Raw genomic sequence first — 108,226 nt, 5'->3', positions numbered from 1 at the left:
CTTTTTGACTGCATAACGGTTGTAAATTGGCATCCACAATTCTATTCAAATTCTTCTTGTTGGTAACTAGCTGCAAATAAGCATTGTCAGCACTATAAGAGGGCTAGCAGTGAAGTAGCCGCATATTTTGCCAAAATAGCATTTAAGTAGCAATTAAGGCAACTTAAATGCTTATTGGCTTGCTTTTAAATTGCATTGGAAATGCTTATTGGTTACCTGGGTAGAGTAGCAAAGTTATTGTAATTTCGGATATTTATTTTTGTGTTAAATTAGTTGCCGAATCTGCCCCAGTCAGTGTGTGGTGTGTCGGGTTTAAAAGTATGTATCAGCTAACCGGTGAAACTCAGCTGCAAACAAGGGTAAGTCGCTGAGAACATTCCGTTCACTTCATTCATAGAAATTTTGTTCAGTCTGTGCCTTACTGTGCCGCCGAGGTGCTGATCATGTGAAACCAGTCAAACTCGGCTGCGCCCAGCGCCAGCCAGACTCTTGATCGTTTTGACAAAAACAAACATTGGCAGGGCTGCCAATTTCCAACACTTCAAAATTTAAATGTCAAATAGGTGGGCCACAGTGTGTCATAAACTGTGAAATGAATGTACCGCAATTGCAATCAATGAGGTAAGCTGTTCTCTAAACTGAGCCTGCCACAATGTTCTAAGCGACGTACCATTGGCTGCAAATTTTGGTGCAGGTCGTTATCGACTCGACAATTGAAAGCATACGCAAGCATACTTGCAGTTTGTTCGAATCGATTCAGGACTCAATCCATTCCGAAAGGACTAGTAAAAGGATACCGTTGGACCCGCTTACCGTTTAGATAATTAGCACCCACGTCTGCACCTGACTCAGCATTCCTGCCCCATTTTTTGCAAGAAAAATCTTCAAGTGTGTTCAATCTACCAACGTTGTTAATATTGTTCTGCACAAGTTCAATGTAAACAAATTTGACATTTGTAGCACAGCACATAGCAAAACAACATAACCTGCAAATATCCAGTGATGCCAGCGCCAATACTTGTCTAGGGACTATGAGGTCTGTTCTGCACGCGCTTTCTGTGTACTGCGATTTCATCGAGAGTGCTTGTTTTCGAAAGAAGGGTAAAAGGAAAAATGAAGATAGAATCAACAAAAGGGCGAATGTCGCAAGCGTAAACAAACCGAGTGAGGGTTTATTTTCCTATGCTGGTCCAGCAAAAAATAACTCTCACTCGTTTTGTTTACATTTGCGACATTCGCCCTTTTGTTAATTCTATCTAAAAATGATTTATATTCATATTTTGGATAGGCGTTACGCATACTTTATTTTGACCATTTACGGCAAAATTAAATGAAAATGTCCAAAATAGAATACACGAAACACCTGTCCAAAATTAATATAAATCATCCTATATTTCTTTTGGTCAGTACGTTAGCGGTAATATCAGTATTATTAATGAGCGACTGTGTTGGTGGTTTGTTGGCATCAGGAAACGATTTTGCTATGGAAAGAAAATCCTGATGAAAACAAATATAGATAATATCAGCAGTCAGCAGCAGCAGTATGGTATACAGCCTGATTTCGGTAATTAAGTCACGACTGCACTCTAGCTATGGAATTGAGCTTGCTGACGTTTGCCGCACGCACACATCGACGCGCGATTTGTTGTTGCTGTTGTTAGATTTTACATTGATTTTACACGTTTGTTTTTGTTTTCCCCCAGTTATACCCCGGTAAAAAAACATACGTTTGAGTGAAAACATACGTTTGAGTGAAAAACGATAAGTTTTTGTAACCCTTAGCAAGCTCTATTGTGATTCGCTAATTGGGCCAACTGACAGTTAGTAGAAATTTCGACATGATCAAATTTTGACATTCAAGTGCTTTTTAATTGAAACATGTCCCAATTAACGAACCGCCCATAGAAGGAACACCTTAATTAGCGAACCATTGCTGTACATTAAAATCTGAGAGAGAGAAGCTGGCTCAGTGACAGATTGATTGTTTTCTTATTCTTCTTATTTTTCATGTAAAAAATTCAAATAGTACCATTTAAACCACCCCATCGGCAGGCAACCATGTTTTCGCCGCCAACATCTCGTGTGTGCGAAAATGAGATAGCATGTCAGCACTGCGTTTCACTCAACTGCCAGCAGTCTGTTTTGGGCCCGCTGTCAAATTTTGAGCCCCGGACATGCTGTCGCTGACGTTTACTGCAGTTCGATATAGAGATGTCGATGGGTTGATTTAAACCAAAGTCGGCATACTCGGGTTAGCGAGAGGTTTGAAACTTTATCGCAAATAAATACTTCCCCTGCTTTATTCAATCAAGCTAGTCCGGTTCACAGTAACAGTTCTTAGCCGGTTAACGCCGTTAACGCTGACAGCTCGGCGTGGTGCAGAGAAACGAGAGAAACAATTATCCCAGCTGACTCCTCTCTCTCAAGATCAAAATATGCTGTCGGATTCGTTCTGTCCTCAATATAGTCTTTACCCTATAACTTTATTATAAACAAGAAACCATTTTTCGATATATCTGACGTAAGTCACTCTGACAACCGTCCCTCCCTCTCAATGGTCAGCTGTCAAGCTCAGCAGAGACAGGTACGGTACGAAGTTTGTCCATGCCAAATACGTGATAATTTATTCACAAATTAGTTTTGAAGGAGTGCGTATATAAGAATAAATGGAAAACAAATGTGTAAAAATTTGTTGGCCCGCAGCAGCTATTCGTGACTGTGCAGTGTAGTGGTACACGGTGCAGCAAGCAAATGTACAAAAAATATCCTACTGTTGTACGGTCAGGCACAGCCAATTGAGGCGTCAAAGAAAACGATTGCGTAGTTCAGCAGAGTATAGAGTGCAACCTCTGGTAGGAACATGTACTGTTTGCAGTGTCTCATTCCGGTTCTGCTAATCCCGAAGCCGACCAATCCGGCCTTGATGCAGACCCACGTAATGTTCATCGTGCTGTATTTGATTGGGTTTTTTCTCGAGCGAAAACCGTGCACCATCTGCAGTCTGGTGTTCTTGGCGGCTGTTTTCCTAATCTGCAACAGCGGCGTCGGGAACTGCCTGTTCTGGGGTAACTGCGAAGGCCACAGTTGCGAAAATGGCTAGGCGCGCTGGTGGGGGCGGTGTCCAAAGGTCGACTGATGAGTGAGTAAGTATGATTTTTTGGCTTTGATTATCTAGGACATTTTTTGTGTTAGTTACTATTGAACGAAAAGTCGGATTATGTGATTTTGACAATTTGTTTTTTGTTATGTTACGGCAAATACTTAAAAAAACATTTGGGAAAGAGCGTCAAGTATTATTTGTACGAAAAATTGTTTGAGGACATAAGTTGGTTTAGAAACAATTACTTGACCTTGCTGGACGATATTTGTTAACAACCACTGCACTGCACCACTGATATCAGAAACTTTTGAAGCACTTGTAGAGCACACAGAATTGAAAAGTGCTTGATTATGACGAAAGAAAAATGTTGAAATGCTGAAACGCAAATTTTTGTTTGCTGTTAAACAAAACAACTTATAAGTGGCCAACACGGGTCGAAAATCGTTTGCAACCTGAAGAGGCACAAGTAACATTGAATTATGCTGACCTAGACATTCACCATTGCATCAAGGGCAACAGTATGAGCGGAGTCTTGGAAAGAAGAGCAAATGGATCGGCTGGTAATTATTATTGATATCCAATGAATCGCCATGCCGGACGGGGATTTTGAGGGTAATTGACTTTTTACGTTGGATTGTACGTTGAACAGACATGCTGTTTGAGCGTAATAGTTTGGATAGTGGTGGCTCTCCGAAGTAGCAACATCAATATTTAATACTTGCGCGGCTTTTTCCAACCGTGTCTTTTCACGCATGTTTTTTTTAATTTGTTGTGGCGTTTAACGCTACTGTTACACCGGTACAGCTCCAGGCTGCTTGTTTTTTGTACTTGCCTGATTTTTTATCGAGTGATTTGAGTGTTTTTGTGAATTGAGTGATCGAGCTTTATGCATTTATGGTAACAAAAGGTGCGTTGTCAGCCTAAGTTGTTGAATCGTTCTTTTTTTAAATTCCCACATAAATTAATGTTAAGTATAATTAGGTTGTAATTAGTCTGAGAGTTACTTATTTCAAGCTGCCTATTAACTTTCCTATTTTATTTCAGGAGCCATCAAACGCGAACAATTTTCATCCTCTTAACGATTAAGTTGTTAAAAATCTAGTTAACCTAAGTTTTATTCAAATCAATTAAAACAAATCAAAATAATACAGTGTAAAGTAAGAATCAAAAGGAGAACAAAATTTTAGCAATACCTAAACCAAAGCTTGCATTCTAGTTCCCCTAAGAGCAATTTTGGTGAGTAGTGAAATTACGAAAAAAATCAGTTCAAGAACAAATCTTCTCCGGGGCTGTTCCCTTAACGAGTAAAAGATTACGCAACAGTTTTTCCTCTGTGATGAATAAACAACTTGATCATAGTCGTATCAATTGTGTGGAATGGGACGATATCTGTCGATATGTCAATCCAATGGCCTATTCGTTAAAAGCACTGTACATATAATTGAGCATATTCCTAATATATTTATTTTTGTATTAACTTTGAACGTTAGGTTAGCGTGTTGAAAATTTAATAATCATAATAACCAGCTAGGCAACGAAAAAAACAATAAAATAATAAAAATTATGTAAATTAGTGATGACAGTATAAGAAACTATATTTAGAGAATTTCATAAAACAAAAAGAATTCGAAATCCAAAATTTTCTGTGCGGTTGTATGACCGGGCAAGAACGCAAAGTCTTTTAAAGGGGTTCGTGTTGTGTAATACTTGACCCACTTATTTAATGAATGTAATAGTACGATGAAATTTGGCTTTCTTAAGATAGGTTTGTAAAAACAATTTTATTGCCTTTGGCAATGAACTTTTCTCGGACTTGCCTGTCTCTTTCAAACTTGCCATAACTGGCATAAGAGACGGCAGAAACACAAATGCTATATGCTATTGAGCAACAATTTTACAGCGTGATCAATATTCACAGGAAACAAGTTTCCTATGAAATAAAAAACGAAAAAACTCAGCTGATTTAAATAACTTTACACCAACGACCTTTACCGCTTCCCGCGGTGTATCGATTGACCGTCAAAATTGATAAAACTTGTTTTCTACTGTTCAAAATTGATAAAACTTGTTTTACCTCTTACCTACCTTTACAGTTACCAATATAGCGATTAGGTGACAAACCAAAGAAAAGAAAAAAATAGAAAGAGATTTGACATTCGACCTTGTCGGTGAGGGTTTTGACTTATTCTCTGTTTGCCATCTAGCCAATGTTAATATGCCATTCGTGATTCCACCTTCGGTAAATTCAAATCTCTCTGCAAATAAAGATACCAGTTTGAACTGATTGACGATTTGTTAACTGAAGTAATTGTTTGAGTACCTATAAGAAAAATGCAAATCATCATAAGCCACAGGAATCGTCTGCGTTAGTCCCATTGGGATTATTATTACAAATCAGGAAAAAACTATAATTGCTAATCGGGACTGTAAATTGAAATATGTTTTTGTAGCAAGCTTAAATTGATCGAATCACTTATCTGGACGCCGCTAGATTAGAGGTCGGTTTCACATCATTATGGCTTATTTGAAGGTTTTTTTTCTGTTGCCGCCGATGCCATTAGCAAGAATTTAAAACATCGCAAAAGATAACAACTGTGTTGGAAGAATATTATTTGGCTTGAAAACTCGTTATGAAAGGAAACTCAAAACCAGCATTTTTCAAACTCGTGTGAGCGAATTTCGGTTTTATTTCTGTTTCTGTTCTAATACGGAATTCGTTTATTTAACCTGGTTAACAAATCGTAAAAAAACTAAATGTTTAAATCTAAAAGTTTGAGATTTTTTAAACCAGTCGACAAAAAACAAATACAAGCGGTGCCAGTAAATGAAATTTGCAAAAGTGTTTTATCAGTTAAACTACTTAAGGGAAGTCCTGCTTTACAGCCATCCACTTAAACACACACAACGGTCTGCCAAGGAAGAAGGTATTGGAAGAAAATAGCCCCTTCACAAAGGGTGACCAATCACCAGCGAGTAATAATGTAAAAGAAAAGACATTGATTGTTGCATAACACGGAGCATCAGCTGATGATGGACAAAGTTAAAATGTATTATTCAAAGAAAGTGAGCAGCATTAATTTCAACTTATAGTTTTCTTTTGAAGGTCTGAAAACCTCCGCACCGTACGGATGCTGGCTAACATTGCAGATGGATTACAGTTGGTCGACTGCAACATTTCAAGGACATTAGTGTACTATGTATCACCCTTTTTTTTTTTCTCAAAATGGGAACACCTTTGAAGATAATAAGCGACACATCCGGACCATACCTGTGGGACTTGCATACTGCAAGCATGAATTTGCGTAAGTCTCACGCAGTTCCTTTTCCGGGTCTAACTGAAGCGGTAAAACTGAACCAGGATGATAAAGCAAAGTTTGCCCTCTTTTTTAATGCATTTAGATTACGTTGTATGGTTGACAGATCACGATTGAGCTATTGCTGATCGTTACAAACTAATTGCTTCGTAATTTCAGCACCCCTGTGGTTCATAGGTACACGGGTACCAGCGAGCCACATGCCCTGGCGGGTGTTGTGGGTTCGAATCCGGTTATAATCACAGATTATAGCTTTGTTCGACCCATGCACCCTCCAGCATTGGACAAAAGGTAGGAGTCACAACGACAACTTGTTAAGCGTAGCTACCTATTACCCCCCTCCCCTTTCCTTTCCACTCTTTCCCCTCCATACCCAAAAAATCCTTCTTCATTACTTTCCCTTACCGTCCCTTCATCAATTGTAGAACCATCGTTTCAAAAAAAATTTATTTCCTTCGGTGTTTGTGAGTCAATAAAGATTACGAGTTTGGCGATAAAATAGCCAACACTGTGATTAATGTTTTATGCATAAGATAGAAGACGCGAAAAAAATCTCGTTTGTGCATGAGAGATGAAACTTCTTGTTTCGATTAAAACTAGAACAAGTCGATACCAACTTTCCCTATGCTAGTCCAGCACAAAATAACCCTCACTCGGTTTGTTTACATTTTACAAATTGGCCCTTTAGAAAAGTTGGTGCCGAAGTCGATGTTTTGAAAGTAACACCCATATTCTGTATTTCGAACGAGCTGAAATATTTCGTTCGACTATCGCAAATCCTATCCTGTATTTCGTTCGAGTTGTTTTCGTTTTCGAAAATCTTTCGTTCGAGCCACTGTTTTTTCGAACATCTCTCGTTCGAGCCTGGTCAAACGTCAAACGCATGTTTGTTTTCGTTCGTGCCGGTGCAATTTTTGTTTGGAAGAAGGTACCTACTAAAATTAATCCGAAAACTATGTTATTGATTTCATTTTTTATTTTTCACAGGTTTGGGCCGATTACAAATCGGGGTTAAAAAAGAAACTCGCGCACAACAAGAGGGAACAAAGGGAGACTGGTGGAGGACCCTACAAACAAGCTCGTCTGGCTGAACTTGACGAGCAAGCAGTTGCATTGACAGGTCTTTCGGCGACTGTAGAGGGTATCGAAGATACTTCATCGCATGGCGCTGTTTTTGCAACCGACCAGAACTACAACATCACTGACGACGCTGAGGATCTGAACGAAACCGTTCCTCCACAGCGCTCCCTCCCTAGGCGAGCAAAAGCATCTGTAGCTCAGCTGGTAGTCAGATTGAACAGCAAGAAAAATCTTGTGAAAATCTAAAACCATTGAAGTTGTAAGTTATTGCTCCTCTCCAATCGGTTTTATCGTTTGATGTTTGATCCATAAACCTCCTAGATCCACTTGATGTCCTGAGAGTAAACTGTTGTAGAGAAAGGCGTGAACATCCCTTTCTTTCAACCGAATATATCGATATGCTGTAAGCGACCAACACGGAATCCAGCTTCCGGTCATCGGAGTAGCGTCAATTTTCTCCAGGATTCGATTTGTCTTAGCTTAGGTTGGGCAGACCTTGTCGAGTACTTAGAGAGTGATACAGAGCAACAGTTCACATTTTCAGATAGGTTCCATTTCTTAGGGAGTTTTATTAAGATATCCTACATACACTTCACCGGAAATGTCGCGGTTTCTCAGATATTGCTGAAGAGTTGATGCACATTTTCGCTTATAATACAGGGTCATCTTTCTGCATCTTGACGGAAATGCAGTCGTTCTTCGTGCTTTGCTGGACTTCATACGTAACCGCTCTAAGGTCTACATCATTTTTAGCATCCCAAAATTCGCTAAAATGGCCGTAACTTTTGTATCTTTCAATATTTTTTTACCAAATTTGGGAATCTTCCCGAAAATCTTTTCTATTTTCATAATAATTACAAATCATGGCACGTGGTTTCGGAGTTATTCCGGTGTTGCTAGAGGGACTGCGACATGGTTTGGTTTGAAACATGTTGATTTTTTTTAACAAACCATCGACTGCGGTCATATCAGTTACTATGTTGCAGTTACAAGCCATGGTGTGCGCCGTGGGTTCCCATAGAGGGACATTTCAGCATCAGTAAAATTATGTCATGTCGCATATCAAAAACATCTGCCTTCAAACTGGACACTGTCAAGCTTTATATCTATATAGCAGATTCATGATGATTGTATCCCGCTTCGCACTTGCAAGACCCGCAGATGAAAATTCGAGAAGGCTATGTTGGAACGTAACTTGACGTACGCAGACTGGATCAGAGCACCAAGAATAACCAAAGATGAAGCGCGTCGACGCTATACTGTCCTGAAGAATCGAGCAAACACAAGGGTAGTGGCAGCAAAAACGCCACATTTGAACTGACTTTTGGATGAACGGATCCTGTCTGATATTCTTTGGAAACGGCTTAAAAGTATCGGAGTGGGTACAAACAAATCGTCGGCTGTGTGCGAGTACCATCCTAACAAAGTGAATCGCACGTTCTTGTCGAGCTATATCCAAAACGATGATAACAGGGAGCGGAGAAGATCGATGCCAGACCTGCCCTACAACTTTTCCCTTCGTTCAGTGCAGTCCTGGGAAGTGGTGAACGCATTATGCAACAATACATCGAATGCAACGGGTTGAATGGTTTGCCAATAAGTTTCGTAAACATAATTCTGCCGTTGGTAGTCCAGCATATTACGTACGTGTTCAGCCGCATCATTGAAGCATTCTCCTTTTCTACATGCTGGAAACACGCCAAGATATTGCCACTACGTAAAAAACCGCATTTAAATACTTTGTCTAACTTTAGACCAATCAGCATTCTATGTGCCCTGTCAAAGGTGTTTCTGGAGCTTCAAATGTCATGCTTCATCACGGAGAATAACTTGCTGCCCGAGTATCAGTCTGGTTTTTGTAAAGGGCAAAGCATTTAAACAGCAGCGGTTCGCGTTTACGATGATCTAGTAAGAACGATCGACAGGAAGGGTTCGGTTATATTGCTGTTACTGGACTTATCTAAAGATTTCGACACCATCCATTGTCGTAAAGTTTGTTCGAAGCTGGAAAATTAGCTTAACTTTGCCGTTTCTGCTGTTAGTTAATCTGCATACAACTTTGTACTGAAATTTGTAAATTTGTCAGCTTTTATTATTATAAACGATGAAATATCAACTTGTGCGCGGATGACCTCACTTGCGCTATTTTTAAAAGAGTACATCGACTCGAGTGTTCGGAAATTACTCTCCCATATCATGTTTTGTGGACTGGGACCGTTAGCGGAGTCCTTCGTCGGCGAGTACCAAACGAGTGGTCTTCGTGAGGGTCGATCGGATCAACGGATCGGATGTTTACCTTGCCTGCGCGTCAGTTACTAGAGAAGCTGCGGGAGTACAACTTGTAGACTCATTATCTGTTTGTTGAGTTTATGACGGCGTACGATTCAGTCAAATGAAATGAGCTGTTGCAGATAATGCTAGAACATGGTTTACCGACGAAACTAGTTACGCTGATTCGTGTGACACTGGCTGGGTCCCCAGCGAGCATTTTCATATGTATAAAATAAAAAGATAAAAGTCAGCATTACGTACAGATACAAGTCGCTTTTTACGCGAAGGATACGTCCCGCGTAAATCAAAATTGTGTAAAAAAACCGCGTAAATTCCAAAATTCGCGTAAAAAACCAAAATTTCGCGTGAAAAATCAGAGGGGTTGTGTACAAGACACGACCGCATATATAGGTAACGCAGGACTACGTAAGTAGTGATAGTAGCCTGTATTCATGCTTGTAATCATTCGATTCTTCAAGTATACATGCTATATGCAACATATATACATGCTACATGCGTTGTATGTAACATTTATCAAAGTTGTAACATTGCATACGTTCAATTCTCAACAGATTGTGCATTTGAAAACAATTTAACAAAATCAAGAACACAAACTATTGCTTTCCTGCTACCTTACTGAAATTAAAGATTGTTTTTATTATCCATGGTTTCCCACGTTGAAGGGATTTTACCAATTCAACCCTATTTTATCAACAGCACATCTTTTCACTACACTTCTAATGAAACGGTAAGCATGCGTATTCATACAGAGTCGTATTATAACCGAACACTACAGCTGTAGCACATTTTTCCAACACAGATATCAAGTTCGGCGAGGTTTAATCGTCTCGCAGTAAAGAATTTGCGATCTGTTGGGACAACGAACTTGTCATTTTTTCTAGCACACTTCCCTAACACAGACATCAAATTGGACTAGGTTTAATCGTGTTCGTAAGAAATCTGTTGGCACGAGGGGGCTTTGTTACTCTCTCTGGCGTACTTCCTAAGCAAGGACATCAAAATGGTCTAGGTTGAACCGTGGTGTTAAGAGATCTTGTTGAAATGCGGAAGCTTGGTCACTTGTTTTGGCTTACTTCCCAAGCACAGATATCAAGTTGGTATAGGTTTAGATCATCGTAAAGAATCTTCCAACCAATCACGAAGCGAGAATTCTGGTAAAACATAGGTTCATTATTTTCAATTTTTCAATGGTTCAACATCAAGAATCCATACTTTTCTTCATTTGGGTCAATTCTTAGAAGATTTTCCGATCGATTGGTGTAAGAATATTGAAAATCGATCGGAAAACCACTGAGTTATTAGCGCTCAAAACCTTTCATTTTTCGTGACGCTCGCATTTTTCGATTTTTTGGAATGACACCCTATCTCAAAACTTGCCGTAAGACGTAGTCCTACGTCAAAAAACTTTGTGGCTTTCAACATTACGTGAAAAAATAGACGTTTTGAGCACGTCCGCGTAAATTCCAAAAATCGCGTAGATTCTGAAATTCCCGTAAAAAGTCGCGTAAAAAACACATCGCGTAAAAAGCGACTTCAGTGTACATGCTAAAAAATCGTATTTGATGCACAAAATTGGCATTTCCGTACTATTTTGGAGGCGATATACGTGATAACGAATAATTTTGAGCGTTACGACTATATAAGTATTTATATACGATAATATCCGATTAAGCACGAGTCGCTCCGTACTACTATACGATTTTGTACTGAAAATGGTATGTATGTCAGTTATCATTATATACGATAGAAAATTGCCTCCTAGTTGGTTTCGAGGTATGACGCTGGCCTAATAAGCCAGTCGTCGTATGTTCGAACCTCGGCTGGGAGAGGCTGTTAGAGTCAATAGGATTGTAGCAACTGGCCCTGCAATTGTCCTGTACTCTAACAGCTGGCTGCGAAGTCTGTCGTATAAAAACAGAAGGTCAAGTTTCGATTACGGAATGTAGCACCTAGGCTTTGCTTTGCTTTGCTTTACGATAGAAAATCAACTTGGTCCCACTTTATCCGGCTTTAGTTACGATTTCGAATTTGTTAGGAGATATTTACGATAATTTTCGTACATTGATATACGACTTGGTGCTACCTGGGTCAAAATCATGCATCAGAATAGCAGATGAGACCTCGACCGCTTTCGTGACTTTGGATGGACTGAAGCAAGGGGCTATACTTTGTAACCTGCTATGCAACATTATCTTGGAAGGTGCAATACGAAGAGCAAATGTGGAAAGAAACGGAAATATCATCACGAAATTTTTCATGCTTGGTTTTGCGGATGACGTTGATATCATTGGAATCAACCGTAAAGCAGCGTAAGAGACCGTTGGGCTTTTTAAATGGGAAGCAGGGACTTACGGTTAACACCGCCAAAATGAAATACATGGTTGCTGGGTTGCTGGCAGCGAATCTGGCATTCTACGGATTTCGTAGCCATCTGAAGTCGCATGGTTTGAAAAATCGCTCAAAACGCGTTCTTCAGAACACTAATCCTCCCGATCTCCTAGTACGGACATGAAACATGGATATTAAAGGAAGCTGACCGACGAGAAATTTGTGGTTTTTGAGCGAAAAACTCTGCAATCTATACTTGCTGGTAAAATGAAAAATGGTGTGTGGCACAGACGCATGAATTAAAAGCTGTAGAAAGTATACAAATATGCTTATATAGTGAAACCATAAAGGTAATACAATGTGGAAGGCTGCCGTTGGCTGTGCTCGTAGCCAGAATGCTCGGCAGAAGAGTAGCCAAAACTATTTTAGCTGAGTACCAGGAAGAGTCCGTAGACTTCAGGGTAGACCCCGCATGCTACGGGTGTGCGCTGCCGAGGACAATGCACGTTCAGCTGGGCACGTTCGAGGGGATTGGAGAGCGGCAGGCCAGGACCGACAGTCCTGGAGAGCCATAATTCGTTCGGTGCATGAACGTTAACGGACCGTCACCACTAATGTAAAGTTAGTATTGATGCCTTGGTTGCTGCAATTCCACATCTGTTTAGCTCATCGGTTAGGTTAGGTATATTTCATTCTGCTTGGAAATCCGCTTGAATGTTTTCTGGACATAAGAAAGGTTAGAAAAGAAACGTACATAATTACAGAAAGATATCTGCCTTATGTACAAACCGTGATCGAGATCTTTATGATCGTGCCAATTTTTCCGTTCGTCCAGCAATACAGAGCCAATGAACAACACCGATTTTTGTCCAAGCGTCCAACATCTACCAATCTTCTCACTTTCTACGTAATGGATTGCTTTTGACGATCGTTCTCGTAGAGATGTTACCTACACGGATCCCTCTGCTGCCTTTGACAAACTGAATCATTAAACCACCGTCGCTAAACTGGAGAAACTCGGCATTAAAGGGCCGCTCCAGTTTTATTCCGGAATTCTACAAGGTAGTCATCTCGAACCGTTGATTTTTCTTATTTATTTTACCGACGTCAGCATAGTGTTTAGTGCTTGGCTTGCATTCGTTGACGACTTGATACTGTTCTGAAAACCCGTATGGAGTTTATATTGCTAAAAAAGTATCCGCGCCGAATCGAAACGATACTGGGGAGGTTCACTCCGACTGCTTTGCAGACTAATCAACCTGGACCCTTGCAAACGGCGGGATGTAATCAAAGCTGTCTTCCAATCGAGTGGTTTGACGTTCCGAATTGACTGCCGTTAGATTGTAGATAAGATTCGATAAGTGAGTTTATCACGAAAAAATACCTTATTGAGTATTTCGCACCGGCAAACTAATTATAAACCAAACTTGGAACTAAACTATTTGCCATAAGTTTTATCTTCCACAGTACAATGCTAAATGCAAACGGCAATATCACCAATTGTATGGGCCTGGTTCATGGCATGGACAAAACTTTAAGAAATAAACGGTTAATCCAGTGTGATTCTTACAAAAATATCTTCCTGTTGGAGAATCTAGGCTCGCAGAATTCAAAGATACTAACTGTCATATCGAGAGATCAAGTGCTTTTTGTTTTATCAAAGCATTAAGAACTTGGTTATGCCGGTTAAAAAGTACCCGGCAAAATCAAATGATGTTGAATTTTACATCTCTTAATAAGAAGAAAACTGAAGTAAAATGTCTGTTGTTTGGTCAATATTCAATAATTTTGGAATCCTTAAAAATCATTGTTTTGATTAAATCTGATCCAGCAACATAAACGCTGATATAAACGTCGGACTTTTTCGGAAAGTTTCCGCAGTTGCTAGATGTTGTTTTCATCTGTTTTACTTGCTAATCGGAATATATCGGAGTCGATAACACAACCACCATAATTGATGTTGAACTTTTTTATTGTTTTTTATTTGTCCTTCAATTCTTTCAAATTGGTAAATTTTGTGTTTTATTTTTCCTCGTTACTGTCAAGTTCGTTAAAAAAAAACTTTACAAACAATATATTCTCTCTTTCATCACTATTCTCTACTAATGCTACTTAGGAAAATTTTCAAAGAATACTATAATAGAAACAGCTTTTTTTCAGTGTTCTTTTTTGTTGCTGACATCTGTTTTGTGGCATTTTGGTTACAGATGGAAGGTGGTTATTGCTCTGACTTTTCGAATTATTATTTACACTTGAGTTTTTTTTTCTCTCTTGTTTCTTAATTTCTGAAATAAGTTTCCGTTGTTCTAATTGAGATTCTAGGTACGCTTAAAATTGTTCCGCGTCTGTCGGAAAGTTGCCCCCGGGCTAATACTTATCAGCGATTTTTGATAATTTCTCCTTTCTTTACTGTTGTTTTTTTACAATCACATGAGCAAACGTGCAGAAATGTTTTTGTTTACTTTTCTTTTGGGAGACATTAGCACGTTTAGTTTTGTGCTGACCTCGTCGCCCTTAGACCGATCGAGGTTGGACGTCTGAAAATGAGAATAAAGTTAACGTTTAATAGTTTCGTTTCGTAGTCAGATTTTGTTTGAAACTTACAGTGTGGGCGTTCCGATTCCTCATCGGAAACGGAAGATTCCACTACTTTGCCGGGTAGGTTGATCGGATTGACCAGGGAACGAGCATACTGGGAGCGCCCCATGGGAAGGATCTGTGATTCGGCGTTGTTTTGTGGTTGAGCTTCTGGTTCCTGAGGGCGCGGTGGTTGCTGCTCCTGGAGCTCTCGTTCGTCGGAGTGTTGAGAGGCGGGTTCCTGGGCTGGAGTGGTGCGGTAGGAATCGGTTTCTTCCTCACTCTCGTCGGAATCGGCCATCTCTCCGATCAGTTGTTTCAATTGTTCGGTGAACTTCTGCGCGGCGATTTCGTGAATGTCCTTCAGTTCATCGGCGGATAGACCGACTTTCTGGAGAGCCATATCCAGCGGGACCTCGCGGATTTGTACTTCGGGCTGTTCGGGTCCGTTGCGCATGAGCTGGGGTGGCAGGAAGGGTCGGATCATTTCCGGAATTGGAATGCGCTGGAACTGGATGCGAACTTCGGCGCGTGGTGGCTGCATCTGCTGGGGGAAGGTTGGTTGCGGCTGTTGGGGCTGTTGCTGCGGGGGCTGTGGGGGTTGGATCATTTGCTGGGGTTGCGCAAGGAAGCTTGGTCGGATCATTGGATTCTCCGGATGTGGGGCTTGCATCATCTGCGCTGGCATCGGGGGCATTTGGGGCGGCGAGTGGCTCATGATCGGGATCGGGAAGATTGGTCGCGGCATTTGGCGCATCATCGTTTGTGGTGGCATCTGCTGGGGCAGGTGGGTGATTGGGCCAAAAGCACGCACCGGCGGAATCGGAATCAGCACTTGGCGGACTGGCTCGGCGTCCTCGTTCCTGGAAGGGTCGGAAGAAATTCCACTTAAAATATACCCAATACTTTCAAGCGTGGCAGCGTGAAATATTTTTATTTTCAGTGTGTTTTTTACCCATTATTTGATACTCACTTTGGTTCATTTCCGGTTTCGCAGAAGATGGCAATGCGTTCACCGGTGACCTTTTGCTTCTTCGGTTCCGTGTTGAGTTCCATTCCGAATGGGAACCGCATAGTTTTGGAGGGAGAATCGACCATCTCTTCCGAGCGGCGACGTTCCACAACGCAGTTCATTTTCGATCTGAAAGGTTTCAAGTAAAATTAACATTTGTCTTTTTGTTTATCTATTTCATAATGCAGCTTTTTTTTACTTTTGGTTTTCTCTCAGCATGGCGTGGGCGAGCTCGCTAAGGTTCAGATCCAGTGGAAGCTTAATGTGTACCCGGTTGCTGTTCATGTCCGCGCTCTCGTCACTCTCGCCATCGGCCGTCGAGTCGTCATCGTCTTCGGATTCGGGTGCTTCGGCTGATTCCTTCTTCTCCGGTTCCTGTTTGGCCTGTGGCTGCTTCTCCTCCCGGTCAATGGTCTGTAGATTGCTTTCGTCAGCGGACAGGTGATCTTGTATCAAAGCCTGGGCCTTAGGGAGTTCCTGAGGAAGAACGAAAGAATGAAAAGATGTTAGAAAATTTAACCGTTACATCACGACAGCGCTAGAATGGGGACTTCGAACAACGGTGCGGTGCGGTGGTAGGACGCAGTGATGTGAGAGGGAAGCTGTAACCCGCTACGATGGGGTTCATCTCCAACTGACAGCGACTATGGTATAACCACTTTCACTTTTGCCAGGTTCACTTTTTATTTCTTTGTCTGTGGCTTTGCTGTTGCAACGAAATGAGCCGGTTATGGAAGATTAGTTCAACGATCAGGCGGTGCCTTGCATAGGGGGTTAGGAGACAGACAGAGTATTTTGTAAGCCCCGTTATTGCCCCTTGGAATTATTCTGAAAAAGAATTTTTTATACTGTAACTTTTGTTTGGTAATAATCAATTGTTATGAACTTTTTTAAATTGCCATTTCACGATGAAATTGAATCAACTCTGTTGCAATGTCAGTGCGGTGTGCCATATAAATCTCGCGTCCCCAATTCATCATAATGACAACCGCGTGGCATTTTAAGGTGACGCAAGCGAATCCATCTTTTTTCTCCCTTTTGAATTGACCTGAAAACGTCGTCGTCGACGACGGCGGCAGCTGGTTGCAGCGCATTACTTTGATATTACCTGTAGTAAATACCTACACTTCAAAGCTCATATCTATTGAAGGCAAGTCAACCATCAGTCAAGCACTAGAAATAGTAAGTGTTTATTGGGTAGCTTTACGGCTAAGTCCGGTAAGCCACAATGCTTGGTTTCTTACGCTTCGGAAGGGGCTTGCGCACTTTTACTCACATGCTCAGCTCGGACTGTTGTTGTTATTACTGTGAGTCATGTTTTGCCTGGTTTTGTTTTGAAACTTCCGTATGTGCTTCCAACATGTACATACACATGCGGTTAATGATCATGGCCGGTTGTTACGGTGACCATTATTGGCGGGCTTTGCATATTCCTCCGTGTTTCGCTACCATACACGCAGACGAACACACTTCGTGGTTATCATGATGAGGAATTTAGGAAATGTTGGGCAATACACAGTATAGCCGCGCTCTGTGTGTTTGTATGCCAAATTATGCAACTCTCGGGCGATTGCTTTCATTTCTGGGCTACTGGTTTTATGGAGATCGAGCGAAATTGGCGGAGTAATTTCAAGTTTAGAGAGATGCAAGTGGCATTGTGCCATTATTGGCACATCATGATGGCTTTATTTTCAAAATAATAGGAAGTGCTTGAACGTGAGTGTCGAAGCTAAATCAAAAATGAACGAGCAACTCTCAAAGTGAGAGGACTCTTCATCGATTCAATTTGTTTCCTATCAAGTTAGGACGGGTTTTGAGCTCAAAGATACTTCCTTTTCAAGTAGAACTTAGCCCGAAAACGTTTATTGCCGCAAATTTCTAGACAATCGCATAGCAAAAAAGTAAATGTTGGTTTATTGGTTTCAATCTGAAGATGAGTGATGCCTAGAGTTGAAACTTAACCCAGTCCCGGACCCACGTGTCTGATCTTGACACAACGCAAAATACGACACAATGTAGTATACCGCCGAGATGCATTTTTGGAAAGTAATTTGGAAGTCCTCTAGCTTGCCGACTACCATGCGTTCTCCTCAGGCGGGTCTGAGGTTGGGTGCAGTACAAGGATCTCCCAGTCCTGTGCTAGGAACGAGCTGCTAGCCACGAAGTTAGAGATATTGAAATCTTGCAAGTATTTAAGCAAAGGGTCATTGCTCCGTTGCATTTGAGAAACTGTACCGTAAGTCTTGCGTTACCTATTTCCGATTACCGCTGATTTTCAATCGCTCGCTACACGAAAACACACTTCCGTCTGCTGAGCCAACCTAGTCTGCATACATTATTGTTCCCACACAAGAGTTTTGTAAACAAAACTGTGTTTCAAAATATCGCAGAGTTTCTATTCATAGCGGCCTTAGTAAAGTGCTAGAGAAACTGATTCACCGCACACAATTTACAGCTTTACCGGTTATCCATGAAACCCAGAATTAGTGCTGTGATGAGGGCACTATCAAGTTCTAGGAGATCGTGCTCTTTTGAAGGTTAGGAGAATTAGCTTGATTATAACGTTAGTGAACTTTTAAAAATAGTAGCAAAGCAAAGCTTAAATCTCGGTGCTTCCGTTTGCGAAACTTGTTCTTCAGCTTTTATTCGATGAACTGTTAGTACAGGGTGCGCCAGGAAAAAATGCGAAAATGTTTAAACTTTACCACTGGGTTATTTTGTGTAAGTATTAACTTATTTCTTTTGACAGTGATTTGTTTACGTTTACTTTCAAGTGCTTCTGGTGAAACGAAATTGTTTTATTGCAAATTTGTAAAAATGTACGTCAAAGAAGTAATTTCGAGCTAGTGTCCAAAAGACACCGGAAGGGATTATCAAGGTGGTCGGATATCATTCGGGCACAGTTTATCACATCAAAAATTCTCTACAGTATGGTCCTAAGCTGAGAGAGAGGAGTCAGCTCAGTGACAGATTGATTGTTTTCGTTTTCTTCTTCTTATATTTGATGCAAAACAATTCAAATAGCTATTTTTAAACCAAGTCAGCATGTTCGGGTTTGCTAGAGGTTTGAAATTTCATCGCAAATAAATGCTTTGTTTTATTCAATCAAGCTAGCCCGGTTCACAGTGACAGTTCTTACTCGGTTTCCACTGACAGCCATTGGTGTAGCTAAAGGGGGTACCTGGGGTACCATGCCCCCTCCAGAAATTTTTTCCATTGAAATTGGAAACCGGGAAAAAACTCAGTGTATATGTTCCCGCTGTGTAGATATTTCTTTGTCACTAGGCATCGCAAAAGCGTACGTCCGAACTAAAAATCACAACAATGTTTACGAAGCTTACGCGCATGTATTTGTGTAGGACGGCATGACAAATGTTATTCTACAAAATTTCTGCAGGTCAGGCATGTTTTCCTGGCTGTAGAATAATGACAATGCCTTGCGTGAGTTATTTTCATTTATGAATGACGGAAATTAAAATGATTAGTCTTCGTCGCACGAAAAACGTAGGAAATTTGGCTGGTAAGACTTCTTTAATGATAAAAAGCTTTTAAATAGATCTCAGTTCACTTTGATTGATCGTGTATGTTAGACAACTAACTAAAATTGGGAATAACTAGTTTTGCATTGTGTGTCATAAAAATTCTGATATTTTTAATAATTTGTGTTGGATAGGACGGGAATAGGCAATTACGACGATGTAGCAACATACCCTACCTAGTTCTTAACATTTTGGTGATCACCACTCTTATGGATGGGGAACATGCACTCGTAGGTTTACTTTCAGATATCAGGAAATTTCCCTTTTGAAAATACGACAGAGTGGCATAGATTATTTTGACGCGCAGCGATTAAAAGGTGACAGTCTTTCCAATATATGAAGGAAATGGTAAAAGAAAGTAATGAAACATAAATATATCATAGTATTCACAGGGAGGGACAAGACGTGAAGGGGAAAGAGCGGAAAATTAGATAAGAAAATGAGAAAGTTATTGAAGCATCACTTGCTGTAGCTCGTTTTTCTTAAGCAAGCTAGGCAACACAAAAGCTTTGGTTGATCTAAAACATAAGGGTAGGAATTCCATCGGATCTAACCAAGAAAGGATCACTTCAATTGAGCTGCTGCATCGACAATCGTCGACTTTGCGAAGGTATTTGTCTTGTCGATTTTGCCCAGTCAAATGTCTTCCATTTTCAGTTTGGTGTACCTCAAGGCAGTGTTTTGTGCCCTTTGATCTTCAATATCTTCGTAGATGATTTTGATTTACTGATTTCTTCAAATAATGTACGCCTTGCTGGCGATCTAACATTCTTTCTATATCATATTCTTTACCGACTACTAAACCCTAAACCGCAACTTTTCCGATGGACTGGATGCAGGGCATATTGGTCAAAGTCCCTAAGAAAGGAGACCTAACTGAATGCGGTAACTGGCGTGGCATCACGTTGCTCTGCATTACTCTCAAAGTACTCTGTAAGGTAATCCTCAACCGGATCCAGGAGAAGATCGACGTTACTCTCCGGCGGCAGCAAGCTGGATTACGTGCTGGCCGATCATGTGTAGACCATATCACAACGCTCCGCATTATATTGGAGTAGATCAACGAATTTCAGGACTCTCTTCTGCTGGTATTCGTTGACTTCGAGAAGGCGTTCGACCGACTCAAGCACGAAAACATCTGGGGCGCACTTAGGCGTAGAGGAGTTCCAGATAAGCTAGCCCATCTCATCGAGGCTCAGTACGAGGCGTTCTCGAGAAAAAGTCGCCAAGTAATCTGGCAAGCCCCAGAAAAATATCACAAAGGGAAAGGAGACATGAAAGGAATAAGGTATACCGTACGGACCCAGGGTTGCTTGTGCTGTATTAAGAACTGTTTTTCATTGTACTCGTCCTGGGCTATTCGCCCCCAATTCGTTGAGCATCTTGACACTCGCAAGTCAGCTTCAACCTGGTCGAGCTACCCAGCACCTCTTTTCCTAGTGCAGGTAGCGCATCCTTGCGACATGGCTGGCCCACCGTAGCCTTCCGATTTTCACCATGTGTACGGTGGGTATACGTATCACGCTGCTCATGGTTCATATGCCTGCGCCTTTCTTTGCTTTCTGTTTGTACTCCGCCAAAAATAGTCCGCAACACTTTTCATTCAAATACAGCAAGTGCACGTATATCTTCCATAAGCAAGGCTACAGTAACAAGTCTGGCGAAGTGAAAAGAAGGTCCGACTTCCAACTTGAATGCGTCGTTCAATCTCCTTACCTGCATTATTGTCGATGGTGACCAGAGATTCCAAATCATACATGAACCCATCAACCATTTCGAGTTTATTGGCGTCAAAAGTCACTGTCCATGGAACGTTACTTTCTCTGTAAGCTACTCCTATATATTTGGTTTGCGACGCATTGATTTTTTTCCACCGTCTCAAAGTTTCTAGAAGTGATGTCAAAGTCGTCTGCGAAGACACGGAGTTGGTTACTATTGCTGAAGTTTATCCCAATTGTTTCGATGCTCACGCATCGAATCACACCTTCAATAGCGATTTTAAATAGCATACGGGATAGTTCAAAGGACAAAGAACAGCTCGAAAGGATTCAGCCGCGTTAGCTTGTCTTTGTAACCACTTTTGTACACTAACTGCCTAGCTCTTCGCATTTAACTTTATCGTGTGCTGCCTTGGAATCCACGACAATATGAAGCGTTAGCTTGTTGTACCTTCAACATCTCGGGAGAAATGGTCTGGATGTAAAAACTTGACCGTTAATGGCATGGACCCCCATAAAACTAGCTTAATACTGCCTTACGAAATTTCTTGCCATTGTAGGAAAACGCCGCAACAAAATTTGGGAGCACTTTGTATATCGTCGGTAGGTTTGAGCGCACAGTTACTGGTACTAGGTATTAATTCAGAGCGATATCCGCATTCAGTAGAGAACGTGGATAGCCAATACTTGTGGATAGCTTTGCTTGAAAAGTACTTTCGATCACCAGGCCCCGGAAGGCAGCAAAATTTTGTGTGGGCAATAGATCACCAGTCTAACATCGCTTCCCTATTGACCTAGGCGTTTATAACCCCGATAACGATTTTGATGTCGCATGGAGAATAACTGTCGTACGTTTCGTCGTCGGGTCTACAGTAGTGTAAACAGGTGAAAATATGCAAAAATTACGAAACTGAAAATTGCAAATCGGACATCGAAATATTTATGAAGGCAAGATCAGGGGTTTTCGCTGTAAACCCAGGATACCAGGATAACGCACGCGAAAACAGGACATGTCCTGATAAATGTAAGTGTCACTAAGATCGTAGCATTATACTTTAGCACTTGGCTGCGAATGCGAGTTGAATGATCAAACAAAAACAAACCAAAATAAAAGATGCAGATGCATCACCACCAATATTTGGGCGTGTTGACATTTTAACTAATCACAATTTCCATGAACACAACAGCAAATATTGGTCGTTGGCATTAGAATATGTAAATAATACTATATGTATGCTAACAAATCTGAAGGTCATGCCGTAAGAGCTGCTCTTCCAGAAACAGGAAGTGCATTCGACGGCATACGGCATTAAGTTCGCGTTGACAGTGTTGATACTGTTATTCAGGGTTTAGCGTTCCTTACATAATTTCACGTGAGTGCGAACAGCTTTCAAAGTCTTTTTCACAGTCATAAATCGCAAATGGTTCCAAATTATTATACCAATTTTTTATACTTTACTGAACAAAACGAATAAAAGTTTCAGGAACTAAACGTCTAATTCGTCGGGAAGGAATTTTTGGTTAAATAGGTTTAGAAAAAAATCTCTAGTAATCATGCTATTTTGTTCGGTCAACATAAGTGAAGTGAAGCAAAAGTTCCTTTTGACGATCAACAACACTACTCGGCACATGCTGTCGTTGTTACTGGTAAATTACAGTTTGTCCATTAAAACTAGTTCAAATGAGGCACTCTAAAGGTGTGCTTTGGTAAATTGTGCTGAGGCATACGGAACCACAGTAACGGGAAAACAGCAGACACGGCTATTCGGTCCATTAGCACTGCAGAAGAAAGAAGGCCGAATGGTCCTTCTATGGTTTAAGTCCCTTTAAAATAAGCTAGCAACAATAGTCAAAGAAAGAAGGTCGGCGGTAACGTGTGATAATAAAAAAAAGAACAGCAAAGTTTTTGCGTATAATGAAGTCCCTATTAACCTAATAGTATTGCAGCACTAAAACGCAATCCTTTCACTGTTACGTTGTAAATTACGTGTGTTGTTGGCTTCAAAAAAACAAAATCTATTTCCATTCACTATCGTCGTAAAAATACACATTATTTCGTGATTGAAACCAATCACGAAATTGCAGATTGAATGCTCGTAAATTGTAATAATTGGATGCTTCTTTAAATACGGGCCCTTTGGCCAATTAGCTTTAACCAGCAATCGGAAAGTTCAATTTCACGCTCGTATAATATGTGACGTGATCGCAGCCAGTCGGAAGTCAACTCTGCGTCATACGCAAAACCAGTGGTTTGAGCGATTACGCAGAACGGATGATGAAGCCCATAATACGAGCCCGTAACATAATGAAGCATAGCGTTGCGCGGTATACATTTCACACCGTAAACCGAAGTGTATTCAAACTAACTCTCTTGGAAGGGATTCCAATCTACTGCGTCCAACAGCACACGCTGCTGACATTGCACCGACGCGCACGCGTAATTGAAAATCGATTAGCCTAGGATGTTGGGTTGGCGGAGCGGTCGATTAGCGCACACTTCTTCTGGTGTAACGTGTCCATGATGGAGTTGGAGTAATTGCGCCGCGAGCAGCTCTAAACCGAGCCGTCCCGCCGCGCCGCTTGGCGTGGCAGGCTTGACTGACGACTCGAATTAACATGCGACGCGATCAACTGTTACAAAAAGGGTGCATTACGTTTCGGGTTGAGAAATTGTTGTTGAACACGTCAGGGCCGGTTGTCAACTTCTATTCGAGCAACTAGTTTGGCTGTCCGGTTTTATGTCACAACATTTCTTCTAGGTATTGGATTGCAAACCTAACTGCCACGCGCGCCTGTCGGTAGGGCGGATTTTCCATTCATGTGTAGACCCTATTGACGGGTGAGTGAAATGAAAACCACCCCTGATTTACGGGTCGGACATTTTTATCATACTGTTCAACATCGAAACTTCGAAGTGAAAGATTGCAAAAAGCGTTTAATTTAGCATTCCGCCGCCGACAAAATGCTGAACTGACCAAACGAACAATAAGCAATTGATTTTAACTAGGGTTTTGCACGTTCATAATGGCGAAACTTTGGACGCCAAAACCCAACAGCTAGCACCGTATTTTCGCCATCAATTTGCGCTCGTCTTCTCTTTATTTCTAACCACCAATGCGGTGATTTGAACCGGTTGTTGGGTAAGCTATGTTATTCAGCGGCCTCCCTTAATACCGATCCCATCCTGCAGCATGCAGCCAACCATTGTGGCAGGGCAGTTGTTTGCATTCCACGGATCTATTGTGTATATGCATAAAACCTTAAAATGCACAATGCCGTGATTGACGCCACCCAAGACGCTGCTGCCGGCTGAATTGGGTGGTTGTAACTTCAGTCGACCCGCTCGCTCGCGTTGTTGCTTTGCTGCAAGTCGCTGTTCGCTCATCTTGCGCTAGCATGTCACGAATGAAATGATGCAAAAATTTCCCATCAAAGCGCTGCTGCGCCGCCGCCACTACGGTCGTCGTTGTTCGGCGTGAAAAGATTTGCAATTTACTCTGACGCATCTGGTGTAATTACGTTTGGCATGACTTGACATGGTGGCAGATTTTCACGACCTGCGGGCGCCAAATTGCGCAGTAGTTGGGTGATGACTTTTCCTGGTGGGAGAAATCGACGGACTGCGAGCGGGTCGAGCTTTGGCCTCTTTGTTTAGAGAAATTTATAGCTTCCTTGCCATTTTTCTTTTGCCCCGGCACTACCTTAACTGTTATTACTAGCTAGTTAGGGCAGCGAGGTGTGCAGGTTTGATAGATTTAACATTTTATTCGTTATAGAAGAGAACAAATCAATTACTGTTATCGTTACAAAAATCGCGTTTGGTATAAAATAATACCACTGATATAAAAACTGAAAGCACATTTGCACAAAAACTGTGTTTTCACTGTCAATCCTCTAATAAGTAAATTTGTAGACTCTTTCGCTTTTTCCTCATACGAAATTTGTTTTTGAAAAATAACATTCAGAACAACACTAATATTACAATATTTTAAACATGCGTACGGAATAAAATTTTGGACTATTTCAACCTCATCCAGATAATTATTTTACATGAGATTCTTTTGAGTGTACCTTCATGAAAAAGTAGTCACTATACCTTGATTGCATCGTTTTTACGATGTTGCCCGTAAGAGGGTTAACAGCTCACATCGTGTTTCTTATGGGGACAAATAAAACCCATCATAAACATACTTGTCTTGTTAGTAGGTTTTCTAATAAGGAAAGAAGGCTCGATTTGACCGTCATTATTCTCAATTCTTGTTTTTTTTTATTTCCAATACTGCGTTGCGTGACAGTGAATAAGAAACAAATTAGAGAAATAAAGGCTTTACTACAGACTACTCACGAGGCTGTTAGGTTAATGCATGTGAAATTGTTCAACTTTTATGTCCTAACTTCGTGAGACCTCGACTGGATTTAAATTGAAATTTTTCAGTCGTTTTTATCTTATCGTTTGAGTAGTAGAACGATGGCGGATAATTCTACAACTAGCGTTAATCAAAAACCCATTTTCATAATCCGCTATATTCGGACTATTTCAGTCATCGTAAAATTGTTGATTAGTCTAGCAACCCAGCCGCAAATGGGGTCTCTGGAGCACCACAGTAATCTGCCCTCAGCGCACCATACTTCGTTCCCCGGCTTCTCGTGGGTTCTTATGAGTCCCTTTAACACAAAAAAAATTAAAATTTTCTGGCACCGAATGCCCTACAATGCCAGAAAAGATTACTCGAACGAAGAAGCAAAAGCTGGAGGATAGCTTCAACCTCGAAGATGGCTCGTCGAATGAAGAACCTTAGGTCTCGTCGATGCTGGAGCGGATCATCGAGGGCCTTTTTCCGCGCCACGAGCCAATGCCCTGGCCCCAGCCCGCTGAGTCGTCCCGAGGCGGACGTTCCAGTATCTCAGACCATAGCGCAGGATGGTCGGCCTCCCAGCCGAACATCCAAAGTTTGGAGGTCGGGGAGGAAGTGACGGTTACGAACGAGGAGCTCATCGAGATCGTCAAATCCCTAAAGATGAGCAAGGCACCGGGGCCAGACGGTATCCCGAAAATGGCCATTAAAGCGGCTATTCTAGAGGCTCCCGAATTATTCGGGGCAGTAATGAGTAGATGCCTGGAAGATGGCCACTTCCCGGACAGATGGAAGCGACAGAACCTGGTCCTATTGCCGAAGCCGGGAAAACCTCCGTGTGTCCCCTAGTCATATAGGCCGATCTGTCTGCTCGATACTGCCGGCAAGGTACTGGAGAGGGTTATCCTTAACAGACTCGTACAGTACACGGAGGGTACAAACGGTCTGTCAAGGAACCAATTCGGCTTCCGAAAAGGCAAATCTACGGTAGATGCCATCTTGTCTGTCACTAAGACAGCCAAGATGGCAATCCAGCCCAAGAGGACAGGTATCCGTTATTGCGCAGTTGTCACGCTCGACGTGAGAAATGCGTTTAATAGCGCTAGCTGGGACTCCATAGCCAACTCGCTTCGGAATGTCCAGGTGCCGGTGTCGCTGTACAGGATCCTGGAAAATTATTTCCAGAATCGTGTGCTATGCTACAACACGGAGGAGGGTCAGAAATGCGTTCCAATCACCGCAGGGGTTCCGCAAGCTTCCATACTGGGCCCGGTGTTGTGGAACGTTATGTATGACGAGGTGTTGAAGCTAAAGTTCCCGGTAGGGGTGGTGGTTGTCGGCTTTGCGGACGATATCACCTTGGAAGTCTACGGTGAATCTATCAGAGAGGTTGAGTCCACCCTATAAGCATTGTTGAAGATTGGATGCGATCCAGGAAACTGGACCTAGCGCTTCATAAAACGGAGGTTATCGTGGTGAACAACCGCAAGTCGGTGCAGCAAGCAAATATTAGCGTCGGGGACTGCACTATTTCGTCAACACGGTTCTTAAAACTCCTTGGAGTAATGGTCGACGACAAGCTCAAGTTCGGGAGCCATGTCGACTATGCCTGCAAGAAGGCTTCCACAGCTATTTCGGCATTGTCTCGTATGATGTCTAATAGTTCTGCGGTATAATGGCAGCAAGCGAAGGCTATTAGCCAACGTGGTCCAGTCCATACTCAGGTATGGCGGGCCGGTGTGGTCATCGGCGTTAGGTACCAAAAGCTATCTAGCCAAGCTGGACAGCACCTATCGTCTCATGTGCTTAACAGTGGCGAGCGCGTATCGCACAGTTTCACATGACGCAATCTGCGTCTTAGCGGGTATGATGCCTATTGGTATCATCATCAGCGAGGACGTAGAGTGCTTCAACCAACGTGAAACTAGAGGCATACGGAGTACCACAATATCGGCCTCGATGATCACATGGCATCGGGCATGGTCTAATTCCACAAAAGGCCGGTGGACACACCGACTTATCCCGGAACTATCCGGGTTGGTCAACAGGCGCCACGGCGAAGTCAACTTCCACCTGACACAAATTCTGTCAGGGCATGGTTGTTTTAGACAGTATCTGCACAAGTTTGGGCAGGCGAAGTCCCCCGCGTGTCCCGAATGCGTGGACGCTGAGGAAACTGCAGAACATGCTTTCTTCATATGCCCTCGTTTCGCGGGCGTGAGAAGCAGCATGATGGCAGTGAGCGGACAGGACACTACTCCGGATAACTTAGTCCAAAGGATGTGTTCTAGCTCGGACGTCTGGGGAGCGGTCAATGCGGTTGCTACCCAGATCGTACTTGAGCTACAAAACCGCTGGAAAGCCGATCAACGGCGAATAAACAGCCTAACTACCATAGTCCAGTAGTTATCTAAGAGTGTGCGTTAAGCACAATAGCCCCTCCCTGAAGTAATACCGATAAGGTGGTGCCAGGGAGGATTGAGGCTGGAGACTCGAGTAGGGTTTTAGTGGGTCTGGATCCTCACGCCCCAGTAGGGGGGTCGGAATACCAAACCCCACTCCCTGGAGCTGCCAATTCAAGAACGGCTGCCTGCTTCTCGTTTGTGCTGACGAGTAAGTTGGGTGAAGACTACAGTACCAACTCTCAGGCCAATGAAGCGCTACTACATATACCATGAAGGACCTCCCGAGGTCTCTGGTGTCCAAGGGGTATTTTTCAACCAGTGTGGATATTTCGAGCAAGAGGATCCTCTTCCTTCTTCAAAATCAGAACGACGGTTTCTCTACACAAGCGTGGCGAGTTCTTCGTCGCAGCGTGACAGGAAACACCATCGAATTGACACTGGAGATAGACCCTCTGTCGGTCAACCAAATTGGCAGATAGTTCTTCCTGTTGAACCATATTGCGGGCAAGGCTCGTATGCGGCCGAAGGGCGGCCTATTACCGATTACGGAATTCTGCATCACGATCAGCAAAGGTATGCGTGGAGTAACCTTCCGACGGAGTTCGGCAACTACTTGCTCCCGGCACGTCAGCGAATCTTGCGTTCCCGCAAGCGGATCTGTATCAACCACCGCACCGCACGATCGCGGTGCTTGCGAAGGTTCGCAAGGTTTCACATAAGAGAGCTTTGCATGAACCACCAACCATAAATCGTATACCACAGAATCCACCGAAAAGTGCCAGCCGTCTTTCGGTCTCCTGTTACCTGCAGCCACTGAAGCCTTCTGATGTTGGGAAGTAGTCCTATCAACAAAGCGCACACGCTACTGCCCGTCGTCTGCCGGTTTCCGAATCTAACAACTCTGCCATGCTGCCTGCTTTCAAGATTCTTGGTCGGAGGTTCGTAAACTAGTAGCTAACAGCTGCTTTTATACATAAGTATTGGGTTCATGACATGAGAATTCTTGGCCTTGGCTATTACACTAAATTTACTGTAAGTCAATTTGTAAATAGAATTTGTACAGAATGGTGAATCTGGCGGATTGTATTGGCGCTAGTAGGTTGGTCACTAAAATTACCAAGTGCATAAAAAGGCGGATAATGTGAAGCGAATAAAACGCCGCAGGCTACAGTGAGTTGGCAACGCAGCAAGGTTGCCGGATGAGAGACCAGTGAAAACTATTCAATATTCAGCAAAAAATCCGCCAGAGGCTCCCGCCTTTGAGAAAGACTCCGTACCCGTTGGATGAGCGCCGTTAACGAGGATGCTAGAACAACAGGTGTTAGGGCGATTGGAGAGTGGCAGCCCAAGACTGACAAGCGTGGAGAAGACTCCCGAATTCGGCCCAGATTCGATAAGCTGATTGTTGACGAAAAAGTAAGTGACCGGGGTTCCAATTCAATCAGCTGACGCCAGTTTAAGTTAATCAGGAAGACTATCTGGATTGTTCCACATATTTTGGAGTGATTGTGAACATACAGGTGTTTCGTAGCATTATTTTCAATTTTTTACTGTTAACGCATCCTGTACAAGTTCATCTGCAGAGTTTCGCAGTCAGTGATGAATGATACGACGTAGAAGTATCATAAATAGTTCGCCAGCAAATGTCATTCATTCGAAGAAATCAGCAAAAAAATCAAACTACAAAGGTATTGAAGAATATAAGTTCAACCACACTGCCTTGTGTGCCACGCCGGATGAAATGTAAAAAGCATCTGACCGGGTAAAATTTACCACCACGTATACTGTGCAACGCATCAAGTAAGAAGGAGGCCATTCTACAAGCCACTCCGGAAAACTATTAAATGTTTTCTTTGGGATAACTAAATTGAGCGAAACTTGACACGAGGCATAATGGATGCCAAAAGGCATAATGGACGCAGAACCGCATGGACTTACGGTCAAATGGATACGAGGCCAAACCGAACCGACCGAAGACTCTTACTATTCGCTCTTCACTCACCCCGCAGTGCTGTTTCTAACTTATTACTACTCACTTCTCATTCTTCACTCGGTATTTCTTATTCAGCAACTCCTGTCCCTACCTCCTCGTGGTACTAGTCGGAATACGAGCAACGTTAGCGGAGATCGGGTAACCAACCCCAGTGGAAACTAAGGTTTTATACCGACACTCAACGGCACTCAACGAGGAATAACTTTGTCAATCTTGAGCGTCTGTTCCCATGTCAGGGGCGCCTCAACCAAGTGAGCAGTTGTATACCAGGCTAGGAGCGGTTTACGACAGCGTCTGATCCGGAGCAGGCGGCTGAATTAAGAATCATGGTGTCTCGGCACTAAAGCTAAGATGCCTATCACGAGATTGAGTAGGTTGACCCTGGTAAGGTAACTTACCTAAACCAACTTTACAAGGTCGACTTAGTAGCAGTCAAGTAGCACTCAAAACCGTCCTCCTCCGTTGAACATTAGGCAGCTATATAACCCGCAATCTGCCGAGAACTACATGCGAATACTGGATGACCATGATTTTGAGGAGTAAAACGGAGATCGAGTTCCTGAAGACCAACAAAGCTGCCAACAAGGACCGCCTATCGGCAAACCTTTATAAACACGACCGACTATCGCTGGCAACAGCACTATACTTGATTATTTCCTAGATTTGGGAGAAGCAGAAGCTACCGGAGGAATGGTTGGAAGGAGTGGTTTGCCCCATCTACAAAAACGGTAATCGACTCAACTGCTGCAACTTTCGTGGCGTAACGCTGGTAAGCACCGCACGTAAGGTACTCTCCCAGATCCTGTTACGACGGCTGTCACCGATAGCACACGGTTTCGTAGGGAATTATCAGGCGGGCTTCGTGGGGGCTCGCGCAATTCTGGGCCAAATGTTGTCTATCCGACAGATCTAGCAGAAATGTCGTGAGTACAACGCTACGTGCCCACGCATCACATTTTAATTGGCTTCAAAGCAGCATATGATACAGTCGATCGAAACCAGTGACGGTTAACAATGCACAAACATGATTTTCTGGGCAAACTGACGTGACTGGTCAGAACTACATTCAATCGAGTGATTTATTTAGTGGCACATCTCGAAGAAACTGTCGATGTGACGAGAGTTGGGACAAGGTGACGGCTTATTTTGCGTGCTGTTTTCAACATGACTCTGGAGGAAGTGATTTGACGAGTAGATATCGAAACAAGAGGCACGATTTCCATCAAAGGGAGCCAACTCCTAGGCTTTGCAGATGACAGATGCGGATACGGGTTCTTGCCGTGTTTGAGCGGAAGGTGCTGTGTACGATATTTGGTGAAGTACAAACTAAAAGCGGAGAGAGTGTATGAATCACGAGCAATAGGCACTTGAACAGATTCCCATCATACATTTGGTGAAAGTCTGGAGGCTACGGTAGGCCGGACATCTCGCAAAGATTCCGGACGATAGAGCGACGAAAACAACGTTCTTCAAAAAACCCCATCGACACCAGGAACAGAGGGGTTCAACGTGACAGATGGCTCGATCAGGTCAAAAGTGATTTCGCCCAAGATACGGGTTGAAAGAAGGCGATTGCTTGAAGCAGAACGAGCCATCCCGACTGTATGCCGTTGACGACAACGAAGCTCAGGCTATTCAGTGGTTTCAAAATTTTTCGAGAGTGATGATTTAGGCTGTAATTTTACTGAACGTCAGGCTTTCGCAACTTTTTCATCGAAGCTGGAGTGAATTCCCAGATGGAAATTACTGCTTTAAACCGAATTTTGTTCATTACAAGAGTGGCGTTGTCAGATTTAATCCCTTTCCATCACAAGAATGGCCTGGTCTACCGCTGGATCTCAATCCATCGGATTGTTTGCATGGGGATACATTCAAGCAACTTTGGGTTATTATTTGGGACGATATGCCGTCCAATTAGCTTAGAGGTACGATGCTGGTCTAACAAGTCCTAGTATGTTCAAGTCTTGGCTGGGCGGTGCTGCTAGAATCAGTAGGAATATTGCGTTAGCTCCGTAATTGTCCTGTACTCCAAACAACCGGTTGCGATGGCAGTCTGCTCTCAAAGGCGTTTATATCCAAGGTTTTCCTGTTGCCTCAGCAAACCATGTGTGCCAGGCTGAATGCAGTCCATAAACGCTTTCGAATAGTTACTAAACAAAATGGAAATGTGAAGTGATTGTGCACCTTTAAATAATAGGACTCTGTCTTTCACCTTTGCGAAACATAAAAGTTTGCTAATTTGGTGCTGTTGTTCTGATTGTATGTAGTTTATTTTATTGACAAGCAACTTTAATCACCATGATATAATACGTTGTTTGCAGTCAGTTTTTCGTTGCACTTCGTTCTCTACCAACAACGTTAGGCAATACAAAGTCTTAGCATGTTTAATTTGTCTCGCATGAAAAACAGTGCTAATTTAACATTGAATCAACTACTGATTGTCACCAGACGTTAGTGTAGAATAATGGAATAATGCAAATCTCATTACCACCACTTGCCAGCGGCAATCAAATTCGGCTTCGTTCACAAGCTCGATAGTCGAAGTGTTTCTCGGATCAACCGTACACAGGCAGGCAGGCACAGGGTGCGAGCGATGCGATGACTCCAACACTTTCGTGTGACCTTCAACCAGCTGTAATAAGCAGCGGCAACAACGATCGTTTTCATTCTACGATAATTTATACCGAAACAAGATGATCACTATCTTCCTTCAATAACAACAACAACAACCACAACAACAAATGCCTGGTGCTGCCTTTTCCCACAGCAGAGGATGCGGCTATTAGGCCGTGCTTATTGTGGGAGCTTTTGCGTTCGAAACAGTTCGATTTTACTGTGTGGAGTTTTGAACGCAAAAGGAAACGAGAATTTCAGGTTTACAGCCTTAAAAGTAGCGAAATTAGCATGGAATCAGTGATTCTCGAGTGGAAAATCGATGATCCATCGGCAGGCACAGCTAAAGGTTACGTGCAGGAATGGCGGAACGATCGGATGGTTTGTGACAGTTCGGGGCTCTTCGAGAATTGTCATGCGGCACGTGGCTTATCTCGAATTCACGTGGCTTCCTGCTGGTTGAGAACGTGCCCAAGGGCGAGCATGGTGTGGACGCAACACCATCATCATCATCATTCCCCTCCGATTGAATGCGAATGCGAATGCGAACGATGCATCTTGGGAAATAGCTCACAATCGCTGGAGGGGAACAATGGAATAGGGTGATGATCGTCCGAGAAAAAAAATCGTGTAATTTAGCGAAGAAACTTGCCCCGTGTTTTCCATCCCCTGAAAGCATCCGTTGATCTACATAAAATTGCTAATGTAGACGATCACTTCACTGTGTAATCGACTGACGTGTGTTATGTCATTAACTGTTTGATGAGTCCTGAAGCGCGGGTGAAAGAGATCAGGCCGGTGTCGAGGAGTAACATCAATGTTATTAGTCGCCGCCGCTGCATTGGTTCCCTCGGGGGAACTCGATTCGAATACAAAGTAGTTTGCTTCACGATACTGTGAAGAAACTGGTCGTTTAGTTGATAATCGATGATGCAGTTTCATCACGACAATTTCTGTTATAAAAAAATAACCTTAGATCCTAAGTTTAGAGCTATATAATTTGACTAACTTTTAGTTCAAAACTGAACAAACCTGTTACTGACAGTTCAGTTTAGTCACCAGCCAAGACACACTTGCATTAGTCGTGTTAATCAGGCTATCACACAATAACCGTACAAGGTCAATCCCGCAAAAGTAAGACTCGATCAGTGCAGTTTCAGATGAATTGATTTTGTTTTCCTATGTCGGAGAAACTTGGAGGTTAATTTTCACAAGTGTGTAAATTAGATTAGCACCCAAGTCGCAAGCAATATTCATTTGTCTAAAACTTCACAACTAATTTCATGCTGGGTTTTCCCAATATAAACCACCACAATGCTTTTTGTGGTTAAATTTATCCTCGAATCATTTTAAAAACTGTGACCAAGTTTCGCCTTTCGTCGATCCAACCATCCATCAGGGTTTGGTTTCTAGAGGTTCACAACCACAGCTTAGCCGATTGTGTACGGTGCATTTTATGTACTTTAAAACCCTATGTTGCTCTGTCGTGCATTGCTGGTGAAACACTTTTCCAGCTCGGTAAGTCTTTTCTCCTTACTACCTGCCGCCGCCAACACCAGCGGTTCATCCCATGATAAATGCGCGAAAGGCACACTTAAGTTAAGTCCGCGGTTTCCGAGTCAAGAACGAGTGTTTCACTTTCACGCTTCGGCGCATTTCTTCGAGTATCCGTCGTCTCCGGGCCCCGGGGGGAAACTTTAACAAGTGATAAACAAAGGTGTTGACGCGAGAAAACACTTTGTGCGCACTATTGCCTTGCTTTTGCAACAACCAACGACCGACCGACCGCCTGACTGGTACGACGACAGTCGTTGCGGTTTGAGGTCACCACCATCAGTATCGCTAGCTAGCTAGCTCTTACCTGTTGCATAGCCTCCAGCATCAGTTCCTTGTTGAGGACAGCATCAAGAGTTTGCATTTGGTCGCAGGATTGCTTCGCTTGCAGGTAGGTGGAGGCGAGCATGAAAGAACCCAGGATGAATGACGATGCGATCACGGTGAGGGCAACGATCCTGGCGATCTTGACGGAGTTGGCCTGACGAATTTTGTATGCCTAGAAAAAATTACAGAAAAAAAACGTGTTACACACTATTTTCCAAGACAATTTTCCATTGACTGAAATCTAGGCTTTGAGTTACTGTCTCTCTCTCTCCCCGGTTTCGAACTATGTCATTTGCTTATTTGTCATGGTACTGCTGCTGCTCAGCTAATTAAGAGTAAACGGTTCTTTAACGATTCGTACCTGAGTCCGAATTGTTTGAATGGTGCAATTATGTTCGCATTTCTAATTGAATTAACGAGATGAACATTGGGAGTCGTTGCACAGCAAAAGATTGAGTCAAAACGAGTTCGATTGCACTCGCTTTCAGATTAATTGGCAAAACCGGCTCGCTTGCTGCCACACACAGAATCGAATAAGGCAGCAAGTGCATAGCGAAGGTGGTGTAATTAACTTTTCAATCCACCTACTCCGCCACGCGCACTGCTCGGCTTGTGGTTCGACAGTTTTATTTCGCCATTGGCACGCAACAGAAAACAGACATTTGTCTTCGCGGAGATTTTCTCCGAGAGTCGAGCGCTCGAACTTGACTGGGAAAGGCGGCTCGAATTTGATTCGCTATTCGCTAGCGTAAGTTTTATGACAAACGCTCCGGTGGTTATGGAAATGGGCTTAAATGTTATTAATCTGCCGCTGTTTATCGGCAGCTGGTAGAATCCGGTCTTTTATGCGGGGGGTACCCAAGGGCCCTCGAGCGCACTACCCGGCTCGGCACTGGAAACTGGCTGATGAACGCTTGTTGCGGCCGAACGCCCGCCTGCCGGGCGGAGAAACGGCTGCGTTTGTTGTTTAAGCTGTTGATTTAAAATTAGTGCTCGGCTTACGATGAGGTTCGTTTCATTTGCATTTTTACAGTTTCATCTGTGCTACTAAAATGTTAAAACACATTTGACGCTGTGCAATTATTTTCTTAATATAATTTACGATGGATAATGTAATGATCACGACTTGAATATTTATTAACACAGACTATCAGAAAGAAAAGAATAAATGAAACAAAATTCTATAATTCATGTTTCAAATGGTCCCTTCCTTATCCATTTTTCCCATAAATAAATCCTGATATCTTCCCAGTACTGCCGTAGACAACCCCCCAGTTGGTCTCGAGGTACGACATTAGTCTAACAAGCCTCGTTCGAGTCTTGATCGGGAGAGGTTATAAGACTCAATAGGATCGCAGCCCTAGCCCCTCAATTGTCCTGTATTCTTTCAACTGACTGCGAAGTCTGTCGAATAAAAGAATGCGGATTGTAGCACCAAAGGCTTTGTTTGCTTACATCCAGCCCTAAATCAAATTTTCAGCCTAGTTTCAAATCCAACCTCTCCAAGTCTAATAAATCATATAACCGATTTCCACTCCAATTGTATGTTCAGTTTCGTGTTCAATTTAAGTCTAATTTAGTTCCTATTACAAGCAAAATTTAGAGTCCGATTTCAGTTCCCATTTCAAGCCCAATTTTCTGTCAGATATTAGGTCCAATTTTATGTTAATTTTATTGCATTTTCGGATAAACTTAAAGTTCAATTACAGCTCCGATTTCAAGTTCAATTTTATGTTCAATTACATGTCCGATTTCCAGATCAATTTAAATCTAATTTGATTCCGGTTTCAAATAAAATTTTAAGTACAATTTCATTTCCGATTTTAAGTAAAGTTTCATTACTTATTTTATGTCCGATTTCAACTTTAGTTTCATGTCCGTCTTCAATTCTAATTGAACTATAATTTGATTCCAATTTCTGGTAAAATTTTAAGTCCATTTTCGGGTAAAATATCATGTGCAATTTTAGGTTCAATTTCAAGTCTAATTTCATTCCAGTTTCGAGTAAAATTTTTGAATCAAATTTCAAGTTCAATTTCGAGTACAGTGTAATTCCAATCTTTTTTTTCGGAAGGTTTGACCACTGCGACCATTATTTTGATCTATTGTGGTAAATTCCAATCTTACGAAAACGTCTAATATAATATGAATCTAATTTAAACTTAGATTTCATGTCCAATTACATGGCAAATTTTAAGTCCAATTTCAGTTAGCTTTAAGGCTGGTCTAACAAGCCGGCCGTCGTACGATCGAATCTCGGCTGGGCGATGCTGCTAGAGTCAGTAGGATCGTTGCCCTAACCCTGTCTTATAATCGGCTGCGAAGTCTATCGATAAAGAAGAGTCCAGTCATAAAGACGCAAGGCTTTGTTTTTTTTATTAAATTTTAGGCCCAGTTCAACGACCAATTTTACGGTTTACTTTAAAATAAAACTTCAGATCAAGTTCTCATAAATCCGAATTTAACATTCTAATTTCAATCCAATGTCAAGTTCAATTTTAAGGTTGGTTTAAAATCTAACTTCAAATCCAGTTTCTAATCCATCGGAGTGCCCAGGCGGGGGTACGGGTCCCGTTTTCCCGATAAAATTTAGCAAAGAAAAAATCTTTAAGAACCTCAGAAGTACGAAGCAGTTTACCCTAATCGACTGGTGTTTTTGCGATAAGTCAGCTACTAGCCCGAAAATAGAACCGAAAAAGTACGAGGTTAAGTCAATTAAAAATTAATAAAAAAGATCCAGATCAAAACAATACCAAATTAGGGCAAAAAATATTCGAACACATGCATTATATTTTTATGTTCTTTGTAGGATACTGAATCATTGCGACTATTTTTAGAAATTTATTGTGGTAGCAACACAAGCAGACCGTATTAGTGCCCTCAAGTTGTAGGCGAAAAACGTATCAGCCGTAAATAAAATCAAATGTGAACCAAATGCGAACAAAAATCAATCGTGAAAAAAGTTTTCCTTCCGCTTTTTTAGTTTACTTGTATTTGACTATACGCAGTCATGCCGTAAACTAGTTTTGGAAAAGAAGGTAGTGTCTCAAGCGAAGAATAATTAATTAGATGAACTGAAAAATTTGATATAGACTAAAAATATGTTTAGTTAATATAGCGAGTGGCAGTAGTTTAGGTAGTAAAACACTCGGGTACCAACCGAGAGAACGTGGGTGCGAACCTCACCTGCCATTGCACAGTGGTCCAAACAGCGAAATACGTGATCGTTTGATATTGCGCCGAAACGTGAAGTTTTTCGCATATGGTGCCTTCAGGAACATTTCTTGGTATAATAAGCCCCTTCTTGTGAGTGAAATCTTTGGGTGATTAATTCCCTTAAAAGTGAGGTACGAAATTTATTTTCTCGTATATTCAAGATACAGGTTTGGTACTTTCGGCAAAGTTGTAGTAAATATCAATATAAACAACTTTGTCAAAGATACCATTCGTGTATCTCTTCATAGAAATTGTCTATGAAGTGTTATTCGTGGACAAACCCTTTAAAACAGTTGTTAAACCCTGACTTATTCTGGTCAACTTTTATGTGTTCATAGTGTTCTAGAAAGTTGTTTATCTTGCTAAAATCAACGTTTTTGTAGAACATTATTATACGCGATTTTCTGCAGTTTCGGAGATTTTGAGCATTTTTGATGAAAAATAGTACTACTTGGAGCTTAAATATTTCCCAAGGTGGCAAATGGTGGCAAATCAATCAACTCGTACTTAAAAGTACAACAAAAAACCTTTAAAAGCAAGTGTCAATTGTCTGTATCCGTTTGTATCTTCAAAAGGTATAGTTGTTTTAAAAATCTCAGTCATGTTTATAGAACAATTAAAATGTACTTCGGATGCAATAAACGCCATTTTGTTTACGCTGACAATCTCTTTCTAACAAGTTGAGTTACCAGCAATTTTTTCGCCTATTTTCAAGTCGAAAATGAATGTAGACTTGAAATTATTATTCGCAATCAATAAGGGGTAAACTTCCAAATAACTAACATAAGTCTATTTTGTTCAGTACCTTCGATTGGTGTCTTTTCAAAAGATCACACTCATAATGGGCTGGTACCGAATGGCCGAAACACAAATAGTCGAGTCACGAATGGCTGAAATCCAAATGGCCGAATTTCAACTATAGTCACAGAATGCCGAATTTTCTCGAAATGACTTTTTAGTCTATTTAATTAGAAAACTCGAATTGACAAGCAGTTAACAATTAAGGCCATTACAAATATTTAAAAAAGTTTTTGTCCCTCCGCCCAAGCAACAATCCAATAGCAAATTGGTCTTATTAATTTCTTATAGTAGTTTTATCAGAGCATTTCAAAGTCTGTTGGATTTTATAATGTTTCTCCTCAAGTGAATTTTATCTTATTTGACTTACATTTCTGAAGTATGACTGAAGGAGACTTGAAGAATCACCCATAAAACTAAATTATCAATAAGTGTAATTCACCTTATAAGGGGTTTTAAAAGATACTTAATTTTTGCTTAAAAACGACGCCCCTTAAAACTTAACAATAGTTTTGAATAAAACTTACGACATTCTTCTGCAAGATTCGTTTATCTTAACAATACTGCCATAAAACTCTCTTAAAATCAAATATTCTTGAAAGAGAAATTATTCTCTTGAATAAGAACATTCTAACGTAAACAACTAAACTGTCAAAATGGTCGTCTGAACCTAAAGAAAATTGAAGAATACAGATCTTTTAAACGAAAATAGAGCGAAAATCTGTGTAATATTTTGAAAACTCTTCCATATGAACATTCAGCGAAGTCACAAAACAATAAAGATCTCAGTACTAACTGAGCTGGGGAAGGACAGTGCCGGTAATAATGCATTTGCCAGAGGCGGTGCGGGTTTCCTCTAGAACTTTTCGTATTTTTTAAACTAAATATAGAGTTCATAAGTCAAATGTCTTTGTATGGAAAATGTTTGAAGGCACTGAAGCAGTTGAAGCATAATTTTTAAAAACAGTTGTACCGATTGTAAATTAAACGCTTGGAACTGTCGTGCTGTCCAAACAGCACAAACAACACGTTACGTCGATCCTTCGTCGATGTTTTCTTTGTTTATACTAGAATGGTTATCTTGCAAAAACTTGGTGCCCTCAAGTATTTCAAACAATTCTTATTCAAGCGCAATTTGTCTTCTTCAAGAATACAATAAGTATTGATGAACTTATCGCGCTCTTGGAAAAATTTTCTTTGTCTTGTGCAAGAAATGTTAGTCTCATAAGCGCTTTCAGGTTGATTTAGATAAAACCATTGAAAAAATGGCGAACAGGAATATTTTGATTACTTTAGAAATTGTAGTCAATTGCATATGGGCGCTTATAAATATGGTATTATGCAATACCATTAGAGATCTTATCTTTTTAAATAAATGTTTAGACATATAAAAGCCTTTTTGCCACAATTAGTTAAAAATTTGGTAGCTATCAACTTCTTCATGAAATCATTAATTTTTTTATGTATTTAATTTTTCAATAATCTAGCAAAAATAACTGGCGCGTTAAAATTTTCTAACTCTCATGTCACAAAACATCGACAAACCGAGCGTGGCATGAAAAATTTCTCATTTATGAGCAACAAAGCAGCTGCTTTTATCACCATTTTTATTTTCAATTTTCATTTATACCCATTTCGAAATAGCAATATCTGTGAACGCTTATAGCTTATAGCTCTTGGTCAATTTAAAACATTTAAGGCTGTGAAAAGTGTATGATGTCTTGCAAGTGTTCTTTGAAGAGACAACCATAAAATCATCAACACTTGTGGCGGTTTTCTTTTTGTTTCAAGCGACTCTTGGAAGTGATTATAAATAGATATCGATTAGAATTACAAGTTTTAAAAGGATCTTTGGAAATTTTCTTGAGAACCTTCTTTAGTGTGGGCCTCCCTCGCCTTATAAGGGTTTTATGGCTGTTTTATCGCAGTTTTGTAGAATTACAAGTTTTGAGATCGGGTTTAAACAGAAAATGCTGGAAACCTCTTCAAGTGCACCTTAAAATTGAAATTGTTACTTGGGCGGTGTTGGGCCACTGAAGGGGGGGGCGAAAAAAAAAACAAAGAGAATTTTTTAATCGAGCAAAAAAAAGATGGATTTTAGGCATTTTTACTTAAAGTTTAAACGTGAAAACCAAATCTATTCTTGCTTTTAATAAATACGTTGTTATTTTTCATGCAAAAATCTACGAACAAAAAGACAAAAACGAAAGAAATTTTTTTTGCCGAGTTTTGGAAATTCCACTGTTTGAACTTCCATTTCTATTTCGTGCTAGAAGCGTTAACTCAACTCGTACACTCATTTTTCGAGTTTTTCAAGCTGTAGAGCCCACAGACAATTGATTTTATAAACAAAATTTAACTCGTATCCTACAAATTATTTTTTTGCCCCCCGATTTTTCAAGCCAATTTGAAGGGCAGGGGAACAAAAACTTTGAAAATGATTTGCAATGGCCTAACTTTACTCAAACAAAAAATAAAATAAGCAACACATCTTTTTGTTGTACTTTTAAGTATGAGTTGTTTGATTTGCCACCATTTGCCACCTTGGGAAATATTTAAGCTCAAAGAAGTACTATTTTTCATCAAAAAAGCTCAAAATCTCCGAAACTTCGGAAAATCGCGTATAATAATGTTCTACAAAAACATTGATTTTAGTAAGATAAACAACTTTCTAGAAAACTATGAACACGTAAAAGTTGACCAGAATAAGTCAGGGGTTAAAAACTGTTTTAAAGGGTTTGTCCACGAATAACACTTCATAGATAATTTCCATGAAGAGATACAAGTATGGTGTCTTTGACAAAGTTGTTTGCATTAATATTTACTACAAGTTTGACGAAAGTACCAAACCTGTATCTCGAATGGACGAGAAAATAAATTTCGTATATCACTTTTAGGGGAATTAATCACCCAAAGATTTCTCTCACAAGAAGGGGCTTGTTATACCAAGAAATGTTCCTAAAGACACTATATGCGAAAAACTTCACGTTTTGGCACAATATCAAACGATTACGTATTTCGCTGTTTGGACCACTGTGCATTGCCCTGACTTTTCAGTTCATTCAATATTCTTCATATCAGAAACTTCCTTCCTTTCTATTTTTTTTTTCATTTAATGTAACTTAATTTTAATTTTCATATTCCACTAAAACGCCATAAAAACATCAGTGTACATTTTTTACATTCTTGTGTTAATTTCGTATAATATTTGTTATTGATGTATTGATTTAGTGTTATTTCTGTGTAATTTTACTGTTCTATTGTACTCCTTTGGTACTCCTTTTGTTTTCGTTACTTTCCCCTACCGTCAACTACAACCTAGTCAACTACCAAAAATCAACTTTATTGGTTAATGGACCGCTGAGATATCCGATGGGCGTACAGCACCAACCCTCACGTTATTTGGGGGATTCCTGTATTTTTGTGCCGTCTTGGAATCACATTTGTGTAAATTTTTATCACTTTTGAGGCAATTTTGTATCAGTTTTCTGTCATTTTCGTATCCTCTTTGTACGCCATTTTTTCATGTTTTGAGTATTTTTAATATTTTTGTGTCATATTACCATATTGTTTGTATACCAGAATCTCTTTTTACATTCATTCATTTTGCGTGATTTTGTTTTACGTCTGAAATTTGAATTAACGTCCTCTCGTTTTACGTCCAAAATTTGAATTACCGACCTGTTTTTTTACGTGCCCTCAATAGTGGACTAAAACGAGATTTGTACCATTTTTGTGTCATTGTTTATAGCATTTTTGTGTCATTTTTTATACCATTTTTATGTTATTTTTTTATCATTTTGGGTTTATCATTTTCATTTTTCTAATTTTATTGTTATGTTTTTATTATTCTTGTTTCGCCTCTTAGGTTTATAGTTGTGTGCTAGTTTGGTGTCCTGCATAATATTAGTACCATTTGTCATTAAAATTACGATGTTTTAGATCACTTTTTTCAAATATAATGTGAATCACAACGCCGCACTTCCAGTGTAAAACGCTTAGTTGTCTAGCCTTTTAGGCAGACTAAATGTATCATTTCTGCATCATTTTTAATTTATGCTTCAGCAATTTTTTTTTATTTTTGAGCTTTTTTGGGAATGTTTTTGCACCTTTATATTTACGTATTTTATTTTATTTTCGTTTCATTATTTCATTCATCTTTTGGATTATTTTAGATAAGCTACACTGTTTGTTTTTATATCATTTGGGAGTTCGATTAGGACAAAAAATATTAAAACACATGGAATACATTTTTATGTTTTTCTAGTGTTGTTGATGTTCATCTAGTGTTGTTTTTGTATCATTTTTGAATAATTTTGTCATTTAAGCTAGTTTTATGATTTTCAATTTTTATTCTAGTTTTTGCATAATGCTTTTATTGTTTTATGCCATTCTGGAATAATTTTTAATTAATCTGTACAGCACTTTTGCATCCTCTTTTTCCGGGTTGGTACCGAATGGCTGAAACACAAATGGCCGAAATCCAAATGGCCGAATTTCAACAGCAGTCACAGAAGGCCGAATCACGAAAGGCCGAATCACGAATAGCCGAACCACGAATGGCCGAATCACTAAAGGCCGAATTTTTTCGGAATGGCTAAATAACTATTCAATAAAAAGCATGAATTGGCAGGTAGTTAACAAATAACTTTAATCAAACAAAAACAAAAACAAAATAAGCAAAACAACTATTTACTATAGAGTATAGATGATTGATAATGCTTTGTTCCCCTAAGCGCAAATGAACTTTGTTCATTTTTTATGTGTGAGACCTATCTACCGTGTTAGTAGCAAATGTTTCCTAGATGAGTGTGCGCCGGTGGCCCGCCGTCGGAAGCGCCGGCCACTGCGGGGGGGGGGGGGGGGGGGGGCAGCCCCCCTGCAGAAACCACTTCTATTTAGGTGCATGCATTTTCCTAGGTTTACTGACTAGTAGAGATTATCCCCTAGTTAGGACCGAACGAGCGACAGCGAGTAAGGACAGCATGTACCCCACGTTTTTGCAGGTTGAAGGCCGTGAATATTTTCCGCCGAATATGACGTTCGGCCTTTTGTGATTCGGCCATTAGATATATTATGCCATTTGTAATATCGGCCATTCGTGATTCGGCCATTCGTGATTCGGCTATTTGTGTTTCGGCCATTCGTAAATAATCCCTTTTTCCTCATGTCTTTCATCCGTGTGTTTTTTGGAACATTTTTGTGCCGTTACATTATTGTATAATTTGCACGTCATTTTGTGTTACTTTTATACTAATTTAATTGGTGCATTTTTGCACCATTTTTGTGGCAATTTTGTGTCATTTTTGTATCTCTTCGTATTCTCTTTGTATGACGTTTTTGCTGTTTTCGTGTCGTTTTGTACATATTTGCGCCGAAATTGTACATATTTCGTGCCATTCTTGTATCGTTATTTGCATGTATTATGTTCAGTTTATTTCATTAGGCCATTACAAATATTTTAAAAAGTTTTTGTCCCTCCTGTGTTGGGCCACTGACGACTGGGAGGTGGGGGTGGGGGCAAAAAAAAATAAAGAGAATTTTTATTTAAAAGGCATTTTTATTTAAAGTTTAAACGTGAAAACCAAATTTATTCTTGCTTTTAATATATACGTTATTATTTTTCATGCAAAAATCTACGAAAAAAAAACGAAGGAAAAATTTTTTGGCCGATTTTCGGAAATTCCGCTGTTTGAATTTCCATTTCTATTTCATGCTAGAAGCGTTAACTCAACTCGTACACTCATTTCTCAAGTTTTTCAGGCTGTAGAGCCCACAGACACTTGATTTTATAAAAGAAATCCTACAAATTATTTTTTTGCCCCTCGATTTTTCAAGTCAATTTTGGGGTGACAATAACTTTGAAAATGATTTGCAATGGCCTTATCATATTCATTTTTGTATCATTTTTTATTTCTGGCTATGTTTTTTTTTGGTTATTCTTGTTTATTTTTGCGTCGTTTTATTTACGTTTTTCCCCCAAAAGACGATCATTAAGACTGTCGCATTTATTTGTCTTGACTTATAATGAAGGCCATTATAATCAGCTTCAACCCGCGGATCCCAGAGATAGGAGGAAACGAGCTACGAACCTAAAAAGTCTTGCTTCAAGGAACCTTCGTTATCTATTTTTCCGCTCTTTTCGCTTCAAGTCTTTTCCCCCTCTAGGGATACTATAAAACACTCTTGGTTTCATTACTTTCTTTCACCGTTCCCTGCGTCTATTCGAAAAACTACCATTGAAAAAATAGAGCTTAGTGTACTAACATAAAGTTATATTGTGTAACAATATTCACTTGATTTTGCATAATTGCAATCGTTAAGAGTTTATATTCCCTAAGCCTTGAGCTTTGTATCATTAACCAGTAACTTTCTTTCAATTTTTAAAATGTTCCACAACAAGTAAATAGTTTTTGTTACTTCTTCCTGATACCGAGTTATTTGCTCTGTGGTCACTGATGTGTAGGCTTCCGGCAAAACAAAATATAAACCTTATAATGAAATGTTGTGACAATCGAGTTTAATGTACCTAATTGTAATACTTCCTTTAACATATCTAATTGGGGGCTCTCGTTGTGTTTAGTGGTGAATAAAAAACAAGTCGTAAAAAAGAAACTATAATAATAATTTGCAATGACAAAGCGTTTGTTTTAATGTTCCTTTCTCGCTTTAATTACACATTTCCTTACTGCCCCACAGGACACAGTTTTGCTTTTCGTAAAAATATTACCGTCAACAAAAAAACGACGTGATGGGCCAGAAAATAATAGACGTTTATGGACTGCACTTATTCGATCGTTTTACTTTACAAATTACGCATGATTAACGGTAATTGTTACGGAAGTAACATTTTAACTATTGCGCTAATAATAGAATTATGCACATGTTTTAAATTATATAATGAATAAATAGTTCATATACTTGCGATCCAAACTGGTAGTCAGTAATTCACTGCTGTTTGTTGATATGTAGTCATTTTGAACGAGTTATGGATTTATTTTATGAAATTTGAGTGATGGAATTTTCGGTATAAGGATTTACTTTTGACGTTTCTACAATTTTTGGTGGAAAAGCAAAAGGTAAATGGACCGAATAAAGCGCTTTAGGAAATTAGTCCATGAATAAGTAGAAAGTGACTGGCCAAAAGCGGCGTCTTAGTTTCAATTCGTTGGTAACTAAGTGAATGGAAAAATGGCCTCCAGTTCCAAGATGCACCTCTCCAACTCACATAATTTTACACTATTTGCCTGTCATAATTCATTTCAATACTGATCTGGCAAGTAGCGGTACCGAATAAACAACTTGATGGCCTTCGTTTGGGTAAAGTTGGCTTAGATCAAATGGCATTTAAATGAGACGATGAGCAGTTTTTATTGCCAAACAATTAACTAAACTGTGTTACTCATTTAGATAATTTACGTTTCTCAATTGTCACGTCTTCAGTTGATAGATGAGTGAATATTTAGCCACCCCTGGGCATTTCAAAAACTCGTGTGTATTATTTAACAGCACTTAAAAATAAACCATTCTTAAAAAAGATGAAATTCAAATGAAAAAAGTGTTTGTCATCAGTTTGTATGTACCTTTTTTCGAAAAATTACCATAAAAACACAATGAAGTCAAATTAGCTACAGTCAAACAATCGTTCATCCGTTCATCGTTTTGCAGCACACCGGTTGATTCATCACCAAAATAAAGAGGTAGTTTACACCAGCTCTAAACCGGTCCCCTCGTGGTATCCGGCAAAGCCACTAAGAGTGCCACCAACCACGCACCGAGATGATGGCCGCTGACGGACGCCCCGGTTAACCCGATTAGCACCAAGCAACTTAGCAGGAAAATTGCGACCGCGAGTCCCCACCACTTGACCAATAATGTTGACCAATGAGACGCAACCGATAATAGTGAGTGTGTTGGCGCTATCTCGTGATCGACACCGACCACTATTGCCGATCCATCTCGATGGAAGTGGAGATAATTTAGAGTGTGTGGATTGAGTCGTTAACTAAAGCAAACAACACAAAACGTCTATTTGAGCTTCGAAGGTTAAACTCTTAATGAACGAACGATTTTTGGAAATGGTCCCATAAACGGAGCTCTTCCGCTTTCTTGCTTGAGAAAGTTAAGACCCGTGGGTTAGTTTGAATTTTAAAAATTCCTGTCCTATAAGTGAGTCAGTGGAGAAACTGTCTCATCGACTCAGTGGTTCACGATTTTTCCAAATTATGCTTTCAAATTATGAGCCGAACAATTCTCCAGAAGAAAATTGACCAATTATGCAACGGACTGTGGGAACGGACGAATTGGAAGCCATGTGGAAGCCGATGTACACAGCGACATTGGGTGGAAAATGAAAACGAAACCCCCTGGGAAACCGCACTTTTTTGCTGCTTCCTTACTTCGACGCGGTGTGGCTTGCATCAGCTGAAGCGCAATCGAGCGGATGAACCGACGAGCAGTGTGGCAAAAGTAATTAAACTCGTTTTCAATATTAAATACCAAGAAATCTAATAGGCTAATCGAATTGACGAATCGCACCGTGAAAGTAAACATTCGAAGTAGAAAAAAAGATGATAAAATTCGTAACTGGTTTCGCTGGCCTCCGGTTGCTTTCAATCGTAGCATAGCTTTTTGTCCGACGACTTGCGATAATTACTGTGCTTCAAGTTTAACAACAAATGCGAATACTCTTGCTGGGATGCTGCAACCAATCTGGCTTTGCCAAAGCCAAACGACGCATTGACAAAACCGTACTCCGAATGCTGTGATTTTCATATAAAAATGCTAATTACGTAAATAATTTACCCCGGTAAAGGTCACCCAGCGAACAAAACCGCAACGATTGCGCAACTGGCAGGCATGTTCCGAAGAAGAACGTCACGAAACTTGTAAATGTCGAATCATCGCGCAGCTAAAAAGTAACTACGGCCGACAGGCTATGCGCCGGGCTCGATAGGCCGACGACGACGGCACGGCGCGGCGGTCGGCGGCTTCATTGTTATTCTTTTTTTTAGTTTTGCTGAAGCTCTTGTCGAGATTGTCCGTGCGTGATGGTTGCTCTGAAAACACGCTGCCCGACAGCCCGATGGCATCCTCCGGTGGTGGCCGTCGGTTTGGACTTTATTTTTGCTACGTTATTCTGGGTGTCGTTTAGTGAGAACTAATATTTTTATTCCTACATGGTAAACACGTCAGTATATCTTTAAAAAAGGAAGTATTTGTGCAGAAATGTCGGGAGTACAACGTGCCCACGCATTACATCATTCATTGGTTTCAAAGCAGCATACGACACAGTCGATCGAGAACAGCTATGGCAGATAATGCACGAGCCCGGTTTTCCGAATAAACTGACGCAACTGATCAGAGCTGAATTGGATCGAGCGTCGGAGACACTCTCGAGTCCCTTGAAAACGTGGCGAGGTTTGAGACAACTGTTGAGGGAATGGTCCGACGAGTGGGTATCGCAACGAGGGGTACGATTTTGACCAAGGGTAGCCAACTCCTAGGCTTTGCAGATGACTTTGATATCATAATGATTGCGACTTTGCAACGGCGGATGTAAACTACGCCAGATTGAAAGCGGAGTCTAGGAGGATTTGGCAAAAAATAAATGCGTTGAAGACTAAATGCATGAAAGGAAAAAGCTCAAAGGAAGCAAACACGGCTGATAACCGTTGAAGATGACGAACTGGAAATGGTAGATGAGTTCTTGTATTTGGGATCGCTGGTGACTGTGGAAAACAACACTAGTAAGGAGATCCAGGAGTTCTCGGAGTCCCCAGACCATGTCCAGATATGACCAACGTAACCCTAGATAGCATGTTTGGCTTCCATTGATCTAGTTTCTAGTGTGGTTTGCAGTATCGCACGATGAGTTTTTATTCATGGACGAAACCGGCCGCTTGTCTGGATGTTCCCGGAAGTCCACGGAACTTGTTCAGTTATAACCAATATGGTTCTAGGTAGTTGACCTGGCTTCCATTAATCTAGATCTTAAATTCTAGCGTAATTTAAGGTGTCGCATGACAAGGTTTCGCTCGTGTTCGCTACTGGCCATTTTCCCCAGCGGTAACTTACTCCGGAACATTTCCGATTAGTCCCAATACAACACACTCTTAAAATGGTCGCCAATCGGTATATGTTGCATAAAAATCAATACCAGCTGTGATTTACGTTTATTGTGGAAGTGGATTGAAGATTTTTTTTTACTTTACATGAGCAATCTGTCCTTTAAAACTTCGAAAGAGCGTAGCTCAAAAATTCACCCAACAATTTTTTCAAATTGACGCTGAGGTGTAGGATGGCAATACAAAGCAACTGGCATTTGCCGTTTTAATTGACTATTTTATGTTTCAAATTCAATAACGGTCTCTTATACACCGTGACTATTGTCCAGCTTTTCGCACGTAATTCCGTATTATCAATATTACGCGTCAAATACTTGAAGCAATAATAAGATTCCATAGTGATAATATCACGTGTCAAAATGTTAGAAGCAAAAACGGATTTTTTGGTGATGCAACGCATTAAAAGATCCCGTACAAAGCTCTACGTTTAGAATCAGTCAGTGAACATCCAACACTAGGTACAAAACGTACAATTTAAAATTTCACAACTAAGATGCATTTGATGGACAAGATCTTGCATGGTGATGTCCGTGTTAGAAAAAAGTCGAATCGTCTTTCTCTACGGGGGCTTCCAAACGGCAGGTACAGTTGTTCCGATTGAAGCCAGACTAGGCGGACTAAGGGTCTTTGAATATACACTCAAGTCACTTTTTACGCGAAAGATACGTCCCGGTTAAGCAAAACCGCGTAAATTCCGAAATTCGCGTAAAAAAATCGCATAAATTCCAAAATTCGCGTAAAAAAAACCAAAATTTCGCGTAAAAAAAACTTTGTGGATTTCAACACTACGCGACAAAATAGACGTTTTGAGCACATCCGCGTAAATTCCGAAAATCGCGTAAATTCCGAAGTTCGCGTAAAAAACGGCGTAATTTCCACAGGTCTTTTTACTTTCTAGAATTTGTAATTATAACTCAATTTTCCTCGGGGAACGACGGAGTCTACTTAAAAAAATAAGGAATTATCAGAATCAAAAGCCTTTTGAAATAGAACACTGCACGTGACATCGTTTAGTTATTAAGTTAATAACAGGTCAGTTTACTTTCAGGACATCATATTATTCTTGCTTCAAATGACACAAATAGTATCCGTCCTATTGGAGCGAGCGATTAACAACACATAGCGGATGATGAGCGGGCTCTTCTCCCCACCTGCTGGAGTCATTCTGCTTTAAGACGGCTTATTTAACAATTAACTCAGGCGACTTTGCTTTTGGAAGGAGACTCTCTGTTCAGAGGGGTTGTGTACAAGACACGACCGCATATATAGGTGACGCAGGACTACGTAAGCCTCTTTGTAGTGATAGTAGCATATATCCATGCTTGTAATCATTCGATTCTTCATGTATACATGCTATATGCAATATATATACATGCTACATGTACCTACATGCGTTGTATGTAACATTTATCAAAGTAGTAATATTGCATACGTTCAATCCTCAAAAGATTTCAGAGTTACCGTGCAAGCACCATATTCGAAACAGTGCCTAATTGTGAACAGTTGCAAATTTTTCTTAAATAACCGAACTATTTTCTACAATTTGGACGTTTTCGTCAAATACGTTTTCAAAACGCTTATTTTCTTCAAATCAAAACAATAAATTTATAGGGAGCACATGTGCAGATGAGTAGTTACCAAATATTCAAATTAAAAACAAACTCGCATGAACGAGGTGTCATGCATATTACCGGAGGTTCACGGTGTTTATTTCGATAAAACCTAAACCAGGTCGATGTGACAGGGCGGTGGTCTTTATATATCTAATCTCGTTCTTCCGAGAATAAAGGCTCTCCACAAAATCCACAAACTAAGGTGAAAGAACCAACCGCACCGATTGATTCAAACAAAAGAGATAGATCAGTTAAGAGTACAGTAGATAACATTGAAAATTCAACATCTTCAGGTAACCTTGAAACTGAAGAAATTGTGCTTTCATTTAATGTAACGGTTTTGTTCCCTAGGCTTCCGACCATAAAATTCTTACGAAGCTGTAAAATTTCTAGTAAATTGGTTTGCTTTCACAACGTAGTGCGAAAGAGAAGAGCTTGAAACTGACCCAACGTGGTATGGAAAAGATTTTTTCACACATTTCCAGGCAACTATACTATAAACTATAACTTATAAAAGCGATTATAAACAAATGATGGGAGTCTCGTAGTGAAACCCGCTGTCACCTTGAGTAGGTGAGCTATTTATGGTAAACACAGAAAATAAAGTACGAGAGAAGTAGAACACCGGTAAAACACCATCAAATAATTACCAAATTTAAAAAAAAACAAAGCTAAAAAAAATGGAAATTCCACAAACTTTGAATTTGAAATTTTTAGGAAACGCACTAGTACTAAATGGATAACACCTATCTCTTCCAACTACTCTTTCCAAAATAAAATGGCCTCTTCGCCATATGATCCTTTATGCTGAAAACTTAATAGCTTAGTATAAAAAAATAAAAAAAAACTAAAAAAAAATAGTATTTTGTAGTGTAAATATCACGCATCAAAATATATGAAGCAAAAACAGATTCAAAATTCAAGCAAAATTCACAGCTTGTGTGCGGTTTGCGGACGTGGGTTTTGCACGGTGACGTCTCGGTTAGAAAAGAAATGTATTAATTTGTGAAGGGGTCCAGCGAAGTGATTTACACATTATTTAGATTTGCAATTTATATTATGTGTTGTCAGTCAAACGAAATGTAATCGAATCAAGATTCAAGATTTCACACTTAAAGAATCGCTCAATTTCTCAACAAAGTTTACTTTCGGGACATCAAATTGGCTTAGGCTCAGGCGAATTCAATGATTCCGAACCAGTTAATGCGGGGGCTCCAATCCTAACATTTAACACAGTTAATTAGTCTAAAATGGAATTCAATGTAATCGCAATAGTACGTAGTGTGTAAAACAGTCACTACGGACAAATTAGTGATGCCAGTTTTGCAGAGTAATTAGTAGTTACATGGGTAAGGATCTACCCTAGCAGGTTGAAGCAACATGAATATAACATTGGAAATAACCTAAAAATACGATTAAAAGACGACGTAATGACGCGACAAAAAGCACGCCAAAAATGGATTAAAATCATTCAAAAGGCGAAAAATTATGCAAAAACGACGGTAAAATGACCAGAAAGTACGTCAGAAAGACAGTAAAATAACGACGAAAGGGCAGTAAAAAGATAATATTTTTGTTGTCTTGACAACAAATAGGACGGCAAAAAATGGCTAAAAAGTGACGAGTATAACAACAAAAGAATGATGGTAAAATAACGGCAAAAGTCGATAGGAAGCTGACAACAAATCATCGATACAAAAAGACCATGAAAAAACGACAACAATACAACAGACGGATGACAAAAAATCGAAGAATACGAAAATAGACAAAAAAGATATGATAACAGGCGGTAAAGAGAAGTCGAAAAGACAACAATAATGTATACAGAACAACGAAAGGCAGTTAACAGACGAGAAAAGAATGACAAAAGGACGACGAAGAATCGACAAAAGACGGCAAATAGGCGACGAAAATGCGATGATGAAAAAGTGATACAAAAAGGTGAAAATACAATAAAAAGGTGACGAAACAACGGTGAAAAGATGTCAAAAATTCAACATTGAACACAACAAAAACCAACAAAATGTCGTTTAAAAGGCATAAAAAAGCTGCTAAAAAAGATGCTAAAAAGACGACGAAGAGATGTCTAAAAATCGACAGAAACCTGAAATATGACGGAAAAATGTCATAAAGGCAGTGAAAAGTTAATATATTTGCTATCTTGACTTAGACTAAAGGACGATAAAATAACATAAAAGTGACGATGGAACAACAACAAAAGAATGGTGAAGAACGATGACAAAAAAACGTAGAAAACACGACGAAATGACGCCAAAACAGCAGTAAAAAGATGACAAAAATCGCAAAAAGTTGCCGAAAAAAGCGATAAAAGGTGCCAAAAACAGACGTCAAAAAACTACGAATAGATAATGAAAATACGATGAAAAGATGGCAAACAGATTACGAACAGACAACAGAAATACAGCAGAGAGATGACAAAAAGCCGTCATATCAAAAGAAGAATAGGTAATTAAGAGACGACGGAAAGGCGCTGGAACAGCAGGATGTCGAAAACATGATGGAAAAACAACAAATAGACGAAATGCCGGAGAAAACGTGGCAAAATTCCGTATAATAACAACGAAAAACCGATGCAAATAGAACGAAAAAGCTACGAACAAATGGCAAAAATCAGATGAACACAAAATAAGCTAAAAAGACTACAAAGAGATGTTAAGTATACGATAGAAAGACGGTGAAAGGGCGTCGAGAAGACCGTAAAAACAACATTTTTGTTGTCTTGGCCACAAATAGGACGACAAAAAATGTCAAAAAGGAAACGAAAGAACAATAAACGATGTCAAAAAAGATAATTTATGACTAAAAACACCAGGAAAGGATGATAAAATTATGATGAAATGACTTTAAAAACAACAACAAGAAAGACGACAAAAAGCCGTCAAAAAAGCGATAAAGCTAAAAACAGATTTTGATTAAAGATTTTACACCCGGCTATTAGAGTACAGGACAGTGTTACGGGGCTAGTGCAACAATCCTACTAACTCTATGTAACAGCATCGCACAAAGAGACAGCAAATAGCTGACAAAAATACAATGAAGAAAGGGTGAAAAAGGACGACAACAAGATGACGAAAAGATTACCCAAAAGTGCTGGTAAAAAGGTGAAATGACAATAAAAAGACGAAAGATGACTAAAATGCGATGAAAAGACGCCGAAAAAATGCCAAAGAAGCGACAAAAATCCCACAAAAAAAGTAAATAGTAACCGAGAAAAAGGCTATGAATATAGGTAGAAAAGGTGATTTAAGTGCCGATAAAAAGAGAGTGAAATGCCAAAAAAAGACTGCAAATGACGGCAAAAAGACCCCATCAAGACCATGAAGAGCAAACAAAAACGCCCCAAAAGGAAATGAAAAATGATAGGAAATCGCTGAAAAGATACAAAAGGACGATGTAAAAATACTATGAAAACATGCTAAAACAGTGACAGAAATACACGACAAAAATGACAAAAGGACGCTTTGAACCGTTAAAAAGGCGACAAAAAGATGATGAAAGATGTCGAATATACGGCAGAAAGACGACGATGATAAGACAATAAAAAGACAGTTTTTATGTTGTTTTGACAACAAACAGGACTGAATGACACAAAAAGGCAAAAAAGGACAAAAAACAACAACAAAAAATGACGAAACGAGAAAAACGACGATGGAAAGATGACAAGAAATAAAGAAAAGAACGACGCAAGGATTCCGAAACAGCAGTAAACAGACGACAAAAACGGTAAAAGTGACGAATAGATAATGAAAATACGATTAAAAACAATAAAAATACGGCAGAGTGATGACAAAAAGACGACGAATACGAGAAAAAAAAGTAATAAAGGAATAACAAAACGACGACGAAAAGGCACTGAAAAGACAATATTAAGATAACGGAACGACGACGGAAAGACAGTAAATAGATAACAAAAACGCACGATGTAAACAAACGGAAGACAAAACTACGATTGAAGCTGTCGACGCTAAAAAGACAACAAAAAACGACAAGAATACAACAGGAAAAGGAGCACAGAAATCTCTGAAAAGAGACAAAAAAATGAAAAGATGCCAAAAAGGCGGAAGAAACTATTAAAGACGTTTAAACGACAACAACAAATGACCTGAAGATGACAGGAAAAGGCAACAGAGTAGAAACCAAAAGAAAAATGGAAAAAATAAATGAAAGTTGAAAGACCGAAGACGAGTGATGAAAGATTAAGAATGAAAGTTGAAAATGAGCGTCCTTGAATATTTCAGGCCAAATCTTAGATGTATCATGAACTGATTTGTTTTTTTTTGTTAGATTAGATTAGATCACTTTAACCTGCTTGGGTCATTCGTGACTTCTGCGGGGTTGGGATTTGAACCCAGCTCCTCGGCGTGAGAGGCGTGAATGCTAACCACGACGCCGGGACTGACCCCAACTGATTTGACTCAAAAGGATATTAATTTACTTTAAATATAATCATTAACAATATCTATAAAACAAATGCAATAAAGACCCAGGTAACCAATAACCAGTTCCAAAGCAATTCGAATGCAATAAGCACTCAAGCAGTTCAATCACCTTAAATGCTACTTAAAAACTACTTTGGCTAAATATATGGCTACTTAGCTGCTAACTTTGTTGCAGTGTTGACAACGCTTGTTTGCAACCGATTATTGGTAAGAACAATTTGAATAGAATTTTTAGTGCCAATTTACAACCAACAGCTATGCAGTCAAAAAGCTAATATACAGCAATGTACAGTAAAAAATGCCAGTAATGCCCAGTAACGGTTGATTTACAGCTTCTGTTAGTGTTTATTGGTTATCTGGGGAATGATGACACGTTTAGGCGGAATGAAGCGGAATGTACCTTTAGGTATTAGAAGAAAGATCTTCTAATATTCTTCATTTTCAGCGGAATTTTCTTCAGCTGTGCTACCTCTATCATGTCTCCTCCCTTCAACCCTGCTGCGTGTGCAACCGACGGTGGGCGACTGAATAAAATATGAAACATCTCATCAGTATGCGAAGTGCGTAAAGACGTTCCATTTGAATTATACGAACAGTTGCACCAATCCGTCGCTGCACATATTTGGTGGCGGTTTGTTGATTGTTTTTTAAAATGTTTCATCATCATTCATCACCATCAGCAGCGGCAGCAGCATCATGATCACCTAGTCATCATCAGTGAAGAACTTTTTCAGTATGTAGAACGCTGTTGCAATGCTGAAGATTGCGTGTTCTATCTTTTTGGTTAGATCTTTTTAGAGTGGAGTGGCTTGCCAGTTGTTTGTTTGTCGTTCACTCTGACGTTTAAGGCATCAGAACCAGACGAAGGTTCAATCACGTACAGTCATTATTTTTATTTACGATGCTTGCTAATGGAGATACTTCCGTGCACTTTATTTTTGGCTTAAGAACGGGGCTTTCCCCGTCCAGGAACTTTCCGCTGGTCAATTGAATTAGCTGGATAAGTTGCTAATTAAGTAAAAACTAAAATAGGTACTGCGAACGCTATGGCGTTTCAGTTTTGTGATTAGCATAGTCATTCAAAAGAATCATTAGTCCATGCCATACCATGCCAAAGTCACCTTCAGCGCTTAGGCCGGCGCTAATGTGCAAATTTTCATCCGAAAAGCTTCCACCGACCGGTAGCCAGCTACCAGCTACCACACCAGTAGTAGTAGTGGAGTAGTAGTGAACAAAGGAAGTAATTAGTCTTGGCGGCCGTAACGAGTGGAACTCACGCTTTGGTGGAGTGATTTATGACCAACAGATCACAACCGGTTCAATCGGCTATCTCACCCTTGGAGTTCCCCTTTCGGATAATCGTGTAATGTAGATCTCACGAATTTACCGACGGAGTTAGACAATGTGATCTGCGTTTGGTGCGGCGGCGGCGGCGGTCTTGACGTAAATAAAAACTTCAGAACGACAGCGGTTTTTTCACTCTGTAGTTTGATACGAGAAAGAACTTAGGCCGAGAGGGATACTTGAATACGTCACTCACGATATCCGATCATGTTTGATTCGGCTTTACACAAAAGCCTCGCGAAAAGTTGAGCCTTCCAGGAGTGGGGAGTTTCACCGCATCATTTTCGATAATCGACCGATTTCCTTGTGCCTCCTCGCCTTGCATATCTTCTTAACTAAAAGAATAATAAAAGAGGTGGTGCTGAGTTTCGATCACTTAGTGATCCAGCACCGTGTTCTGATCTGATCATTATTTCTCGATTTATTGACATTACTCGAGAACCATAATTCAACCGAGCTCACAGCCCTCTGACCGACAGTTAAACCGTATACTTTATTTTGATTTCTTTGCAGTCGGTATGACGATTATTAACGTAATAATGTTATGATTTCAATCACAGTTTTTCTTAGCGTTTTTGATTAATAAGACTTGCTTGGAGTTTCATAAAAACACAGAACTAATTGATTAGTGCAATTGTAATTTTCCACCATAATCGATAAAATCAGCTTTAAAAGCGTTCGTCAGTGTGAATTATCTCTACTCATCTCAAAGTACCCCCGTTCCCCAGCTCCAAATATAAATCATTTAGATACGCCACCGACGGATGCCGACAGCGGCAACGTGAAGCGGAAGCGATCGAGGAAAATAAAACTATAATTCCTGCCGGAGCGCACGGTGGCTTTGGCAGCGACGGTGGCGGCGTATGGCTGATTTACGATCTACACGAATCACTTCAGTACACCAAATCATTATTCGGTTAGTTAGTCTGAATAATGATAGTGACTCGGACTTTCAATTCCTGCTGCTGCTGCTGCTGGCGAAAACATGCACCTCCTGCCGCCGCCGCCACCCGGTTCGGTTAATTCGTCTTCGTTTGACATGTTGTAAACATGATTTAAACACCCATGTACCAGGAACCTGTTCCGCATGGGTGTACTTGCAAAGTGGGCAACAACCAAGCAACGAAAATACACCATTAGATACTAGTAACTAATATACTCTGCCGCTCGTCGGACCACTGCGGCGGCCGGAATATTCCGATTTGCGTGATTGCTAATATTACCGGCTCCGGGCGGGTCTATACCGAGATGAACTCTCCAATTCTGATAGATACCTATATAGACGTAATCGCTTATGAAAATGTGGGCGTACGCGGCTTATAGCATATCTCACGCGATCGAAAGGGTTCGCCGGCATCGGACGTATCATCCACGTTCCGCCTCCAACCAACCACCCCCCCCCCCCGTTTTGGGATGTTCGGACTTGTTGTGTTGTCGAGAAAGGTAATTTAGAATTGGAATTTGCCCAGCAGGCAAACGTTCTACCCCGCTGCTGTAGTTCCTCCGACATTTCTGCGTTCTTTCTCTCAGATCATTGCCCAATCCGAAGTTAATTGATGCTTTGTGCATTCGAGCTTAGTGAATTGCGTGATTTTCCTCTCCCCCCCCCTCTGCTACCCCACCGATTTCCTCCCCCGCACAATTCGAACCAATGTTTACGAAAGTGCTGATCACTGCGCTGCCGGCTGATAATAATGATAGCGCTGTGAGAAGATATGGATGGATGGGAGGGTAATCATGACGAGGTGGTTTAAAAATTTAATACAACCCGGCCGGCCTGTCTGCTTAATTGGCCATCGCGGGGAAGCGTCGTAATCAAGCAGTTGTACACCGTGAAAAGGAGTTTGATCAGCGCACAATCGCAACTTGCGTTTGCTTTGTTGTTTTACCGGAGAGATTTCGTTCGAATGAACTTGCTTTTTTCTTTGTGTTTTTAATTCTTACTATTCGATGGTTTTAATACAGACACAAGTTATTGTGCGCCTAAGCCGAATTACTTGCTAAAATCAACGTCATTTTAAAGTACCGTTGCCCGGTTATGAAAGGTCCAAACACTGTTTGCTTACATCACTCCGACTGGAAGGTTTTTGTCCTTAAAGCAGATTGACTTATCTTGAGACAACTGAAAAACTTTATCGGAAAAATTCTGCAATAAGCCAGGGTGAAAGTAGCGGGAGAAAAGTCACGCACTACATTTGAGCTTATCATGAAATAACATCAAGCATAAAAAATTATCACGATGCTTGCATCAACAGATTTCGTGCCATTTTCCGGTTACAGCGTGCTGCATTTTGATTTAATTTCAGATTAGTTAACATAATCATTTCTGCTTTTGTTGTTTCATGATCAACCGGGAGATGCTGACGGAGTCGGAGTAGTGATTTTGATGCTATTTGCAGTTAATTTTATTTCGCGTATAAACTATTCAGCGCAGTTGTATCTTTAATGGGTACTAAATCAATGAAGGTACAATGGGAATGGGAAATCATTGCGCTTGTTGAATTTCTTTGATTGTTACTCTCGTTTGTTTTGGCGTTCGTTTCTACCGCCACGGTAAATTAATTAGCTAAAAACAATTATATTTAAATTAACAATTATTACAAACGGCTTGATACTAAACTGTATGACTTATTATCTAAATTGCATGTAAAGCAGATCTGTGCCGTAGTCTAAAAAATGGCACTATGTAAATGAACAGAGAAATGACTGTGTTTTTTGGTAACATCGAACCATCTCTACCCTCTCCATAACAGGAGCAATAATTTTCTTCCTCTACATCGATTCATTCAATTAGATGCAGTGAAAAGTGCACTAAGGCTTAAACGATCCATGAGTTTCCTCGATGGCGATCTTGTTGCACACTTGAGGATTCTCAAAGAGTTCTCCATTAGTCCGTTAATATTGATGAGCGAAGACCATATGCCCAAGCGTAACTACTCGGATCACAAATTCGTACTCTTGACTTTATTCGCTCTGTTTGGAACGCCAGAGAATCGGATTTTCGCCCTGGATTACTGCTTTTCTACATAGTCAAGACATGATAACATTGCAGGTGCTAGTAACGGGTCCAGGGATTAACGTTTCAGTTTCAATGGAAATAGATCAGTTTTTTTATGGGAAAAGATGCATATATCTGTATTTGCTCAGAGGGTCGAGCAGCACTGAATGCTTTAAAATCAAAAGTTCACACTCCTAATTTTGTGTGGGAATGCATTCAACTTTCCTGTCGCAATACGGTCAGCTTCTGTTGGGTTCCTGATCGGAATAAAAGGAAACGAACCTGCTGATCAATTGGCAAAGAAAGGGTCGGTCATCTGTGCAGTTCATAAGATCCGAACCCTTTTTTTGGACTATCTTTCTGTGCTCTCAAAATGGAACTTAGAAACTGGGAAAAAATAAAGAATATTACCTCAAATGTCTGGCAATCGAAACGTTTTATAACGCCAAATGCTCTTCAAACACAAAAACGATTAAACCTCTCAAAATCCGACTTGAGCACATACATCGGTTTGATAATAGGATCAGGGTTGGATAATCAGTGATTTTGATCAAATCTGTTAGGGATCGCCACTCGCACAGATTATGATCTGTATAGTTCATGACATACAGTGAATCTTTAGCTCACAAGATTTTGTTCTCGCACTCTTTGAGATTGAAAGTTCGAACATTTGTTGTGCCACTGTGTTGCAATATTTTAGAAACGACGAAGATATCTTGATAACGACTGACTTAGCCCTGCGATATTTGGAATGCTGCTCCTAATCAGGTTACAAATTTCATACGGAATGTATCACCCGATCGGGATAAATGCCCACAGTAGCAGAAGTAGTTAATCAAACTTTGACACAGATCACTAATACGACATGGCATAAAATAAAAGGGGGTACAGTAGACCAAATAATGGTCACGATGGTAAGTCTCCAACACGGAAAAACCCTATCAACAACTATCCAAGACAAATGGGCTCTCATTTGTACTCAATTCAGGGAAATTTTTATCAATCAAACTCTGAACAATCAGCAAGTCCACCATTATTGATGTGCCAAACAATCCTGTTATAATAGAGCTTCACTCAATAATCAGTAATCGATCGGTAATGAACGCTTGCAACAAGAGAAAACACTTTGCCATCCTCAGCCCTGAAATATCCTGATTTATTCGAGGAAAGTGCAGTTCTTTTCTCTGTTAACTTTAAAAAGAATATTGAATTGTCAAAATTGCCTATCATAACGTCATCCGATATGATCATCGTCATCCTTTACTGTTACGTCTGGTGTTACTTAAGGAAGCTATTTTGGACCATATCTATTCTTCATCTATCTCAATGACGTCAACTAAAAATTTAACTACTTGAAACACTCGAAAGCTGGTGACTTCAAGCTCTTTGATATTATCAAAGTACGATTGCAGGAACATGCATTCTGAAAGAAACTGAATAATGTTGTGGGTAGAGTGGTCTATGTATTTTGGACAGGCGTTACGGGTACTCTATTTTGGACATTAACGGCAAATTCAAATGGAGAGTGTTGACAGAAAAGTCTTCAATTTTTTACAAATAAAAGTTAAAAATAATTTTATCTCTAGCACTTTGATTTGCTATATCTCTTTAGTTTTCATTTTAACCTTTCAATCCCATCTCTACTTCTACATCTTTATCAACCATCCGCTCATCAAAACTAGACATACTCAGAGTAGAGAGATACGCGGAAGCAGCCACCTTGGGAGCCAATCGAGCAGCGAGAATTGTCAAAAGCTCCCCAACCGAACACGCAGACTGTTTGCTTAAATGTTTGATTAACAATTATTGAAATAATTATAAAATCTACTTAAGCTAACGGGTGGCAACTAAAATTTTGGAATTTTTTTCTCAAGCTGTCAAAAAAAGACAAAGATACATGATGAAGATCTGCTTTACCGAAATTAAAGATACATTATCTATTATTGAAAAAAAAATTAGTGTACATTTGAAAACGGTCCGTTATCGGCTGTTCGGCGAAGCTTTCGTTTGACGTGGAAACAGGAGCGTTGTACGGCCTACCAATCAACTGTTTGCAATTCGTGGCTCTCCAGTTATTTTTGTACACCAAAGAACTCAAAATGCCGAAGAAATCTTCGATTGGGCGCACTGAGACAGATTTTTCGGGTCGTGGTTCTTGGGTAAAAATGGAATCAAATGGGTATTCAGGAACGATTGTGTTTTTTGCCGTAATGCGATGGTGTTCTATCCGGCCAAAACACGTACCTATTGTCCATCTGCATGATATTTTTGCAGAAACGGGATCAAAGTTTTCTCCAAACATCTGGTGCATCTTAATTGATAGCCAAACCAGAGGACTTGTTGTTGAAGAAACAAGAAAGAGAATGATGTCCTGCGTCCATAATTTTGGCTGGTCTTCCACTACCTTGCTTGCGAATAGTTGTTGGGCATCTTAGGATATGGTAAACAATCGAAGCCGCAACATATTTGCTTTTTAAATGTTGTACCGTATACTTTTTGCCGAGATTTATGTTGCAGTTCGTAGAAGTGTACAGCGTGCTCCCGAAATGCTTCTTGTTTCGACGCCATTTTTAGCAAAACTGGGCAAGCATAAACAAAACAATAAATATCAACAAAAAGAGGAGAGAGAGCTAACACATACTCTCATTTCTCTCTGAGCTCGTTGGTTGTTGAGCGTAAGGGCCGCGAAAAAAATCCAAAATTTTAGTTGCCACCCGTTATTGTCACGCATCTTGAATATTATACTCAGACACAGTGTGTATAAAGCTTTGTAATGCACTCTACATTGATTAAGTTCAAAGATATATCGCTTTATTGTGCAAAATTGATGTAAACAAAACAGGAGCGGGGATCATGTTGAAAACAATCGAGTCACACTGCTACAGCATTTTGTGCTGGCAGTTTTTGTACACTGATACCAAATCGTAGGCTTTAGTTTCCGCGTATCTCTTACCGTGAGTATTTCTAATCCAAAACCATACACACTCTCGAATCAATAACCCGCCTATATACTAACTCTTAGTCTAAATTGCTATTTTTGAATACGGAAATCAAACATATTACTAATTTCGCTAAAGTGGTTATCGCAAATTTCTACGGTATTATTCATTCTACCGACATTCGATGGGTCGATCTTCGGAAGAACTTAGATTGACATATCACTCGAGGCGGTGTGTTCAATCGCAGTTTTCCTGGTATTTCGGCACAGTCGTTGTTTTTAAAGTCGGTTTCATGTCCAACTTCTTCGTCATTAGATAAATTTAAATTCAATTCCGAATCCTATTTCATTTCATGTCTAATTTTAAGCTCAATTTGAAGTCCAAAGAACAATTTCCACTACGATTTCAAATTTAATTTTTAGTGCAATGTCAAGTCCAATTTCATGTCCAATTCCAAGTTCAATTTTAAGTGTCTAATTTAACATGCTAATGGCTCTAAATTGAACTTGTGTCATAAGTTCAATTAAGAGCCCAATTTCCAGTACAATTTGAAGTAAGGCTTCAAGTCCAAAGTGGTCCAATTCTGAGTCCAATTTCATGACAAATTCAAACCCAATGTGAGTCAAATATCAAGTCAAATTTTAACTTAAATTTTAGGTAAAATTGGATGTATAATGTCAAGTGCTCAAGTGCTTCAAGTGCCCATCTCAAGCCTGATTTTAAAATTAATTTCAAGTGTGAGTTTAAAACCAATGTCAAGTTCAATTTAAGTCCTATTTCAAGTCCAATTTCATGTGCCACTTCAAGTCCTATTTCATGTCTGATCTCAATTCGAATTAGAAGTTCAATTCTAGGTTCAAGTCCACTGGGGTGCACTGCTGGGGGACGTGTTCTGCCGTCTTTATGAATTTAATGTATAAAAATCCTCATGGTTTAACCTGAAATTCTAAAGTTTTTAATTCAATTGGCCGGTTTTTTTGCGATAAGTAAATCAATTGCTATAAAATAGATCCACTACTCTGTGATTGCTTGATTTCTTCAGGCCTGCTTCTGAACATGATTCTGAAAGGTCGGTGACCCACTTTCTAGTTAGGTCTGGGATCGCCGAAAATGATATATCTGATTCAAAAAAAGTTATTTGGTATAGCCCTGCTCAAGTAATCTTAGTGAAATAAAAGTGCCTAGTGTTTGAGTTAGAGTAGAGCGAATCAGAAGTAGCCAATTTCCTTTGCTACAATTTTGGTGAAAAAATATGTAGGAAGCGAGCTTCGATTGAGGTTATCTACCAGAATCTCAAAGCTAATGGATTTCCTGTTAAAGCAAGTGTGCCTCAAGGTTCGACTCTGGGCCCAATCCTATTTAACATATTGACATCAGATCTTTCTGAATTATCGACTGATTGCATCAAATTGTTATTCTGCGTTGAAGTATTTCCGTAAAAGAAGAAAGTCTTCGTATCTGCTGCAGTCGATCGTAAAGAAGCGTGGTTAATTTCTCCAATTACTTGCAAAAGTGGAAATTAAAAGTTCCGCCAAAAATCGTTGCATTCGTTGCAGGTTAGATATTAGGGTAGGAGAAGGGTTTGTTAAGGGTTTAATCCCTACTAGTAAACTGTCTTTGCAGCGTAACCCATGTAAATCAAATATAATTCCTATTTATAACAATTAATACAATTCAAATAGTGTTGAAAAGTCATTAATAGTGATTAAACACACAAAACATCATATAGGATAATTAGTTCTATAACGGGCAAACACACAATTATTTTGTGTTTAACGAAAATAAATGTAACCAAAAATGGTCAAATGGTGCCCAAAACAAACAACGGCAAATGATTTCTAAAATTTTGCAACAAAGTCTAATATTAATATTATTGCATTTCAGATAGAGTTGCTACATTTTCGTAACTGGCAGCCGGTCAGAGAAAATTCTTTGCACAATTTATTAGCAACTAAATAAATAGAGCAGTATTATTGATTCATTCCACAACCTAAAGTAAACAAGTTGCTGAAGTTTATTCGGTGTTATTCTGATTTGCACATAAGCTTAAACGCTCCCATACAGGGACACACACACACACACACACACACACATCTACCATCCAATTATCACCCTTGCATCATGTTTTGCAGCAATTTGTATACCTTTTCAGGTTTTATTTATCGTAGAAAACATCAATCTCGTTCGACAAACCATTCCTCGTCTCATTATTATCTCACACAACAAGTCATAGTCGCAACTCAGTCACAGAAATAGTCGAGACATAATCAACGTGGCTAGAGAGGATTGTATAACGGACAGTTGTTGGCTTGTTGGCAACAATAGCAGACTTTTGGTTTTTGCTTTTATTTTTCAACGTCTTTGGAGGTAATCAACTCTTAAATAGAGACGGCAAATAAATGAATGACACAATGGCGATCGGGTGAAAGGGTTTGCTGGCGAGGTGCAGCGGGAGTAGTGCTGGAGGGATGTTTGAAGTAACAAAAATAAAACAAATCTTAGTTTAAAAAAACTGAAACCATTGATATATAAAATTAATGGCAAAAGTTTTATGGTATTTAGAGCTTTAACGAGATATTGAAATCAACGTAACACAACTTTTTGCTCACAAATGTTGAGTACTTGTATTCTGTTGTCAAAATTTAACTTCAAGGAAAACTTAACAATTATTTATTTCATTCACCTTTGTTTTGCGTATCGGAGTAAAAAAATAGGACATCTTAATGGTATATTACAATAATTATGAAGCATATTACATTAATACAGCTCTGAGCACTTCACACGATAAGGTCCAATTATGCAAGTTGTTACAGAAATAAATTGGGATATGAGTTATTTTTCCTAGCTGCCAGGATCCTCTACATCCGGAGGCTGTTTGAGTCGGCACCATACAAAGCGTTCACACTTCACAAGTCTCAGGAAGGAAACAACGTAAAATCATTCCCATTAACCGGACGACCAGCAGTATAATGCGTCCGAAAGATTATGATGAGGATGTTTAAGATGCAATTTCGTTTTATATTCGTTAATGTTTGATCTTCCGCGTGATTGCATGTATCGTTTTCTTTTTCATTTCGTAACGTAATTCAGTCACAGTATCACAATCATGGGTCTCACACAATTGTTGATCATTTTAACTTTGGCTGCCGATTTCCGTTTAAACATCGTGTAATGTTTGAACAAATTATTGAAACTACTTATGAGTAATAATTTTATCAATCAATTAGTATGATATTCAAACATAAATCGAAAGTTAAAGGTAAAATGACCCATGATTGTGTACTGATTGTATAATAAAAAATTATAATTAGCTTATTATGGAAATCATTCCGATATTGATAGCGTGAATTCATGGGAAATTGGTCAGTTTAACTTTCTCTTCCAGGGCTTTTTAACATGGTTAGGAGTTTTAAAATGTAGATTAGATTCAACTTGCTCGCAACGAGCTTGTTCGTTAATCGCACGATCAATGCAACTAGTCGGATATGAGAAATAGCATTCGATTTCTAATCGAATATCACTCTGCGATGATTAGTTGTATCTGCTTGATTGAAAAATTTTAAAGTTGATAAACTCAGCATGTTAACGGAGGACTGCCTCGCACCAAAAACCTGTGAGAAACTTAAAATCAAATGTGTATTCTGCTTTTGAACCTTAATAAGTCAGCTATGTTTCAATGAATTCACGAAAGCTTTCCACAAATTCTTTCATTGAGTTGGGGAGGGGGCTAAAATCACCAAAAATCATTATCTTGGCAGTGAAACTTTTTTTCAAATTCATAGCTTTTAAATCAAACCTTTGACAGGACGTCAGAATTTCTTATGGGCCCGAATCATTCAACATCGAATGATGGATGTTTATACGCAAACGCTCTCTTGTAATTATTTTATATGTAAAGTTTATCTGCGAGATCTTTATTATAACTGCAACCACTTTAACGAAAACAGCCAGTACTGCCGTTAACCGCCCAGTTAGCTTCGAGGTACGATGCTGGTCTAACAAGCCAGCCGTCGTATGTTCGAATCTCGGCTAGGAGGTGCTTGCTAGATAGTCAGTAGGATCGTTGCACTGGCTCCGTAATTTTCCTGTACTCTAACAGTCGGCTGCGTAGTCAGTCGATAAAGAAGGGTATCGTCTAAAGACGGTATAAACCCATGGCTTTACTTTTTTAGCACTGCCACTGCTATGAATGCTTTTTACGATTAAAGCAAATTATGGCACATTTTTCACGCGGATCACCGCACGATTTGCAGAACACCAATCTGCGAAAACAATTCTATCTTCCATTGCAATCTTCAACGGACCTCTCCCGCAAGAACATTTTCAGGTTATCTGCATTGCAAAGTCTGCGTTCTTCGTGTATTAAGAGGCAAACAACTTTGTTGATTGTGGTGAAAAGCAGCGGTCCGAAATTGCTCCCATGTGGTGCACCAGAAAGGTTTCCCAAAAGCATTCGTTTTGTGGGACCCAAGTTTGACACACAATCGATAATAGACGATCGATTTTTGCAATTAAAATTTTATGGTTTCGATTTAAACAGCTTCGCTTATGCTTACTAGGCAGTGCGACGGTAACTGTAGTAGGTTTGTAGAAACAGATACTACGTAATGTTTATAGCAGTTTTAATCCAGTACTTAGCGAAGTAATGCTACTGGAAACATGATCGAGTTCTTCCAGCGGTCCGGAAACGTAGATTTGCTCAATAAACTGCTGCATATTAACTTAAAAATTTTCCATACATTCTCCGTGACACGGATGACTATTACGTTCACCAAGCTTGTGGTTATGCCGGCTGCTTCAAGACAGACAAGTAGGATAAACTCGTGGCGCTTGCGTAGCGCTGCTTTCTTGACATGTAAAGACTTGAAATGACACAAAAAGAAAAGTAAAGTCATTATCGTCATTCAATCGCTGCTCGACTTCCGAGCCGATTACAGTTCCTTTCTACTTCGATCTAAGATTGGACCCTACCAGTGGTAACCCGACTTAGATATCGTCGTTTGGAAATTTATTGTACAAGCTTCACTTTCGATCGTGTTTTTTTGTTTGCTACGAGGCAAAGCAAATTGTAGGTGATGCATTCCGATTTGGAAACCTGAGCTTCTGTTTTTGTACGACTGACTTTGCAGCCAGTTGTAAGAATGTAGGACGATTGTAGGGCTAGAGCAATGATTCTTTGACTTTATCAGCCTCTCCTAGTCGAGGCATGTTAGACCAATGTCGTACCTCGAGGCCAACTGAGAAGTTCTGGCTTATTGCTTGCTCATGACGCTGCAAACGGCTAATGTAAATCAATTTTTGTGCCCTGACGGTTGCAGCCACGGAATGAGAGAGCAGACAAGAGCGAATATGTTCAGGTGGCAAAGATGGTTTGACGGGAAATGCCAACAAGCGATAGAGAGGAAAAAAAGTGCTTGGAAAAACTGTCTAATCCACGAGAGAGAATTTGGCTAAGTATCGTCGAGCGCGGAATGAGTTGACCACGATTCTGAGGAAGAAAAAGTGCCAGAAAGAGGACAGAGATCGTGGGGAGCTGGAACAACTATTCCGGGCTAATGACACGCGCAAGTTTTACGAGAAAGTGAACCAAACTCGTAAAGGTTACACACCTAAACCTGACGTGTGTAGGGACGAGGGAGGGGATCTAATCACAAACGAGCGCAAGGTGGTTGACAGGTGGAGGCAGTATTTCGATAAGCACCTCAACGGCGATATAGCAGCAGTCTGTTCCATTTACAAAGAGAGCGACCGGCTAGATTGCTGTAATTACCGTGGCATGACGTTGGTCTACGCCGCCTGCAAGGTGCTCTCCCAGATTTTGTTGCGTCGTCTATCTCCAATAGCAAGAGAATTCGCAGAGCAGTATTAGGCGTGCTTTATGGGGCCCGTGCTACTACGAATCAAATTTTTACTCTTTGACAACTCCTTCAGAAAGGTGGAGAGTATAACGAGCCCTCGCATCATATTTTCGTGGATTTCAGTGCAGCATACGATACAGTTGAACGAGAACAGCTATGGCAAATAATGCACGAGTACGGTTTTCCGCACAGACTGACGCTGCTGATCAAAGCTAATCTGGAGCGAGTGATGTGCTACGTGCGCGTTTTGGGGACACTCTCGAGTCCTTTCGCGCAGAGGCTATCGCTATTGAAGGTGTGATCCAGCGAGCGGGCATCGAAACGAGAGGGACGATCTTCAGCAAGAGTAGCCAACTCCTAGCCTTCGCAGACGACCTCGACATCATTACTAGAAACCTTGAAACGGTGGAGGCAATCTACGGCAAACTAAAAACGGAGGCTGGGAGGATAGAGTTACAAATCAATGCGTCGAAAATCAAATATATGGTAGGAAGAGACTCCAGAGAAAGCAACGTTTGCCTCCCACGGACAGTGACTATTGATGGCGATGAACTGGAAGTGGTTGATGAGTTCGTATGTTTGTGATCTCTGGTCACCGCGGACAATAATACGAGTGAGGAGATCAAACGACGTATTCAAGCTGGAAATCGAGCCTACTTTTCTCTCCACAAGATGCTTCGATCTGGGAGCATCCGCATCAGCGTAAAGCTGACGATGTACAAAACGCTAATCAAATCGGTAGTCCTCTACGGACTTGAGACAGTCACTTTGCTTACGGAGCTTTGCTTTGTTATATCTTATTAATTAATGCAGAAAAAGCAAAACATTCTTCAGCAAAAATATTCCTAAAACATAAAAGCAAAATGTTGTCTAGAACATCACTTTGAGCTGTCTGTTGAAATAAACATGTTGCAAGTAGAAATGTGATTTGAGGGGTCGTTTATAAACAAAGGTCTATTACTGAAAATGGGTAAAAGGTAGAAGTTTAATATCTTCAGAAAAAATACTTAAAATTGGTTTATGTTTAATATTTTGAAACCATAAAGGTGAAAAAAAATTACTCAAAAAGTTATTACTTAAATTGTTGTTAAAGTAACACCTAAATATTGGACGACCCCTTCAAAAGATGCATCATTTTTTCATTCAAAAAGTTGCCGAAGACCACATTGAACTGAGACATGCCGTTTAACCGCAAATATATTTGTCCCGAAATTTTAATTTCTGGCCCATAGTGCATTCGCGTGTGCGCAAGGGGTAATCCAGTAAGGCGTATTTATAGGTGCGAAGTAAATATATTAACATAAATTATATTGACAAGGCAAGGAAAAACCAGAAATGTCCGTGTTTTTGCCAGGTATATCCGTTTCCATGCAGTTTTCAAAAGAGTTTGTTATTCATTAAGTAGATAATTTCGACAAATCGAGATGTTTCTTACTGAAATTTTTCTTCGATGGAGGTTTTTAGTTCATCTTACAATTAGCAGTTATTGTAAAAATTACCTTTTGCAAATCAACTTGAATATAAACGATAAAATGTGTAATCATATTTTTGGCTAAAAGCAAGTTCACCAAAATCTGCGCGTGTCTTCCATTTTTTGAAAGTAACAACACAAAATTGCAATTTGTGCAATCTCGTATTGCTGCTGGCTGATACCCCTGATCTGATGGTTGATTCCGGTTCATGGCTTATACGGCGCCATTAAGACAATTGGGGGTGGCAGGACGGTACCGGCATTTCACCGGTTCCTGGGACATAAATTGTAGGTACTTTCGCTCTCGATTTTATCCGCAAAACACCTCTCGGCCGACCGACGTAGCGTCGTCGCCGTCGTCGTCGTTGGTGCAGCAAGCTTTAAATTCGAAATCGTTAAGCATTCCAAAATATACGGTTCACACATACAGCAGACATTGCATTGGATCACGCTACTCGCTGAAAACAGCAAACCGGTCACATTGAGGGTCCCATTCGGGGCCAATCCGGGTGCAGTGCAGCGACAAATGCGCCCGGCTAAGAGCGTGGGAGTTTCACCGCGCGGAAAAGAAAAGACTTTTACTTTTACATCTGATCTGTGTCTTCTGGCACAGAGGCTGACGATGACAAAATTGTTTCTTTGTAGATTAATATTGTTCGTTCACTGTTTCCGCAATGGTTTACGCTGGAGCTCAACTATAATTGCGAAACTTACTTTCTTTTACCCTTTTGGGGGTACCACGAGAAAATAATTTAAATATTAATGACATTTTTGTAGCACAAATATAGTGGGTGAAATCTGAAACCGTCGTGATTGTTCGACTTAAGGCTGCCAAAACAATGTGATCGTTCGTTTACATAACGATTCGTTAGTGGAATAAAAATGGCGCTCCCGGTGACCGTGACATTTTATCTCCTGCTTATTTTCGGTCACGTTCGTCCTATGTGACTGGAAAGCCATTAGATACGGTGCCAAGCGGAACGTGCCACCAGCCACACTAATGGGAATACCCAGCTTGTGTTCTGCGGAATTCCAGACAGAAGCTCACCTGTCTCTTTGATATCGAACGAACAGTGGAACCACATACGTGGGTCTAGGCGTCAACAAAATGGAAAGAATTCGATTAGAACATTAATGTTCGTTCGAAAAATGTTACCAGAAGTTTTTAAACAAAAAAAAACAGCTGTTTTGAAACATATTTTATCTTTTTTTGCAGCAAGGAAATCGTTGACTGGAGGCAGACTGTCCTTATTTGTGAGCTCATCAACGTGAACAATAATGCAATCGTAAACGAATGCAAATATTGAGCAACGCTGCGTAATTAGACCCATGCAAACGAGAATATGCCGCCGAACAACGTCGAAACATTTGATCATCCAATTAAACCAAATCGATCCATACTTGGCATTTCTGATGTTTCATTGCCGGCTCTACACCAACGCATCATCATCATCGTCGGGGAAACATTACCATTCGCGTTTGAAATTGCACAGCCGTATTTGGTTTTGGTTGCTGATTGGTAAGTAACAAACCACCGCACCGCGTTCGGCACCATTCCACGTGACGTTGCGCCAACAACAGTAATATGTAATTCTTGTTGGCCATCAATTGTACTTGTCAATTCCGTTTCTACAAACACATACTGGTAGGAGAGTTAGAACCGACCGACGTCTGTAGACGGCATCTGCAATCGAAAGCTGCGAAAAGTAGTGCGTCGTCCGTTTTACCGCAACGACAAAACGTGCCCCGTTCCCCCGGTGATCTTCGATTAACGGAATCTCATTAGTCAAGAATCGTGCCAGTTGCAGATCTTCCCACAGTGAAGAACAGCCGCCGAGTTGCGGTGTCGTCCTGATGACTTTGTAGATTCCACCACGATCCTCACGACAACGACGACGATTGAAGTAAGAAAAAAACGGTACAGAGCGCATGTATACCTGGCACCATCGATGTGGAACCATTGAATTTCAAAAACGTTCTATTCGAGTGCCAACCTACCGGAGCCCGATGCTGCGAAACTTGACGGATAGGTTCATTAGCTCTCTTGGACGAAATCTGGGTCATCAACTTGCAGTCACAGTGCAGTGCTATAGAGCTAGAAGCTCGAAGCCTCAGCTCTTCGTTCGATGTTACCGTGTTTGTTTGGCGATTCACGGATGGCGCCGTCACCATCCAAGGGCAGCCGGAGGGCCGAGCGTTCCTGGGGACGAGGGAAGCGGGGGTCATTGTAAGATTGCATTCAACTTGTGTGCACTCGAGGGAGAATTTAGCCGGCCATTTGCAACCGTACCTAGCTATAGGTAGCACCAGCAGACGATGTTCAATGTTCAATGCACCGTGTCGCTATTCTTTTTCGAGAGGCGCCTATTTAGAAAAAAAGTCAGCCCCGATTCGTTCGTTATGTTGGACATGATTGCTTCGGTGGATGAGCGATGGAATTCAGTTTTTTGTTTTCTTCTAAAATAAAAAAGCTTTTTAATGCTATTTTTACCTCAGCCGAGGACCGTTCGTTGACAGATCTTGTCGTAATTTAGTATGTTGCCATCACTAGCACTAAGCCGTGAGCATATTTAATGAGTTCGAAGGGGTGCGTTCTGTGAAGGTTTGTAATAACCTGTGCCAGTATATTACCCGTTATAAAACTGATCACTCTTGCAGCTGGTTTTCTTTCTAAACAAGTCATTTGGTTTTTATTTTAATGTTTCACAGTCGTACTACTCATACTGAGGATTAATACATTGATTGATTTCACTGGTTTGTTTTAGACGTATCTAAAATGTTTTATTATGATTACAAATGATCGAAAATGTATTCGAATTATACAACAGGTTGTATAACCAATCCATTTTCGCCCCATCCTAACGTAGGAGTAGGCTTTCTAAGTACTAAGAAACAACTTCGGGTCCAAAACTTTTCGTCAAGAAATCACGAAAGGAATCGTCACTTATAACGATTGTAATATCATCTAGAATAGGCTTTGTTTCGAGGAGATTGTACTACTGGTGGCTGATTTGAACCTTCAATATCTTCTTAAAAAATTTAGATGATGTACACAATTGTAAGTAGTTGTTTGAAGTTCTTGTAAAGAATCCGGTCAACTATTCTTCTCTGTAGCAATCACCTTAGAAATTGTTTTTTTTTTAACTTTTTATTTCTGACGACTCATGCGTAATTCGTGACATAGCCTAAGTCAAAATAAGAAGGGCTCTATTTCTATTGCCATTGCTTTATTGAAGTCTCCGATCCCTTCAACCCAGTCCTCCCAAGCGCAGCCAGTGCTCAACATAGTCCTCGGTTGTTGATGAAAAGGACTTTCATAATACCTGCAGGTCTTTCATAAGATCATATCATAGTTAAATATGTCTTTCATAGTTTCATACGTCTTTCATAATACTTGCGTAGGCAAGTAAGGTAATTATGTTGATAGTTTGTCTCTGTGTGACTCTCTATCATGCGCTGAAGTTACTCTCAATCGACCATCTACCACACTGGGAGTTCACAATCACCTTTCCAGTATCCCAGTTGGTCGCACTGCACCAAGCTCGAGTACGACCACCGTGTTCCCCTGGACACGCGCGGTGTCCTTCAACATTTATTACCAGAATGTTAGAGGATCACGAACAAACATTGACGACGTTTTTGTTGCGGTATTGGACAAAGATTATAACGTCACTATCTTAACTGAAATTTGGCTGAATGACGACGAGAAGCAAACAGAATGTGGTCTGCCATCTATCATGATTTTTAGGTGACGATAGTTCGAGCTCCTCGCAAGAAATTTGCAGTCTGTTTGCTAAATGATTTGTCAGTTAACTCGATAACGCCTGACCAAAAATAGACTGAAGACATGCTCAGAGATGTTCCCACTCATTGGTAGGATATCAATGAGAAACTGTGTGTTTGATGGTGCAGATATGACTAGCAAACATCACGAAAATGAAATCCTCCAATATGCTTGGACCTGACGGAATACATTACTAAAGTGCGCGTTTAAGATCTATTTTGAGTCTGTTTTGATCACGAACCGTTTTTTCAGAATGCTGGAAGAAATCGATCATGTTCCAAGTAAGAACAAAAGGTGATAAATGCTACGTATCTAATTAGCATAGCATGAATTTTTCTCTGATAGATCTATCATCACCAATCTCGTCTAGTTCTCATCGCCGTGTCTTACACACACGGATCAGGAATTTTAAATGGATGCGATTTATACGGATCTAAATGCAACCTTGCTATAAAGTCAACCATCTTATCCTGCTAGGCAAGCTTGACCATCTGGGTGTGTCATCAAACCTTATCTACTGGTTCGACTCATACCTGACTGTTCGTCGTCTGTGCGTCAAATTCCACAACCGTTCAGGGTCCCACAAGGCAGCAATTTAGGGTCATTGCCCTAAGGAGCATGCCCTTTTTTGGATTTCTTTAGACAATTAATTGCTAGAAAAGAAGGCCCGCAGTAGTATCAAGCGCATACAGTGTATGCAGTCTTTTAACGAATGCATGAATAGAAGCCATTCACTGTTTTTTGTGTCACCGGGGTACTCCGGAAAGAAATTTACACGGAAAACGGGACTAATTTTCGCGGTGCTGAGCGGATGCTAATGAAAGAGATTCAGCAAAACGTTGCTGCATCACTCACTGGTACTACAACCAAGTGGTTCTTCATTACAGTTCCATCGCCGCATTTTGGAGGTGCATGGGAACGTACGGTGCGTTCAGTGAAATAAACCATGCAAGGCGCATACGAATATAACCGTGACTTACGTTCGTTCTCTGAAGGTGGAAGAGTGCGAATCGGAACTCTAATTGCGTTAGAAATATAATTTGATAATTTGAGCTCCATTCGAAAGTTTGTTAGTATTAAGTGTGTGTTAGTTTTGCTGTAAAGTGTAAATCAATTTCGATGCGTACTATTTACTGATATACTACAGTTCCTTTTTACGCGGGTCAACCCCTCTCCATTCCGCCAAACCGTGGGATCATCTTTTATCGTAAAAGTATTGTTCTTGACTATATTTGAAGAAAATTTATACTTTTATGAATCAAATTAGTTTATGATACATTTCAAATTTTGCACCTTCTAGCACAAGGACCAGGCCCGACTTTCGTCATTCGTCTTTTGTCTTTGTTTTCCGTATTTCATCTTTCATTTTTTGTCGTTTGGTTCTTTAGAAAAATTAAATGCTAACGGCTTCTTGTCTTTTTTATTTTACTCGGCATGAATGCTAACTTACCGCTACACTGGGATTGACGCCTCATTTTTTACAGTTTTTAAACTTTTGTTTATCGTTTTTCGTTATTTTTACATCTGGATTTCCGGATCTGTAAATCGTCTTTTTATCTCTTTTTAACTTTTTGCCTTTTTGTAGTCTTTTTTGTTTGATGACGTCTTTTTTGACATTGCTTGCTCGCTGTTTTGCAGTGTTTTTATTGTCTCTTCATTGCCTTTTCTATTTTTATTCATGGCAGTGATGTTAAAAACTCAAAATCTCAAAACTCATCAAAAATCAAAATAAACTGTGAATCATGCCAATTTGATCCTAGGCAGAAAAAACTCACGCGTGAGTTTTTCTGTTTTCATAGCAAGAAGCACAAAACTTACACATATTTCTTCTCGCTTGATCACATTCTGCTTTGCTTCAATTGCTACCCGGAGTTATACACATATACATATAAATTCGTTGTTGAACAGTTGAACAGGATATGCATTCTCTCGTGCGATACGTAACTGTGAGTGAGCGTGAGAGAATGAATCTCTAAATAAATCGTAAAGTTAAACTAAAACACACATTTAAACCACATGTTTATCTAATTATTATTAGGCTTTTTACTTTCTAGTTAAGAAAATGTCGATTCCCGTGAAGGAAAAATGTAAATTCCGCCAATATGTTTGCCATCTTACTTCATGAATGTGTAGTAGCTTTTTTCGCAGCTGATGTTTTCTCTGGTGGTTAATTCTCTTTCGCTCTCTGGTTCGTTGTATGAAATGCTAGCTGTGGAAGAATTAAGCAAAATTCTCACAGCTGAATTTGGTTCACATCGCATAGCAACAGAGACATCGCGTATAATAGCGAGAGAAATTCATATGTGAGTTCGGCGCTTCTGATCAAGGTTGAAATTTCATGGTGCTTGAAATCTTTTTTGCATACATGTTTTCACTTCTTCGTCATATTTCCTTCGTCTTTCCGCTGTCTATTCCCTCCCTGTTCGTCGTTTTTTTATTGTTTATTTGCTGTCTTTTCGTCGTTCGTTTTACTATCTTATCGTTATCAGTTCGTCATGCCGTCGTTTAACGCTTTTTAACCGCCACTTTGCCGTTGTTCGTTCATCTTTTTATCACTGTGCCGTCATCTTTTCACCACTGTCTTGTCGCCGTCTTTTCGACGTATTTTAGTCAGTTTTGACGTAGGACTACGTCTTACGGCAAGTTTTGAGATAGGGTGTCATTCCAAAAAATCGAAAAATGCGAGCGTCACGAAAAATGAAAGGTTTTGAGCGCTTATAGCTCAGCGGTTTTCCGATCGATTTTCAATATTCTTACACCAATCGATCGAAAAATCTTCTAAGAATTGACCCAAATGAAGAAAAGTATGGATTCTTGATGTTGAACTATTGAAAAATTGAAAATAATGAACCTATGTTCTACCAGAATTCTCGCTTCGTGATTGGTTGGAAGATTCTTTACGATGATCTAAACCTATACCAATTTGATATCTGTGCTTGGGAAGTAAGCCAAAACAAGTGACAAAATTTCCTCACTTCAACAAGATTTCTTAACATGGCGGTTAAACCTAGACCATTTTGATGTCCTTGCTTGGGAAGTACGCCAGAGAGAGTAACAAAGCCCCCTCGTGCCAACAGATTTCTTACGAACGCGATTAAACCTAGTCCAATTTGATGTCTGTGTTAGGGAAGTGTGCCAGAAAAAATGACAAGTTCGTTGCCCCAACAGATCGCAAATTCTTTACTGCGAGACGATTAAACCTCGGCGAACTTGATATCCGTGTTGGAAAAATGTGCTACAGCTGTACTGTTCGGTTATAATAAGCGAATAAACGCAAAACTAATGAAGCCCATGCGACTCCTACATTTGGCTGTCCGAACTAGGAAAATGATGATCAGTTACAATTTTTCGCTGGACGGATATACAAATCAAAACATTTTTTATTTACATGTCAGTAAAATGAATATTGCGAACATTAAATTTTCTGCAGCGGGTTAGAAATCTTATTTACTAGCTAGCGTACTGGTGGTTGCAAATGAAATGTGTACTTAGGACAAGTAAATTGAGATCCGGATTTAGTTTAGGTGTGTGCGGTTATGTTTATAGGTGCGGGACCGAAAAATTTAGATCCAGATGTATTCATGAAAGTGTTCTACTTAATTGTATAAGGTAATTTTAATGGTTTTAAGCAAAATTATAACAATATTTCATCCAAGGCATGCTGAATCAATGTCCTTAATGTTTAGTATTTATTATGTAATAAAATTTTAATAGTTTTAAATAGAATGCAGGCAAATAAAAATTATAGCAAGTATATATGTTATTTTCTAACCCAACCATAACATTTGATTGATTCCAAGGTGCGTATTTTTAAAAAAAAATTCAAATTCGCTTCTGATGATTTTAGTTTTCTATGTGTTTTGACAGCTTGAAATAAAAATATCATTTTTACCGCGGCGCCAACTACTTGTCGAATGAAGCTTTTGTTCACCTATACGACTCTGTATGAATACGCATGCTTGCCGTTTCATTAGAAGTGTAGTGAAAAGATGTGCTGTTGATAAAATAGGATTGAATTGGTAAAATCCCTTCGACGTGGGAAACCATCGATAATAAAAACAATCTTTAATTTCAGTAAGGTAGCAGGAAAGCAATAGTTTGTGTTCTTGATTTTGTTAAATTGTTTTCAAATGCACAATCTTTTGAGAATTGAACGTATGCAATGTTACTACTTTGATAAATGTTACATACAACGCATGTAGCATGTATATATGTTGCATATAGCATGCATACATGAAGAATCGAATGATTACAAGCATGAATACATGCCACTATCACTACAAAGAGACTTACGTAGTCCTGCGTCACCTATATATACGGTCGTGTCTTGTACACAACCTCTCTGATTTTTTCGTCGCTTTCTGAAGGCATAAATGTTTAATAATTTTTAATTATCACGTAAAATGAGCCTATGGAATAATAATAGATATAGAACCAGGTTTTTTCCTCGCAGAAACAATAAAGTTTTGCTTTTCGGGATATTATTCACTGCATATATCGAACTTGTGTATTTTTCGTAACTAAATGAAACTTTCTACCTTGTCCGTAAAATTTACTAAAATCCGTATATATGAGCACTTGATCCATATTTATTATTTATTATAACTTTACCAACAGGCAACAATGCCCTAATGGCTCTTAATACCTAATAAAGCAAACATCGAAACATTGAGACAAATTTAGAACGTAACACTTGCTTAGACAGATGAAAGTCAAACGCTGTTGAAACTCGATTGAATGCACGTTGCAGGCCAGTGATGGCGCCATTAGCACTGTAGTTGGTGCGACAAAAAGGCAGGTTAAGCAGAGGAATCCTTCGCAACACTCTTAATGGTGCATTCAGATTGATCTGGCAAAGAATGTTGGGGCAATCGATGTTGGAAGTCAGGATATCGGAAACTACCATGGCGCGCGCTGTTTCTCGGCGTAATTCGAGGGTGTCTAATCTGTCTGATGAGCTCTAATCGGATGAGGATAGTTCCGTAGAAAATTCCTAAATCCGTAGAACTACGGATAAAACAGTTAATCTGGCATCACTGCCGTGGAGCCTGCCGTTAACTGCACTCCTGTGAGGAAAACTACTGACATGATCAAACAAATTGTCTCTGGAAGAGGTTGATTGGAGAAAAGCTGCCGACGCTAACGAGAAGAACCAATTGGTTTGGCGAGATGTGGATGGTGATAGTTGGCGATTTATTGCTGATCGTGGATCAGTGAGCGTTAATCGAAAACTTGTCTCCAGTCGACAGCAGAATTCGTCAAGTTCTTGTGAAAACTTTATTGCGGAGGTGTGTTGCTAAGCTTGCTGTCTTGGACATTATGGATCAGGATCAAACTATGATCAGCGGCCAGTGTTACGGAGGGGGAGGATGTTGCTGCTGCTGGGTACACCGTCTCGGACCGTTGCTGCTCAAGGCTCAGGCGAACGCTACCTTTTCGGCGGGCCCGTCAAATGTGGTAATTGATAGCGAAAGGTAATCCGAAGGGAAACAGAGTAATAAAATTTGGGACAGTTTAAGAATTTACTCGTGGTGATCACAGCTAAAGTTAAAACACGTTAAATTCTCTTATTATGTACCGTTCTGATTCAAACTTAAAAAAGTCTCAAACTTCGAACACTCAGAATAAAATATTCGTTAGTATGGCTAATATGATAAAATGGTATGATAATTATAATAGACCGTTGTATTTGTATTAAAAGATGTGGCTTTTCGGTCTCGGGTTTCTTACGAAAACTGACGTTTCGAAACGTCAGCCGAAAACGTAAAATAAAGTTTTCGTAAGAAACCCGAGACCGAAAAGCCACATCTTTTAATAAAATGGTATGGTTATTATATACCACCGTGTTCGTTAAAATGTCCTCTATCCGGTGGTATACAATAAGCATAATATTTTATCATATTAGCGATACTAACGAGCATTTGATCTGAAGTGTTCGAAGTTTTAGACTGTCCTGTAAGCTTAATAAGCAAAATTGCCGCGTTGGGAGTGAAGAGAATACTCGTGCCGTGCTGAACAAGTCGCTGTTCGGAGCGTTTTATGGGTAGTTGGAATTATTGATTCGGTTTTCTTCAACAAAAATGTCAGTCAGTACGTAACAGTTAATGGTAACCACTACAGGACCATGGTTTTCAACTTTTGTTACCACAATTGTGCGCCTTTAGTGGGGAGGCGCTGTGGTTTCAACAAGACGGTGCAACGCGCCAGCCTTTACTTGCCGCAATTGATTTATTGAAAGAAGCAGTGCTCGGCAAACGAATAGTTTCGTGTAATGAACCAGTGAATTTGCTTCTAAAATCACCCGGTTTAACACAGTTGAACTATTCTATGAAGGTTATGTTCATCTCTGATCTACGCTCATAAACCGTAGATGATTAGCTTCTTGGAAGACGTCAAAATGGTCAAACACTTGACTTCTCACTTCCTCCGAGGCAGGCAATCATATTCAAATATTAGAGTAAAAAATTATGTTTCTATTTTTATTCCTAAAATCAAATGCTTGGCGCTAACACCAATCATCTGGGTTTTATTTAAAATTATATTTTTACGTTTCTATAAAAAATAGTCTTTTATCCTACGTAACGGTGAAAAAGAGTTTGAATAATTGCGACGGCTTTCAAACAACGTTTTCGCTTAGATTGGATCAGTAGTTCTTCCAAAGCATTAGGCTAGTTCTTCCAAAGTCATCAGTCTGTAACTTATTTATCATTTTCATGCCAAAAGGAAAATAAAATATACCCTAATAAGTCAGTTACTTGTACCTCATCAAGTTACCTCGCACAATAACCTTAAATGATTTTTTGCGATTACTTCACCGATGTACATTTAGCAAATTTGCACTTAAGTTGGCTTATTACTCAAACTCACACATACACACACACATAACGGCATCGCATATTGAAGTATCTCCGGCAGATTAAATGTGTCCCCTTCAGAAGCCCCTTCACAGTCGTGAATGGTCTCCGACCAAATGACACCGCTTGCGGTCGATAGTGGGGTGCCACATCGACCGACGACGCAACTGTTTGTATTTACGAAAGATTTCAACAGCTCTCAAGTAGCGAACCCTCACGGCCGGTCGTAACAGTCGCTGCTGGTGACGGTTGTAGCAAAAAAAAAATAGCAAACACCAACTTGAACTATGTCATAGGTACCCCCTACGGAGTGTCCCCCAATTATCAGTCAATATTTTTTATTTTCTTTCTCTCGGAAGGACTTTGTGGCAAAAATGTCACGCAATCTGCTAGGTGAACTGCACGCGCGCGCGGATTTCGCAAGCTTGCACAGCTTTCGGTGCTGCTATGCACTAACCTTCCAGATTAGTGCATAAACAAAACAATGGCCATTGTAACGGTGCTGAGATACAGCGGAGGGCGGTTCAAGGAAAACTTTTAACAAATAAGTTTTCACCTCGTAAGTCGCCCTCTGGGGCGGAGGTGATGATAGTTTTCCATAACCGAAACGACACGCAAAACTTCGCTTTCTGTGGACACACCACCGCTGACTGTAGTTAGTGTGTAACATGGTTAAATAAAAACAATGCTGTATAGCCCGGAATCCGGGTGCTGCTTACGGGGCGTACCCCACGTTACGTGAGATTCTGCGAAAATGGTTGGAATAGCTACGCTTAGTACAATTAGCGTTTGAACGCGTCGCGTCGGTGGGTAAATGCGTAAACAATCACGACCGACGACCGACTGGTGATTTTGATTTAGGCTGGTTGATACCGCGAACCGCGAAGCGGATAGAAACTGATTGTAAATGGCGCTATTATTTTTGAACCCGGTCGTTTCGGAGCTTCGAACAAAAAAAACTGTCAATTTTAAGGCCTGAAAACGCTTTATAGGGGGGTTATAAAAAGCCGTCCTGCACAATATTATTAATGTTTGCATGTTAAATAAGCGGATGCTCAAATTATCCAGTTTGGACAACTTTCCCCAAAAAATCCCCTCGCCAACGCATGCCTTTTTGTGGAACAACAACAGCAGCAGAGGCAGAGTGTCACTTTCGTTGGTTCGAACTTCTCTCAGCGATGGAGTGGCTTCGAATACCTACCAGGAGGAGGATTGTAGTCGCGAAAGCAAAGCGCAGAGTATCATCGGAGGTTTGTTTGCTCGGCTGGGGGGGAATGCGAATGCACGCCGGCAATGTGCAAATCGTGTAGATCTCGCGGAAAGTGGGTTGCCGGAGTTAAAGAAACAAAACAATCGCTTGAGCGTTGTGCTGTATTGGATTTCGATTTAGCGTGTCGTGCTTGATTAATTAGGTAACCGAGTATCGTGCGCTACTCGTGTCGTGAAAAAGGTATTGAGCAAAAGCGTAAGAAGAGGAGAGTGTACACTGTACAGGTATCAACAGCACACGCGTGAAGATTCCCACATCACTGCTTAATTCAGCAGCATCATAAAACGCGCAACTTTCGAAGAAACGTCTTACGACACTTTGACCTCCCGTCCCGTCCCGGACGGACGGTGCCACGGTGGTGGCGGCGGAGTGGGTTATTTCGTTTTTATTTTGGGTCTCTGTGTACGTACGCAGCAAATCTTCCTGTCATTGTAGGCAAATTAGAGAAAGGTTAATTGCTTCGGTGTGAATCGTTTTTTTTTGCTCTTTGTGATCCAATCTGTGCGGCAAACTGCCAAATTCGGCAATAAGAAAGACGGCTTGATTGTAAAAACCTGCCCCGACTGACGACGATGATGATGGCATCATCCTAATTATGTGACTCCCCATTTTTTTTTGGGAGGTTGATTACGTTGCGGTTGTTTAGCGAAGATATTTTGCTTTGGAGAAAGTATGATATGTTTTATGGGCTTATGTCGGATACACCAACTAAGTTGTAGAATGAATAAATTAGTGTCTGCACTTTTGGGAAAATCCGTATTAACAAGTTGTGAAAAGAAGAAAAGGCTTCGAATTGAAATCAATTTTTATTAGATTCATTAGACAGTACCGTTTCAGCCGAGCCAAACTTGACAAAGTTATGTTTGGGACACTTGTAGAACTAGTTATTATCTACAATTTTGCTGTATCTTTTTCTTCCTTTTATTGACTATAGATCACTTTATTTCCCGGGAAGAATAAATGTTTAATGTGACAAATAAAAAATAATCTTGATTTTACACTGAAAATATCGACTAAGCGAAGGTGAGAGTCGAACTCACAGCTCTCAACCTCTAGTTGATCGTGTTGTTTAACTAATTACACCACTTAGCTGTCGCTTGTCACATCAAACATTTACTCTTCCCGGAAAAGTTGCTTTGTATTAAAAAGTTGTATTTGCGGTGCTGCAATGAATGCTGCTAACTTATTAGTTAGCTTATTAGGCTCAGTGAGCGTTTACTGATGTGGCTAAGGCTATTACCTCATTTTATAATTGTTTTTGTCTGTGGAACTTCCGATTCCTTATTGCATTACGTGAACCAGAGCTTATTTTATTACTTGATTGCCTAAAGTCATTCATATTAGCTAACAAAGTTCACACTGAGCGCTACTTTAACCAGGAAAAGTACGCAAAGAACATTACAGACTGAATGAAAATTATAGTAATTTTTTTAAATTAGATCTATTTAAATTAATCTTTATTACCATTTAGTTTTGTTTATCTATCCCGCCAGGCCGACCACTTTTTATGTGTGGCCAACCAACGATATTACGCCAGTCGCACAAACAAAGCTCATTCTATAATTGGATCACTTGAAACTATAAAGCCCCTTTAATGAGGTTCTCAGCAGTAGATGATATTGCACATAACATAAGAAAGTTATTCTTTCATTAAAGCCCCCCGTTATGCCGCCTAGATCGATTTAATCACTGCATCGTTGAAATCTACTCTCATTATAATTATTATTAGATAATAATAAACTTTACGACCCAGCAACGAGGTAAACGTTATTGGGAACATCTTCGGAACTGATTTCATGGGGAAATATCTCGGTTGTTTCTGAACGGGCATATTGTGAAATCAGTACAGAGTCAGTTCACAATCAGGGGCCACACGCAATTATGGGCCCTCTTAACTTTAACTGCCGCTTAATGTTTCAATATTATACCTACTAATTGAGTAATAAAATTATTATTCTTTAGCAACATTAGTAATTTGATAATATTCAAAAGAAAATCAACAGATAAAGTTAAAATGACCCACAATTGCGAATCGTGAACCTTGATTGTGATACTGACCTTATCCAATGTGCCTGTGTTTTTTGTTAGGGGGGGGGGGGGGGGGGGTGAGTTCACTCAAGTGTCATTTATCGTAGCTGCAGCTGTGTTTTGCTCGGTTTTTCTTCGGTTAAGTTGGCTTTTTGAACTTTTACTCGTACACACAGCTTAAAATTGCCAAAAGTAAGTATTTCGAATGATAAAAAACGGGAATTGTTAAAGCTCATAGGACGAAATGTGCATTGATTTAAAAAATCAGTCGCTTAAGTGTCTGAAGAACCAGCAGGCAGAACAACAATATTACTGAAAAAGAACATAATCAGAAACGGTTCCATGTTGCTGCCTTTAAAAACTCAGAGGTTGATGGCGGTGGGGAAGAGAAGCAGTCTACTGGCACACTGTTTAGCATAAGTACGGATTGAGCCGGGTAATGGCACCAGTTTTCGCCACCCTAACGGTTTACAGTTGTTTTATTGTAATTTAGGATATAATATTTAGCAAAACTCATATTCATTAATTTTAACATTGTTATGGATTGAACCAAGAAAATACGACTCCAAGTCTTCTGCCTCTAACTGGTATTATTTTCAGCTGTTGTCCTCTGATTGAGAGGATTTTGTTGCTCCTCGAAGGTGATCCATTTTTTGCAATTTCCGTGGACCGCTCTGAGCACGTCGCGGAATCCAATGATGCGGTTGTTTCTCAACGGAAATCCCTTATCTTTTAACTATTCAACTGAAAATTGATTCTACTTTTCGATAAAAACATAAATATAAATGAAGTTTAAGGCTAAAACAAAGCGTAAACGATTCTTCTGGGGGTGGCGAAAACAGGGTCTTAGTGGTCGAAAACTGGTGCCTCAACATGTTTCACAAATTTTACGTTTACAATGACTTTTTTTTAAATATTTGGTTTTAATTTTTATACTGAAAACGCAGCAAAAATGTTCCTGTTTAATGTATGCTAAACATTTTTCTTCGATGTGAAACTATATGACGGTGAATCTCAGTTTTATTGTTGTTCTGTCTGGTTGGTCTGTTATGAAATTCTTCTCTAAATATCTGCCGACTAAACAAAAAATAAATTTAGATTAACGGCATATTTGGGTTTTGACCTGTTGATGAAGTCAGACTTTTCCTTCATTTTTAATAACGATAGTCTTCAAAGGAAATGATAGAAGAAAGTAAAGAAAAATAGGGAGGTTATGGTATCCCCAGGACAAGACAAAACATGAAGTGGAGAAAAAGCGGAAAATTTTATATAACGAGAGGGTAATTGAATCAACATTTAGTAGGGTCATAGTACGTTTCGTTTTACTATACTAAGAGATACGTTAGTTGAACTAAGCTGTATAATGTGGGCTAATTGTATCCGAATTCGGACCCAACTTTTGTCCTAGACCCCGTGATTCGCCGATATTGAGTTGCCTTTGCACCAAAAGGGACTGTTAAAAAAGTTTGTTCCGATGTAAAAGTTTGAAAAACATATTGTCACAGGAGCGATGTATTAGTGCGTCGAGCTTATCCCAAGGAGCACTGAGATACTTAGATATTTCATTTTGTTTCATTCATTTGCATTGGTCGGAAGAGTTATACCGCCTCGTTCGAGGTACGTTGCCGGTCTAACAAGCCAGTCTTTGTATGTTCGAATCTCGGCATAGAGGATCGTTGCACTTGCCCCGTAATTGTCCTGTACTCTAATACGTAGCTGCGAAGTCTGTCGATGAATTGGGGTCAAGTCTTAAAGACGTTTATAATCCAACGTGTTGCATTTTTTTTGCATTGGTTGGATCGTTACAAAATTACTGAGATTGACGTCCATAATGTATTTGTACCGAAGATCTGTGTCACTCAAGATTTTAATCGACATAATTCGTTCGTCCAAATTGTTAACAAGCCTAAACTTATGGCTTATGGTTTTGAGTTCGATTACCTTTTATTAACTCGTCTGAATCGAGCAAAAAATACGAAAAATGAACTCTAACGTCGATAACATTCGGTTTCTTGTGGAGGTCAATGGGATAGAAATGCGAATGATGTGAAAACCAAAAACTGAAAAGGAAGAGTCATGTATCTTCGTGTGTTGGCTGTCAGTAATGCAAGCCGATGAATGCTTATTATGAGAGGAAAGGTTAGCGCGGCTCAAAATAGATCGAATTTGAACTTGAATTGTAATTTTCAATTTATCATTTAAGCATAGCGATGGCAGTAGTTATCACATTTCAAAGTAGTATATCACATTCACAAGTAGTGTATCACATTCAGTGGCACTCACTAATGTTTTTTGTGAGCATTTTAGTGGAATACAAAAACTAAATGAAAGAAAACTTATTTTACGATTAAACTTCACCAATAATATTATTCGCGACGTATTTCGCCTACGACTTGCAGGCTTTATCAGTGTTCGAACACAGACACTAATGAAGTCTCTATCAGTGACGAAATACATGGTTGTCGGGAATAAAATCAATAGTGGAATTTGATCGTGTAAAATATTTTCTTTCATTTAGTAGTGGAACTTGGTTAGTTTGCAAGCAAGTTGTCAGTTTTAAAGAGGGAAAAAGGGTTAGACTAAAATTTGTTTCTTTCCGCAAGCTGACAGACTTGGGGCATTAGTTTACCATTATTTATTATTTGACCCTAATCCCTTAGAATATCTAAATATTATCGCTTGAACGTCGACTGCAAAACGTTACCTTTAGGGATGGTTTTCGGCTTTACAGTCTGGAGTTAGCAGGTAAAATGACGCTTTACTTTTAAATTCGACTTTTGAGTGACTTTATTTCATCTTTCTCAAGGTTAAACACGTGTCATTGATTTCTAAGACTTCAAAAGCAGTTTTTATGCTCAAAATTATGATATTAATAATTCGTACTGTCTATCAGAACCCAATGAAGATATTGTCACAAACATAACTTCTATTTTGAGTATAACAGTTCGCTGTGGTTCAAAGGTTCATCAGTACCGACGATCCACAGGGCCTGGGAGAACGAGTGCATTCGAATCGGGTTATCATTGGCTCCAATTATAGCGTGGTTCGATCAGCGGAGCTTGGATAAAAGGTAGTGGTACACAAATTTTTAAGCCTCCTTTACCTAATTTTCCGGTCTTTCCCCTTCACACTTTATTCCTATTCTGTATGGAACTCTATCAAAATGTTTGTTTCATTACTTTCTTCACCGTCTCCTACGTTAATTGTAAAAAATAACCGTTAAAAACTGCGTTAACAATTCCAAAACTCAATGACATGTGTTAAAAAAAGCCGCTTGTAAATACTTACTAGGTTCATCGTTCGTTCCTGTTACTAAGCCGGGGAAGCCGCGGATTGAAGCAAGGTATAATGGAACCCAAATATAACCAGATTCAAACTAAACATTTCCCCCCAGGCAATGAGTAGTGAGCAACTACGCTCGATTCTTTGTTCAAACTGCCAGCTTCATCCCGGAGCGGAGAAGTTGGACTTTGTGAGGCACTCCGTGGCCGCCGGATATAGGCGATTCGAACGGAAACCAGTAGAAACTGAAGTGAAAGACCGAGAGCAAGGTTGCCTTATCGTTCAGCGGCTTTGAAGTCGGTGCAACTAGTCAAACCGTGAAGAAGTACTTGCCCCAAATGGACATTTTTATGCGGAAGCGTCAATCGAGGCAAGCCTTGTCTGACCAGCAGGACGAGCGACTGAAGTTGCTGGTAAAAATATCTTTCCGACGGAGCACGATGTCGTGGTCATAATGAACGACGAGACCAACTTGACGCTGGACGGCAACCAGGCCTTCGGAGCTTGCGATGAACGGGAGGTTAGCCGTACGAAGTGCCTGCAGAAAATTTCCGCCTCCATCAAGAAATATTATGTGAGGGAGGATGTGGTCTTTTGGTCGAAACCTTTCTACCCAGCCACCCAGTAACCGATAGAAAACTTTTGGGCGAACCACAAACGGAAGATATATATAAAATATGTTGAGGTCAAAACGGAGAAACATCTGACTGTCAAACCAAAAAACCATGGCTAAGGTCAACTGCTGTAAGGTCACCCGGCAGGGTGTGGATGCATTTTACAGGGATTTATTCTTTTGAATTATCTTTTGTAGTCCAAAAACGCTCTTTATTAATGCATACGTTATTTGCGAAGATAAGTTGGCTGCCTAACCGTTTTGAAATGCATCGAGTGTGATGTTTTTGGGTGTAATTTTACGGAATTTTATACTTTTGCTAGGTTGTCACGAGGCGGAGTTTTACCTCAAGTTCAATTAATACACACAACGTGTTTTGAAGAACCATTTGCTAATTCATGCTACGAAATCAGTCTCAGATGGAAACTATAGCTTTCAACAGGTCTCAGCTCTTTCTCATTAGTCTAAAGGAACACAAGAGTGGTGTCGTTAGAATTTACCCCATTTCATACCACCACAATAATAGCCTGCTTCATCGCGGGATTTCAAGCCCTAGGATTATTTTTCCGGGATACATGCTCAGTAGAATTTGAAGCACAAAAGATTACACTTTAAAATCATTCACTATGACCTATGACTGAAATTATTGATTTTGACTTATTGATTATTTTGATCCAATGTTGTAACAATCGACTAATTTGGTTAAGTGATTGGAAGTAGGAGACGAACGCAATTACTTGGTTGAATAATTGCAATCAGAAGCTAGGTTTCGAATCCGATTTGATTTTATTTCCTTAGACCTACTGTTTCGTTTGTACCAAGCTTATCTTGGTTTTTATTATTTTTATTTTCAATTGTAAGTGTTATTCTCTACTGAATTTAATTGATCTGAAGTAGTAAAATGCACAACAAATTTGAAAAGAACTCCCTTCGGCTTGGTACCGGGAATGAATCGAAATCGTATAGGTAATCGAAAAGCAATTATCCGAATTATTGGCAATTATGCTTCCAGCTCCCGCGTAGTAGATTTTGCCATGCAAAAGGGAAAAGCAATCGAAGGTAAACAAGTTAGCTTTATAACCAGGCAGCCGCAGGTGAAGTTTCGACAAATACGGTCATGTGACGCTACCGAGACACAGAATACGAACGCGTTTAGTTCGCTTTACTCATACTCATGAAAGTCAGGTAAAGTTTTCTGTACTTTACCTTTCCGAGAACTGTGTTGAAACATGTAATAAAATAATATTTTTCGTGCTAAAGAACGTCGTAAATTTCGCTTTAGAGTCAATAATTTCCAGTCTTCGTTTGAGTCACCAAACCTTTAATAAATCAACAAACTAAGCCAAACCCAGTTCTGCACAACCATCGGAAACTTGAACTGATAGGTAAAGGGTACCCCCGGGGGGATAGTTTTCAAGGCAGTCTACATCGCAGCCAGCATCGTCATCATCATCATCATCATCATCATCACCAGCAGTATGATCAAGCACCGGCAAAAGCGTTGGCTGTCACTGTAGGTACCTACTAGGTAGTGCCGACCTTAATTCCATCGGAAAACAAAACAATTAAAATTCATCGCTTCGAAGAACATCGCGGCTGACAGCAAACGATTTGCATCCGCCTGCCTGCTGCTGCTGCTGCTGCACCGACGAAAAGAGAGGAGAATCATTTCCATTATTTTTACGAAAAGCAAACAATAGACGTAGCCCATCTTGCCGAGAGTTAATCACACGGCGACTCCGTTTTCCGTTGCAACTTGGAAAGGAAGCAAAATTTTTCTCTAAACTTTTCACTTTCTACTTAAACTAATTCGAATCCGGGAATTAGAGAGCAGCAAGAAACAAAATTAAAAAATTCGTGATGATCACTTACAGGTGGCGCCTCGCTAGTGGTACTGTAGACCTCACTGGCAGCGTAATCCTGCTTCATGGTGACCGCCATGGAATCGGGTTCCTTCTCCATCATGTTGGCTAAATGCGTTTTTGCAATGCTTCGACGTTCGTTCACAAAACGTTCACTAACTGTGTGGCACTATCCGATTTCCGGGCTAGCACTTTTGTCGGTCGACACGGAAAGCTAAAGTAACGCGCACAGCGAGAAAATATGGTAAAACGACAAACCGGATATTCGGTCGAAACAGGAGCTTGCCACTAGACAAGCAAGACAAGAGTAGTTTCCTTCCTACTACTTTCGTTGCACTTTCGACACTCGAGGATAGATGAAACACGATACCGAAGTGGGGCCTCCTGAAGCTTATAGAACCTTTTCACTAACTTCGCGGGATCAAGCAGAGGTTAGCAGCTGCTGGGACGTCCGTACTGGTGAACAGTCGCGAAACGTTTGAATTATTTTGAAATAACTCTTGAACAATATAATAAGCGAGCGGCGTGTTTTCCTTTCCTTCTTTTTTCTACTCCGCGCGCGAACAGCGTCGATCGCGATCAAGCAAGCACTCACATCAGCATACGAACGACTAATACAGCACTCACTCACCAACCACCGAGACGGCAGCGCAGCGCAACAGTCCGATGCAGCTTGCAGTAAGTATAGTGGTTTTATGCAATGCCAGGTCTGGAGCAGACGAGCAAACACGCAGCAGCACCTCGGTCTCTCCTAAAGCAGGCACAACACCTCCGCGACCACGGCAGCGCCAGCACCCAGCGCAGCCAAGCCACCACGGACGGGCTTATAGTTTTGATCGTGATCGTGATGTTTGCATATACATGGAAAAGTGGAGACAACACACTCGCCCGATGGTGCGTAATGATGGTGGCAGGCAGCAGGGTGGTGCTGTAGGTTGGGCGAATTCTGTATCGCACGGCTTTTGGACTCGAAGCTCACGATTTGTTTACACGACACGGTTCGATTCGAAAACGGTTCCATGAGGACGCTATTTTCACTTCAGAATCGTTGTCATCATTCTTGCGGGTAGAAATCGATTTTTGATTAACATTTGCATCTGAAAAGATGGAGTACGTTGTTTACATTATTTGTGACTAATTTAGACGAAGAAAACCTTGAAATAACCAGCCAGAAAAAAGTGAACTCATTGATACGGGCTATACCGTGGGCTCTCTAAGTAAGTTTTGTCTTATGTTTTTGAGTGATATGTTTTCTGTCTTGTTCACTGAATCAAGCCGATTAAAATGGCATTTGAATAAATGTTATAGCAATACCATTTTACTATGTTGTTTTTCATCAAATTGTGAATTAGTTTCCATATTTACTCTTTCGGTTTAACTCACCAGTAAAGCCATTGCCAGTAAAGCGAAATAAAAATAGACTACTTTGGACTTAAGACGCAAATCACTAGACCAAAAAGCGTTTTCGGATAATGCAATGCAATGATGCAATTTATATTTTTACTAGATGATCATAATATCATGTGTTTCGAAATGAATTCTAAACAGACACTGATAAAGTCAACAAATTGAAGGAGAAGTTCGGCCAGACAAGAACATCGACGTCGACTATTTTGAACCTGAGCCAGCTAAAACCGTTGGAATCAGATTTTTTCGTGCATCAGGAGGGTGTGTTTGGAATAAACTATGCTATTTTTTCCTATATGGACTCATCACATAGATCGTTGATCTATTTGCTGTATAACCTGCAATGAATTTTTTTCTATGAAGGGTATCCCACATCAAATTGCACCACGGAAGAAACGCTGGAGAAAATTACCCATTGTGTATTTTCTCTTGAAAATTTGGGTGAAAGTAGTTTAGAGTATATTATTTACACTGTATTTTTATCGCTGTCAGTTTTTCGAAAATTGGAAAAGATGGTGTCACCCGAAAAGGTACGCGAACTGGAAGGAGACATGCGGTCAGAATAGATGTTCTATTAGTGGTCAGGATCACAAGCGTGTCGTGGAAGCGTTTGAGGAGAATCCCAGTCAGGGATGTGGTCAAGTCTTTCGTTCAGAGAGCCAAGGACCGGGAAGGAGTACATACGAACGTAGTGTAGAGAGCTCCAAATCGTGACGAATGGCAAAATACGGTGGGAAAATCACGGGCCCGAAAGCTGTACATCAAGATGCTGACGAAGCCTCATTGTCTCATCATGAATGATAAGACATACGTTAAGGCGGACTTGCTGCAGCTTCCGGGGCTACTGTTCTTCATCGCCCAGCGCAAGTTTGATGTTCCGGAGGAAGTATAGAAGCAGAAACTTCCAAAGTTTGGCAAGAAATACATGATTTGGTAAGCGATCTGCTCATGTGGCAAACTTAGTGCACCGTTCGTGACTACCGGGACTGTAAACGGGCAGATGTACCTCAAGGAGTGTCTGTAGAAGGGCCTACTTCCTCTGTTGAAGCAACACTAGGGCCTTGCAATCTTCTGGCCGGATCTAGCTTCGTGCCACTACTCAAAGGGGGTCCTGGAATAGTACGAAGCCAACGGGGTTACTTTTGCAATCAAGGACATGAACCCCCCCAACGCACCGGATCTAAGGCCCATCGAAAAATACGGGGCTATTATGAAGCAGGCACTACGGAAGCGTCCCAAGGTGGTCAAATCTGAGGAAGGCATGAAGAAAAGGTGAGTTTCCGTACAGTAGAACCTGCAGCCAGATGTTATACAAAACCTTATGAGTGGAGTTAAACGTAAGGTGCGAGCTTACGGTTATGGTTTTGAAGTTGAATAAAGTAAATATGCCAAAAGCTTACTAATGGGTGATATTTTATTGTGTGGAAGTTTGAAAAGGATTGGTTGATGGGGTAATTTTCTACAGGTTTTCTTCCGTGGTACAATTTGATGTGAAACACTCTTTAATCACTGTTTAGCGATATGCCTATTAAATTTTATGGGTCTATGTGTGTATTGAGTTTACCCTTCCTTCAAAGCTTGCTCTACTTTACCCATCGTTCCTCACTGCCAGTACTATTCCATATTATAGCCGTCCCCGGCGAGGACTCATTGCGTTCCTCTGACCAGTACATTAAACTACAAGAGTGAGGAGTGACGTTTGCACTGTCAAGAGGGGTTATACAGAACTCAGCATGAAGGAAGCGTAATGAGGAGCCTGAAAATAATCAAAGCAGACTCGGTAATCTTGCGGCTACGGAGTCCCCATAACTATGCACGGGTCAGTAATTTTCCATCATGACAACACTCGACCACATGTTGCTATTTACGTTTAGAAATGCTTGAAAGATAGCGGCTGCAAAACGCCATCACTAGGGCACGAGATACGTTTCTAGCCTCCAAAGATTTTTACCAGCACTGATTTTATTTGTTTTCAAAAAGATTAAAAAATGTAGTCACTTGCGATAAATAATCAAATAATTTTTGAAAGCGTTTAAAGTCGATTACATCTGATCAATCCTAAACCGAAAATTAAGAAATGAACCTGATTCCCAGTTTTTTAAGTTTTTAAGAGCGACAGATGACCGCAACGTTGCGTTTCGTCGGAATGTTTTTCACCAGCACCTTCAGACGCTCATTGTGGATGATTGCCTGCTGCTCAGACATATCCCGTCTCGACTGACACTTCCGCATAAAAATGTCTATATCGGTCAGATATTTCTTCACCGTTTGGTTGGCTGCCGACCTCCTGACCCAAGGCGCGGCTTTTGTTGCACTTTACGCCGGTCGCACAGCAGCGTCTGGCGGCCGGAGCCAGAGTTCCGTTTGACGTTTTTGAGTCTTTCCAGAAGGAAGAGGATTTTATAAGTCCATCATCGAGCGAACACGAAGTGCCTCACAAGGTCCAACTTCTTCGCTCCGGGGTGGAACTTGCAGGGTAAAGGGTGTCCCACATCAAATTGCATTACGACAAAAAAAAACTGTAGAAAATTACCCATAGGGTATTTTCTCTTAAGAATTTGGATAGAAGTAGTTTAGAGTGTATCGTTTACACTGTGTTTTAATCGCTGTCAGTTTTTCGAAAAATGGAAAAAATGGCATTACCCAAAAAGCAACATCGCGAATTGATTTTGCGCAAGCACCTGGAAAATACAGGAAGAACCTATTGTTAATCACCGCACAGCACAAGTTTGATGTTCCGAAGGAAGTAAGGAAGCAGAAACTTTCAAAGTTTGCCAAAAAATACATGATTTGGCAAGCGATCTGCTCATTTGGCAAGCGGAGTGCGCCGTTCGTGACTACCGGGACTGTAAACGGATAGATCTACCTCAAGTAGTGTCTACAGAAACGTCTGCTTCTTCTTCCGTTGAAGCAACACAAGGGCTCTACGATCTTCTGGCCGGATGTAACTTCGTACCACTATTAAAAGGATGTCCTTGAGGAGTGATACAAAGCCAACGGGTTCACAACGCACTGGAACTAAGAGCCATCGGAAAATACTGGGCTATTATAAAGCAGGCACTACGGAAGCATCCTAAGGAGGTCAAATCTGAGGGAGACATGAAGAAAAAGTTAGTTTTCGTACAAAAGAAGCTGCAGCCAGATGTGGGTATGAAATATGAAATGGCTGCCCGTTTTTGGGCCCAAACGCGGAGTTCTGTTCGTAAAAATGTAAATACTGCTTTCTTCTTGCCAATCTGAACACAGCGAATATATTTTCATTAACAGAATTTTTGATTCAAACAAAAAAACTGCTTTTGAAATTGGCAGAATCGATGACTGCTAATTTCACCTTAATATAAGTTATTTTAACCATTTGTTTCGTTTTAGCTCATGTAGCACTTCCTACTACACAGTGAAAACTCTGACCGAAAAAAGTTTAAATAATGCTCATTGATACCAGAAGAAAAAAAAAATAAATTAAAAATGGGACCACTTATGGAAAATCTAATGATACAATTCTATTCCATTCGAAGGAATACTGGTGAGATTGTTCTATTTTTGCCCATATATCTTCATATATTGTATATTCATATAACACATATTTTATCACAATCATACAATCATTATAGTAAAGGGGAGGTATCGAATGAATCGAAGACTGGATGAGGGATGTGGTAACCAGCCCAAGTCACCTAAGGTCGGAGAGGGGTTTGACGCGCCCTTCTAGCACAAAAATCATCGCGCAAAATAAGTTTGCACGGCGAAGTTATGTATAACTTCGTGTAGAAACCGAAGGTCTATGCTGGAAGGAGTGTCTTATATTTCCGTGGAATCATGTAAGCGACATTGCTTATAGATCCATCGAACAGTATTGACATGAAATTCGCTAGGTATATAAATTCGATTCTGCAGTAATTCTACTTGCATACAATGGGAAACCCTTGAGGTGATGGTGGCTACGCCCATACATACACAGAAGAAGCTGCAGCCAGATGTAGTATAGAACCTTATGAGTACGGCATTAAAATTGAATGAAATAAATATGCTAAAAGCTTACTAAAAACTCTACGTTAAAACTGAACCTGGTGGTCGTGGTGTAGGGTTTTTTAACTAATCAGTAAATGAACAGTGGTCACGTTTACTTCTGAATGTGGGTATATGTCACAATACTTTTGTGATTTCGAGTGGCACTCGAGGTAAAAATTTACCAAATGTGATTGTTGCGTTGTTCAAAAAGTGCTTTTATTCCGTTTAAGAATAAGGCCAGTATGGGGATCTCTGATAATTAATAGATGAATGTTTCTGGGATTCATCCCTATTTATCACAACTGTCACAAATATCTCCGAAAAATGTCGGATTGATTGAGTCGGTCGGGGCTTAGGGTTAGTAAGGCGATGTAAGCGGGATACCAGATCCCGTTGGATGCCGAAGGACCACTCTGTAATGATTACGGGTAATAGCACTTCTCAGGTAGCAGATGGGAAAATTAGGTCAATTCGTGTCGTGTGCTCGAGTCTCGACTAGGCGCAGCTGCTAGATAGAGTCAGTAAGATTTTTGCACTGGCCCCGTGGCTGTGCTTTGCTCTGATAGCCGCCCGCGGGGTCTATCGATGGGAAGGGGTCGAGTTTTAGAGAGACGTTTAAGCCCAGAGCTTTACTGCACTAGCTCTTTGGTCTCGAGGGTTGGAAGGCGGGTGAGTCTCTATATTTTGAAGCTTCTGTCGACTACCGCGAACGTCCAGCTTGTGCTGCGCTCAATTTACTTTGTGTCTTGGGATAGTGCATGAAAGCTGGGGGGATGAAAGGTTAAATTTACCCTGATAAGTTGATAACCACTTGCCTTTTGGTTCATTTGTGGTTGTTTGTGTTGGAAAATTGAAAGCGGGCGCGCGGTTGAAGACCGGTGTAAGGCGGGGCTGACGAATTCTCCACTTTTTCACTATACCTCATTTTGCAACTCGCGTGGTACAAAAAGTCCAAAGCACATTTACATCATTTTTCTTCTCATCATTATCATTATCATCATCATCGTAATCATCATCATTATATTTAAAATATGACATTCCGGCCTTTGGCAGAGAGATCTTAGAGTCAGTTCGTGGAGTCCGCGCAGGGCCGGAACGCCTCCGCCTGCGGGTATAGGCATGACGGCTATGATTGGGGCTCTACCTGTGTTTTAGTGGGCGACATTGCCTGTCTCGTCAGGTAGACCTGATGTTTGAGGTCTCCCTGACACTTTGTTGACATCACAAAAGGGCCCAGCGCAGAGTTTTATACGCTATTAAGCGACCAGTTGGATAACCCGAAAAAAAGAAATGAAAACAAGCTTACTAAAAAGTTATATTTTATTGTCAGAAAGTTTGAAAAGGATTGGACAACTAGATAGTTTTCTACAGCGTTTCTCCGTGATGCAATTTGATGTGGGACACTCTGTACTATGGGTTTCACAAGCAACTGCGGTCGAGTCGACTAAGCCCCCGTACCAAGTGTACAAGACACTCATTAGAGCGGTTGTTCTCTACGGGCATGAAACATGTACAGTGCTCGAGGAGGACCTGCAAGTGGTCGGAGTTTTTAAAAGACGAATACTAAGAACGATCTTACCACAATACCACAATAGATCAAAATAATGATCGCAGTAGTCTAACCTTCAGATATAAAAAAGAACGATCTTCGGTGGTGTACAGAAGAACGGAGTATGGAGGCGGAAAATGAACCATCAGCTCGCACAGTTCTATGGTGAACTTAGTATTCAAAAGGTGGCTAAAGCTGGACGGATACGATAGGCAGGGCATGCTGCAGGAATGTCGGACAACTACCCTGCAAAGAAGGTGTTCGGCTCAAATCCGGTAAAAAACCAGACGACCAGGGGGCGCAGCGAGCAAGATGGTTAGACCAGGTGGAGCGAGATCTGGTGGGGAGTACATGCTGTCCGAGGAACTTTGATTGCAAGATGAAACTGTTTTCAGGAGAGAGTCTGTGATCGATGAGGTGACCAGAAGACAAGGGTATAATTTATTAGAAACTGTTAAAACGTATAATACTTTTCCAGCATCAATTAATTCATTTGAATGATGTACTGTTGAGCTGACCAGATGTTGCACAACTTGATTTTTCTTCATGACAATGCTCCATAACATACGGCAAAACCGGTTTGCAATAATTTCGAAACACTCAAAAATAACTTCATGCATCCTACTGATCAAATTTGAGTAAGTAACATGAGCAGTTATTTTTTGAAACCTAGAGTCGTAGTGTATTGTTTAACGAATTCAAAAATTACAGATGTATCATTACTAAGTCTTACGAGATGAAACCCAAAGACGTATTTAGCATGAGAGTTCTTACAAGAGCTTTAGATATACAACATGCAGTAAATACCTGCGAAGAAGTATAGTTTAAAGTGTTCTTCACAGCCAATTAGCACCATCGTGCTAGAATGGCTTTCGATTGTCGTGGTTTCTATTATTAAATGCGCAGAGGAAAAAATTTCCTCCATAAGGACGTTACATAAAGCATTCTGATAACTTAGTGGGGTTCCAATGTTTTCGTTTGCATACGTAACAATTAAATTATCCCAGCCTAACTAAACAACACTTCCAGCGTACGAAGCAACACTATCGTGTTTCTGGCTGTTATACGTACCTACTATACGAGCAGCAGGTTTTCCAACCCGGAATGATATGGTTTTATATATATGTGAAGAACATGTAAACAGTGTGTTTCCATGTACGTGTGCATTTGATGTAAACACGGCAAGCCCAGCAGAAGCAGAGTGTTGGCGAGCGAGCGAGTGAGCGATGAGTGCTGCGCTTTGTTCCTTCGGGTCCCTATAGGGTCGTCGTTGGTGTACTGCACTGATTGGGTGATCGGGTTAAATTCCGCGCGGGACAGATTACCCTCCCGCATCGTGCCGTGCCCTACTATCACCGGGCTGGGCCCGGTCTGGTCTGGTACCGCTGGGTCTGGAATGAAAATAACGGAGACGACAATCGGAGCGGTAGATGAAGCAATCGGTCGTCGCTATAAGGTGTACGGCTGAACTGGTCTTCCTTTCCCTTTCGTTTTATGGGCTCTTCAGTGCGGTTGGAACTATATAACCATACCATTATATCGGGTCTTAAGGAAAGGGAAAATAAGAGCGGATAGTTCGAAACGAGACCGCACTGCACTTTTAATGTTTTTTTCCGCCCGATGAAATGGCTGAAAGGTGGAAAGTTGGTCGTGCAAATTTCCTAACGAAAGCTGTTCTTGTCTACCCACCTAAATGCAAGTGCAAAGCAATATCCATTATGAAAGCCTTTTCTAGCAACGTTTATTGTTTGGAAAAACTCGTCAAATATATTTAATGCTATCGTTATTCCCACTGGTGTTAATCCCTCAATCAGAAATCTTTACGATGTATACGGTAATCAATTTGCCATCAGCTCACTGTTTTCTTCTCGATTGCCGTATAAAAACTAGTTCTCCTTCGAAACTCCATATATAAATTCACAAACTCTATTGAGGCAAAATTGTTGATTACATAGGCGGCAAAATCATCAATTATGCATAACGTTAATGTTTCGACTTCTCCTAGGTTTGGTGAGAATGGATATTTTGTAGTTACGGAGCGCCTAGGTAGCGGCAAGGTAAGGAGGCACACGCTGGGATAATTATTTGGTGGGTCCCGGGTGAATTCCGCCGAGTGCAAGCAAGACCCTGGCTGTACCACCCCCAGGGGCCGCCACCGATTATCCGTGCTATAGTGAAAGGAGCTAAGAGATAACTGACCGCTTGATGAATCCGCACCGGCCAATACCTACCACTATTGATCATCGTCGTCGTTGTCGGTTATTGCAGTCAGTAACCAGTTATGTTGAAAATTAAATTAGTTGCACCGCCGTAATTATGCGAATTCCCTTTTCATTTTGGTTCCATCGGCAAGCCAGTCAACCATGTTTCGCCAAACAAAATGGTTGTTACAGTGTGCATCGCAAAGCCGTATTTTGGTTTTATAGACACAAATGTTTCTGATCGTACCTTCAATTGCGCCTTCCATCTTTGGCTGAGCGGCTTGTGACTATGGAACATCTTGTTATATGGGCAAAATCCCTCGTTGTACTCTCGTCGTATCCTCCTCGCTCCTCGGTACGTCGAGGATCGAATGCGAATCGAAGACGATTGAACTGAACAGCAATGGCAGAGTTCTACTACCTAGTTGATGCTATGCTGGTCGTGTCTTATGCTAACGGAATGGCGTTCCTACTCACAGCCAGTCGTTGTCATCGTCAAAACCTCTCGATAGCATAGCATTTCGATTGAAATCGTGTTACACGAACTGACGAAGCCATTCAGTTCAACATAGCATATTCGAGCGGCAGCGATGCGCTCGCTGTACATTGCACTAACTGCTGGTGGAACACGTGTTTACATAGGTGTCGGTGTTATTGAGTTATGCAGTCTCTTTTTTTTACATGGAAGTGGATGTTTTTTTCCGCTGAAATGGGTTTATATTTCAGTTAGAATCAACTAAAGAAGGGGCCTTTGGTGCATGATTATTCTCAGTAAACATTTTCCATGTTCGTTTGAAATCGACCCAATAAATAACAAACATCAGGGAAACCTGTTTGAATTCGATTATGGGTATTCTGATGCCTTTCCTGGGCTCATGAATTAATATCGAATAAGGTTGACAAAATGTTCTTCTCCGTTTTGCATTTGAATCTACCGTTTTATCGTGTTAGATGCTTGGTTAGAATACCGCCGAAATCCAGTATTTCAACCTAAAAAGTCAGAATTCAATCTGGTTCGGTAAATTATTCAACTCCTCTTCCAGGGTAGCGAGTCAAGGCAACTTAAATGCGTTATTATTTTTAGTGATACTGATACAGAGATCGAAACAGGTTTTTTGCCTATTTACCAACAGTCTCGTCTTTAGCGTCGAGTGAAGATATAGAGATTTAAATATCCTCTGTTAACGCTTCCTAGTACGCAAGCCATGCGCCATCCGCGCAAATAAACAGTAATCTTAAACCGTCTTTTAAGGCAACCATGACTCTATTAAAGTGCTATTCCTAAATACTAAATATCATGCAGTTACTGTTCCCTGTAAAGTATAAATAAAAGATTTACCTTCTTATTAAATATGAACAAACACAATTAACGAAGTTGACGTTTACCTGATCCTGTGTTTTAGAGAGGTCATCTCTCTCAGAGGTGTGTATCGTATTGGTTTGCTTATTCATATTCAATTCCGATCATCCAACATCACCGTCTGATTTTGCATAAACACTTGTAGAATTGAATGTCAGTCGCAATATTGCTGGATTAAATATCAATTTATGTTGTTGTTGTTGATCATGCTGTCAAAAAATGCTAGGAGCTTACTTACTTTACTTTTTCGGCGACAATCCGTTTATCGAAACTGTACCAAATTCAGGAGCCGTTTCCACGTGTTCCAAGTTTTGGGCCGCAGCTCTCCAATCGCAACTAACACCCGCTGCTCTAGCATCCTCGTCAACAGCGTTGCCAGATTTTACTGACGAAAATCCGTAGTTTTATCACCGAAGATCAATCAATCAATTCAAAATCAATAGAGAAGCGAAATCCGCCCGAATGTGTAATCGTCACACTTCATCACATTTGTTTTATAGGTATTGTCCTTGATTGTATTTGAAAAAATTAGAACTTTTTTGAATTACACTCAAGTCACTTTTTACGTGAAAGATACGTTCCACGTAAATCAAAATCGCGTTAAAAACCGCGTAAATTCCAAAATTCGCGTGAAAAAACCGCGTAAATTCCGAAATTCCCGTAAAAAAAACCGCGTAAATTCCGAAATTCGCGTAAAAACCGCGTAAATTCCGAAATTCGCGTAAAAAACAAACCGCGTAAAAATAAACCGCGTAAAAAGCGACTTTAGTGTAGATCATTTCATGTACATTTGAGGGTATGAAATGGGGACGGCAACTAGGAAAAAGCGTCCAACATAGCTCTAGCCATCCCAAGCCCCTACCTAGCGCCTCCACGTGGCCATACCTGGAAATACTTCAATTTGTATAATTGAGTAACCAAGCTTGGAGGTGGGGGTCGTGCGGTTTTTAGTTCCTAACCTTACAAATGTAGTTTTAGGCAACCATTAAATCACACGACTTTATGTTCAAGTATTATATGATTTAAACTAATATTTTGGGCAAACTAATCTATTTTCAGAGAGCGAAATAAGACTCCATATCTTTGGCCAATTGCCGCCTGGCTTCTGGTCTAAATGCCATTAGTTCATCTTCGAGGGTCCTTTATTAGCAAAGATACTCCCAACGTCTGTAAATAAACCAACCAGCGTTTGGTACGGGAGGTTCAGGCTTTCTTCCTTCCCCTTGATTTCAAGGAGTTTAACGGAATTAGGTATTTTTTCTGGTTCCACTTGATTCCTTGGAATTCTCTCTGCGGCACATGCTGCGCAGTTGGCCTGGCCATTGACAAGAAAAATAATTGATTCAAGTAATCGTCATTTTCCAGGATGCCTTCAAGAATTGACTGCGTTAGTGTAAGGTTGGATTAGATTAGATTAGATTATATCATTTCCTGTACATTTGAAATTTGGCCTAAATTAATTATTGGGCACTTAGTCTAAGCTTTATCTTTTATTTTCCTTCATGTGGTTCGCTCCTTCTGGCATCTACCAATTTTACATTGTCTTTTTGTCTATTTTCAACAATTTGTTGTTATTTTTTGCGTTCTTATTTGCTCTTAATTGCGCCTTTTTGTACTCATTTGTAGTCTGTTTTCTTGCATTTCTTGTCGCTGTTTGGCTGTTGTAACATCGTCTCTTCAGCGCTTTTTATGCATCTATTTTGGGTCTATTCGTCGTTTTTAAAACTTTATGTCACTTCTCTAGCGTGTTTTCGGTGTCCTTTCTCCGTATTTTTGTCGTCTTTTATTTTCATCTGCCATTTTTTTATTTTTCCGTTGTTTTTTCGTCGCCTCTTCACCATCTTTTTATCGTCTATTTGCTGTGTGTCTTTTCGGCGTTCTTATGTTGCCTTTAAGTTATTTTTTGTTGCGTTTGAAATGCGTAGAAATTTCGGCGTGTTTTTGTCATCTTTCTATCTGTATTTTTATCGCCTTTTCATGGTCCTTTTACCATCTTTACGACACATTTCCCTCGTCTGTCCGTCAAAATCGTCAAAAAATGACTCCGTTTATGCATTTTTCGTCTCTTTTTCCAACGGCTTTTTCCGCTGTTGTCTTTTTTGTTGCTGTGTTAGCATTGTCATTTTGTTGATTTTTTTTCATCAACTTTTCTTTCTGTCCTGTTTGCTTCGAAGACAACCAAAACTACCACAAAAGACGATTATAAAGACGGTCGCAATGCCTGTCTGGCATATAAAAAGCAACTACAATGTTGTTTTCTAATTGGCTCCGTTAAATATTTGTGCGCAAGCCGTATAAATAAACAAACTGAATAAAAAAATGTTGTTTTCTTTACTGTCGTTTCGTCGTTTATTGTCGTCATTTTTACGCTGCCTGTATCATTTTTGTCGTGTTTTATGTTTTTGCTGGTTTTTTGACAACTTTTTTTCTTTTTTGTCGCTGTTTTGGTTTATTTTCGGCGTCATGCTAACGGCTTTGACGTATGTTCGTCATTTTTTCATCATTTTTCATTAATTTTTTGCACATTTTGTCGTGTTTTTAAAGCTCCTTAAACGTCTTTTTATCGTGCTTTTTGCTGCTGTTTTGGTGTCTTTGCGTCGTCTGCATCATACTGTCATATTATTTCCATCGTTTTTACGAGCTTCGTTTTTGGCATTTTTCGTTGATTTTTTCGGTACATTTTTGGTATTTTTGGTTTTGTTTTTGTTGCTGTTTTGGAAACTTTTTGTCGTCTTTTCTTCGTTAAAATGTCATCTTTTCGTTGTCTTTTGTCATCGTTTCCCGTATTTTTGTTTCTTCGCCTATTTCTGCAATTTATCGTCATCTTGTTTGCTGTTAAGACAACAAAAAGCTGTCTTTTTACTCAGTGTTGAAAAGTTCATGGCAGCAAAAAACTCAATGAGATTTCAAGCACATGAAATTTCAACCTCTATCACAAGCGAGAAACTCACATATGAATTTCTCTCGCTATTATACGCGATTTTTCTGTTGCTATGCAATGTGAACCAAATTCAGCTGTGAGCATTTTGTTTAATTCTTCCACAGCTGGCATTTCATGCAACGAACCAGAGAGAATCTACCATCCGAAAAAACACCAACAACGAGAAATGCAGCACACGTTCATGAATTAAGATGGCAAACATATTGGTGGAATTTACGTTTTTCCTTCGCGGGAATCGACATTTTCTTAACTAGAAAGTAACAAGCCTAATAAGAATTAGATATATAGATAAACATGTAATTTAAATGTGCGTTTTAGTTTAACCCTCTAACGGGCAACAACGTAAAAAGGATGCGATCAAGCTTATGACTATTTTGTAATGAAAGTATACACTAAAAAACCTTAAGTTCTGATTTTCATACAAAAATAATTATCTGGAGGAGCGCCAGGTAAGAAAAAGTCCAATTTCTCTTTTTCTTTTTTCATGTCTAACGCTCTGCACAGATATTTTTTCAATTCAGATATATTACAAAATTAAAATAATGCATGAAATTTACCCATAGAAAACCTTTTTAGGTCAATCATTTTGTTCTAGATGTCCTTTTTCTTCAAAAGTAAAATAGGGAATATTCGCGCATTAATTATTTTCGGAATTTTTCGGAATTTTTGTTTTTGAAATATGATAACTTTTGAATGCATGGTCAGAATGTTATGATATTAGTAACAAAATGTCAAGAAATCTGTTCTGAACACATTTTGTATATTGCCAATTAAAAACAAATTTCGTATGCGGCTCTGGAATTCCAAAAGCGAAGGCCGTCTACAGACGGTCTTACCCGTTAGAGGGTTAAGTTTGCGATTTATTTAGAGATACATTCCCTCATGCTCACTCACAGCTACGTATCGCACGAGAGAATGCCTATGCTGTTCAACAAGGAATTTGTATGTATATGTGCATAGCTCCAGGTAGCAGTTGAAGTAAAGCTGAATTCTTGGGTACTTTTTCATTTAGACGTTTCTGCAAATGAGAGATTCTCTTCGTGTCTCCTCTCTTCCACTTTTTACGGCGATACTAATGCATTGAAAAGGAAATTTTCAAAACATTTGGCTAGCTAGTGACTCCGGCAACCGAGTCATGCAAAGCTGATTTGTAAAAATACATTAGTATCGCCGTAAACAGCGGAAGAGAGGAGACACGAAGAGAGTCTCTCATTTGCAGATACGTCGAAATGAAAAAGTACGCGATCAAATTATTTGATCAAGCGGGAAGAAATACGTGTGAATTTTGTGCTTCTTGCCTTAAAAAAAAAAACTCACACGTGATTTTTTTATCCATAGGATCAAGCTGACATGATTCACAGTTGATTTTGATTTTTGATAAGTTTTGAGATTGTGAGTTTTTAACATCACTGTTTTTACTGTCCTACTGTCATATATTCACCATCTTTTTATTGTGTTTTTTGCGTGTTTTTTGCTTTTTTGAAGCTTTTTAATAGCTTTTGCTATGTGGATTTTTGTCCCTGTTTGACCGTCTTTTTATCGTCTCTTCATCGACTTTTTTACAATTATTTATAGTCATTTCGTTATCTTATTGTTGTCTTTTCGATACCTTTTCGCCTTTTTTGGCATCTCTTTGTTTTCTTCTATTCGTATACATCGTCTTTTTGTCGTTCCTCTGCTATATTTCTTCATGGTCTTTTCATGGTGTTTTGACCACCATTTCAACGTATTTTTTTCGTCTGTTTGTCGTTTTTGGAATTCTGCTTTTAACATTTCTGTCAGTTTTTCATCGTTTCTTTTATTTTGACACTTTTAAGTGTATTTTTGTCGTGTTTTTTGATTGCCTTGTCGTATTTAGTCATGTTTTTGTCGCTGTTATGACTTTTTTTCATCATTGTTCTTACATTGAGCCGTTTTTGCCGACTTTTTCTTTTATATTTTGGCATCTTTTCGTCTGTTTTAGTCGTCTTTTCTTCGTTTTTGTCATTTGCATCGACTTATGTCGTCGTTTCGGTGTTTTTTGCTGTCACTTTATCACCTTTTTGTCAATTTTTCGTCATTTTGTTAGTTGTCAAGACAACAAAAATATTACCTTTTCACTATTTTTCCACCGTTCTATCATTGTCGTTTGAAGCCTGTTTCGTCGCTTTTTTGACACTTTTCAAATCTCTTTTTGTCATGTTTATGCACTTTTTGCCGCTTTTTTGGCGTCTTATTGTCACATTTTCATGTTCCGTTGATACGAACACTTGATCCGTAGGTCCGAAGAAAATTCCTAAATCCGAAGAACTACGTATAAATCCTTAGATCTGACATCACTGCTCGTCAACAGCGCTCGTCCAACGGGTATGAGGTCAGCCTCGAAGTCGTCGGCCTCTGGTGAGTACTCTTGCGAATATTATTTTCGCTGGTCTCTTATCCGGCATCCTTGTTACGTGACCAGCCCATTGCAGCCTGCCATGTTTGAGTCACCTGACAATATCCCTCATCTTTGTATATTTCATGGTTCATGCACCTGTGCCACACTTCTTCTAACATGCCGTAGGATCTTACGCTCAAAAACACCAAGAGCTCGTCGGTCGCTCTCTTTCAACGTCCACGTTTCGTGACCGTAGAGCCACCAGGAGAATTAGCGTCTTATAAAGCGCGAGTTTTGTGCGAAGTTGCAGGCTACGGTACCTCAGCTGGCTACGTAATCCGTAGCAGGCCCTATTGGCAGCCGCTATTCGCCGTTTTACTTCACGGCTCACAACGTTGTCATATGTCACTAACGTACCAAGGTAAACAAACTCGGCGACCACTTCAAAAGTATCCTCATCTATTACCACCGTAGTTCCAACACCCGAAGGGCTACCACGTTCTCTGCTAGCCACCATATACTTTGTTAAGGCAGAATTTATAATAAGCCCTCGGCCTCTTTCACAGCTCTACGGATGACACCAATGATATCGATATCGTCTGCAAACCCTAGGAGCATGTGTGATTTCGTGATGATGGTATGGTGATGATGATGGCTTCTCTGCATGCCTGCCTTTCGAATAGCACCTTCCTATGCAATGTTGAATTGTAAATTCGATAGCCCGTCATCTTGTTTCAAACCATCAAACGTCACAAATGAGTTCGATGTCTCAACTGCTATCCTGACGCTTGATTTTGAACCAGCAAGAATAGCACGTATCAGCTTAATCGGTTTTGTTGGAAAAAGCATAACCCGCCACAGCTCATTTCGTTCAACTGAATCGTACGCCGTCTTGAAGTCTATAAACAAATGATGAGTTTGCAAGTTGAATGCTTGGAATTCATAGAGGATTTGTCGTAAGGAAAACATTTGGTTCGTCGTTGAGTGTTTCTCTCGAAAACCACACTGGAATGTGCCAACAAAGGATTCCTGCAACAGCCTCAGTCTGAGAAACAGGATGCGGAAGAGAATTTTGCATATGAGAACCAGCCCGTAGGTCATTCCTCCTTAGTCCATAGCTTTAGTATAACCTGATGGATTGCACAATACAGTCGTTTGCTCACAACATTCGAAAGGTTGGCGGGGATGCCGTCCTTTTTTCGAGTCTCTCCATGGCAACCTTCGCAAAGCGCCTCGAAGAAATCGACGCTGAACTGATTCAATTCTCTCTGTACTGTTGTTGCAGTTAGGATTCCAAACGGGCGAACTTCATGACGGATCGCACCAGTGCACAATACAGCGACTTAAGACAATATATATCAGAGAATTTTTTTGCCATCCTAAAAATGAAGCCTAAAGATCTCGAGGCTTTATTAACAATGAACGAGATATGTTCCTTGTACGTTAACTGTGAATCCAAGATAGCTCCTAGGTCTTTAACGAAACAGGATCGGGTCTTTCTTCTTGTAAAAAGTGATTATTGAGTACTTCTCCGAGTTAACTAACATGCGGTTCACATCGCACCAACTGGTAAAGCCTTCGAACTGATTTTGAAGAAAGTGACAATCGTCAGTCGCGCGGATCTAGAAGAACATTTTAAGATCATCCGCACACGTGAGTCGAGGGCATTTGATGCAAAAAATAACATCGTTGAAGTAAAGCAGAAAGATCAAAAGGGCCTAGATTGCTTCCTTGAGGAACACCTGAAGAGGCTGGATAGCTATCGGACCTATAGGCCAATGGCAATCACCAACTATCGATTGGTTATCTATGAGCGAAACTAGTGCAACAGGTCATCGCTAACGCTCAGTATAAACAGTTTTGCAATTGCGATGTCATTGTTTATCTTATCGAAAGCAACCGACAAGTTTGAGTATAAGGCGTGAGACAATAGAGGTTCCATGATTACCAACTCAAATAGCTTTGAGACTGCACTGAACGATGTGACTCCTCTATAATTATTCACATCTCGTTTGCTTCCTTTTTTATGCACAGGAAACATATGTGCAAATTTCCACCACGATGGGAATACGCCACTAGAGATGGACATTCGGAATACACAGAGCAATGGCAACAGGGTATGTGTCTCTTCAGGAATGCAAAAGGTACTCCATCAGGCCCAGGGTTGAGGGATGACTTGAGCATAGAAGCGACCTTTGAAATTTCCTCGACGTTGGCATTAATGGCACCCAGTGCACTGCAGTGTTTCACCATATATTGGAACATTGTTTGCTGCTAGGACAATACGGTCAACGGCACTATTGATGATATTATATATTTTGACGTTGACGGCGTAAGGCACGCGGCATGTAGGTGGCAGTGAATCAATGAACAGAAAGTTCATTGATAAATAGCGAAAACAGAAGAGGTCCAAGATTATTGCCCGGTAGGATGGTGAAACATTCGTAAACAATTCAGGACAAGAAGTTCCGATCTTGAAGCAAATCGATCCGTTTATCAAATAGAATCTAAACCAGGCGTTCGAGGATATCTAAACTCCGAGTTTCGCTGGTTTGCTTAAAAGAATTCCGTGGTCTACTCGATAAAATGTTGCTTTGAGGTCAATGTAGACAGCATCAACTTGTCCTCCATAGTTTATTGTGCAAACGCAGAGTGATGCATATTTGGTTAAATTTATTGAAACAGACCGCTTAGGATATTTGCATATTTTTTATTTAAAAATGTATAGAAAAAAATGGGATCATATTGAAAAGATGTTTGATTTTTTTTATAAAAATCATACTAATTTTTGAAATGTTAGAGAAAAACAATATTTTCGAGAAAAGTCAATCTCGCACAACCTTACTGTATTGATATTTGAGTATACTAGAGACATAAATATGATTGAAACTCAATAATTTATTTTCCCAAAACAAATATTTTAAATCAATGTTGATTTATAACTGTGGGTTATCTACAATTTATAGTATTATAGTTTTCTGGTACCTTAAAATTTGAGAAATACAAAGATACACATCCAGAAACGTAGTTTTTGAGGTTGTTAAGGAAATCTTTAAGTTGATAAAGATTATTTTTGATTTTAAATAATGTTGAATAGAATTATTCTACTGTGTGCATAAACCGTATCTCATTTGAGTGAATGAATACCCAAATAATGCCTAGAGAAATTCTTGCTTATCATCCGCTATTTCTGTATGGCCCTTGTGTGTTATTAGCACTTCGTACAAAACGATATAAAAGCGTAATAAAAAGCTCCACAAAAACGTAGGCACGTTTCCGGCACTATACTAATATGTAGCATTCATGACGTACGAAAACATAACGTAAATCAGTCTCAATTGAACCCGAATGGGTTCTCGATCAACATTTCGCTTTGCGTCCCAATAATTATTCTACATCTCTACATACGTGCCAATGAATGACGGTGCCGGTACATCGCGAAAATCCATCCATCGTATCGGAGCCTCCGCAGTCCGCACTGCTCCCTGTTATTTGCGAATTGCGCAGATTCTCGACGTTGTATTCGAGTGGAGCGCGGCTTGTTTTCACTTCGGTGGAGGCTTTTGTTTTTACGCGCTCGCAAAAGGTTACCGCTCAAGTTGGGCTTATAGAAGATAAAAAGATGCTACGGTGTGGATGATGAGGGGGGAAGGTGGGGGGCTAAAGGTGAGCCCTTT

The 108,226-nt window shown here is 40.1% G+C and overlaps 1 protein-coding gene across 1 annotated transcript; it reads right to left on the bottom strand.

Moving 5' to 3' along the window:
• Window positions 1-14,074: 14,074 nt before the first annotated feature.
• Window positions 14,075-89,216, bottom strand: LOC128733821 (bromodomain-containing protein 4). The gene is made up of 6 exons (XM_053827631.1): window positions 88,735-89,216; window positions 34,188-34,379; window positions 15,903-16,180; window positions 15,665-15,832; window positions 14,719-15,554; window positions 14,075-14,651 (listed from the first exon to the last, which is right to left on the bottom strand). The coding sequence occupies exons 1-6, from the start codon at window positions 88,825-88,827 to the stop codon at window positions 14,629-14,631; spliced, it is 1,590 nt and encodes a 529-aa protein (XP_053683606.1). The 5' UTR covers window positions 88,828-89,216; the 3' UTR covers window positions 14,075-14,628.
• Window positions 89,217-108,226: the final 19,010 nt, after the last annotated feature.

Source organism: Sabethes cyaneus, chromosome 2 (genome assembly GCF_943734655.1).
Source record: "Sabethes cyaneus chromosome 2, idSabCyanKW18_F2, whole genome shotgun sequence".
In the NCBI taxonomy this organism is placed as follows: Eukaryota; Metazoa; Arthropoda; class Insecta; order Diptera; family Culicidae; genus Sabethes; species Sabethes cyaneus.
Note: the sequence above shows the minus strand (reverse complement) of the source record. Positions and strands in the feature narration are given on the sequence as shown.

Bases quoted from the DNA above. Each gene is read 5' to 3' on its own strand.
- LOC128733821 (XM_053827631.1), bottom strand. From the start codon at position 88,827: ATGATGGAGAAGGAACCCGATTCCATGGCGGTCACCATGAAGCAGGAT. The intron at 34,380-88,734 runs GTAAGTGATCAT...AATTTTTTCTAG, and splicing joins CCACTAGCGAGGCGCCACCT to GCATACAAAATTCGTCAGGC. The intron at 14,652-14,718 runs GTAAGTTTCAAA...TCTCATTTTCAG, and splicing joins GGAATCGGAACGCCCACACT to ACGTCCAACCTCGATCGGTC.